The 121,896-nt window shown below is 40.9% G+C and overlaps 2 protein-coding genes and 1 pseudogene across 3 annotated transcripts; all 3 read right to left on the bottom strand.

The window, feature by feature from the left end:
• Window positions 1-6,175: 6,175 nt before the first annotated feature.
• On the bottom strand, window positions 6,176-8,076 carry LOC103286559 (olfactory receptor 2K2). Its single transcript, XM_008142118.3, has one exon. It carries the CDS (start codon window positions 7,903-7,905, stop codon window positions 6,955-6,957), a length of 951 nt encoding a protein of 316 aa, XP_008140340.2. The 5' UTR covers window positions 7,906-8,076; the 3' UTR covers window positions 6,176-6,954.
• Window positions 8,077-18,651: 10,575 nt separating this feature from the next.
• On the bottom strand, window positions 18,652-117,466 carry ECPAS (Ecm29 proteasome adaptor and scaffold). Of its 2 annotated transcripts, XM_054727050.1 has the most exons (50): window positions 117,133-117,466; window positions 108,306-108,409; window positions 95,006-95,136; window positions 89,158-89,274; window positions 86,050-86,168; window positions 83,731-83,880; window positions 80,022-80,190; window positions 77,293-77,432; window positions 74,134-74,215; window positions 69,602-69,721; window positions 67,635-67,720; window positions 66,670-66,748; window positions 64,803-64,852; window positions 63,708-63,774; window positions 63,495-63,617; window positions 62,132-62,235; window positions 61,610-61,733; window positions 60,311-60,391; window positions 59,113-59,338; window positions 58,611-58,702; window positions 56,860-56,994; window positions 55,952-56,114; window positions 54,863-55,035; window positions 53,009-53,110; window positions 49,935-50,058; window positions 48,008-48,153; window positions 47,509-47,563; window positions 46,729-46,843; window positions 45,733-45,801; window positions 44,392-44,509; window positions 43,930-44,097; window positions 41,346-41,425; window positions 40,637-40,742; window positions 38,452-38,499; window positions 37,401-37,522; window positions 35,813-35,963; window positions 34,027-34,092; window positions 32,745-32,834; window positions 31,335-31,401; window positions 30,700-30,791; window positions 30,554-30,620; window positions 30,177-30,368; window positions 29,367-29,575; window positions 28,587-28,630; window positions 28,298-28,490; window positions 26,596-26,734; window positions 24,241-24,346; window positions 23,949-24,037; window positions 20,779-20,850; window positions 18,652-18,934 (listed from the first exon to the last, which is right to left on the bottom strand). In XM_054727050.1, the coding sequence occupies exons 2-50, from the start codon at window positions 108,325-108,327 to the stop codon at window positions 18,795-18,797; spliced, it is 5,523 nt and encodes a 1,840-aa protein (XP_054583025.1). In that variant the 5' UTR covers window positions 108,328-108,409; window positions 117,133-117,466; the 3' UTR covers window positions 18,652-18,794. The 2 variants fall into 2 exon arrangements, with proteins under 2 accessions (XP_054583025.1, XP_054583026.1); XM_054727051.1 differs by lacking the exons at window positions 95,006-95,136; window positions 108,306-108,409; window positions 117,133-117,466 and having other exon boundaries at window positions 83,731-83,815; window positions 89,158-89,220.
• LOC114231667 (phosphatidylinositol-glycan biosynthesis class W protein-like) lies at window positions 95,979-98,008 on the bottom strand (annotated as a pseudogene).
• Window positions 117,467-121,896: the final 4,430 nt, after the last annotated feature.

Here is a 121,896-nt window from a genome sequence, read left to right on the forward strand (position 1 = left end):
TTGTATGTTTTCAGAAAACAACTCCGAGACATGTGGATTCCTGCAATAGAGAGGAATTGACAGGAGTGCTCCAGCCATGAAGTCAGAAGAGAAACAGTCCAGAGATGGAAGACGCTGACGATGCCTTGCCATACTAGCAGTCAGCAGATATGCGTCACTGCAGATTGCCCAGGACCAAACCAGAGAGGGTCAGACCTGCAATACCACCATTTGTCCACCATCCAGAACTGAAATATCATTGCTGTTATGAACACATTAACAACTGTTGGACATAGAAACCGGGAATCAAAAGAACTGTTGGCCCAGAAAGAAACTCACTACAGACTGATTCATTTGCCTCTCAGCATAACCACTATTGCTTGTCTCATTTTCAGTTCCTATAAGTGTATTCCTAGTATCCCATGAGCTCACTCATCTAGGGGAAAAGATGAACAACATAGACTGAAGAACAAGAACAGCATCCATCAGACTGTCAGACCTCAGAGGGAAAGTAGGGGAGGGTGGGGACAAGGGAGATAGATCAACCAAAGGACTTGTGTGCTTGCATATGAGCCTAACCAGTGATCCCGGACAACAGGGGGAGGGGGGCTTGTGTGTGGGGGGGATTGGGAAGGGAACGGGGGGAGGGGGTTGAGGACAAATATGTGATACCTTAATCAATAAAGTAATTTTAAAAAAAAAATGGCTAAAGCAGTAAATTTTGTGTTATGTGTTTTCAACTACAATAAATTTTTAATTTAATTAAAAATTAATAATAACATTAAGTCTTCCTGCCCTGACCGGTTTGGCTCAGTGGATAGAACGTCGGCCTGCGGAGTGGAGGGTCCCGGGTTCGATTCCAGTGAGGGGCATGTACCTTGGTTGCGGGCACATCCTCAGTGGGGGGTGTGCAGGAGGCGGCTGATCGATGTTTCTCTCTCATTGATGTTTCTGACTCTCTATCCCTCTCCCTTCCTCTCTGTAAAAGAAATCAATAAAATATATTTAAAAAAAAAAAAAAAAGACATTAAGTCTTCCAATCCATGAACATGGATATCTTCCCATTTATTTAGATCTTCTTTATTTTATTTCAACAATTTTGTAGTTTTTAGTCTTGAAATTCTTAAGTCAAATATATTCCTAAGTGTTTTATCCTTTTTGATGCGATTTTCATGGAATTGTTTTCTTAGTTTCTTATTTGGATTGACTGCTCTTATATAGAAACATCACTGGTTTTGTGTATTGACCTTGTATCCTGAAACCCTGCTGAACTTGTTTATTAGCTGTAACAGTGGGCTATTTTAGTAATTTGTTTGGGATTTTCTATATGCAAGATCATGTTATCTACAAGCAATGGTCATTTACTTCCTCCTTTCCAATTTGGAAACACACAAACTACCAAATCTTACTCAAGAAGAAATAGAAAATTGAACCAGTTTAAAACTACTAAGAATATTGAATCCATAATCTCACATAAAAGAAAAGCCCAGGACCAGATAACTTTACTAAATTCTGCTAAATATTTAAAGAAGAATTAACACCAGTCCTCTCATATACTCCCAAAAAAAATAGAAGAGGAGGAAACACTTCCTAAGTATTTCTGAGGCCAGCATTTGGCCCCCAAAATGTCCACATCTTATTCCACAGAACTATGATTATGTTAGACTAGAGGCCTGGTGCACGAATTCATGCACCAAGTGGGGTCCCTTGGCCTGGCCTGCACAATCAGGGCTGAGGAGGGGCGTGGGAAGTTGGCTAGCCGGGGAGAGACCACGGGAGTGCTCCAGGGCATGTCCAGCTCACTCAGTCCTGATCAGCCGGACCCCAGAAGCAAGCTAACCTACTGGTCAGAGCATCTGCCCCCTGGTGGTCCATGCACATCAGATCGACTGGTTGACCAGTCGACTGTCTGCCCCCTGGTGGCCAATGCACATCATAGCGAGCAGTTGAGCAGTCTTAGCATATCATTAGCATATTATGCTTTGATTATATAGGATTATATAGCAAAGGGATTATATAGGACGACCGGACGACTGGACACTTAGCATATTAGGCTTTTATTATATAGGATTACATAGCAAAGGGATTAAGGTTACAGATGAAATTAAGGTAGCTAATCAGCTGACCTTAAAATAGAGAGATTATCTGTCTTGGCCCAGTGTAATCACAAGGGTCCTTAAAAGTGGGAGAGGAGCCGGAACTGGTTTGGCTCAGTGGATAGAGCGTCGGCCTGCGGACTGAAAGGTCCCAGGTTCGATTCCGGTCAAGGGCATGTACCTTGGTTGCGGGCACATCCCCAGTAGGGGGTGTGCAGGAGGCAGCTGGTCGATGTTTCTCTCTCATCGATGTTTCTAACTCTCTATCCCTCTCTCTTCCTCTCTGTAAAAAATCAATAAAATATATTTTAAAAAAAAAAAAGTGGGAGAGGAGACAGAAGAGAGGGTTAGAGAAAGAGATGGGACAGAAGCAGGGTCAGAGTGATGTGATGTGAGAAAGACTTGACTCATCTTTGCTGGCTTTGGAGACGGAAGAAGGAAGGGGCCAGATATTAGTCTGCTCCGGCTGCTATAAAAGAATCCACAGACTGGGTGGCTAACACAACAGGGAACTTATTTCTCACGGTTCTGGAGGGTGACCATCTCTGCCTCGGGTACCACATGCTAAGAGGATAGAGAGAAAAAGCAGTAGAGACTCCCCCAGCGCTCTTGGGACCACAGCTCTTCCGGTCGGGAAGAAGGGTCCTCTTGCCTAATGATTGTAGGTGCCTGCCCAGCCACCACTGCTGGTGCTGCCATTGTCGCCACCGGATTGTGTAGGAGGTTCGGCAAGTGATAATGGGAGGGGAAAAAAAATCCGGGAACTTACTCTTTATGATGCTTTCTCTCGGTTTAGACCATCAGAGCACTTCCCTTGGAGCTCTTTGTGTCTAGGTAAAGGTTTGGGTTTCAGGGTGCTCTTGATTCCAGGCCAAGAGATATTGGGGAGAGGGGCAAGAAACACAGAATATTCACAAGCGTTTGCTGGTACCTTGCATTCTAGTTTCCTTCCCCCATCTACCTGCTACCATTTAGTTTGCAGGATCCTCCGAGAACTGCTCCTTGCCTTCTAAGCTAGAGTTTTGAATTGCATTCAGTGGGAGAAACAGGAAGGTGTTTGCTTCATCTTGACCTCGACTGGACTCTGTCTCCTGACTTTTGCTCTCTCCCTTCTTTAGAGGTTGCTCCTTTTCGATACCCCTTTATTGGCTTTTCCTGTTTGATGGACTTTAAATATTAGTGTTCCTCTGGTCTCATCTTGGGTAATTCCCTCACTCTATTCTCACTCTCTACTTAATACCAACCATGTTCGTTACTTAAATTATTCAATATATCCAAATATGTCACACAAGTTTCTATCTCCAACCTGATCTTTCTCATTAACTCCAAACTGGCATATCCAACTGACTCCTTGGTATCTCCACTCATATATCTCAAAGGCATGATAATTTCAACATGTCTAAACACAACTTGTGATTTACCCTTCAACCCGCAAACCTGGTCCTTGTCAAGTAATACCTGTGTCAATTAATGACACTATCAGCCTTCTTTGGCATTTAAAAGTCACCTTGGACATCTTCATCTCTCTCACCATAGGAATGGTCAAGCACTAATTGAATAGCCATCAAAAGTTTATTACGAGTATTTTTATTCAGCAGATGATCGATGAGCACTTGGTCCTTCACCACAGTATGCGCCGAAGGTCTTCTCTGTGCCAGACCGTGAGCTAAGCCGCAGGGAGACAGTGGTAAATGAAATTGATCCAGTCCTGGCCTCAATGAGCCCACAGACTAGTGAGCAACATTAAACAAGTAAACCCACAAATGACTATGATTACAAATTGTGATATATGCTCTTAATAAAAGAACCAGCAAGACAGAGCACAACATCTTCATGGAACTAAAAGAAATCTTGTGTTCCTACAGTAAAAAAAAATAAATGGTGAGCAATAAGATTATAAAAGTCCTTGCATGTTATCTTAAAGACTTGGACTTTAGGGTAATAAAAAGCCACTAAGGGATTTTAACATGATCAGATTTTCCTAAAGCACTACTCTGGTCATGTAATCATCCATTCAGGAATTGGCTGTGTCAGAGGTGGTTTTACCCTCTCTCTCAAATATATTCCTCTTGTTTTAAAATATATTTTTTTTTATTGATTTCAGAGAGGAAGGGAGAGGAAGAAAGAGATAGGAACATCCATGATGAGAGAGAATCATTGATCGACTGCCTCCTGCACACCCCACACTGGGGATTGAACCTGCAACCCAGGCATGTGCCCTGACCGGGAATTGAACCATGACCTCCTACTTCATAGGTCGATGCTCAACCACTGAGCCACGCTGGCTGGGATAATATATTCCTCTTTTTAACAAAACCAGAAAAGGGTCCCTTGCCCGAGACTCTATCAAAGTAATGATTGTAATTAGTGCTGGCCGAGATAGAAGCTAATCCACATGGAAGAATATCCCATTCACAAATAACTAACTTTAGTATTGCCTATTCTATATAAAACACATTTATATTTACATTTGCTCATTGTTTTTCACAGCAACTTTATATAACACTAGAGCCCTGATGCACAAAATTCGTGCAAGGGGCTCAGCCCTCGCAGCCCCGGCTTCATCTGGCAGGTCATCCAGAAGGACGTCTGGAAGGACATCCAGAAGATCATTCAGCGGTTCGGTCTAATTAGCATATTGTGCTTTTATTATTATAGATATCGCCGTAACTATTGTAACTCTTATTCTGCTGCTAGTGAGATTTCTGCCCAGGTCCCATCTTGGGCCTTTTCCTGACATCTGGGTCATTTCTAATCTTTTTCAGTGCCCCTGTCTGGTCCATGTCTCATGCTGAAACAATTTGCTCAGTTCCTTGCGTCAAAGCTGATATGCTAATTACAGAGTGTGTTCAGACCCTACAAGGCCTCCTAGTTCACTCTTTGAAGAAAAGATCTCAGCTATTTCCATAACTGGTTATTCCTGTTTATATTTGGTATCACACAAATCAAAGCTAAGTCAAGAGGCAGATAATTAGCTCTGCTCTCACACAAAATCCAGCTCTACTCTAATAAAAGCCTACTATAAAATGTCACTTCAAAATGACTCTGAACTCACCAGGAAATGAGTGTGGTATTTGGGTTGGGAAGGTTGAGGTATCTAAGTAGAAAAATAATTACTTCTAGCTGCTAAGAAAGCTTCCTGGTCAGCTCTCCCCTGCTCCCCCAAAACTCAGGGCTTGTCTCCATCCCCCACTATCAAACACCTCTTGGCAGCAACACCTGGCATCAAATTGTCCCCTTGCTCCATCACCAGAATTTTGGTGTGTGGTTACTGCTAGCCTCTTTAAATGGAGGTTACACATCCAGGAGCCCACGATCTAAGGGAACAAACAGTTTATGAGTTAAAGCATCTAGAATTCAACATCCAATACTAAACCTTTTTAGGACTTTCATATTTTGTTTTTGATTTTGTGGTTGTTTTTAAATGTGTTTTTATTTATTTCAAAGATAAAGGAAGAGGGAGAGAAAGAAACATCAGTGATGAGAATCACTGATCGGCTGCCTCCTGCATGCCCCACACTGGGGATCGAGCCCGCAACCCGGGCATGTGCCCTGACTGGGAATCCAACCATGACCTCCTGGTGCATAGGTTGACGCTCAACCACTAAGTCACACCGGCTGGGCAGGTCTTCCATATTTTGAAATTTGCCAAGTGGGTTAACCTTCTCTATTCAAAATCCTCTCTTCCCTGCTCTAGAAGGAAAGATAGGCAAGTGAGGAGGTGCAAACAGAGGCAGGAAGAAAAGAAGAAGAAAAAAATAAAAAGGAGAAATAAGAACTAATCCTATTTTTCTTGTGGGATTTGCTTTTCACTGAAAACAATGTCTCCCAAAGTATGGTCATCCTACAACCTTTTTCAGAATTTCTTGGGGATCTATTCTAAATGCATTATCAGGACCCCACCCAGAGCTACGGATCTGGGAATGGAGGCCTCACCCTGCGTTTTAAACAAGCAGTATTTTTATACAAGTGAAAGATTTAAAACAATTAGTATAAATTGTCTCTGTAATTGTTATTTATAAAGCAATATACCTCATCGCTCATGTTGTTTCTTCTTCATAATTTTCACAAGTGGTACTTCTCAAATAAAATGATTAGTGTAAAGCTGATAGGTTTATTAGGTCACTGAATCACTATTGTAAACCCCCAAAAATACAAAATTACAGGATTCTTTGCCCTTGTGAAGTCCATCATCCAATGAAGAAAAACAAACACATAAAGTCTCAATTGACGTATGGCTGGTACACCGGCCTAGTGTCTATGTGCTCAGAAAGGCAAGGTTGGCGGTGGGTAAATCAAGCAGGCGGTGGATGCCTTACTCAGGAAGTCAGGGAGTTTTAGCCGGGAGTTTGGGAGAAGAAAGGCGAATTAGGGAGCCACCACTGGGTGGCAGCACAAGCTCCAGGGAAGAAGACTGAAGGAGGGCTGCGCTGCCAGGGCACCTGTGTCACATAGAGCCAGTCTCTTAACTTTTCTTTGATTCCGTTTTCTCCCTTGCATCACCCGTTATTTCTTTGTCTCCTTAGGCTCCCGCCTCATCTGAGAAAGGACTGAAGGCAGAGAAGACGTCCAAGTTTCTTCCGGCTCTAACATTCACTGATTCTAAGTTTATTCAAGTTTCCTTTCTGGAACGAAGGTGTGATGACTGCAGCCCAAAACGTCTCACAGCCATGAAACACAAATACAGAAAATATTTGTGGGATGGATAGGAAGGAACCTACTGTTGCCCCCAGGCAATGACTCCGGGCACCCGTATCCCACAGCTGTAAGATGCTGGAGCGGGCCATCCAGTCGGTGCTCTAAGGGTGAGTGCGTGGTCTAGAATTTCCCTGTGAGCCCTGCCAGGGCTGAGCTCCTGGTGAAAACGGAAGGAACCCAGTCAGAGACTTTCATGTGTCTGATGCCATGATATTTTGTCCTGCAGTTTTTTCACAGCATCTTTGACCTCCTTGTTTCTGAAACTGTAAATGATGGGGTTCAACATAGGGGTAAGCATACCATAAAGCAACGAGATGATTTTATCTGTCTGTTGGGAGCCTGAGGAAGAGGGCTTTAGGTACATGGAGAGGGCGGCCCCGTAATACAGGATCACCACCGTCACGTGGGCCCCACAGGTGGAAAAAGCCTTGCTCCTCCCCTCCGCGGAGCTGATCCTCAGAATCGTGGACAGGATGAAGACGTAAGAGATGCAAATTAAGAGCATCGGGACGGGCAGGAGGAGCACGCTGACCACCAGCAGGGTCATGTCCATGAGCAGGGAACTGGCGCAGGCCAGCTTCAGCACCGCCAGGATCTCACAGGTGAAGTGGTCGATGAGGTTCCCGCACAGGGGCATCCGCAGGGCAAAACTGGCTTCCAGCAGGGCCGTCAGGCAGCCGGTCACCCAGGACGCCGTGGCCAGCTGCACACAGGCCTGCCTGCTCATGAGGACGGGGTACCTCAGTGGGTTGCAGATGGCCACACAGCGGTCGTACGCCATCACGGCCAGGAGCACGCACTCGGTGGAGCCCATGGCCAGGGCCAGGTACATCTGCACGGCACACCCAGAGAAGGTAATGGTTTTCTGGGCTGACAGCAGGTTCACCAGCAAAGTGGGAATAGAAGCAGACGTGTAACAGATGTCCATGAAAGAGAGGTTCCCGAGGAAAAAGTACATGGGGGTTTGAAGGCGCGCATCTAGGGCGGTGATTAAAATCAGGGTGCTGTTTCCCAGGAGGGTGATCAGGTACATCACAAGGCTGAAGACGAAGAGAACGATCTCTAACGTTGGGTATTTAGAAAAACCCTCCAGGAAGAAAAAGCTCCAAATGGTGAGGTTTTCTGCTTGCATTTCCTTTTTTTTTTTTTTTGCACCTGTAGCTACCCTAGGATTATTCTCTTCATTTCATCTGAGAACATAAAGAGGTGGATAAAGTATAATGTTTAGTTAGGAAAACACTTTCAAACTTATCTTCACTATAATAAACACGATTTTACCACAGAGAAATCACAGGGTAGTGGATCTCCTGTTCCAAAGGAAGAGCAATGTGATCGACGTAAAAAGTTGATGGTTCCACAACGAAATTTAGGAAAGAGTGAATTTGAAAACAAGAGTCAACATATTTACTATTTAACCTCAACTCGTAATCCTGTCCTTGACCCCCTGTAGGTTTTCAGTGAAGTTTTGATGGAAATGTGAATCAACACTGAGTAAGCTATTGAGCACAAATTAGAAAAGTAAGCCAGGAAATGAGGCAAATAAAGCACATTTGTACAATAAAAACCGGCAATGATCTTCACTGGGCGGGGAGGAATGTTGAGAGAAACAAATCAATGAATTTTAAACTAACACCTCTGAAGTTCCAGGTCTAAGTTAACTCTGTCCTTTCCAACTAACGGATTGGAGGTCTATATACTTGTTCCAAAAATGATGACCCTGTTTGAAGCATTGCAGATACTTGTCTTGATTATATTTAAGAGCCAGTTCACAAGTCACACAAAATAACCCACCTCTCGTTTAAACACGGAATCAGCCCCTGTATGGTTTCCTTCCTTATTGAGACCTATACCTTTGTGAGCAGGTAAACAGATCTAAAAATTACACCCAGGCAATGCTCGTATTAACACTCACGAAGATCCAGGGAATGCAGACATTAAACTCCCTGCTTAAATTATCTTTGAAAAGATTATAGATCACCTGATTATAAACACGACACTTGGGGTTTTATTTATTTTGACATTTCACAATACTAACCAAAAAAATTACTAAGCCTCCCTTGCTTTTGCAATGATGTTGCTCTTTATCACCTTCTTTCTTTTTCCTTTCCCCACTAGTTCTTTCCTTGCTATTTTCAAGCACACTTGTTCTTAAAAATACACTTGTTCATTGTCATGCTACATGTGTTAACTGCCACCCTGTTTTTGCTCTCCCTTTCATAGACAAACTCCTCAATTACAGGGTTTATCTTAATACTTCAGTCTTCCCTTTCTCATCCCTGACGTTTTCCCCCGTTTCTCCATTTCAATCAATGCTCTCATTTGTCTCCCCGTTCTCCAGATTTTAAAGGTACCGTAGATGGGGCACAATATTTTTCAAACAGTTTTCATATATTACAGGATTCTTGTGACTTACATTACAGTATTATCTTTGACTTCTGTTCCATGGTCTCTCATCTAGCCTATTAGCCAGTCCTTTCCTTTTTGTTTGTGTGTTTGTTGTAGTCACCAGCCCCTAAGCAGCTTACATTGTAGGTCCAAACACTAGCAGTAACACTGATACCTTGTTTAGTGGTCCAGGGAATACGTGTCCGTGTTAGTTCCCTCTGTGGTACTTAGGCAGCAGAGTTTTTGCTTTTCTCCCTAAAAGTTTCATTTTCCTACATCACAGTAGTTACTTCTTATTCACTTGTTAGATTATTTTTAGGGATTTCTCTGCCAAATTTTCTATTTAACAAATTCTCTATAAAAATCTTATTATTGTAAGAGATTATTTTAAAGAAACTTAAAAAAAATTTTTTTTGTGCTGCTCTTAAAACTAGCAAAGGGAACACAATTTGCACTGGCCGGGTGGCTCAGTTAGTGGGAGCATTCTCCCATACACCAAAAGGTGTAGGTTCGATCCCCGGCTGGATCACTCTCTCTCCTTCTTCCTTTCTCTCTCTCTAAAAATCCATAAAAACATAACCTTGGGTGAGGATTTAAAAAAAGAAAACACTATTTTTTTTTTAGAATGAAAAATCAGCCCAGTTGTCTGGGACTTGATCTTTTCTATTGTTTAAAAATAGTAGCCAAGAAAAATTGGTCCTCTGACCTAAATTCCCTGTCACCAACTCCAAATCTTCTTTTAAGATGCACTTCAAGAAAGTGCAAGAAAGAATAAATGCATCCACGTTAAAAATGTTAAACGTATTATGTAAAAATCAACAGTGCAATTCATTTCTTTCAGAAGTATTGACTGTTGCCTCCCTAACTAAAAATACCAAAGGATAGCAACTGAAATACTACGTAAATTTAAATCCTCTGTTGTTTTGGGGAATACCGACTGTCCCTGAACAATTTAAAGTTCAGCAGCCATATATTACAGCAGTTTGAAACTTCAGATCCTTCAGGGATAATGTCCCAAAGATCCAATTATATCAAACTTTTAAAAGTTGAGACAGAGAGGGAATGAGTTACCCCAAAAGAATTTCAAAGAACGCATAAAAATAAAGTCTTCTTTCCTTCCTATCCATCCCAGCTATGTCAAGGTTTTTTTCCTTCAATGATTGCACTATAGAATATTTAACAGTATATAGAGAATAGATACCCCTAGAATTCTAAGATATATATTGTTTTGTTTTTTGAAACTGACTCCCTAGTTTTCAGAGATCACAGGAAGAAAATTTACTCTTTAAACTACTTGCCCCAACAAGTAACCAGAAATTTTATCCAATTTGCACCTAGGGAGAGGGCCTTAAAGCAACGAACCCTCAGTAGCAACGGACACCTAATATCCAGATACTGGGTTCTTTTTTTATTTTTATTATTAATATATTTTTATTGATTTCAGAGAGGAAGGGAGAGGGAGGGAGAGATAGAAACATCAATGATGACAGAGAATCATTGATAGCTGCCTCCTGCACGCCCCCTACTGGGGATTGAGCCCGAAACCTGGGCATGTGCCCTTGACCGGAATCAAACGTGGGACTCTTGAGTCCACAGGCCGAGGCTCTATCCACTGAGCTAATCGGCTAGGGCCACATACTGGTTTCTAATACAATTCTCAAGTAAAAGAAAACCCAGAGATAAACAACCCAATCAAAAAATGGGCAATGGACCTAAATATATACTTTTCAAAAGAGGACATAAGGAAGGCCAAGAGACATATGAAAACATGCTCAAAGTCACTAGCCATCCAAGAGATGCAAATCAAAACGACAATGAGGTACCATCTCACACCTGTCAGAATGGCTCTCATCAACAAATCAACAAATGACAAGTGCTGGTGAGGATGCGGAGAAAAAGGAACCCTTGTGCACTGCTGGTGGGAATGCAGACTGGTGCAGCCACTGTGGAGAACAGTATGGAGTTTCCTCAAAAAAACTAACAATGGAACTCCCATTTGACCCAGTGATCCCACTTCTAGGAATATATCCCAAGAAACTAGAAACACCAATTAGAAAGGATATATGCACCCCTATGTTCATAGCAACACAATTCACCATAGCTAAGATTTGGAAACAGCCTAAGTGCCCATCAGCAGATGAGTGGATTAAAAAACTGTGGTACAGGGAATGGAGGGGAGGGGGTAAAAAAAAATAAAAAAATAAAAAAACTGTGGTACATCTACACAATGGAATACTATACTGCGGTAAAAAAGAAGGAGCTCTTACCATTTGCAACAACATGGACGGAATTGGAGAGCATTATACTAAGCGAAATAAGCCAGTCAGAGAAAGATAAATATCACATGATCTCACTCATTTGTGGAATATAATGAACAAGATAAACTGATGAACAAAAACAGATCCAGAGACAGAGACACATCAATCAGACCATCAAACCTCAGAGGGAAGGTAGAGAAGGAGGGGGTGGGGGGAGGGGGAGCGATCAACCAAAGAACTTGTATGCATGTATATAAGCCTAACCAATGGACACAGACACCAGGGGGGTGAAGGCATGAGTGGGGGGGGGGGCGGGGGGGCAATCGGGGGATAAGGACACATATGCAATACCTTAATCAATCAATAAAATAAAATAAATAAAAAATAAAAGAAAACCCAGTTCCTTTGAGAAATGGCCATTACCTTACCACACTAGAACATAAGAAATATGCAAAGAATGACAGGGGTACTTCAGAAGCCACAGATGCCCCTGGGTGAGGGTCCCATTGGCCAAACCTGGGACTGATTACTTTGAGTATCAAAATCAATAATGGTAAAAGTGGGTTACAATCCATTAAATACAATAAGAACGCATGAGTTCTTGGAAGGAGGGAAGGGAGAAGGAAGTTTCTTCCTTACAGTAGGATGCCAAAAAATATAGAAATTGGTCTAGAAAAGCATCAGTCGAGGTTAAAGGTTGCTGTAGTACTAGCTTATCATAGGTAAAATGTTATAGTGGGTAAATGTAGGTATCACAGTTATCATAGGTAAAAGCTGAATGAGAAACAGGATATTTCCATGGTGGCAAAGTATCTCACCCCAAACTCCTTATTAATTTCCAAAACAGGATAACAGCTTTAAGCGGAGAAACCTGGAGGATAACCACCTCAACATTACCAATCACGGCACAAGCTGACTCCAGCTGCCTCCTGATAAGATGCCCTGGGGACACAACATCACTTCTGCGATATTCCTGTCTAAAGGGCATTACCTGCCCTGGCCCCACACCCAAGGGTCGGTTCTATCCCTGACCCCAGTGGGGGGGGGGTGTGCGGGAGGCAACCAATCCATGTCTCTCTCTCATATGATGTTTCTCTCTCTCTCTCTCTTCCTCTCCCCCTTCCCTTCCTCCCACTGTCTGTAAAAAAAAAAAAAAAAAAAAAAATCAACGGGGGGGGGGGGGGGGATCCTCAGGTGAGGATTAATAAAAACAAAACAAACAAACAAACAAAAAAAAACAACAGCAACAAAACCCTATTACCTGAATCTGATCACGAGGGAAACCAGACAAAACTAAATTGAGGAATTTTGTGCAAAATAACCAACCTATAGCTCTCCCTAAGCCCTACCCCCAATAATCAAAATCAGGAAACGAACGAACAAACAAGCTAAGGAAATGTCCCAGGAGACTGAAGAGACAGCTGCAAGCAATGACCCAGCACTGAGTGTTACTAAGCCAGGAAAGCATGAGCTCCAGAGAGGACATTAGGACAAAAGACAAGTCAGATACTGCAGGAAAATAGACCAGCCCTGAGTGTGGGCGCCAGGACCTTTCCCGGGCTTCTAATTTACTGCCCTGTTATGTAAGGCAACGTCCTTGTTCTCAAATACCGAGGTGCCTAGTGTTAACGGGGCAAAACGTCTCCAACTTACCCGCCAATAGTTCAATTAAACTGCACGGAGGGGCGAGGGCAGCAGACGTGCACGTGGGTGGGGGCTCGCCCTGTGCGTCGCCCCTGCGCGCCTCTCCAGGACTCGCGGGGTGAGGCGTGGGGACCCGGGCCCGGCCCCCCAGGCGTCCTGGGCCTGTGCGAGGCCTCGGCACCCTGCCCCTCCGCTCTGTCCCCCCGGTGATCGTCAGGTTTCCAGCAGCAACATGTCCAAGGGCTGCTGGGCGGCGGGGCGCTGGCCTGGTGCGCCCCAAGGAGACCCTCAAGGTGAAACTCCCCCATCACCGGACCTCCCAGCTCCAAGTGCTGAGTGAGGCTTCTTCTCCGGAGTCGGGGTCGGGGCGATTGTGCGGGAACAGGATTGCAGGGCATGTCCGAGGGCCTCACGCTCCTTTGTCATGACCTCCCTGGACAGCTGGTACCGAGGGGACCGGCCCAACTCGCCGCCGACGCCGCTGATCACGACGTTGGGAACGACGGAGGGCGCAGCTGCAGGAATCCACCCCACACGTGGTGTGGACCGGGTGCGGGGGCTGGCGGTGCTCCAGTTCGGAACACGTGGGCTGTGCGGCAGACCCTGAGGAATGAGGGCCTCACGGCTTTCCGATGGGCACTTTCCCCTGCCCCGCCGGTCCCCGCGGACGTAGCCATCATGTTCCTCATCTACGATGAGGGGGTGAAGCTGCTCAGCAAAGTGTGGCAGACAGACACCCCGGCGCCTCCAGACCGGCCCGCACAGCCCTCTTCTCGCCATTCCAGTGCAGTCGCCCTAAAGCTCAGTGCTCACAATCAACCCCGCCCGTCACTAGGCAACAAGGATGTTGCTAGAAGATTGACACTAAGACATTAAATAGAAATAACAGGCAGTGATATGGGAGAAAAGGAAATAAAATTATCACTTGCAAACTATATGATTTTACACCCAAAGGGAATAAATTAAAACTGTTTCACAGCAAGAGTTTAGCAAAGTTGCCTAATAAAAAGATGAATAAAATTCAATAATTTTCTAACAGCTAGGTGAAACATAGTGACCCGAAAAAGATTCCATTATCAGTTACATGAAAATGTTGAGGTAGTGGAATGACTCTAACAAGAATAGTGCAGATATGAAGGGAACAATAACATTTTATAGCAGCAATGTTATAACCAATAAACTAAGTGAATCCTAATGTAAAATTTAGAGTGCACCTCTAAACATGTATTATTTTGATCAATAAACAAAAATTTTTAATTCTTGTAAAGATGGTAGAGATGAAGGTTTTCAGAATCATTTCTCCCCAAACCAAGCAAAATAACCTAACCTCAGCCACTTCACCTTTCAAGAGTGGCATCTCATCTCCTGGTTCTGTGGCTTTTATTTAGAAAAACCCCTCAGGAGGTCTGTTCTATTGGGAAAGCAGGGGCTCATTCAGATGGGAAAAGATTCTAACAGAGATAACTCAATTGTTCTATTACTAATGAAGTTATAAAATTTTAAAGTTCACTTCTGCTTCTTTAGAAGGGCTTAGGACACTGGGAGAGGAGAGTGAAGGCATTAGGAAGACAGGAGAAGGCTCAGAAATCTTGAGGACTAAAAAAAAATACAAACTAGCCAATGAGAAATACCTAATAGCAGGGAAGGCTAAGGGCCTATAAAAATAGATACCTCATATGGAATTTTAGGTTGTTGGCTGGTCTTAGCTATCCTCTACTCCCACTATTACTCCCCAAAATGCAATTAAAATCATATAAACACAACCATCTTGGGTAATGGAGCTTTGGATTTTAGAGGAACAGTAGTTATCAGAATGGAGAACTATGGGTACAGGAAATCTAAGGAAATCTGTCCAATCATTACCTGATCACGAAGCTAACCGAGCAGAGGCGTCAGTGGGCACATACAATAAAGAATTGAGACTTTACAGAATTAGTTCAGGAAGTAGAAAAAGAAAGCAGCAGTTCTGGAATGGGAGGGGAATATGATTTCTAGATTTGTCACATATTAAACAGTAAAGCATGGCCCATGTTTAATGATAGAAGGGTCGCCCGTTGCTGTGGCTCAGATGGTTGAGCATCAACCTATGAACCAGGAAGTCACAGTTCAATTCCCAGTCAGGGCACATGCCTGGGTTGTGAGCTCAATCCCCAGTGTGGAGCATGCAGGAGGCTGCTGATCAGTGATTCTCTCTCATTATTGATGTTTCTCTCTCTCTCTCCCTCTCCCTTCCTCTCTGAAATCTATAAAAATATAAACTTTAAATGCTTTTTTTTTAAAGCCCTCAGCTTTTACTCATTTTATGATGGAATTAAGTGAGCACAAACATAGAGAGGGGCCATAAAGGCTTCTCCCAAGATGACTCCACGCACACTCTGGAATTCCTGGTCAATCAGCAGAGGTAGCTACGCAGAGGCAAGCTGTTGCGCCTTTTTCGGTTTTTCAAGTGTAACTAGCCAAATACCTCGGAAGCTAAACTCTTCTCCTAGAGAACCAGTAAAAATCAATGCACTGCTTCAGAAGAACTGGTCATGCAGCTTTTATTTACTTCAGACCTTCTTGGGCATGGGTAGGATTTTCCTCTCAAATAAGACTATCACATGCTTAGCTAGCCCAGTACATATTGCAGAGGATTCTATGAAGACTTCGCATATAAAATACAAAAATCTGTTACATATACATCCATTAACAACAGTTTGTACATTACAATGAGTGCCAAGGTCAAAGTTAAGTCCCTGTACTTCACACGCAGCATGGATACATTGTGGCGGCGGCCGACACAAACTCCCTCAAGGGGCAGACAGTGTTCACACAGTGCAATTGCTACCAGATCAACACGGTCACGTCTTTTTTCTTCTCTTTTTCTTCTTAGTAAATACACAAGGAAAAGATGGCAGGGGGAAGCCATGGGGGTTTGCTGGCAGTCCGCTTTATTGTGCAGGTAAACTGGATCACAGGCAGACACAGCGGCAATTAGAAACTGGACACAAACATTAAAGAAACTGCTGCTCTTTTATCACCAAAAAGACAATGTTATACTACTTGCACTGTTTGGACCAACTGCCAAACTTCAGGTACCTCCTTTCCATGTATCGATAGATTTATGAAGCTATATCTAGTGTACTTATTCCAGGAATAAGAAATTTAGCAATTAGACTATCTCAATCAGTCGCTTGTATGACAAGTGGCACAATATTCCTGGGGGGAGGGGAGGCGGGGGGGAGGATTATAAAAACCTGTTCCAGATAGCTTTGGAAAATGAAGGCAGAAGACAAACACGCACGGGTCCTTCTTCCACTTGTTCACCAGTATCAACACTCCACAGTCACACACTCTGTTCTTCACCCTTTCACATCAATACGTACACACACGTACACACGAGCTGCACTGGGAGACCATGATTCAGCATTACTCGTTGTACAGATGACTTGGCTGGTTAAGATGAAGGCATTAAGTATAGAAATTAGAAATGTGCTTAGAAAGCTAAAAGAAATTAATTCACTAGCACTAAGCACTAAGGTTCAAGTATCTTAGCACCGCTCTCAGCACCATGGGAAATTCCCAATATTAAATAAGAAAATGTTTAAAAGCATAAACTTTGATGAGGCTTTAACATTTCGGATGGGCCTAGAGCACAGTCCTTGCCCTTACACTGTTTCTGATAACACCTGGCCTCCCCTGCATTCTTGCCTAGGAACAGCGTCCCAGGGACTGAAAATGAAAGTCAGAGGGCACTTGGTGGAGGAGGACTGATCAGGAAAACACTGTGAGGCCATAAGCTTTCTGAAAAAGATTGATTTTCAGAAATCAATCCAAAGTTGATTTTCCCTAAAGCCTTCTCAAGTGGAAGTCCACGATAGGTTCCTTAAAACTCATGATACTATTAAAGCTCACAATTATATTCAGTTATCAGCTAAGAACATGTTTCAGAAATAAACACTTAAATTTTCTTTGTAAACCCCTTTCCAAATCAGAAGCAACCCCAGAACACAGCATATACAGCCAAGGTTAGGTACTACCTATGCACTGTTTTTCAAACTGTGAACAGCAACCCATTTATGAGTCAGGGAATAAATTTAGTGAGCATTTAAAACAGCACAGGTGAAGGAGGGATCACAGTATATCACACATAGTAAGAGTCTGAATTATTTATTTTCATAAAATATTTCAGTTAATGATTTTATATTCTCTCTCTCTCTCTCTCTCTCTCTCTCTCTCTCTCTCTCTCTCTCTCTCTCTCTCTCACACACACACACACACACACACACACACACACACACACACTGTTCTGGGTCAAATGTGAAAAGTTATTTTTACTCTTGGTCACAGTCCAGAAAGTTTGAAATATATTCATTGCTCAATAGAAACCACACCAAAAATAAGCATGAAATTTTAACCCTGGTGTTAATGTCAGTAAAGGGCAATACTGAGTATAAAGCAATCTTGTGCATGGAATCCAAGGTGAGCTAGTGTTCTCAGTCTTCGTTAAAATTGTTTTTCCCCTTACCCTACATCCTGAGGCAGGGGCATGAGCAGCAAAAGGACAGGAAGAAATCCTCGCTGTAAGTATTTGAACAGTACCAAGTTATTCCCAGATGGCAAATTAAAATGCTTTCCTTTCTATCCTAAAGTCATACTGTTAGCATAAAAGTGAGTATAAAATTTTAAGGTGCTTTTAAGTTTTGAGATTATAAATGGTCTAAATCAACAGTCATGATTTCGTTGTCGGTTTGGGTTTTACAAAATAAGCAACCACAGACAGACAGAATGATCAATCTTGCCCTAACCTACCTGCATCTGCCTGTGAAAGGAGGACAATCAGCCCTGGCCAGTGCGTCTGGGTAGGAGGATCGTCCTGTACACTGAAGGTCCTGGGTTCAATTCCCAGTCAGGTTACATACCGAGGTTTGGGGTTCAATACTCGGTTGGAGCGTGTACAGGAGGCAACCTATTGATGTTTCTCTCTCTTCCTTCCTCTCTCTCTCTAAAATCAATAAAAAAAACATGTCCTCAGGAAAGGATTTAAAAAAAAAAAAGGGCAATCAGAACTATCAGATGGAGACCAAATTCTCCCTCTCAATCCATAAAGAACGATGCTAAACAATTACTTCTAAAAACCAATCATCTAAACAAAGGATAACATTCAGCTTATGAATTTCAAGAATCCAATGATGTCAGTTCAGTTCTGTTTCTCTGGTGGTCAGCGTTAGCAGTGATTGGCAGAAGGCTGTAAAAGAAAATTTCCTGGGCAGGTCATCCAACACCTGGGTTCCGGCCTTATCACAGGCCTCAGAAAGGAAGCTCTGTCAGCACACAGCCTATTTCTTCAGGTGTACAGCAAGGGGGTTCAACTAAGTGATTACAGAGCCCCTTCCTGAAATAACTTCATTCAATTCAGATGCCTTTCTAAGATTTTTTTATCCAGCTTCTCTACAACATTGTTTATCCCTTTAATAACAGCTTTAATCTTCTAATAACTATTTCCATCAGTTTTACCAACAATCACCTCTCAAACATCCATGTTTCATTAAGCTCACTCAGCCCAGATACTTTTAAAACATCAAATAAAATAAAGCTAGTAAGGAACAAAATTTAAGGCATTTTTTGTTTTTATTTCAGCCAAGGAATGATGCATGCTACAGATTAATCTTTACTTTTCCCACTTGGTTTTTCAAAGAATACCACCATTTTCATCACAATGAACATGGCACTTGTTTGTTTCTTCCACTTTTAATTATTCCAGATTTTCAAGTGTTTTCTTCAGCAATGATGCTTTCTCCTTCAGCTCAGGTCGGCTGTCTGTCTCCATAGTTGCTAAAGATTCAATCAGGAGCGTTCTGCACTCAGATGTCAAACTTTCCCACTGTTTAGACTCTGAATGGAAAGAGAAAGAAGAAAAAAAAGATTCCTCATAGAACAAGCAAGGACAAAAAACCAAACTAGTCGTTCTGCTTTTCCTCCATATATCATATCCCCAAAATAAATGCAAAGCAACCACTTGATAACAACTTAGGATATAATGATCACAGGTTCAACAGTTGTCTCAAATCCTAATTATTGACAATAACCCGAGAGCATATCAGGGAGTCCCATCCTCTGCCCCCAGTATTAGTGGGATGAAAAGCATCTAGGGATGCTAAAGCAAAGTGGTTAAGTAGGAAGTATCAAGGCAAAGCACAAAGTGACCAAAAGACCATCAACAACACAAAAAGCCTCTTTATAAGATACTAGAGGCCCAGTGCACAAAATTTGTGCATGGGGGGGGGGGGTTCCCTCAGCCGGCCTGCACCCTCTTGCAATCCGGGACCGCTGGCTCCTAACTGCTCACCTGCCTGCCTGCCAGATTGCCCCTAACCACCTCTGCCTGCTGGCCTGATGCCCCTAACTGCCTCTGCCTGCCGACCTGTTCACCCCTAACTGCTCCCCTGCCAGCCTTATTGCTCCCTAACTGCTCCCCTGCTGGCCTGATCACCCCCTAATTGCCCTCCCCTGCTGGCCTGATCACCCCCTAACTGCCCTCCCCCGCTGGCCTGATCGCCCCCTAACTGCCCTCCCCTGCCGGCCTGATCGCCCCTAACTACCTCTGCCTCGGCCCCCACTACCGTGGCTTTGTCCGGAAGGACGTCAGGAAGGCGACTGGTCTAATTAGCATATTACCTTTTTATTAGTATTTTATTAGTAGTAAGATGTTTGTTCAGTTAAAAAAATCTTGAACAAATTTCAAAACTGCACCGTCAGTTTCAACAGATGACAATTTATTAATCCTTTAAGGGGAGCATCAGAGAAACTCAAAGTAAATATCCTAAGTCTTATTTGTGAGGTTCTGCCACTTTCTAGTGTTGTGGTTTTGGCATGTTACCTCACCATTTAGCCTCATTTTACTCACCTAGAATACATTCATGCATATTTGGCAAACAGTGCAAATTCAGTGATCTGATGAGGGGCCTTACTCTTTCATTTCAACAAAGAAAAAAGGAATTACAAGGTGTGTAGTGTTACTGAGACTAGAAAGCCTGTTTTATGGAGCCCTAGGAGAGGTGCCTTAAATGCTAAGCAGAAATAAAGAAGTAAAAATTGCAAATATACAGGACCTGAGAAAACTGCTCCTGCTTCCCCATTCCCTGGGGTTAAAATAATAAAAAAATTTAAAAAAAAAAAGAAGAAAAAAGAGAAAAAAAGAGGCCTGCTTTTAAAAATAGTAACCGATACACCACTGGAGAAAATGTTTTCTTTTACCACAGCCATTAGAAGAAATCTTCTTTATAAGAAGGTTAAAAAAAGAAAAACAGGGAAAAATAGGATTAAGAAAATGCTATCAAATTAGATGACTCGGGTGGATAATTGTTAAAATGCTTTCCCAACTCCACTTTTGAGTGTGTCATTCTGTTTATTTACATGCGGACAGTGAGCTATACTATGCACTGTCAACCATGTGTTGTAATAACCGAGATTAAATCAGGATTCACACTGGAAACAAAAACTATTATTCTAAGATAACTACAGCTTCATAAAATTTAAACACTTTAATAAAATTTAAGGGTTTTAGCTTTGTCTATCCCACTTAGATGTGTGTGTGTGTGTGTGTGTGTGTGTATTAATTTGTAATTTAGAGCATATGCTTATTAAAAACAAAAACAGAAAATAAAACAATTTCTAAAACATATGCCATAAAATATCCTGGCTTTCCGGTTTTCCAATCAGAACTATCAGGAACTCACCTTCAAGCTTCTTAAGCAGTAATTCTATCACAGATAAAGCTTCTGTTCTCACAGACGAGTATGTCTTATTTTCTAAGAAAAAGAATTACATAATGCACATTACTTGTTTTATATGCCTTTGAAACAAAAGCTTCAAGATTAAGTTAATGCTACTGAAAGATGTTAAATGACAAATTCAGGGAAAGACACACCTTTTCTGAAGTAAGCTTCCCTTTCCGGGTTATCTATCATTAAATACTTGAAATGTGCTATGTGCCCACATTCCTTACTTTAAAAAAAATATGTCAGCCAAATATATCAATCACCACACCAAATGGCAATATTTAAAAGGACCCATTTTAAAGTGGGAATTCAAAAGACACTACTTAAACACATACTCATCTTCTCATAATACCTAAGAAGGGTCTTTAGGTTGCATGACCTCAAATTAACAAAGAACATTACACAACCCAGGGTGAAGACAAAATCAGAGACACCTGCCTGGGACCCTGTTAAGACCAGTTTCTTAACTGCCAGTTCTTTATCCAAAAGCACGCCACCTCCAAGAATTATAACTAAAACATACTTCCTTAGTGTCTACTCTAGAACAGCTGTCGCCAACCTTTCAGACCTCACGGACCACCAGTGTTCGCGGACCATCAGTTGGTGACCACTGCTCTAGATACAGCATCTAGTTCATGGTGAAATTGCCTACCGAAAAAATTAACACAACCAAACTCACAGCAAGGAAAGCACAAGATGAGCTTATAACATCCTGTTCTGTTACAAAGTACAGAAGGGCCTGTAAGAATGATGGTGACCTGTCAAGAGGACACAGGAGTCAGCTTGAAGGAGCCTCCACTGGCCAAATCTGTGACCAGAGGAGCAACAAATTAAGAAAAATAATTAATTATAAACCAACTGGGGGAAAAGGAATCCATGAATCAGTACCGATAACAGAGGAAGGGAGAGGGTGGGATCTTGCTTACGAGGATGCCAACTATCAAAGGGAAATGTGAGGGAGGCTAGAGTTAGAAAGCCATCTCAGTAAAATAACTACAAGGTAGAGAAAACTGAATACACCTTGACCAGGTAATCAAAAGTAACATCGCCAGTGAGGGCAGATGGACACTCTGTGCCTCTGGATGTGAGGCACGTCACTTACGGAGGGAATATCCCAACTGGGAAGTCATGACCTGCATCTAATCAGGAGGAAACATGAGACAACCACCATGAGAAGCCCTCCAATAAAAAAGATGGGGGAGACTTTTCTTCAAAACTGTCAATGTCATAGAGGGCAGAGGAAAGCTGGGAGGAAGGGTTCCAGATCAAAGAAGAATAAAAAGATACAACAACTCAATTCAATAAATGATCCTGGGCTAAAATTCCTTAATGGAGGGGAGGGGGGAAATTCTATAATAAACATTATGAGTCAACGGAAAAACCTAGAACATGAACAGTAAAGAATCTGATTTTTAAAATTGCATCACTGTTATACTGCCTGAAGTTGGTAATTGTACCGAGCTGATGTAAGAGAATGCACACTGAAAAATTTATAAGAGGTAACGGGGTGTGACGTCAACAATATACTTTCAAATGGTTCAAGAAAAAAATGTATATAGAAGTAATGATTAAGTAAATGGGGCAAAATGTTAACAGGTAACTTTGGTTAAAAGATATATAGGTATTACATGTACTATTTTTATTTCATGTCTTGACTGAGCCCCTCAGCATGGGACAGGAGGGAAACCGAGACACGGGCTTATGGGAAAGTCACCCCACTTCATGGCAGCCCAACCTTTCTGCCCCAGGGGCGGTGTCGTCCATGTCTGAGAGCTCAGCCTGGCAAGTCATTGAGCTCAGGTTTCTGTTTGTTTTTGCTGGCTTTTTAAAATTAAATTTATTGGGGTGGCTTTGGTTAACAAAATTATATAGGTTTTCAAGTATACAATTCTATAACACATCATCTGTATATTATATTATATTTACCACCCAAAGTAAACTCTCCTTTTAGTCACCATATATTGGACCCCCCCTTTACCCTTTACTATCCCTCCCCCACACTCCTATCCCTCTGGTAACCACCATCCTATTGTCTGTGTCTATAAGGGTTTTTGGTGTGGTTATTATTTTTTTTTTTGCATTGATTTAGAGGGGGTGGGGGAACATCAATATGTTGTTCCACATATACATTCATCGGTTGATTCTTGCATGTGCCCTGACCAGGGATCAAACCCACAACCTTGGCATATGGAAATGATGCTCTATCGAAATGACCCATCTGGCCGGGGCTATGAGTTTTTGCTTGTCTTGTTTGTTCATTTGTTGCTTTCAGTTTTATATCATACAACTCAACAACAACAAAACAAACAATCCAAAGACACTTCTCCCAAGAAGACATGCACATGGCCTACAGATATATGAAAATATGCTTAGCTTCATTAACTACATGTCATTCCTGTTAGAATGGCTATTATCAACAAGACAAGTAAAATAAGTGCTGGAGAGGTTGTGGAGAAAAAGAAACCCTCATTCACTGCTGATGGTACAGCCACTATGGAGGTTCCTCAAAAAAGTAAGAATAGAATTACCATATGACCCAGCAACCCCTCTTCTGGGAATGTACTTGAAAAATTTGAGAACTTTTATTCGCAAAGATATGTGTATCCTTATGTTCACTGCAACATTATTCATAGTGGTGAATACATGGAAATAATCGAAATGTCCCTCGACAGATGACTGGATAAAGAAGATGTAGTACATATTACAATGGAATACTACTCAGCCATAAGAAAAGATGAAATACTGCCATTTCGACAACATGGATGGATCTTGGAGAATATAATGCTAGCGAAATAAGTCCTACAGAAAAAGCCAAGAACCATATGATTTCACTCATATGTGGGATATATGTACTATTATTGCAACTTTTCTATAAGTTTAAAATTATTTCCAAGTAAAAGTTTTTTTAAAAAATACTTATCACAAGGGTTTTTCTAATGTAGGAGTTAAAATCCTAAATTATAGTTCCAGGTTAATATATTTCAGTCTGGGCATACAGAGTATATTAAATAGGATAGTTCAGTAGTTCCATAAACTTAGTTCCTAGCACAAGTGAGGAAATATTTGAAACTTAGCTCCCTGACCTTTAAAATCAGGACCCCTTATCAATGTCAGTTTATCACACTCACCTAAAGAATATGTGATTGATTTACAAGTTTCAAGGAGAATTTCAGTCAAGGCCTCAGGATCTGCATGTTCTTCTTCCAAAAGCATTAATCTATAAAAATCAGAAGGCAAGACACAAATACCAGTTTTAAGAAATATTCCAAAACCTTTCTGGCACAAATAATTTCTATCTGCATGTATCACTTTATGATGTCATTCTAGCATTTAGTTTAAAAATGTAAAAGAATTTCATTGATTACATGTAAAATGCTAAGGGGGAAAAGGACAAAATAAATGAACTATGAAGCAAATTACCCCTGAAAAAAGGCATTCATTGACTGTAGGACTCCTAGCTGCACTTTCCATGTGCTGAGTTTTAGCCGGTCACACATCAATTTGCATATCTCCTGCCGATAACAACCTGGGAAAAAAGACAGAATGGGACAGAGTAGGACAGGGAGTGTGAAGGAGCAAAAGACAGAGCGAGGGACAGATGGAAGGACAGAGACAGAAACAGAGAGGGACAGAGGGGCAGAGATGGGTGGGAGGTAGGGAGACAGAAAAAAGAGGGGGAGGGAGGAAAAAAATAAAACAACAAATGCCTTTAGTTAAAGCCATGAAATTTCAAAAAACAAACAAACAGAACTTCAGGCTGACTTTGTGTCCAATTCCCAAACAAATTTCCCTGACCAGAACTTCCCCCATGAAGGTCCCATATAACTGTTTATAAATGTTCATTTTCAAAGCAGTATCCTTCTCCAAGGAAGTGACACTGAATCTTAACCACACTCCCTTTCCCTGTAGAACACCCTGAATGACAAGAAAGCAGAACTCTGGAGGCAGGAGCTCCTGGGGACACGCAGGAGCTTCCGCACGTTGTGGGCTTACCAACAGACATCAGCTCTATCCCAAACCAGTCACGCCAACTGCACTTGCAATTACAATTATATAATTAATAGTACACTAACTGATGAAATAGGTGTATAAAACTCAACAAAGTCGTTATTTTTAGTTAGATTCACATATGTAAAGACAGATGGCAGTAAAAATCTGTAAGAATTCTGCACTGGAATTGCTGCATAAGAGATTTTAGCTTCTTTTTCTATAATAAAGAAACAGAACTCAGAAATTGTAGATGATACCTTGTGAGTAAGGTGTACGAGAAGTCAATGTGTAACAGTTCAATTCTCAAAGGCTTGGCCTTCCCCTCAATAACTGGCAAATGAATATACATTTCTATGCCTTACACTAAAATAAACTGCTTTGGGTATACATCATCTTCTATATATATAAAAGGCTAAGTGACCGACCGTCCATCCGACTGATGCACACAGGCAATTTAAAAATAAACGTTGACTTGTGCATGCACGATACATGTAAAGCTCTCGCTGGTGCCTAACGGACGCATGTTTTAATTTTATAATACTATATTATATATGGTATTTTGACATGTAATTTTTTGCAGTAACGTAATTACCGCATGAATGTTTCTTCTAATTAATTTCCTTTCAATGTGCACGAATCTGTGCACCGGGCCACTAGTTTTTATGTAAATTCCCTACTTTTTCTACCTCATTCAAGAAAAAGTCAGTAGCCCTAATGGCGTCAAAAAAAAGAGACTTCCACTGCAGGCCAGAACATAATGCCAAGACATAAGACCATTTATAAATACGTATCTTTTGGAAAATCCTTCCTATACATGGCAAATATATTTTTTCAAGTTCACCAAAAAAATGGCAAGGCTCAGAGACAATCTTAAATCTGACTTCAGACATATCCAATCACAAATAATCAACATACTTTTTTAATAACACTCAAGCATGTTAAGGTGTCTGGGGGGAAAACACTGTAGAAACTAACAGAAGGCAAACTTCAGAGGAGCCTAGTTCCCAAGCTCAAGGCCCAGTCAAAAACTCCTAACTGCAACCTAATCCAACAAAAAAGGTTTACTGTTTGTTCATCTACTTAACCCTTTGGAAATACATGTCCAATTCTGAAAATCTCTCAAAAAGTTTCAAGGTTCTCAGTGAAACAGAGATTTCACTAGCTTATTAAAGATTTGTTTACTTACAAGGCCATTAATTTCCAAGATGAAGAGACCACACTAATATACTCTGTGGATTGCTCAGCAAATAGTATCACAAAGAAGAGTAAAATAATTCTTTTTACAGTCAAACTATCTCTATATTGTATCATGGGTGTTAAGGGCTGAATTGCGTTCCCCCAAATCATAACTAAGTCCTAACCCTAAGAACCTCAGAATGACTGTACTGAGAGACAGCATCTTTAAAGAGGTCATTAGGGTGGGCCCTAACCCGATACTGCTGGTGTCCTCATAAGAAGAGATTAGGACGCAGACATAGATGGCTATTTACACGCTAAGGAGAGAGGTTTCAGAAGAAACCAACACTGCTGACACCCTGATCTCAAATAGAATTGTGAGAAAATTTCTATTGGTTAAGTCACCTGTCTGCGGTACTTGGTTATAGCAACCCTAGCAAACTAATACAATAGGATTATGTGCCAATGTAGGAGTAAAATTTGTGTTAGATAATTCTATTAATTAGTAAGAAGGTACAAGAAACAATAACTTGTCGCTTAGAACATCTCTGCTCTCATTAAGTAGCCTCTGGTTACAGCACTTCTTCAAATGCAGGTTCTGATGCTTACGCTGAGTCTCCATATTTCGGGGCCAGGCTTTGCCCAGGCCCTCAAAGGCTCCTAGCAGGGATTCCAGCTGCAGCTCCTTTTCCTTCTCATTCTCGTCTTCATTCTTGGTTGTCCGGACTCCAATGCTCTCAGGCGAGTTCTAGGACATACCAAAAAAGAAAAAGAAAAAGAAAAAAGAAAAGCATAATGTAATTTTTTTCAAAGTTACAGGTTTACTATTAAAACAATCAGGGTGCCAAAGTAGGAGATGTTAACCAAGAATTAAATGCTAAATTCTCTAGCCTGAGTTTTCCTATTTCTAGAAAGAATTTGTAACAGGATACTACATCTTCTAATAAATATGGGAAATCTGAAGCAAAGTGGAAAATAAACACTGTATATGTAGTATTTTGAGCACCACATAAAAATACTTGCATTTAAATCATGGAATTAAAGATGAAAGAACTTGGTAATGACCTAAATCCAAACTCCTATAATAAGAAGGAAACAGGTTGGGAAGTGACTCATCCAGCTAGCTCAAAATATCATCAATTCAAAATATAAGTCTTCCAAATACATTATGTAGGTAATATTATTTAAGTAGCCTTTTTACTCAAAGAAAACAACTACAAATTAGCAGCAACACAAGAAATAAGAATGCTATTTAAACTATTTCATGTTTCACAAAAAATAGTGAAACTATACCCTTATTTCTTTGAAAACAAGTATTTCATTTTCCAAATGAAACTAAAGTCTGTTTTGGATCAAACTCTGTGCCCCCCAATATATGGCAGAGGCCGTTAACAGTAACATACTGAGCTCCCTATATTCACTCTAGCATGGCTGGGGTGGCTTCTACACAAGCTCAAAGGCAAAGCTTATTTTAACGACAGGGTGGGGCAGAAGTATGTTTACAGTTGTGAGTACACAAAACATAGAGGTTATTCTTATGTTAGCACTTATTTTTGTATTATTTTCCATATGAACAACTGTAAATCCAGTTTTGCCCCACCCTGTATGACAGAGACCATTCATTCCAATATCCACTCCTGTAGCCTAGAGTTTCTTGGCTTGCAGGTCGAAACCCCTGCAATAAACTCATCTTTCTGCTTTGTTTTAAAAATAAAGCTAACCAGCCCTGGCTGGTTTGGCTCAGTGGATAGAGTGTCGGCCTGTGGACTGAAGGGTCCCGGGTTCGATTCCAGGCAAGGGCATATGCCTGGGTTGCTGGCTCAATCCCCAGTGGGGGGCATTCAGGAGGCAGCCAATCAATGATTCTCTCTCATCATTGATGTTTCTATCTCTCTTTCCCTTCCCCTTTCTCTCTGAAATAAATAAAAATATATTTTTAAAAAATAAATAAAATAAAGCTAACCACTGTCCCCTTCTCCCATGGAGGACTAATGGACACCGAGAATGCATCTGCAGCCAGATTCTAGCTAAGTACTGGCCAACAGAATAGAAGTGAAAATGCCAGGCAGCATTTCCAGGAGCTCTCCTTAAGAAAGCACTGACATGCCTACTTTGATCCTTCATTCTTTCTTCAGCTTTGCCATCACCTGTCTGGAATGTAGCTATACTGTGGACCATGAGGGCAATGATTTTCTGCTAATTGTAGCTACACTAATCCTAAAACAAAATATGCAAACAGAACAAAGAAAAATCTTTTCTTTTTAATTTTTGAAGTAGAAACCAGACGTGAGAAGATACAGGTGGTCATTACCTTCTTGATGAGAGGTATGACAATGTCAGAGAACTCCTGGAATCTGTCTTCTTTGGTGGCCTTCAAGACATCTGCTGCACAGCTGATGGCTACAATTTTGTATTTGGGGTTCTCTTTGCAGCACTCCTTGAGAACAGCTTGGATAATTTCATTTGTGCTGGGCTGATTGGGCACAGGCTTTTCCAGCTCTTCACTACAGGACCCACACAAAAGCATCACAACAGTTAATAAAGGCCGCCACTCTCGAGTTCAGCTTAAGAAATGGCATCTTCACTAACAGAACGTTTACCTGCAAGCTGTCACCACACAGGCAATGGCTTTCAGCAGTTCTTCCTAAGGGGTTGAAAAATGAGAATGCTATTAAGCACATATGTGTCATTTACATTCTTTGCATTATGACTACAATTTCATATCTATGACAACAAAAATTAACCAGAGTATCTTATCTTTAGGCTCTTACTGTTTAATAAGTACACCCATAGATGCAGAATAACTGCCTTTCTCTCCATTTCATAAAGCCTAGAGAGCTGACTTGCCCAAGGTCACACAGGCAGAAGTGTGGACCATGGAGTTAGAACTAATCTGCTCCTAGCCCAGCTCTTCTTCTGCGGTACTGCACTGGCCACCACCGACATTCACAGCATCAAGTAGATTGTTTCATGCTGCCACAATCTCATTTTCCCTGCTGAGTGTTCACTGTATCCTACTACCGCCCTTGTGTAAAAAATGACTGTTACTAATTCATGGGCCCAGAGATGAGCATCCTCCGGTCCAGGTTTGGACAGCCTGCCTTGCTACTCAATTTCACATACGCCCAATCCTGATCTGTGCATGAGGTCACTGGTTTAAGACTTATCTTAAAAAGCTGAACATGGTAAGTAAAAATCAATCTCCAGCATTACTATGCAGTATTCAGGACACATGGGTTGCACTTTGAAAATTTGGTTCACAAAAACAATCCATCTGATGTCTCACAAAACCAGATTCTAATTTTTGTAAGAAATGAAAGATGAAGTCATCATCCTTTAAGGATAACTTAGATTTAACGGGGCGTGAGTGGTTCCTTTACCTTTCCTGCCCATGTTCTTCCAGCGAGGCCTTGCAGCAATGCGGTCAGTATCATTCCCAGATATGGAGGTACTAGGGAGCTGGTTTGTTTTGCAATTGATGCCATGGCAATTGCACCTTGGGCTTTCATTTTCCAGGACTGAGACTGTAAAGCCTTCTGGGTAATAGCAATCAACTCCTGCAGGTATAACCGAATGCCACCAAAGGAACCTAGGTTACAAATGGCAAAATTAAAGCAACTTTTAAGTGACAAAAAAAAAATACTTTTTCTTTCCTAAGTCTGAAAAAAAGTCAGTGACCACAGTCTAAAGCAGTGATTCTCAATGGTTACATTATGCCACTCTGTAATAGGGAGAGAAAGCAGGTGGTGGTGTGACATACTGCTACAACCGCAGGACTTCATGTACATGGGTATGTCCATGAGGGCATCATGCCACTAGTCCTCATTCCATTTATATGCATGCGTCCAGGTAAAAAAAAAAGGGAGGGTGGTTTGAGAAGCACTACTTTAAATAATGCTCTAAGGCCACATAAAATCACTCTTCACTCTAAATTAAAATAAGTAAAACTACTCCGTTGGGGCAGCATTTCTACTCTTGCATGGGGGCAGCAATGAGGGAGGAAAGAGTAGAGCTCTGAGTGCCAACCTTGAGAACTCAGCAATTGGGATATAGACTCAAAAGCAAACGGGACACATGGTATTAAGGTCCTGGGAAAGTAGCTACAGGAGTTTATGAATAAAAAATGTGAGTAAAAACTCCAGCTGTGATTCTTAAGAAATAGGTTTAATTCTTAGGTACTGTTTACTAACCAGGTACATTCTCCTGCCACACTTCAGTCCATAAGTTACATTCTTCCTTTTCTGATTTCTCCTCGTCAGAAATCTCATGCATGCCTAGAAATGCCAAAGGCAGAACTTCTTTGGCATGGTTCTTCAATACGTCAGGGCTGTAGCGTCCAATAGCATGAATAGTCAAAGCACAAGAGGTCTTATAGATGGGTTCTGAAGAGAAGCAGAAAAAAAACACAATCCTTATGATACTGTGTTTAAGGGTAACTAATCTAAACAGACTATTGCTCAATCTGGACCACAGTAAAATCAATAAGAAATGTTCCTAGCAAAGCACATAAAACCAGATTAGGTTGTTTACATCTAAATTTAAAATAATATAAATATTTAAAAGGTACCATCTTTCTCCATGTACCAGCTATTGAGCTTCTGCAGGAGTTTCTCAGTGCTGCTATCCCGTGAGGTCTGAAAAAAGAAACAATACTGTCTTTGCTGTATAATTATCTAAGTATAATCACTTAACTAAGTAAGAAATTTAACTCACCCGAACTAAATGGCCCATGGCAAATGCACACGATTTCTGAATTACACTGTTCCGATCTGTCAGGCCACTAAGCAGAGCACTCATAAGTTTACCTATCAGAAATAAAGGAGAAAAATCTGGCACTTGGTTGACCAAATGGTTTGCTCTGTCCCCAGAACCAAGACAAACTTAACCCTGCAACTAATACCTGATTTATTCCAGGGTAGTTTAGAGCCCCTGTATGTTATATTTGTACTGTCCATTTGCCTGCTATAAAATTTAAAATTAATCTGTGTCTAGAATATTGTGAAGAAAGTTGAAAAAATGAAAGCTAGGTACAAAAAGTTCATTAGGCCCACCTAGGGGCCAATGTAAGAAGAGAAAATTGCTGATGTAAAATGAGCTATACAGTAAACAAATCCTACAGGGTGACAGATACTTTCACCTTCTTGTACCACTGGAAAATAATCAAACACTTGTAAAACTTGCTAAAATTGATCATTCTTTACTCCTGCAAACAAAGAGATAAAGGAAGAGGGAGAAAAAGTATACAGGATCACAAGCATATCGGAATGATAATTATTATTTTTTTTAATCTTGTCACACAAGACATGGCCATAGAAAAATATCACTACGCACAGTTTTGACAAACTCACCTGAGTAAGGTGTTAGGTCCTGGGGACACTGAGTAGTTAATGACACAATGACACTGGCACAGCCTCCCTACAAGGTTACAAAGGCAAAGGTCTAAATTTGATGGTCACAGCGCTCTGAAACCCTTTGTTTTAGGTGGGTGTCGAAGATTTAAAAATAAAGTATACAAAGTCTAACAGCCCCTCCATGAATCAATCTGGAAAGAGGAAAACTCTTATTTTAAATTAGCCATGCAGAGATTTTTTTTCAAAACCTCCAGGAGGAAAATGGGTGCTCTCATACACTGCAATTAAGAAAGAAAACTGGCCCTGGCCAGTGTGGCTCAGTTGGTTGAGCATCATCCCATGTACCGGGAGGTCGCCAGTTCGATTCCCAATCAAGGCATATGCCCAGGTTGCGGGCTCAATCCCCGTAGGAGGTGTGCAGGAGGCAGCCAATTGATGTTTCTCTCATTGATGTCTCTATCTCTCTCCCCCTCTCCATTCCTCTCTCTCTAAAAATCAATAAAAAAACATTTTTTTTTCCAAAAAAGAAAGAAAACTGATTCAATATTTTGGGAGGGCAACGTATGTCATCTTGTCCATCTTTGTTCTAACATTTCCAGTTCTAGAAATTTAACCAAAAGAAATAGCTTCACATGTGTCCCAAGACATTTGTAACATTCTTTGTTTAATGTCAAAAAAGCTGAAAACAAACCAGATGTTCCTTGATGGATTAAAATAAATAATGTAAATAAATAAATAAATGAATGAATGAATGAATGAATGATGTGGCAGCCACACAGCAGAATATCATATGGCCATTAAAGAAGACACTGTGGAACACACATGCACGAATAAGCGGCTGGAAGGAAACACTTGGAAATATTAACAGCAATCATCTCTGGGTGGTAACCTTAGGACAAATTTTAACTTGCCCCTGATCTATAAATGCTAAAGTTTTTAAAAGGCAAGCAAGTGTTAATTTTGTCAGGAGGGAAAAAAATGTGACTTGTTTGTTTTTAGAGTGTGGGGGTAGGATCTGATCCTTGAAAAATCTTGGAAAGACATTTTCCTATCCAAACACCTGCTGAGTGCTGTGAAAAATGCTAATCACCACCTAAAAACAACCATGCTTGATAACTTATTAATGGATGAGCATTTCCATTAATAAGTGATAATGAATGAGAACCCAGAGGGCATGTACACAGCAACCAGGGGACAGAAATGACTCCACTAAAAAGGACAATATTAAGTCACATGTCATTTCCTAAATTAGTTACATGTCTTAATTTATTAATGCAACCATAAAAACAAACTGGTTAACCTAAAATATTGGGTTTTATAAAAAATATGAATTTCAAAAATGTGGCTATTATATTTTTGTGGCCTAAACAAATGAGAATTACTCTTGTGAAAAATACACTTACGTACCTTAGTTCCAAGACCTACACCACTTCTGATCAGTTCACATAATCTAGGAACTAGCTCACCCAGCACCGACACATCAAGATATTGCAGGCACTTTTGGAAAAGAATAAATATAAAGTTAACCTTAGAAAATAAAGCCCATATCACACCTTCAATTAAAAACTGCCCATGTCAATCAAATATGTACCCACTGGATCTGACATGAAGTTGAAAAACTGCTACTTTGATTTTGCTCCAATTTCTAAGTTAAAACAAATGTACTATAAACAAAAACAATTCATTGGTGGCCCAACATTACAAACGAAACAGAAACAATGAAAAACACTGATTTTCTAAAGGAGAAAATTAATAACGATTATCCAACAAAAAAGGATCTTGCTGGACCTATTTCCTCTGTCAGTCCATGTTCAGTGTAAGGACCTACATTAAAACTGGTCTTCAGTGGGTCTGCCCTACCAATCCATCTTATTAAAGTTGATTCCTTAGCAGATTTGCTACACTATATTTTTTTAAATGCAATGAAGTATATTCTATTATTAATGAGCACATCTATAAGGTGTTTGCTAACCATTCCTATTTCTCTAAGTTGTCTTTTCCTCCCAATAATCCAACTAAGAAATAACATCCTTAGACCAAACTTTGGTCAGTCTCCCAGTAAACCGTAAAAAATATCTCCTTCTTCTGTCCAGGCTTGTGATCTGCTTAGCAAAATTATTTCCAGTTGCTCATGAGCTCTGGGTTAACCACTCCAGGGTATGCACAACAGAGACAACTTTAGCGCCTTCGGCGACTTCTAATCTACGAGTCCAGGAATTCAGAACTTCGGTGCTAAGCAGTTCTTTTTTGCAAATCCCTTCCTATGACTAAAAAAAAACAACCTATCAATACTGCTCAGGTCTCTTCCCCTGCCTTTATGCTGCCTGCTTCACTGAATATGTCCCGCCTACACCGCCCCAGGACTTCCCAAAGACAATGCTCACGCAGAGACAAAAATCTGAATCTTGCTAAGTAGGCCAAAGGATACTTAGATCTATACAGAAATATTTTAATATATTGTTCTCCTATAACACAACTCTGGAGTAATGGATTCTAGTATTTAAAAATCATTTATTCCATTTAGTAATACAAAAGAAGAAAGAACTATATTAAGAAAAAACTGAAGTCACAATAGCTGTTGACTCTCCCTTAAATTTCTATGTCATTTCATGTAACCTAGAAACTTTGAACAATTACACTCTAAGGTAAGCAAACACACTTAAACTTTCTCATTACATTAGGCACTGACCATGTTGATTGTTTCCATCATGGGAGAGGATTTGGCAGCACTGAGTCGAGCACTATCCATCGCAGCCTGAGAACAGAAACTGAAGTCACTCAGCACATTCAATTAATAAGAAGAACCTCTATACACTCCCATAAAAGGGCTTTATGCCAAATTGAAGAATCTTTTGAAAAAATAATATATATGTAACAAAGTCAAACATAAGTCCAATTCTAATTCCTTTTGACCATTCAACCATTTACCTGTAGAGGCAGCATCTCACTACAGGTGAGAAATTCAGACAATATTTAGACATTAACTGCCCTCAGAAATTAACATAGTAAGGCTCTGAGCAAGTCATCCAGCCTTCTCGAGCCTCAAGTTCTCCATCCACTAAATAAAGGAATAGACTATAAGTAAATTTCCAACTAAGGTTTTTAAAAAATGTGTCTAAGCAATAAGAAAATTCATGCATTTATTGCTTGAATTTTATAAAGGGCCTTCTCATTTACAATGGCATTTTAGACTAATAGCTATGCTACAGGAGAGGTTAACACTATCCAGACATAATAAATTAAGAAAAATAAGGCAGTGACTTGCCCAGAGCTGCAAAGTCTGGAATAGAATTTACATTTCCTAATTCTCAACACCTATAAGGTTGGGAAGGGGCAAGACTACTGCTAAAAGAATGGAGAAGAAACAGCAATATTAGAGACCCAGGGAAAAGACAGTAAGTTATTACATAGCATAGGCAAGTTAAAAATCAAATAGTCAACTGAGAAAAAACATTTACAATCTACATGGCACTCTGTCCTAATAAATAAAGACAAATGTAAAAAATAAGTAAGTCAAGTACAAAAATAGGCATGGAACAGAAACACACAATTCATAGAAAAAATAAAAATAGCTAATATACTATGAAAAGAAAATGGACACCACTAATAATAAGAAAGTGTAAATTAGAACAATGATTCTTGCTTATCAGGTTGATATCATTCAATGTTGGCTTTAAGATATGGAGGAAATAGAACATTCACCATGTTTGATGCCACAAAATCTCTCCTACAAAAATTCAATATCATCTCATTGTGGAATACTAGGCATGAATTAAAAAGAATGTAATAGATCTATATATACAAACATGATATCTTGTTAATTACAAAAAGCAAGCTGCAGAACAACATTCATAGTCTGATTATATTTTAAGATTAGTATGTTTGTTTGGTTTTATAGCCTATGACTACAAAAGATTTTTAAGACACAGGAAATTGTTGACAGTGGGTACTCCCTCAGGAAATAATACTGTGCTCGTAGGGGAAAGAGGACTCCCAGGGAATTACTTTATACTCTTTGTATAGTTTTCATAACAAATATGTTTCATCTGTAATATTTAAAAACGCTAATTTTTAAAAATCTCAGTATATCTAAAAAGCAGAGTAATTTTAGACTATGCCAAAGTCTAGATACAAATTCTCTTTACTTGTAGGGTAGGAGTGAGTGATCCATAAAAGGATTCTCAGAGTATAGACCCAACCCCTAAAAAAATAAACAAGCGAACAAAAACTGTGTTATATAAATGTTAATGCATTTTTTGGATGGAAGTGTCATTTTCATCTGACTCACAGAACAGTATATGAGCCCTTCCCTACCCACCCTGTAAAAGGCATTCCTGTGGTCACAGTAATTGAGCTGTATCAAGAGTCAAAGTACCATTCAAGGCCTGCAGTGTGTCTAAGGACAATGGACCCCAGTACCTTCACAGGGCTCTTCTTTCATGACACTTACCTAAATGCCTGTGTTGTCAACTCACCTTTTCTTGGTCTGTAGCCCGGAGACTCAAATAATTGAGAACCTGGGGTTCCAATACACTTAAGGATTCTAGCAGAGCTGGGATGAGTTTTGGTGCATGTGGTTTCAACATGGCTCCTGCACTTTTGCTGATCTTCACAAGAGTGTTAATGCTACAGACACACAGAAAACACAGTCCTTTTTACAATACTAATAATATGCCCTACAAATTTAATCATGGGGATGTTTGCAGTGTATTACATTTAAGAATATACTCAGTTGGTTACAGAGCCTGGTCTTAGCACTATTTTTTGTTTTTACTTTGTATTATACACATTTTCACACATATATTAGAGAAAGTTGTAAGTTAAATTCTATGTATTCTCCACACAGTTCAACAACTGGCAATCTTTGGCCAACTTTACTTTACTTATACCTCTACCACAACACACACACATACTCTTTCCCGTGCCATTGTTATTTTGAAGCATATTCTCTAACTAAACTTCAGTATGTATCACTTTATCATAATCAAAACAGCAATTCACACTCAAAAATATTAATAATTTTTTTCATATCACCTAATATTCAAACTCCCCTGTTTCACAACTGTGTTTAAGTTTGCTGAAATCGAATCCAGGGCCCATCCACACGTAGCAATTTGCTATAGTTCTTGAATCTTTTTAACAGTGACCTCCCTTCTCTGTTTCTAGTAATTTATTTGTCCTCATTGACTGTATCCTGATGGTGTCACTAAACATGTTCCTCTGTCTCTTACACAGATCTGCAGGCTCAGTCAAGTTCAGGTTCAATGTTTTAAAAACAATCTTTCATGGGTGGTATTGTACGTGTCCTGTCCCAGCACATCAAAAGGCACATGTCTGCTCCTTGCTTGTGTTGTTAAGAGTGATGGTGGATTCCAGTTTGGTTAGACTGAACCATCCATTATAAAGTTCCCCATCAATCTTTTACCAGTGGATTTAGAAGCCACGAAAAATCAATACCTAGATTATTTTACTGAGGACAGCAAAATGATGACGTCCTAATTGTATCACTCCTAAAAGAACTTTGCCTCATCAACTATGAAATACTGTTGGTATTATTAATTTGGTCCAATTTTAAGAGTGAAATAAAAATGGAATAAAGTTCCTAAATAGTATTCTAGTTTAAAAACAAACCAAAAAAATACAAACTAGAATCATTCTATTAATTTCAACTTAAAATGGCCATATGTATTGAACTGTGAGTGTATTCTTTTAATATTTAATTACTGTAAGGGGTAAAGTTTATTTTAAAACTAGTAAGCTCTGCAATATTACTAGATAGTACAACCAGCAAGCAAGCTCCCCAGGACTCATGGCCTCTGCTGGGCACAGAGGCCAATGAAAATTTTTTAAAAAACACTCTTCTCAAGGTTGAGGCCAAATGGCAAAATGCTGGTCAAAAGCAAGGTTCCCAAGAATATATTTTGCAAATATATTCTAGGCTTTTTAATAAATATTCTTTCTTGGGTTACCTTGGGCTTTCCTCGTCTCATTTTCCACACTTAAATCAAAACATTCACAGAACTAAGTAAATCCAGTATATTCATTTCATCAGCTGATTCACACCTGAGGGCTCGAACTTCTGTCACAGGACTCATCATTCCTTTGTCCAGAAGGCAAGGCAGAAGGGCAGCGATGGTTCTCTGGCCAGCTGCTCCTTTGGCAGGGTCACACATTTTCACACAAACCTCACACACAAAGAGTATGAAAATTAGTGAAACTGACCTCTCACCCAATACTTCCTACTTCCCACATCCATAGAAAAGGATGAGTGAATCCACTGTCTATGACACTACAGAAAGAAACAGAAGAATGAGAACTGGGATTGAGTCCTATGTCTGCAATAACTAAATGGAAAATTTGGTAATGTACTTTATTTTCTAAGCTTTGGTCTTCAAATTTGTGAAATAGGAAACTACTAAAGATAAAATGAGAAAATTTATAAGAAAATATTTAACAACATGACCTAGAATGTATTAATCTCTGATATGCCACAAAATCAAGTTCAAGTAGGAAACAAGTTTCAAAGAGTTTGCCAACCTCATAAAAATGAAAGGCAGATTGACATATAAACACAGCAATAATAAAGAGAAAAGATAGATGTTGCTTAATCTAAATGAGTACCATGCTCTTCACGGTCAAATAAAATCAGACTTTATATAAAGACCAAAAAAAGCTCACCATTTAAAAAAACCAGCGAGATATACTAATCGGTGTTCTAGTGCAGTGGTCGGCAAACTCATTAGTCAACAGAGCCAAACATCAACAGGACAATGATTGAAATTTCTTTTGAGAGCCAAATTTTTTAAACTTAAACTTCTTCTAACGCCACTTCTTCAAAATAGACTCACCCAGGCCATGGTATTTTGTGGAAGAGCCACACTCAAAGGGCCAAAGAGCCGCATGTGGCTCGCGAGCCACAGTTTGCCGACCACAGTTCTAGTGTATTAGCACCCAGCTTCACATTCATTGTAAGAACAGTGAACTATAACATGATGCCAATTACATTGCAACTAAATGTCATTTTGTATGGTAGAAAATAAGTCATTATCATGGTTCTACTAAGTCACTAGAACCCTGCCACATTTCACCGCCCATATAAGATAAGAGTTCTCACCTTGCTCAGAGTTTTCAGAGCTAGTTCTGCTGCTTTTCGTACCGATTCCTAAAAAAGAGAAAATTTTGGCATCATAAAAGCTAGTTTCCTACCACAATACATATTAACTGCCTCTAGGTCTACACGGGTTAGTGTGAAAAATCCTATTTCAATTCTAGGAAAAAAAACAGTACCTCTTTAGGCTCTTTGCCCATCAAGAAACATATTTCCATGCCATATATACTTTTTTTAAAATTAAGTATGACCTATTTTGACCTTACAACAAGATAGCTATCCTATCTAATAAAAGAGTAATATGCAAATTAACCACAACTCTGCTACACCCACAAGCCACGCCCACAAGCCAATCAGGAGCAAATATGCAAATAAACCCAACCAAGATGGCTACAGCCACAGAGAGCGGGAGGGAGGCTTGGGTTTCCCCAGCAATGGAAGAAGCCAAGCTTTCCGCCTGCCCTTGCCAGCCTAGGCCTCCACTCAAGGCTACAAAGTTTCAATGATAAAAGATACATAAATCCAAACAGAAATGGCGGCAGCCATGGAGCTGGAAAGAGCAGGAGGCTAGGGTTGCCCCCTGGCGATGGAGGAAGCCAAGCTTTCCGCACACCCTGGCCGGCCCAGGCCTCCGCTTAAGGCTACAAAGTTTCAATTATAGAAGATACATAAATCTCAACAGAAATGGCTGCCGCCACGGAGCAAGCAGAAGGCTTGGCTGCGCTCCAGGCTACAAAGTTTCAATTGTAGAAGATAAATAAATCCCAAATACCAGGGCCTCCTCTTGGGTCGCCAGGGGGCGTGGCCGACCTGCAAACCACCACAGGCCCCTCATCCAGGCCACCCCATGCCCCGAAGGAACCTCCACCCTGATCCTGAACATCCCTCAGGGCAAACCAGCTGGCCCCCACCCATGCATCAGGCCTCTATCCTATCTAATAAAAGAGTAATATGCAGATTGACCATCACTCCAACACACAAGATGGCTGCCCCCATGTGGTCAAAGATCCTGCCCCCATGTGGACACAAGATGGCCAGCACAAGATGGCCGGCAGGGGAGGGCAGTTGGGAGGGACCAGGCCTGCAAGGGAGGGCAGTTGTGGGCGATCAGGCCAACAGGGGAGGGCTGTTGGGAGGGACCAGGCCTGCAAGGGAGGGCAGTTGGGGGCAATCAAGCCTGTAGGGGAGGGCAGTTAGGGGTGACCAAGCCGGCAGAGGAGGGAAGTTGGGGGCGACCAGGCCTGCAGGGAAGGGCAGTTGGGAGGGACCCAGGCCTGCAGGGGGGAACAGTTGGGGGGGACCAGGCCTGCATGGGAGGGCAGTTAGGGGTGACCAGGCCTGCAGGGAAGGGCAGTTAGAGATAAACAGGCTGGCAGGGGAGCAGTTAGGCATCAATCAGGCTGGCAGGGGAGTGGTTAGGGGGTGATCAGGCTGGCAGGCAGAAGTGGTTAGGGGCAATCAGGAAGGCAGGCAGGCGAGCAGTTGGGAGCCAGCAGTCGGACATCCCTCAAGGGGTCCCAGATTAGAGAGGGTGCAGGCTGGGTTGAGGGACACCCCCGCCCATGCACGAATTTCGTGCACCAGGCCTCTAGTTAAATATAACAGTTTAGAAACTACATATATTATAAAAACAAACATGAAGATCTCTATGAGAATTCTAAGAGACTTTTAAAATATCTCTTGCCTCCTGCATGCCCTCTAGTGAGGATTGAGCCCACAACCCAGGCATGTGACCAGGAATCGAACAGTGACCTCCACCAATGAGCCACACAAGCCAGGCTGAAATGCCTAATTTTAATGGCAAAATATCAAAATATCTAAAATTTAGATTTCTCAGGAAAAAATGCAGAGGAACTGGTCATGCTATTTGGGAATGGCTGATCCAATTTATAAAACTTATCAAAGTAGAGTTATTCTGGATCACTTCTAAACTCTTATTTGTCCCTAATAAATAGCATCATGAGATCTCTATTAAAAGAAGCTCAAGCAATGGCCATCTTTTTTAAAAAGTCAATTCAATTTAGATCTAAAGATACCCAACCTTGCAAATTCATAGACACATCAAGACTGAAACTTTGGGAAGAACTTGCAGTCTTTAAAAATTTTCTAGATACTGAATTTTTAAATATATAACTATACATATTTTAACTATTTCAGTTTAAGCTATTCTATAAATAAATGCAGATTTTACCTTTATGTCATCTTGTACTCTAAAAAGAGTTTCCCAAATTTCTGGAAGTTTATCAATGATGTCATCTAGGGGTCTTCCTCTTAGTAAGTCATTCAGAGCTAAACAGCTGAAAATAAACAATTTGGTTTCAAATACATGATCAAGAAAGCTCAATATTTTACTCTGAAACATTCGTATCAAAAAAGAATATGCATTCTGCCTGTATTTCTAGTCCTCACTCTACCCCACCTCAAGTCAGCAATGACTAGTTTCTCTTTGATGACTCAAATATACCAGACATACGGCATTTACAGTCATTCAATGTCTGTTTCCCACAACTATAATACAATCTCTTTGAGATGATACATCATTTTTTACTTACCAGTGTACTTAGCACTCTGCCAAGCATATAGCAGGTAGTTAATAAATATAAATTAACATGTGTACATAAATCCTCCCCTAACAAAGTCATGAGAGTATATAAATATATCTTGATGTCTACCAATTTAACAAGTGATCTACTACTTCTTTAATTTCATACTTATAAAAACTAAGACATCTTAGGAAAACCACTGACTAGAGTTAAATAACAATAACTGCCTAACCCAACCAGAAATATATTTTTAAAGAAGCTTTAATTTACTCCTTTGGCCCAAAGTATAAAACTTGGAAACATCAAGAGAAAAATTCAGTTGCATTTAACTAGTCTTGTTATTTCTAAAAATTGTACCTGGATTCTCGAACTCGCCACATGCTGCTGGTAAGGTTCTTTATCAAATCTTCAAGAATTTCCTTCAAATACTTATCCACCTAAGGAAAGCAAAAGGATAAAATAAAAAATGTGAAATCTATCAATAATCAAATTATTCATCTCTAAACCACCTACCATGGTTTTTAAAAAATACATACATTTTTTATTTCGGGGGTGGGGAGAGAGAGAGAGAGACAGACAGACAGACATCAATAATGAGAAAGAATAATGGATCAGCTGCCTCCTGCACCCCCCTACTGGAGATCAAGCCCACAACTCAGGTATGTACCCTGACTGGAAAAGGAATCATGACCTCTAGATTCAAAGGTCGACGCTCAACCACTGAACCAGACCTGCCAGGCCTGACCATGTTTCTGTATGTAACAGCCTAAGTATGTCTCTAGGCCTCTCAGCCTACAATTCTTTCCCCACTTCAGTTACTAAAAGCTGTTTGAGCATTTTAAAATGCAAACTTGATCCTCTCATTTCCTTAGTGCATGAGAATAAAGTCCAATCACCTGGACATGAAAATAAAACCCTCTGTGACCCATCTAATGCCAACCACTCATATTCAGCCTCATCTCCAGTTCTTGCATATACTACTCTACCTTCCATCCCATACTTGCTTAACTAACTCACAACTTGTCTTTCAAGATTCAAATCAGGCATCACCTTCACAGAAAAGACTGGCCTACTCTACCTCTGTGTTCCCACAGTACCTTCTCAAGCACACATCAGCCCTCCTAACTGTATTGCTCCACCACACTGAGACCTTGAGGGCAGGGACAGTGTCTCAGTTGTCTTTGCGTCCCTGGTACTTTGCACAGAGTCTAGCACATAAAGAAGTGTTATAAATACTCAGAATCAAAGATTAATTTAATTTCTTAAGCCTGTTTTGTTTTGATATACACATCAATTTGGTAATACAAACTGATGGCAGACTGATTCTGTGCTGATCCAGAGAACCTCAAACCTTACAGCTTCTCCATCTCTACTCTTATAGAAGTTTTGTTATCTTCACTTATATGTAAGAAAACCAAGAGAAGTAAATAGCTTAACCAAGATTTAACAAAAAGATGTCTTTCAATGTCCACTTCTCTAAACATCCTCCACAGGGATCTCATCCACACTTGTGGCTTCACTTTCACTCATACAAAGATGATACTCACTCAGAGCTTAGCCTCATGCCCTGAACTCAGATCTATAAAGCCAACTGGCCTATTAGATCTTGACTGACCCAATGGTACCAAATAATCTCATAGAGCAAATGAAACTCATCAATCCTTCGACTTGACCCCTAAGTACCTACCACCATAAAAAGGAACACACTCAACCTATTATCAGACTGAAGGGAGAGGAAAGGGCCATATCATATTCAGGGACTGTAATAAGGATCATGGAATTTATTTAAAGTGAACCATGAAGTCACTAAAGGATTTTAACCCAAAACAGCACAATCCAATTTGCATTTCTTTAAAAATCACTTTTACTAATGATAATCAAATGAAGGAAGGCAAAGAGAAAGATAACAACCTGTTCAAAAGGAAAAATAAAGAAGAGAATGGATTCAAGGAACACTCTAGAAGCAAAATCAATAGAATGTGCCACTGGATTCAATTAAGGATGACAGCAAGTTTCCTGGCTTGGGTAAATGGATGAACACTGAAAACAGATAGGGAAAGTTGTTTTTCTATGTTGTTGTTGTTGTTGTTTTAAAATATGTTTTTATTGATTTTTATAAAGAGAGAAAGGGAGAGGGAGAAAGAGAGAAAGAAAAAATCGATTGGTTGCCTCCCATTAGCACCCTGACCAGGGATCAAACCTGAAACCTGGGTATGTGCCCTGACAGGAAATCAAACAGGCAACCCTTCCCAACTGAGCCACATCAGCCAGAGTGGAACCCTGTTTTTTTCCAAGCCCTATTCTAGACTTGCTATGTCTAAGGTATTGTGAAATAACACCCAAGTTAAGATGTCAAGCAGCCGTTAGATAGATATGCAAGCCAGGAGCACAAGTCTTGTCTGGGCCAAAAATATAAGATTGGGAACCATCACAATAAATGCCCTTGAACTGATGAGCTCATCTAGAATGATAAAGCTGAGAGAGTAAAAGGTACTCAGAGGCAAGCCTGGAGTGGAGAAGTCCTAATATCTAGGAGTGGAATAGAATATGAGAAGCAGCCAGATGACAGAAAACTAAGAGAGAAAGACCACACTCAGTAATTGCCTGCTTCCTTGTCTATCTCCTCAACTAAGTCAACTCCCTGAAAGTGGGAACCATGGCCTGTTCTCCACTGCATCAACAGAACCTATGGACAGATAGTATTCCACTTGTGTGAATATTCTGTCATTTCTTTACCCAGCCACCCAGTGGACACTTCGATTATTTCCATTTTTGAAACTTCAATAAATGTTGCCATGAGTATATTCAATACTTTGAAAGAAGAAAGAAATAAAAGAACTTGTATTTGTTTCAACAAATAAGTATACAAAATAAGAAAGGAAGATGGGCACTGGGTTCAAATCCTGTACATAATCTTAGACAAGAGGTCAGAGATACTTGCTGTTGTTTTGTCAGTGACCAATGCGTTCCAAATACTTGTCATGGCCTGTCTGATGCCAAGGTTGGGATCAAACTGGTAACGATAGAGACGAGGAACTAGCTGAGGCAGAAAAGGAGCCAGCTGTTCTCCAGCTTTGGTAGCAATTACATTAAAACCAAAAGCAGCACCCTGAAAAAATATGATGAAGTGGGTCAGATACATCTGCTGCAGTACAATATTAACATAGTCAATATATGAAGATCACAAAATTCTCCCTCCCAAACTTGCCCCTGAATTGAGCCTCACTTTACTGGGTGTCCCAGCTTTACCAATCAATAACAGCAGCCATGTGGTGGTCTGGCTCTCTCTAATCACAGACTTTTACAAAACACCCTGCATATCAATTGCCACTGCCCACCAATGTAACAGATTTGGCATTGGAGGAAAATAAAAAATAAAAAATGTCCAGTGATAGTAACTTACCTTCCTTGAGTTCCACATTGCATGATGGTTTGCCAAATTCATAAATTTATACACCAGGTCTGGCTGACTAAGATCACTGGCCAGAGAACAAAGCTCCTTGTAAGTAGAGAGGCCCTGGCTTGAAAACAAACAGAAAGTATGTAATAATGTATTGCTCTATCTCTGACCTAATGAAAATTACATTACCAATAATACTAGGACATCTTAAAATTATGTTTTTACTAAATTTTCAATATTGGATTACCTCATCACTGCAGAGGGCAGAGAACCAGACTAAAAAGAATATAAAGAGTCACCTAATCTAGTATCACCGATGCCTGGTAAATGACTTCAACACCCCTGCAACTCTCATGGAGGTAGAGCTCTCACCAGCTCTGGAGGCAGCTTGGTGACCCTTCATTATATTGTGCATGAATCTCTCTCACCATCATGAGACTGACTTGAAGATAACCGCCGTCTTCCCCGGAGTCTTTTCTAGCTAGAGCACACAGCCTTGGTAATAACATCTTGAGTCCTGTTAATTTTCCTCTGAACAAATAATATTTGCTCAAATACCTGATCACTTGGGTTAGTTATTTTGTGAAAAGCAAGTACTTTTTAATACCCCAGGGAGAGTAAGTAAATGGAAACAACTCTCCGTGAAAACCATGAGCTAAGGGAGCACCTCAGGAAGAGCCAATGCTGCTTCCTAATGCTGCAGGCAGCACACAGCCAAATCTGCAATTTTCCCTGAGCATTTTTAGAGGAAAAGCAACAGTGTAACCACAATGGAATAATATCAGATAAAAGAGGGAGGGCTCTAGGAATTATTTGAAATGCTAAATTGGTAGACTTCAAGACACCAACCAAGTCGAGTCCTCCCAGTCCCACGCCTCCCCCGACAAACCAGGCGCAGTGGATCCCCAACTATGCAGCCAGATTTCCCTCCCCCTCCAGGATTCACTATCTGGGAGCTGACAGAACTTCCCTGGATCCAAGGTCAGGCTCAATGAAGGGTTGTGAAGGCCTGGCTCCTCAAAGCAGGAAAAGTCTAAAGGGCCACCCAACACCAGCTCCAGAGTTCCTGGCGAGGTCAGTATCTGCAAAGTGCTGGCCCTATCCTGCTTCCTCACTCTCCCCCCTCCCTAGGTGATGACCCCAGACATTCTTCAATAAACCTCCAGCATACCAATCTCCATCTCAGAGGTGGTTTCCCCCAGGCTACATTAGGCTTTTTCTATAAAAGTTTTCTCCTTCCACTAACACAACATTGTCTAGGAGGGTGGAAATAAATTTCATGAGTGCTCTATTTACCAAACTAAAGATGTCTACAGAACTGATCCACGGACTGGACACACTTACCCATCAGGTGTTTTGCCAAGACCGCCCCCTTGAAATACCACTGTCTCTCCAGAAACTTCATGTTTAATTCTAAACCAAAACAACATTAAAGATTTAAATTAGACTCAAATTTTTCATACCAGCATTCAACTAATTGATACATTTCATTCCCAAACTGATAAAATTCCCTGTCAAGTAGCTACCAAGTACAAGATGTAACAGTCGACTACTCCTTTCCATCAGCCTGAGAATTTTATAAAGTCTAGAATAAATAAATAAACCCCCATATAAAAAAGCATCCCATATAAATACACTGAGTTAAATGCTGTCTTACATTAAAAAGTACCCTTCCTGCCCTAACCGTTTTGGCTCAGTGGATAGAGCGTCAGCCTGCGGACTGAAGGGTCCCAGGTTTGATTCCGGTCTAGGGCATGTACCTTGGTTGCGGGCACATCCCCAGTAGGGGGTGTGCAGGAGGCAGCTGATCGATGTTTCTCTCTCATCGATGTTTCTAACTCTTTATCCCTCTCCCTCCTCTCTGTAAAAAATTAATAAAAATGTTTTTAAATAAATAAATAAATAATAAAAATAAAAACTACCCTTCCTACAATGAAGACAACATAAAGCAGCATCCAATTAAATTATGAGAAGGATATCCTCTCTCATACTCTTCACAGATCAGACTCTGAGCAATGTGCAAGCTTCCTTGCCATGTCTTTGTTTTCATTTAGCCAACAGTAATTATAGTGTTTTTGTAACCCAATGCTTTAACTATCCTGAGATCATTCAGTTTTCAAAATCTGACCTACTAGCATGCTTCCAAATAGTAGTTTAGTTTACTTTCTAGACAGTAATTATGCAGCTATTCACAGCATAACAATCACTGACTTTCAATTTAGCAAAGACTTAATAAACAGCAATATAAAAAGTTGAATTTTCCTTTTTCCACTGCATATTCTTAGTATGTGCAAAAGTTGTCTTATGTGTTCAAACCTGAAATTTTCAAGTTCACTGTACCTTTTGCCAGTCATAAGTGTTTCTACGAGTGTAGAAACCAATTCCTGTTGATCTTGTTCATTACCCAGTTCATACACCAACCCAAGGCCTTTTGAAGCAACATCTTGGCTAAGTTCTACACAAAAGTCAGACAAAACAATATTGCTTTAAGGAAAATTTGTCTACTGGCCATCAAGTTGAAATTTTTAAAAACTTGTAGCATTAATCCAAAGGAATATCAAAGTAAAGATATGAGACTAAAATCAATCTGCCTATTTTATTAAACATGTACTAAATCACCTCAGTGGACATGGCCCCAAAAGTCCCTGTACTGAGGACTACATTCACAGTAGATCCAACCCACAAACCAAGTCAAGATTGCTGGGCCTCAGTGTACAGCGCAGAGTGACAGAGGATCAATGGACCCAAGTCGCACACGTGAGAGGCTGACACCTTGCAGAATTCCAATACACCCACATCCAATTGTTTTTAATGAAAAGTCAAAACAAGACCATATGTTTAAAACAAGTTATAAAGTGAAGCTACTATTCGCTCTCTCCTGGCCTAGATCATAAAGAGGAAAGGAATCAGAAGTAGAAGAAAGCTATTATTTAGTAGAAGGGCTAATGTTAAAGATGGCCTCAGCTCCATTTTTAAATGCAAAACTGAAGAACATGATTTAATTAGAAAATAAGTAAGAATCAAGTTTCCTGTACCCCTATTTCATTAATAGATTTTTTTTCAAAATTTGAAATATAAGTTTAATGATGTTTGGAAATCAAATATTTACCAATAACCTACCATCATTTTCTGACAAAACGGACACAAATGCGCTCTGAATTTCTTTAAGATGAGACTGAAAGAAGAAAAGAGGCACTGAGAAAAGTGAAACTCCTCCTCTATAGGAGAACAAGAATCTTCCTCTCAGGATACACAACACCTGTAAGATCTGAGGACCCAAGGCAGTCATGAGCCCTGCAATGCTCTCATCTAGGAGGGTGGCCAAACTACTGAAGGTGGGACCGCCTACAGGTAGTCTAATGCACACAGTCTGAGCCTCCGCATCCTCACCACTCTGGTTGTATGCCTTCCCATTTAGAATCATCTTCCAGCCAGTATGTATCAGCTGCCATCCTTCATTCCTTCATGTACAGTTTATTTCAAAATATATGTTATCGGTTAATGGTCCTTACTTCAGATTGCCTCACCTTCATACACTTTCCTTCCTACCACCCTTCAATTATTAAGATTTCATAGCGGTTTCACCAGTAGAGCTGATCACATTTATAGCATGGCTTACCTTCACTTCTTTATGGGTACTCAGCTTCCTCACAAGGGAAAGGAGCCAGATGCAGGCTGCCTGCCTCACGTGTGGATTGGGGCTGGTGATATGTTTATTTAAAATCACATCCAACACCCAGGGAACCACATCATTCACTTTGGCTCCTGGGGGAAAACAAAGAATGATGAAAAGAAATCAAAATAACCAAACAGAGTTTCCTGAAAAAATTAAATTTTAATCAACATTTACTCAATATAGCAATCCTGTAATATTATAACTTACGTGACTACAGTGTTTAAATAAATTGCTGAAGAAACTGATAATCATTCATGTCAAAACCTAGCATAAGCTAAATAACCTTTCAAAGGTACTCAGGTTTAGTCCCTTAGAATGAAAAAGTATCCCCATAATAGAGGAAGCTCTGTATGTGTAGATGCAGAGGGTATATGGGAAACCTCTGTACCTTCCTATTAATTTTGTTGTGAACCTAAAACTTCTCTTTAAAAAAAGTATTTAGTAAAAAAGTATCCCCAGTCTCCCTAGTCTCAGCACTTTTTCTATCTCTATTATATCTTTCCCATCCCCCATCTAAAAACTCACACACAAACCAACCTCTTCACTTTCCTCTCCAGCTATTCTGCTCCTTTTCTCCTTTCCTTTCTTTCCTCAGGGTCCCTCAACCTCTACACTACTGCCCCTGGGGGCTGGACAGTTTGTTGTGGGCACGGTCCTGTGCACTGTAAGGTTTAGCAGCATCCGGGGCCTCCACCTGCTGGAGACCAGCCGCACTGACCCTCTCAGGTGCCCGGACATTTCCAAATGGCAAAAGCTCCCTCTCCTAGTCGAGAACCACTGCTTTACATTAAAACATTTCAAAATAGTTATCTATACTCATGCTCTATATTTCTTTTTTTTTTTCCTAAACCCACTCAAAAATCAGTCTTTTACCTTCCCCACTCCATAGAAATTACTCGTAAAAGTCAACCATTACCGTCATGTTGCTAGCTTCAATGACGACTTCTTGCTTCTCATCTGAACTGATCTATCAGCAGTATATATGCCCCAGTTGATCCCCATCGCACCCCACCACACATCTGTTCATAGATTTTCTTCACTTCACTTCCAGGATGCCTTTTCAGAGTGCTCCTTTTCACCTGTCCTTTCCTGGTTTATTCTAAACTACCAAAACCTGAAACTCTGGGGAACCCAGAGCTCATTTGTTGAACTTCTCTTTTCTACTCATTCCCTTGGTGATCACATCGAAGTTCATGGCCTTAACTACTATCTCTACATGATCCTCCCAGATTTCCAACCTGGAACTCTTCAACATTCCATACTCATACATCCAATTGTCTTCTAGATCTGTCCTTCAGGTGAGTTGGGACATTCCAACACAGACCAGGAGGAGTGTGGAGGAACAAGAGCCAGTGAGGCAATTTTCCCTGCTCCCTCCCACCACCACTCTACAAAAATGTATCTCCCACAGCTTTCCCCAGCGTAAGTAATAATTCCATTCTTCTAGCACAGAGGCAGCTGAAGGGTGAGCAGAAGACACTGAAGCCTCATTATGTGATAAAGACACTGAAGCCTCATTATGTGATAAAGGGTTAGGGGATACATCATTGGGAAACTGCTATGCCTACACTTGTAAAATTGGCGTAATACACCAATCCTCATGAAAAGAGCACAAATTTGAAGGTACCCATAGCTAACGCCCTGCCCTGCTTGCTTGCCAAAGGACTAAAAAGGGAAGTTCTCATTCATGATATGCTCACTCTCCTTTAACCAACTATTTCTCTTGACTGAACCAAACTAAGACAGATATAAGCATGTAAAGAAGAGTTAAGATTGAATGTATAAATTTTTCTTTTGCTTCAAATGTGGATAAAGAGAACAGAAAAGGGTTACTTGGGGATTACAGATCAATTAGCTGAAGATTTGGTACCAGCAGGAGGGGAGTACTCTTCCTCGGTCACCAGCCAGGCATCCCGGGCAGCCACGGAGCTGGTTCCTATCGCAGCACTGGTAATGGCCTCACCGATAGTGAATTGAAGTTCAATCTGCTTGGCCTGCAAAGAAGGAAACAAATGCCATGAATCAGAGAAAACATTTTCCAATAGCATTCATTTTATGGAAAGGCTACTGAATACTGTTTCTCTCTTTTGCCTGGACTGCTTTCAGGCAAAAGTGAGGTATAGTGAAGGAATGGAGAAGGTAAAATGACTTGGAGATCTTTTACCAAGTCCATGTTGCACTCCTCTCCTCACCCTCTGTGGGGAACCATGACACAGTGATTTTTAATCTTCGGAAGCATGATACCCTTAACCTGGGGGAAGGGCATGGACTTAGAAGCCACACAGGTCTCAGTGCAAATTCTAGCTGTCTCTCACCAGCTTCCTACTCTTATTTAAACTGAGCCTCAACTGCTTTATATGTAATACTAGAGGCCCGGTGCACGAATTCATGCATGGGTGGGGTCCCTCGGCATGGCCTGCAGGGATTGGGCCAAAACTGGCAGTCCAACGCTGCCTGCCTCTCCTGCCTGCAGCTCCCACTCATCCTGCCCCCAGCCCTTGCATCTGCCATGGGCTCACGCCCAGTCAGTCCTGATTGGGAGAAGCAGCGTTCACCAGCCATGAGCCCTGCATCTGGTTCCCAACCCCCCGGGGTGGGGGGAAGGGGGCGGGGAGGGCTAGGACACGATAGGCCAGATCAGCACTCCAAGCAGGCGGTGGGATGCCCTTACTGGCATGAGATCTGGATCCGTCCTGCTGACATTCGCCCTGGTTGTTGGGAGACACCTGATGGCCGCTTTTATATCATTTTTTCCTTGCTTAGCATCTAGGGAGGGGAAGCAACCGCGATGCCCAAGGCAGACTTCCAGGAGGCCAGCAGCACTGTCGGGATCATGCCAGTGGTGCCGGTCCTTCAGTGCCTGGCCTATTCTCCAGATATTGGACCTGCAGGACTACTGAGGGAGGGAGTGGCTGCCGCCAGACTGGTGAGCCACTGGGACGGGTGAGTCAGCTGAGCAGCACTCCTGCTGTTGGAGCGCACTGACCACCAGGAGGCAGCTCCTGCATTGAGCATCTACTCCCTGGTGGTCAGTGTGCGTCATAACGACTGGTTGACATCATTTGGTCGCTTAGGCTTTTATATACATAGATGAGCATAACACCCACCTCAGCAGGCTGGAAGGATTAAATGAGATGAATGTATAGAAAACTTCTAGTGGATAACTGATTTGTAATAACTGCACTAAAATAGCAACCACTATAATTTACTAACAACTCCTCTTTTCAATCATAAATTACATGATATCTACAAGTTATTCTAAAAGATAGATACAGAGGCAATAAAGCACCAGACAGACAGTCAAATTACAGAGGGAAGGCTGGGGAGTCTTGGGGAGGGGGGGAGAAGAGATCAACCAAAGGACTTGTATGCATGCATATAAGCACACCAATGGACACAAGACACTGGGGAGGGGTGGGATGAGGGCATGCAACAGTGGGTAGGGGAGGCTGGGGGAAAGTCAATGGGCGGGGGGAAAGGAGATATATGTACTGCTATATGTAATACTTTACACAATTAAAAAAATCTTTACAGCAAAAGAAATAGAGAATAATAAAATATATGTGGTAGGTAAAATGTTAAAATTGGTAATCCTGGATAAAGGGTATAAAGAAGTTGTTCATACTATCCTTACAAATACACTGTTAGTTTAAAATTATTTCAAAAATCAAATGTTAGAAAATTCTTTTCAGGAATTGTCAAATTTTTTAAATTTGATTTTGAAATTCTGGCATGATTACAAGTCACTGACTTAGCACAGAACTGGATCTCAGTTCCCTTTGGCATTGTGTACCATGAATTGAGAGAAATGGAAAAATGAAGAAATAAGATAATAAAGAACAGAAAGTAGGAGGGATATGGGAATGTTGACCTTTGTGGAGAGCTTTACAAGGCATACCTACAACAAGAATTTAGCCATTCCTAAGCTCAATCCACCAAATGAGATGTCAAATGCTGGTATCACATGCTTCCTATTCTGAGAAAAAGGGATTTAAGGGCTTCCAACTCAGCTTCCCTGGTCAAAAGGTTCTCTTGGCAACTCTAAACTGAGAAAAAGATACTTCAACACAGAGAATCCTATATTAGGGGTTCGTTTAATGTGCCTATTTTCTACATGTTTCCGATTGTTAATAACAACAAAGTTGGCATTACAAACAAAAACAAAACCCTTAACTCCATTTATGAATGATATGCTATCTATAATGCCTTAAATAGTCCAGAAATAAAGAAATAAATAAAAGAAATAAAAATAGGCACACGGGACTCATTATATTATCTCTTTACTTTTGTGTTGTTTTATAATGAGGAGCAAAACAGACTTTGCCTTCAATCTAGAGGGCAATTAGACACTGTGATAAATGCTATGAAGAAGAAGAATGGAGGGTCATGACAGCATAGATAACTGAAGAACCTATGTACTCTAGCTTGAAGGGTCAGGGCAGGCTTTCCAAGGGGCACAGCAACAACCCAAGAAAGAGGGAAGTATGGGTCTTTAAAAAGCTAAGAGCAAAGGACGCAGAGGCTACTGTACAAAAATGTGAGGGAGTGACAAGAATCGAGGCTGGATCAGGGGCCAGATAGGGCTGCACTTAGACCCTCATCACACTGGGCCAGCAGCTGTCAAATGGCAGGTCCTCACTACACTGGAGGACAGAGCTAAGTCAGCAGACGCAAGAGCAACTGGAATAGTAGCATCCACTCCCCACATCTAAGCGACTGGGTAGGTTTCCCCTCCTACCCACACTGCACCATACTTTACTCAAAAATTATGAGAAAAGCACTTTCCCACATAAGTGATTTAGTCAATGCTATGCCAATCATCATGACGAGCCCAAGGCTGGCACTCAATAAGTACTTGGTGAATAAATAAATAAAAGCTTAATTTAAAATCTCACAGCATGCCTCTTGTTTGAATGACTAGTAATCAGAAAGCAATATAAATACCTCCACAGAATCCATCAGACCTTGCAAGAGGAGTTTCTGATGAGGAAAATCTCCATCCCCAACTGGAAAATATCCCAGTGTTTGGATTGCTCGTTCTTTCATCTAGAATAAAAGAGAATTATTTTTTAAAGCATATAACAGCTTTATCCCAGAAGAACGTTTCCAAAATGAGATGGCAGGAAGGGGGCAGTCTATCTAACTAATAAACACAGCAATGCATACATGGGTGTTTTTATAGTCTCCAATTTTACAGAATTATATCTGTAAGACACTGGAGGGAGAAAAACACCAAACTGAGTCCATTAAGGGTCCATAGGTGCAAAGAAGAAAAAAGAAAGCCTTTAACTAGGATTATTATCCTTCAAACCGTAACAGTTATAAATGTAGGTTCTGGGCCCAAAGAGATAAACCAAAGAACTTATATATACTTATATGCATAGCCCATGGACACAGACAATAGGGTAGTGAAGACATGGGGGAGTAGGGACTGGGAGGAGTGGGGTAAAGGGCAGGGGGAGAGATATCTATAATACTTGCAACAATAGAAAGTTTATTAAAAAAAAAAAGAAAGAAAGAAAGAAAGAAAGAAAGAAAGAAAGAAAGAAAGAAAGAAAGAAAGAAAAGAACCTAACATTAAATCACACATCCTGAATATTTCTATAGCCTTTACATGTATGTGACCTTAGGCAAGTCACTGCACCTCTCTATGACTCTGTTTCTTCATCTGGACCTTTTGGAGGATTCAATTAATTAATGTATGCAAAGCACTTAGCACATACCAGGCACATTACAAGTGCTCAACAGTGGTTAGTAATTAGTTAATAATGACAAGTAAAAACTACACTGTGGCCCTAGCCGGTTTGGCTCAGTGGATAGAGCATCGGCCTGAGGACTGAAGGATCCCGGGTTCGATTCCGGTCAAGGGCACATGCCTGGGTTGCAGGCTTGATCTCTAATAGGTGCAGGAGGCAGCCATCAATGATTCTCTCTCATCATTGATGTTTCTATCTCTCTATTCCTCTCCCTTCCTCTCTGAAATCAATAAAAATATATTTAAAAAAAAACTACACTGTGTGATCTTCCCAACGATTTAAACAGTAGCTACACAAAGAATAAGATTACATATTTATTAAACTTATTGTAAACTGATTCTTCTACCTGTTAAATCATCTCATATTTCAACACTGAGATGCTTTGACCACAAAGGAAATGTTTTAAAGTCCATAAAAATTTTTACCTAAAACTAAGAAACTATAAATGTCCTTTCCCTCACAGATTACTCACACTGCTTACTAATGCCCAGTCTTCTTAAAACCAAACTCACCACAGGAGGTTAAGACTTAGATTTGGTCTGAAATAACAAAAATCATCAAATTATTTAACACTTTATTATCCACCTTTTGTATGACAAAAGAACTGATGCATTTAATTAACACTTTATCTAAATCTTAACCTTTTGCACTCGGATGTCGAGTATGACTCCACACGGTTAGCATCGGAGGTAGCTCGTATGTATTTGAAATATAAAAAAATCCAAATAAATTAGTTTGTATGAAAAGAAACTCCAGTTTTTTATTCTACTGCCTCACTTTGTAAAATCTGGGGTATTTAAAAAATTAAATCCCGAGTAGAATAAAGGAATCGAGAAAAAAGCAAGCGAGTGCAAAGGGTTAATAGTTATTGCCTACATTGGGGTAACTGGGTCAAATGGTGCACACACAAAGGTTATGCACAAATCATCCCTAACTCACCTAGACTTTCCTCTCACATTAAACCCTCTTCCAGCTGCAATGCCATCCTAATTACAATTCATATATAAATTTCAAAAAGGAAGGAAAAAAGGAAGAGGCTTACCTTATTTGTTTCTTTACTGGAGGGTATTCTATTTAGTAAGCTTTCCACAAGATGTTGCTTGGTAAAGCCAGATCCCTCACTGGGGATTGGGAGAGGACCATTTCTGCCAATTTCACCCAGGGCTGTACAAGCAGCAATTGCCAGGAGGGGCGATGTACTGTCCAAAAATGATCCTGTAAACACATTTAGACAAAACTGAGAAGAAAATACTATTATCCTTGTAAACCAAAGAAATGTGTTCAAGATTTTTTTAAAGACAATAAAACAAAATCAATGTCTATAGTATCTTCTAGTTAATTCATTAATGTTTACTTAGTAAACATAAAAAGGGGCTATACATATAAGTATCTAAACAGATAAAAAACAGTGGAAACAGGGCATAAAGTAGTGTCATTTTTTAATGTTTGAAGTTTTTCCCATAATAGAATCATGTTGTAAAATATACAGTAAGACAGAAGAAGGTAGTTTTGTTATTAAAACACAGAATTTATTTAGCATCGAGTAAGGTTTACACAAAGGCTTGTGCCTTTAAAGTTCACTGCTGTAGCCGAAACCGGTTTGGCTCAGTGGATAGAGCGTCAGCCTGCGGACTCAAGGGTCCCGGGTTCGATTCCGGTCAAGGGCATGTACCTTGGTTGCGGGCACATCCCTAGTGGGAGGTGTGCAGGAGGCAGCTGATAGATGTTTCTCTCTCATCGATGTTTCTAACTCTCTGTCCCTCTCTCTTCCTCTCTGTAAAAAATCAATAAAATATATTAAAAAAAAAAAAAGTTCACTGCTGTAAAAAGAAATAAAAATGGCCCTATCCGGTTTGGCTCAATGAATAGAACGTCCGCCTGCAGACTGAAGGACCCCAGGTTTGATTCCAACAGGGAGCACATGCCTGGGTTGTGGGCTTGACCCCCCAGTAGGGGGCATGCAGGAGGCAGCCAATCAATGATTCTCTCTCATCACTGATGTTTCAATTTCTCTCGCTCCCTTCCTCTCTCTGAAATCAATATAAATATATTTTTTTTAAAAAGTGCTATAATTAATTTTAACCTAATGCAAAAATTGTGACATCCAAACCAGCATGAACACATTCATTACCTATTGTCTCTGTGGCGCTCTGAATGAGTTCCTCTTGTTCAGGCAGGAAACCAGCATTTGGCTCCAGGTCTTGTTGCTCTGCCATTCTCATTTTCTTTTTAGCCAAATATCTTCCTATGGTGAATCCCAATGCGAGCACGGATCCGTGCTGTATCTCCGGGCTCTGAATTTAATAACACAATAGCATATGTCTCTGTGTCTCTCTCACATGTGCAAGAATACACTGAAATAACTGTGTTTATTAGTCATCTCTCCAACAAAACATAAGGCCAAAGAATAAAGTGATCTTTGAGGTTCTACTGGATGCTAATGAATTAGGTTTAGGGAACAAGAGAAACTTTGAGTTTCTAACACAGATAATTCCAAGAAGTTAAGCTGAGTCTTGATTAACTTCAAGATTTAAATTCCCTAATCCCACTCCCACTCCAACTCCGGGAGAGGTGGCTCTCTTGCATGTTCCTATAGCACCCAAACTTTCTTCTAGCTTATAGCACTTAGGTAACTTATGCAATTACACTATCATAATTTTCCAGCATAATTTCTCCCTATTGCCAACCAAATACAATAAACAGATCCTACTTCTAATTGCTCAAACCTCCAAACACAAGGTAAGTAAGCAATAAAACATTTGAAAGCATGTGGTATTTACTGATAGGACAGGTACAATGATAGGCAGCAACATATGTATTTACTCCCCATTACATTCCTAGCACCTAAAACAGTGCCTATCAGACACAAGGCACTCAAATTTGTCGAATGAACTGATTCAATTATCTCATTTAAACTTTACAATCATAAAAGTTCATTTTACAAATGAGAATGCAAGAACTAAAAATATACTAGGTATTTTTTGTAAAATTCTACTATCTCCCACAAAAAAAATGAGTAAGACCATACTGGTAACATACATGATTATTTTTTGTAGTCTTTATAAGCTGTTCTATCATCGACTTCAACTCATTTCCCGACACTGTGGATACCACCACAGAATAAAACAACGCTGCTAGTTCACGCATCTCTTCTTTACTGCTGCTCATCAGAGTCTGAGTGGTATAGAAAAATATTTTTATAATATATACATCTTCCTGCTGATAACATCTAACACTTAAGATTAAAATAAATGATACATTATATTGTTCAATCTATTGGACATAAAAACACAAGGTACTTCAAAGTGAAATAAAAGTTGAATTATATACCAAAATCTGTGCATTTTCATCAAAGATAGAAAGTATAAACAGGTGGAATTAATACACATATGATCTAAAACAGAGGTTAATAAATGTTTTCTGCAAAGGGCCAAATAGGCTTTGTGGGCCATATGGTCTCTGTCATAACCCCATCCTGCCACTGCAGTGCAAAAGCAGCCACAGACAATAAACAGGTGTCTCTTTGTTTCAAATCAGCTTTATGGACACTCCAAGTCTCATGTCAGGAAGTGTTATTCATTTTTTGTGTGTGTTTTTTTCAACCACTTAAAAACGTAAAAACCATTCTTAGCCTGCAGGCCATATAAAAACACACCAGGTTTGGCACATGGACTGGAGCTTGATGACCCCTGATCTACAAGATCAAACATCAAAATCTCTAACATCATTTTAAAATCAGCAAATATTCACAAAGAATAAAAACCTTTTAAACTAGAAGAAATTTCATGAGAGCAGATTTTCCAAAAGTGTAAAACTCACACCTCTTGGTCAATTTCATTCATGCTTTCACACAGAAAGAGATAATCTGTACATTTAACCATAACTCAAGCTGCAATTATGTAGCACAAAAACTATATGGGCCATACCCATACCAAGAAAATTATTCATTGTTTAACTGAAATTCAAATTTACCTGAGCATCTTGTATTTATTTCTAAACCTGGCAATTCTTTTGGTGTGACCATGGGATGAAAACATTCTCCAACACAGTTGGCGAGAGTGTAAATTGGTACCACTCATAAGGATGTGCACTGTCAAAATTGCTAAAATGCATGTACTCAACTCCACTTCTCCAGGACCCATTAAAAAACATACTTCCTCATTTTCACAATGACAATTGTTCATTGCAGCAGACTAGAAGTAGCCTAAGTGGCCATCAGTAAGGATTTATATAAATTATGGTACATTCATACAGGGGAAAACAATGAAGCTGTTAAAGAGGATGCTCTCTCTGTAATTACATAGGAATACCTCCATGTTTCAGCGGTAAGTAAAACAAGTAAGGTATAAAACTAAGTGACAACTGTGCTACCTTGTGTAAAAGAAAAAAGAAAAAGAAAAAATGCTTATTTTTATTGGTGTATATATGCATAAGTAAACTCTAGAAGGTACACCACTTATAAATAAGTGATGATCAAGTATATTTGTCAGTGAGAGAGGAAGGGACAGGAAGCTGGGGGATTTGGGTAGGTGGGAGACATTTTACATATTTTTTCTTAAACTAGATAAATGCTAAACTTTAAAAGACAGAAAAATAATTATTTTGTATTCATATGACTCTCAATTCATCTCCCACTCTCACCAGATGGATCATTGAGATACAATAACCTACACGTTTCTCAGTAAGTGTTTGATGATGAGAGAGTTTTCATAGGAACACTAACAAGAAGATAAAATCATGAGACTTAAAATATGCAGACTCAAAGAGAAAGATATATGCACAGGGTATACCTTTATCCATTCTGTTTTGTCTACAAACTTGGTAGCCAGCTTTTCTGGATACACTGAGACAGCTTCCAAGAGACAGTACATGACTGGCAAACCTAAATAAGAAAGAATTCAGAACCATTTTAATTTCAAGAGAAGTGATAAACATCAGGGATCACTAAATTCCTTTAGGAGGCAGTCCCTAGTTCTATAAAGGAAAAATTAACCTAAATAGCGTGTGACAATACAGCATATTTACAGACTGGTTATCTATACTAAGCAGGCCTGTTCTTCACACCCACTTTTAAAGTAAAAATATCATCTATTATCACCATTTATTTCTGAAAAGAGAAACAGTGAATCAAGGATGAATCAGATAAGTTTAGAAAAAGAAACAAAAAAGACTAATGTTCAATCACAGTAGTGAAGAGAAAAAGTAATTTTGCTATAAATTCTTAGCTGAGCTTAAAATTAGATTTTTTTCTCAAGTGCTATAATATCTGTCCTCAGGATCACAACCTCCTACCTCCAACACCTGCTAACAGCTGCTGAAGCAGGCCGATGTAGATCTGAACAGGGTTGGTTTCTCCACTCTTGGAAGAAGATGACGAGGATGTTGCCTGGTTGCCTGACATTAAAGTCCTTATATAGCGTCCAATGGCTGGGGCATGATCTTGCATATCTGCCAAACTCTGAGAGGTGGGCACCACTCCCGCACTGTGAGCTAGGCACATTCGTAAGTACAGAACTATCTAAAACAGAAGGAAGAATACCAGGTAAGTTTCTCCAAAAATCAACGTGGGAGGATATTCTTCAAGTAACAGCTTGGACTCCTCTACCTTCTTCATAAAGCTATTCAACAATCCCCACAGAAACTGAAAAACATGACCCAATATGTTAACTGAAATTACCATAATGGAGTAAAATTTACCAAATAAGCTTTCACAAATCCAAAGAGTGTTCTTTAGTGGCATTTAACATAGTTAAAATGCAAACTCAACTCCTAAAGTCTAAAAAAATTACAATACTCTGTGTATGTGTTTGTGTGTGCTTGCGAGAGGGAGGGAGGGAGGGAGGGAGGGAATGAGCAGAAACCTGGGGCAAATAACCTATTCCTGTGGAAGTCGTTGTATTTAATCTCCACTGACACAAGAATTTGAGAAAATGGGTTCCAATAATCTACAGAAGAGCAAATATGACACCATAAAAACCTCTGATATAAACTGGCTGCTAAGGAGTCCTCTGAAAGCTCATTCCTTGACAGCTAAGAAAGGACAGGCAGCAATTTCATTGTGAGGAATCTTACTCTCGTCATTTAATTAATGCAAGTCAGTGACCTAAACAACAGAATTTCCCTTAGTAAATGTGACAAGTGAATCTCACTCTCCAATCTCCAAAACTAGATAATCCAAACAACTTCAACATATTGTTGGCTTTAAAATTCAAATCTAACTTGCTGTAAAATCTCAATAGTAATCAATGTGGAGCATCCAGTTCTTTCACAAAGAGAATCTCAGCTGAGATAAATGTATTTATCTACTCCTCTATGAATTAAAATAATACCAATTATCATTACTGTTTTCCTAATAAACAACTATAAAGAACAATGACACCACAATATGAATTTATCTAGAACACAAAATATATGCAGACATCTCTTTGGGTGTGATATTATCTTTTAGAATCTTTATAGAACACAAAACAGAAATATATGCCAATCCTACCTCCCCAAAGGCTGCTGGATTAAATGGAAGGACAGTGGTCCCAGTCATGTACTTGGCTGGAGTTTTCATTCGATGGGAAGCCTAGCAAAATAAGCCCAAAACAAACACCATTACTGAACAATGGAGCACATGTCCTTCCTCAGTTTGAAAATAACTGTACTTCAAGCTGCATTACTATTTGAAACGGGTTCTTTCTACTCAAAACATTTTCCATTAATCATGCTATCATGTTCTTCACTCTAAATGACAGGTGGGCTGCCTTTTCTTCCTCATGTTTTTACTGGTTTGTTTTAAAAAGAATAAATATTTACGGACACAGCCACCCCAGGCCACTGCATGCCAGCTCTTTATTAACAATTGAAGCAGGAAGAAAATATGCACACAAGAGCATCTTCTGACCACAAATAGGACTGTGCGATGGAGAAAAGAATCATGGCTGCTTAGTACTGACCCCCCAACTCCCTTCAGGTGGCTACCTGAGCAAAAAGCTAGAACCACCAGTAGAGGCAGAATATGCTGGAGTACCCCTTCCCCCACCTCTCCTCATCATACTCAAAGAAACACTGATATAAACAGTGGAACAGGATCAGGGCTCGGGGTCAGGACTGCCAAACTCTCTCATCTATCAACAGAGAACACTGACAAAACAGGTGACTTGCAAAAGCAGATGTGATGTTCTCTTATGAGCACAGTGGAAAAAATCTGAACTGCTTCCTGCATCATTCTTAAACTTAAGATGCCTTAAGTAATGTCATTAAAAATAAAAAGGAGATGTATTTTTAAGCATGTCATACCAAGGGAACAAATTGCAAAATACAGCCGAAGTGTTGAAGATAAAAGAAATTGCAACCAATTTAGATTTGGTCAAAAGAGATCAATTACATTTGAAAATAAATTTTTTCTCTTCATTTTGTACCTTCCTCATATTGTAAATATTGACACTGTTAGAACTGTTACTACTATTCAATACTTTTTTTTTTTATTGATTTTTCACAGAGAGAAAGGGAGAGAGATAGAGAGCCAGAAACATCGATGAGAGAGAAACATCAATCAGCTGCCTCCTGCACACTCCCCACTGGGGACGTGCCCGCAACCAAGATACATGCCCTTGACCGGAATCGAACCCGGGACCCTTCAGTCCGCAGGCCGACGCTCTATCCACTGAGCCAAACCGGCTTCAGCACTACTATTCAATACTTAATGATGATAACATTTTAAAGGTGTCACCTAAAATATGTATGTTTAATTTCATCATCCATTATATAACTCAAACTAATTATCTGAAGTCCAATGCCTTACCTTTTCTTGGATATAATATACCATTTCTGGGAAAGAAGGCATCTGCTTAGAAGCACTTTCTTTTCTGTTTTTACCAGGAAGACACCTTAATACTCGCTGTGCTTCTCCATGGACTTCTTCCCGTCTTTCAGACAAATAAGAATAAAAAATCAATTTCACCAATTGTAGAATAATCATTTGAAGACAAAGAATAGCAATTTTATTTGGCAGCTGAAGTTTTGAGAAAACGCCTCAAATATATTCTTGGCTATCTAAGCAGGGTCATAAGATACATTATAAGAAATTACTTCTTTTTGGCAATTTCTTGAGATTTGAAGTCATGTGGCTTGCATTTTTGAATTTTACCCACAAGTGAAAAAAAAAATGAGACAGATTTTTATATCATACAAAGAGACATACTTTTTAACTCTTTAATAAATTGCTTCTAAATTCCATAGACCAACATTTCAAACATAATTTTAGTAATGCTTGAATAAATTTAAAATGAACCCAAATTCAAAATTAACACCTTTTAAAACTTACGGATCTCCTGCAGCTAGTAAGAGCAAATATCTGGAAGGTATATGATCTGAGGGAAACACTGTGCTGGCAAATTTCACAGCCACCTGTCGAACTTGAACTTCAGGCTATATGACATACAAACACACACAGAAAACACCCACAGATTAAAAATAATTACCAATAACTCATTCTAGTCAGGATAAGGCATATTAATTATATACAATCAAAAGTTAATTTGCTATTTCAATAAATATGTCTAAAACAAAATCAAGACAAAGCAATTGTGCAAGATCTTTGACCATGTTGCTTAAAAGTCTTTAGATAGTGATATTACTTAAAAAGTACTTCTATGATCTAAGGCAGTGGTTCTCAACCTTTCTAATGCCGCAACCCTTTAATACAGTTCCTCATGTTGTGGTGACCCCCAACCATAAAATTATTTTCGTTGCTACTTCATAACTGTAATTTTGCTACTGTTAATGAATCGTAATGTAAATATCTGTGTTTTCTGATGATCTTAGGCTCTACAGCAGTGGTTCTCAACCTGTGGGTCACGACCCACAGGTTGATAACCGCTAGCAGGGTCGCCTAAGACCATCGGAAAACACAGATATTTACATTACGATTCATTAACAGTAGCAAAATTACAGTTATGAAGTAGCAACGAAAATAATTTTATGGTTGGGGTCACCACAACATGAGGAACTGTATTAAAGGGTCACGGCATTAGGAAGTTTGAGAACTACTGATCTAAGAGGATCTTTCAAAGAAAGCAGGAAAACCCACAAAGACCACAGCCAGAGACTTTCTCTCTATACATGCACATCCTCAACCCAACCTTGGGACCAAGGTCACCGTGAAAGTTTCTCGCCACAACCTATTTTTCCCCAACTCTCAAACTCAAAGTCACATGAGTCAAATTCAGATATTTTGCAGGGAATATAGTTTACTTGGAATCCCTACAAATTTGAAGCAAAATATCTCATGCTTTTTCAGATTAGTTCTAAAGTTAAAACTGACTCCAAAGCAAAGTTTCAATTACATATGTATATTAAGTTAACCTAAATAGACTAATAATCTATGAATACAAAGTTCAACCAGAAAATCAGAATCTAGCTCAGCTGGTGTGGCTCAGTGGTTGAACATCTACCTATGAAACGGAAAGTCATGGTTCGATTCCTGGTCAGGGCACATGCCCGGGACGCTGGCTCAATCCTCAGTGTAGGGAATAGGGGAGGCAGTCAATCAATGAGTCTCTCTCATCATTGATGTTTCTAGCTCTCCGTCTCCCTTTCTCTTTGAAATCAATAAACATTTTTTTTTTTTTAAAGTAAGATGCATATACTACCAGCCATTAGAGTTCACATAGTTTGTTTGGACCTACCTTTATCAAATATGAAGCCACAAGTGCCTCCATGAGGGTTCGCTGTGCTCCTTCCAAAGTACTATAAGCTCCAACCATCATAGATAATGCTTCTTGAATAGCAAGTCGAGTCTCGGGCTCTTCCTAAAAGAGAATAAAAAGTGTTTCCCTCCTTATTGGGTTTCCAGGTGAGCATCCAAGCAGAAAGCAGAAACTGGCCAGGTGTTTCCCTACCTTGCACAGGGCTTCAAAGAGCTGCTGCACAAGAGCTATATCCTTAGTGAACAAATGGGGCATTCGACTGTAAGAAAATACAAGACTACCTTTATTATCATAAATTTCCATAACATGGAAGAAAATGAAATTAAATACAAATTTTCCTGAACCTGCAATTTCATCTCTGGACATCATGTCAGCATCATTAGATTACTTACCCAAAGAGCCAAATATTTTTATAAATAAAAATTTAATACTTCAGCTATTTAATCCAAGTAACCCTTGACTAATAGACACATTATCCAGATATTTTCTTCATTATATTCCATGCATTCAGTTAATATTTCTGATTTTAATATAAAGAAAACAGATAATTAAGACTAAATTGCTATTTAAACTAAAGGCTAGTGTGATAAGGGGCTTTGTTACTTCATACCAACAGACAATGGACAAGGTGTGCTGATAAGTCTGCGCTGTATCAGCTGATCTCGGGCAGTTTTCTGAACCCTAAAGTTTCCTCCCCTGCATAGAAAGAAGAGCAAGACCTAGTCTACACAGGCCAAAGCAGAACGTGCATCAGGACTAAAAGTAGCACCTGGTGCCACTGAGGATGCTGACCTCTACCTCCCTGCTTTGAAATATAGTGAAGGAAAGGAAACCAGGAGGAACTGGAAGGAGGAAAGCATACTAAGCAGAAGAAAAAAATCCATCTTTGGAAACCGGGCCACTCAGAATCCTAATATAATACTATCAGAAAAGAGAATCACTAGCAAACCTTGATTATGGGGATTATAAAGACTAATAGTAAATAGCAACAAGAACACCTGAGGTCAAATGTTTCTAGCATACAAGAAAATGTAACCTATCATGACACAATCCAGTTCAAAATTCATTTCAAGACTACTATTTAACATGGTAACATATCTTTAAGTGCAAATTAAAATTTCTCATATAATTTTCCTGCTACAAGGAAGACATTTCTAAACAATCTATGGCCATTAAATGCATTTCCTTTCAGAATCAAACAAACTTATTCTCCATCCATTATTAAATGACACATAACTTTTCTTAGTATACAACAGGATATCTCTCACTGAAAAAGAATTTACTCACCTGGAGAGTTTTCCAACAGCTGAATATGCCATTGACAGTAGCTTAGGGTCCTTGAAATTAAGAAGAAAAAAAAAAAGAACAAAAACAGACACAAAAAAAACAAAAACACAGTAAACGGCAAAACCTTTTGCTGCAATTACATGCATTACTTTACTCCTTGATAAACCTGGTCTCACTCTACCTAACTGCATGATATTAGCATCCGAACAAAACAAACAGAACAAGTCTAAACCCAGAATTCATCACACTAATTAAAGGGAAAAACAAATAAAACCTTTTATCCCCAACTCACTCCCAAAAGAAAATGCAGTGGTCATATATGAAAAGGTTCTTAGCTGGTGCTAAGTTCAGGATCTTTTCAACACTATGTAACCTGCAAACACCAAAATTCATCTTCAACACATTAGGAAAAGTTTATTAACTTATTAGAAAATTCAGCACTCATCTAACAATCTAAGTAAGATCCTCCCTTTTTCACCCAAAATTGCAGTGAGCAATTCCTATAAAATCTGCACTTCTCATGTCTTCCACTATAAAAAATTAAAGGGATCACAGTCATCAAGTAAGTTAGTGAGATTGCCTCCTCAAAGAAATGTTACATGGTTTAATGGAAACCAATTGTTTGTCTGATTACTAAGAAAAAAATAACATTTGTGTGAGCTGAAGTCTGTACACTTAACGTAGGATTCACTCTCCCACACCTAGATGACCACTCTTATGGATTCAACTTCATGGATTCATCATTGGGAAGACATGCAGGTGTCACCTGCAAGTAAGGGGATTAGGACCCTGTGGTTTATCTGGCCTCTCTAATCTATTTTTAAATATATAAATTCTCCTAAAAAGCCCCAAAGCATTTTACTATCTACCAACATCCAAAGCATCTGACTATGTATGCCATAAAAATAATCTGGTTCCTAGGCCTTAAAAACCACACAAGCACAATTCAATAGAAGACAGGACAGCCAGGCCCAACACTGCCCCCAAAGCTCAACTGCATAACTGCACAACTAATTAACAGCTTTTGACCAATAATAATATCTACTAAGGTGCCTTCATTGTGCTGAATAACTTATGTGCATATTTCATTTAATGTTCACAATAACTCAACTAAATGGTATTATTTTCATTTTTCTAATAAAAATCAAAGGTCCAAAAAAGCAAGTAACTCACCAAAAAGCAAAACTAGGATTTGAACTCAATTCTAACTCCAAGTGGCAAAATCTTAATCACTATGCTATTGCAAACATGCATTCACATTTAACTAAGACTTAGGAAGATAATGCTAACTAGAGTTCTTGAGACTTTATTTGTTTAAGTAAATTCCCCTGAAATACTGGAGATGGTAAGAGTGATATTGCATGGACTAACAATGGGATTCGAAATGCTACAACCCAAAGAGTCCTCATCTGGCTTATCTTAAGGAATCAAAAATTTACTGAATGCATGTTTTGACAGAATTCTGAATCAGTAATATCTCAGACCCTAAGAATTAACACTGTTTCTCAATATATAAGCAAATTCAAAAGACCCATATAGAAATAAATTATAAAATAAAATTTAATTCTTTTCATTCCATTTTTACACAGTGCCTAAAAATAGAATAAAATGTATTTGTTTTTTAAAATGTTATTTAAAAAAGTGATAAGACCCCTCAAGATTCATATCAGTTTTAACACTTATTTCCAAAAGAAAAAGATTACAGTAATTTCTGCAATTTGCACCACTTCAAGTAAAAATGTTAAGAAACGATGGAACAGTATCAAACTGTAACTAACTAAATCAACATGTAGAAGACTAGGAAAGTTTATAATAGAAAATACTTTAAAATATAAAATGTTAACAAAATTTGAGTTAAGTTACTTACTTCTTTATACTCATTGATTAGCTTGGTGAGGCCATTCAAAAGCATTGGACCTAATGGCTTAATCTTGATTTCTGGACAACTTCAAAAAATAAAACAACAAACACACACACACACACAAACACAAAGCAAGATAAGACTCTCATAATTACATATATTTTCAGATACTTAAAATAATTAGAAACAACTGAAATAAATTAATCTAATAAAATCTGAAATTTTTAAAAGATTAGCAAACATGATTTCTTTCTAGATAAGATATATTTTAATCATTTGATCACTCCAACAGTTTGAAAACTTTATAGTCAAACTAGAGGCCCAGTGCACGAAATTTGTGCACAGAGGGGTGTGTCCCTCAGCCCAGCCTGCACCCTCTCCAATCTGGGATCTCTCTCACAATCCAGGACTGCTGGCTCCCAACTGCTCACCTGCCTGCCTTCCTGATTGCCCCTAACCGCTTCTGCCTACCAGCCTGATCACCCCCTAACCACTCCCCTGCCAGCCTGATTGATGCCTAACTGCTCCCCTGCCAGCCTGTTTGCCCCTAACTGCCCTCCCCTGCAAGCCTGGTCACCCCTAACTGCCCTCCCCTGCAGGCCTGGTCACCCCCAACTGCCCTCCTCTGCAGGCCTGGTCCCCCCCCAACTGCCCTCCCCATCAAGCCTGGTTCCCCCCAACTGCTCTCCCCTGCAGGCCTGGGTCCCTCCAAACTGCCCTTCCCTGCCGGCCCAGTCGCCCCCAACTTCCCTCCTCTGCCAGCCTGGTCACCCCTAACTGCCCTCCCCTGCTGGCCTGATCACCCACAACTGCCCTCCCTTGCAGGCCTGGTCCCTCCCAACTGCTCTCCCCTGCTGGCCATCTTGTGGTCACCATCTTGTGTCCACATGGGGGCAGCCATCTTGTGTGTTGTAGTGATGGTCAATTTGCATATTACTATTTTATTAGATAGGATAGTTTGAAAAACTTACGTTATACAAATGTGATGCACGAATTGCAGAGATAACGTTCTTAATTTGGAATTTGTATTTGTACCAAAAAGTCCATCATACACCACCTATGAGAAAGAAACTAGTGGTCAAGAACAACAATTAATAAGAATAGAAATTGACTATTCTCAACTATTAGGACTCAACAGCACATCTTTTGCACTACACCTTACTCTTCCAAAACTAATGTAGTTCTTTTTAATATATGTATACATTTTAGCTGATAAACTTAGGAAGCCAATCAGTAATCCCAATCAATAGTCTGTGGAGTGACAAATATGATGGCTGATCTGACTGATCTGACAAGTCTGCAAAACTTTGGGGTCTACCACTAGGAAGTCACATAGAGTTCACGCTGCCATGGGCCACCACCCTGCCACTCCACGCCACACAGAGGACACTAGCAGATGAGATCATTTTGGGGGAATTAGGTTTCTTAATTACATATAGTCATTCAGAACAAGTTATACAAAAAGCGTCATGGGAAATATCGAAATTAAAGCATTCTAAAGTGTACAGACAGGGTATAGGTGCTCCATGTATTATGTAGTCATGTCTAGACAGCAAAAATATATAGTAGATGAGGACTGTAGAATATCCAGAGGGTTGACATTAAACATCAATATCAAAGAAATCTAAACTCCTCAAACTCCTACTTTTTATGGGAAAGATAGTCTTACACTTCAAAAGAAAAAATCCCTCATACTATTTCCTGAAACTATTAACAGTATTCTGACCTTACTTAATAATAACAAGTGACTGGACATACTATTGAGCATCTGCTGTATAATCAACACTCCACAAGGTACTGTGAGATATAAAAAAGATAAGCATTGCTATCAGGGCACTCAATCTTGTTAAGGAGTCAAGTACATACATTTAAAATGACAGAACAGCACAGGCAGTGTGGCTCAGTAGTTGAGCATCAACCTATGAACCAGGAGGTCACGGCACATGCCCAGGATATGGGCTTGATCCCCAGTGTTGGGTGTGCAAGAAGCAGCGGGTCAATGATTCTCTCTCATCATTGATGTTTATATCTCGTTCTCCCTCTCTCCCTTCCTCTCTGAAATCAATAAAAATATATTTAAAAATAAATAAAATGACATAGAACAATATATAATCAAGTGCTACATTTGAAGAAAATTAATGTGATAATGCTATATTATATAGAATAATATGGTCAGATAATAGAAGCAAAGGATTAATTAGAACACTGTTTTGTGGGGGGAAATAAAATTCATGCTGCACACATATGCAAAGAATTGTGTGAGTTTCTTTCATATGTTCAAAATCAAGATGAGGTAACATGTGTCTAGTTAAAACTATTGGTCTCTGGTAAGAAGCTACCTTTAAAGGTTTCTGTGATTGACAGATGGAGAAAAAAGGGGTAGGGCCAACTTTGTAGGAGAATAGTAATCCATCATTAGAAATGGGAATATTAAAAAAGGAAGAATGTTTACAGGTGATGGACAGTGAGTTTGTCTTTGAATGTACAAAAATTTAGGACCTATTTTAAAGACATAAAAAACTACAAATAAAGTGTATACCTACAGGATGGCTATGAATATTTTGGCACAAAATTCTTGCTGCTTATTATACAATGCAGTGTTACCACAACCAAATTTTCTGAAACCAAAATTATCAAGACACTGTCTGGGAAACAGTACTTGGAAAGTGAAATGGAAGCAGCTCTGATAATTTTATGTTTCTCTAGAGACATATAACAGGTACTTGAAATTAGTAAAATATTAGGGTACCAGATACTGGGAACAAAAGTTTTATCATCTAGAAGGAAGAAGTAGCCACTTAAACAAATAAGCCTTCCGAAGGAGAGACGCTAAGAAGTCTACATCAACCTACCTCCTGAAGATCCATTAACGCACTTCTTTAAGTAAAGAGACATAAAAGTTGTAAACAGGCCGTTTTCTCTGGAAAGAACAAATTACCTGAATGTTAGCTGGGAACGTTTCTGCAGCTTGTCTGGAACGAAGAAGATGGGGGACAATCTTTAACTTGACTCTTGTACTGACGGGGTCCCTTTTCAGCTCTGGCTTCAGAACTGCTCCCTGTCAAAAATATTTTGGATTATAACTTACCATTTCAAAATTACTGTGAAGTGAAAAAAAGTCATGAGAGAGCATCTAAATCAGTGATCTCAATCTTGTTTCAAAATCCCTTTTACACTCTTAAAAAGTTACTAAAGATTTCAAAGAGCTTTTGTTTATAGTGGAATGCCTACCAATATTTAATAAATTAAGTTAAAAGTGATATATTTTAAATACTTATTCACTTAAAAATAGTATTAATAAATCTATTACTAGTATATTTTTTCATAAATAAAATTTTTAAGAAAAATGTATTTTTCAAAACAAAAGACTGTACTGACAGAGTGGCATTATTTAATACTAGAGGCCCGGTGCACGAAATTCATGCACGGGGCGGGGCAGGGATGTCCCTCAGCCCAGCCTGCACCCTCTCCAATCTGGGACCCCTCGAGGCATGTCCGACTGCCCGGTGGGATCGGGCCTAAACAGGCAGTTGGACATCCCTTTCACAATCCAGGACTGCTGGCTCCCAACTGCTCGACTGCCTGCCTTCCTGATTGGCCCTAACCACTTCTGCCTGCCAGCCTGATTAACGCCTAACTGCTCCCCTACCAGCCTGATTGCCCCTAACTGCCCTTTTCTGCAGGCCTGGTCACCCCCAACTTCCCTCCTCTGCCGGCCTGGTCACCCCTAACTGCCCTCCCCTGCAGGCTAAATTGTCCCCAACTGCCCTCCCTTGCAGGCCTGGTCCCTCCCAACTGCTCTCCCCTGCTGGCCATCTTGTGGTCACCATCTTGTGTCCACATGGGGGCAGGATCTTTGACCACATGGGGGCAGCCATCTTACGTTTTGGAGTGATGGTCAATCTGCATATTACTCTTTTATTAGATAGGATAGAGGCCTGGTGCATGGGTGGGGGCCAGCTGGTTTGCCCTGAAGGGTGTCCCGGATCAGGGTGGGGGTTCCCTTGGGGCGTGGGGCAGCCTGGGCAATGGGCCTGTGGTGGTTTGCAGGCCAGCCACGCCCCCTGGCGACCCAAGTGGAGGCCCTGGTATCTGGGATTTATGTATCTTCTACAATTGAAACTTTGTAGCCTAGAGCAGAGCTAAGCCTTCTGCTCACTCCTTGGCAGCAGCCATTTCGGTTGGGATTTATTTATCTTCTATCATTGAAACTTTGTAGCCTGGAGTGGAGGCCTAGGCCGGCCAAGGTGTGCAGAAAGCTTGGCTTCCTCCATCGCTGGGGGCAACCCTAGCCTCCTGCTCTCTCCAGCTCTGTGGCTGCAGTCATTTTTGTTGGGATTTATTTATCTTCTATCATTGAAACTTTGTAGCATTGAGTGGAGGCCTAGGCCGGCAAGGGCAGGCGGAAAGCTTGGCTTCCTCCATTGCCAGGGAAACCCAAGCCTCCCTCCTGCTCTCCGTGGCCACCTTGGTTGGGTTTATTTGCATATTCGCTCCTGATTGACTTGTGGGCATGGCGGAGGTATGGTCAATTTGCATATTACTCTTTTATTAGATAGGACTTTCTGTAAATCTCTTCACTGTTTACATTAACAGTAGAGGGCTGGATTCTTTTATCTTCTGCATTAAATCTGTTGTGATATGTTGTTTCAGTTAAATAATATTTTAAAAAAACAGCTTCACACAAATATGGATGGAAAAGTGGAGATAATTTTAGACTTTTCAGGTAATTGTGGATACTCTATGATACTACACCAAAATCTGATAAGCATTCACTTGTTACAGGTGAGCTGCCATTTGGACTTGAAATCCTTGAACTTTTGCATACTCGGTTATACTAAACCCCTCTGGTCTATCTAAGTACCCTTGTATGCTTCTGTAACATCAGAGGTCATCTGGAAAATACTGACTCACTTACTGTAAGCGTATGTTGCATTATAAGACTTCCAGAAAGGAAAACACCACCACCAATCTCATCAGAAAAGTCAGGAAGTTCTGACAAGTTATCAAGCTCATTCTAATGAATACACATTTTCCAAAATTTGGTTTTTGCTTAAAAGCTCAATTTTTATCAGTGCCAATAAATCATGTTGTTTTTCTTGAAGTCTCATTTTTTTTTCATTTTAGAGAAATATCTGACAAGCATGTGTCTCAACACCCACAGTTTTCCCATCTACTCTTCAGATAAAATAATATTTACTGCTTCATCAGATATTCTTAAGTATAGCTGAGTTTTATTCTTTTTCTTTTTTTATATGTGAAGAATAGAATGTCTGCTAATATCATTTAGTGACATAGCTTTGATTCATGCTAGGACCCCAGCAACTGCACCTACTGTTGCTTTTGCAGCATCAGTTCAAATATCAACAGTCAAATTTTTATTTTTATTTTTTTTAATATATTTTTTTAAATATATTTTATTGATTTTTTACAGAGAGGAAGGGAGAGGGAGAGAGTTAGAAACATCGAGGAGAGAGAAACATCAATCAGCTGCCTCCTGCACACCCCCTACTGGGGATGTGCCCGCAACCAAGGTACATGCCCTTGACCAGAATCGAACCTGGGACCTTTCAGTCCGCAGGCCGACACTCTATCCACTGAGCCAACCAGTTAGGGTAACAGTCAAATTTTTAAAAAGCAGTAATTGCTTGCCTTCATGGACCCCTAAAAATCTCTCTGTGACCCAATAAGGGTACATGGACCACACTCTGAGAATCACTCATCTAATCCAACCCCTTCATTTTTACACAAAGAGCATGAGGCCCAGAGAAGTTCTGTGATTAGTCAAATCTCTCCTCCACAGTACATTTATTATGGCAGTCACTGGGGGTAGGGGCAAATCCGAATTCCCAATTAATTGTTCTTTCTGCGATATCACACGCAACTGAATCTAACTAGAGCTAATTTTTAAAACAACTCTTTATAGATTAAAAATAAGCAAACAAATAATCCCTGTCTGGGTTTAGACTTGGAACACTTTCAAACATAACTTATGTTATTAAGCAAACATTTTACTATAGGCTTCAGAAGAACCTACCTATTGCTCTAGATCAGTGGTTCTCAACCTTTCTAATGCCGCAACCCTTTAACCCTTTGCACTCGCTTGCTTTTTTCTCGATTCCTTTATTCTAATGCTAACCATGTCAAGTCACACTCGACATCCGAGTGCAAAAGGTTAATACAGTTCATGTTGTGGTGACCCCCAACCATAAAATTATTTTCGTTGCTACTTCATAACTGTAATTTTGCTACTGTTAATGAATCGTAATGTAAATATCTGTGTTTTCCGATGATCTTAGGCTCTACAGCAGCGGTTCTCAACCTGTGGGTCGCGACCCACAGGTTGAGAACCACTAGCAGGGTCGCCTAAGACCATCGGAAAACACAGATATTTAAATAACGATTCATAACAGTAGCAAAATTACAGTTATGAAGTAGCAACGAAAATAATTTTATGGTTGGGGGTCACCACAACATGAGGAACTGTATTAAAGGGTCATGGCATTAGAAAGGTTGAGAACCACTGCTCTAGATTCTAGACCAAGGGTCAACAAAGTACAGCCCATGGGCCAAATCTGGCCCACCATCTGTCTTATTAAGGCCTGTGAGTTCAGAGTAGTTTTTACATTTTCAAATGATTTTAAAAATCAAAATAATCCTATGTAATAAAGAGGTAATATGCAAATTGACCCTCATACCCTCACACAAGAAGGCTGCTCCCATGTGGTCAAAGATGGCCGCCACAAGATGGCCGGCAGGGGAGGGTAGTTGTGGGCGAACGGGCCTGCAGGGGAGGGCAGTTGGGGGCAATCGGGCCAGCAGGGGAGCAGTTAGGCGTTGATGAAGCTGGCAGGGAGTGGTTAGGGGGTGAACAGGCTGGCAGGCAGGCGAGTGGTTGGGAGCCAGTAGTCCCAGGGATCGGCCTAAACCAGCAGTCGGACATCCCCCGAGGGGTCCCAGATTGGAGAGGGTGCAGGCTGGGCTGAGGGACACCCCCTGTCCCATCCCCTCCATCCCCCCAGTGCACGAATTTCATGCACCGGGCCTCTAATATTTCATAATATGTAAAAATTACATGAAATCCAATTTCAGTGTCCCTAAAGTTTTACTGGTACACAGTCATGCTCGTTAAGTTGTGTGTGGCCTACGGCTGCTTTCACCTATGTCAGAGTTGAGGAGTGGCAGCCTCACAACCACATGGCCAGCAAAAGCCTTAAATACTGACAGAAAAAAGTTTACTGACTCCTAATCCAGACATTATTTAAGCACTTGAATTGAGAAGACCAGATAAGGTAAACTAAGTCACAAGGAGATTTTACTCTACCTAGACTAGCATGGCTTAAAACTATTATTTCCTATAGCACAGGTTCAGCTTAAATAAAAATAAATAGGAAAACATGTTCAACTACATAGAGCTCATGTAACAAAGTACTTTTTATGAGGATGTGAGAAAACACAAAAACAACCCACCTCTTTTGTCTTCAGTGGTATATCGCCAAGGTATACTTTGTACATCTTATTAATGATGGCAGGATTATTCCAGTCAATCAAGCTACAGAAAGTTTCAACACAAATTGTTAAAATTATTATTTTTCTCCTACTTCAACGATTTCAAAAAATGATAGCCCCAATATTTGTTACCAAAAACAAAAAGTTAAAAACACTCAAATGAAATGGGCAACTGACATTATAGAAGAGAAGAAAAGGAAGGGGATTAACTTCATCCAAGTTTTTAAACAGAAGGGAAAAAGTCACTTTTTCCACTTTGATCAGTAGATGAGTTCCAATGGTTCAATTTGGTACCGCAGCACCAAACACTAAACTGTATTCACTCTCAGGGCCCATGCCATGGAGCAGTTCCAACAGAGCACAGCTATCCTACCCTTGTTCACAGAGCACTGGGGCACTTCTGTTTAACCACTTGGAAATTCCTCACGAGGAAATTCAAAAGTAATGAAGAGGGTGACCAAGAAAATTTTACCCACTCAAGACACAACCCTAGGAAGCTTGCAGCCCATTGCATTTCTCAAATATCGTGCCACTATAATTCCCAGCATCTTCTTCCTTATTTATCAGCACACACTTGCAGGTTTAGCATCTAACCCTTTAGTCACTAAGACAAATTCCTACTTGGGCCCCACAATAAGGTGAATTAGAATATCATGTGATTGGTGATTGGCACCCACTCTCTGCAGCAGCTCCCAGTCATTTTATAAACCTAGTTAATAATGCAATCTTGCATTTCACTTGATTAGCAAGATTTAACTACACTATCTTCCGCCTTTGGATATTGGTTCTGCTTTCAAGATATGCTCTATTTGTGCAAACACAAATTATCCTGCTGCTTTGAATGCTTTTCTAATCCATCGCTTCTTTCCTAGCTTGTCAATTTGCCTCTTCTTTGGATATCAACAATTCCACTTCTTCAAACTCATTCTGTAATTATAGCTTAGTTATTATTCACCTACATCTTTCCTCAGCTGATGACTACTAACTAATCCTCAAGCTCCACTATTGTTTCTCTTTTATAATACTGTAGGGTTTAGAGATTTTTGACAAAAACACGTTAGGAAAAAAAAAATGTAAAAACTTAACAGTGGTTAACTATTAGGGATAATTTTCACTGTTCCTTTTACTTTTCCTCTTGGCATCTTTCTAGCTTTAGTTTCCTGAGTAAATGTTTGTTTTAAAAATTCAGAAACATAGAAAATAAAATTCCTTACAATGTGCACCATATCCCTCCTCTACTCCTTTTCAGTAACCACTAACTTTGCTATGTATCTTTTTCTAGACTTCTTTACTATGCATGTAAAATAGGTGGGTAGGTATGGCACGTAGGTAGATTTTAAAGAATAGGTCAATAGATGCATCACTTGAAGAGATACTTTGGAATATTTGTTAAACAAAATGAAATATTTTCTACATAATGTTCTCAACTTATTTTTTTACCTCTCAACAATGTTATATTATTTTATGGAAAAATGCATACACTTAATAGACAAAACCAAAACTAATATTTAATACATCTGTATTTCCAACAATCCAATCTACCATATGGTGTAAAGAATGGAGCCAGTTCAAACACAATGAAAAGTTTTAAAGGAAAGTATTTTGATACTTCAAAACCAAATAAATTTCTTGAAAGAGGTATCAGGAAGATATAGTTATAAGCAGCATGAAGGAATTTTAGACTTGGGGAGAATGTTAAGAACATTCTAGTCCAACTTTCTTATTTCACAGAGTCCAAGGCCTGGCAAGGTTAAGTGAGTATTCCAAATTCAGAGAATCAGCAAGAGGCACTCCTCCTGTATGCTACTTCACGTGCCCCTTAGTGGTAAGTCATTCCCAACCACCATCACACACAGACATAGTTAGCTTATATATTTCAACAAACAAACTATAGATACAATGAGGTTATTTTCCTTATTCTGTTACACCTACTTGTATCGTTTCTTAGGAAAGAGAAAACTACAATGCATGGAACCTTTATAAAGCTTTATTTCCTTATCCACATTCAACTGTCTTTTAGCATGTTATTATACTAAACATTAAAATAACTTTAGAAAAGAACTATTCTGTAATTTGATTTTTTTCAACCATCTTCAATTTTTTTCTTTGCACATGTCATTTTTAAAATCAGTGCACATAACATTTTGTATTCTGCTTTATTAATTAGCCAGTACTTGGAGACAATTTCCATACTGCTTTATTATTTTTATAGAGGCCTGGTGCATGAAAATTCATGCACACGGCGGGGGGCGGGGGGTGTCCCTCAGCCCGGCCTGCCCCCTCTCACAGTCTGGGAGCCCTCAGGGAATGACCTACTGACCTCCCTCTGCAGGAGGCAACCCAGCCAATCAGGGGAAGGTGCCACCCCCATAACCCTGCCACTGCCGGCCACCACGGCTGCCTGCCCTCAGCCCTCGCAGCTGCCACAGCTTTGTCCGGAAGGGCGTTCCAGATTGCGAGAGGGTGCAGGCCCAGTTGAGGGACCCCCCTTCCCCCCCCACCCCCCCCGCGCACATAAAGTTCGTGCACCAGGCCTCTAGTTATAGATAATTACCTGGCAGATATATAATATTCCATATAGATACACACCAGTTCTTTAAATTCATTACCTAGCCAAAGGTCTCACTTCTTATCGGAATATTCCTAACCCCTTCCAGTTTTAAACTACTTCTCCAAACAGCTTTTCTTCTTTGTCTGATACAGAATTCTGCTCGTAAGCAAGCTGTCCTTATTACAAATTAGTTATATTTCATAATCTCATAAACTGAATGTTTCATTACATAAAATCCTAAAAGAACAAATACATGCTGAGCAATTTAGAAATCTAGCCTCTTTCCAATTCTGAGAGTTTAAAAGCAATGTAGTTTAGCCCTGGCTGGTTTGCTCAGTGGATAGAGCATCAGCCTGCAGACTGAAGGGTCCCGGGTTCAATTCTGATCAAGGGCATATGCCTGGACTGCAGGCTCAGTCCCCAGTAAAGGGCATGCAGGAAGCAGTCGATCAATGATTCTTTCTCATCATTGATGTTTCTCTCTCTCCCTCTCCCTTCCTCTCTGAAATCAGTAAAAATATATTTAAAAAATAAAAATTAAATTAAAAAATAAAAGAGATGTAGTTTACCTTTGCTTGCTTTTCAATTCTAGGTCTGCTGCCGTTGCCACACTGTGGCGAGTGTCACTCGAAGCAATCACCAGGTGGAGAACAGCCTCGAGTTCAGGCACCTGCTCAGCTTCTATGAATTTCACGATACCCAATTTGCACTGTGGATAAATGGAGGGAAGGAGAAACAGTGATCACAGAAACAAAAAACACCAACCAAAAATACTGTTTAACATTATCAGTATGGCCCTAAACCAAGGATTAATAGTAACAACAGTAGCAGCTCCTATTTAGCCAGGGACTATACTAAACCATACATAGTCATGATTTCATTTAATCCTCACAATCTATGAGGCATTATTATACCCATTTTTCAGATGAGGGAATTGAGGCAAGGCTTAAGAGATTAAGACACATAGTTAACGAGTGATGAAGGCGAGATTCAAACCCAAGTCTCTCAGATTCCAAGACAATCATGATACACAGCCTTCCTACTGGGATACACAGCCTCTCTAGAATGACAAAACCTTGAAGACAATTAGGCTACACAGCCTCTCTAAAATCACAAAACCTTGAACTGAAGTCCAAATTCTGAGCCTCCAGGTAAGAATGGTGGTTTATTAGAAATACAGTTCATGGATATAACATTCCAAAAGGAACTAAATTCACATTCATTGAGTTCCACTGTATTGTTAAAAATATTAATTCTTGTCCTCAATATACTGACATTCTGAAAACAATCTGATTTGAAATGTACTCTAGTCAATGCAAGTGAATTTCTATTCAAACAGTATTCAATGTAAATAACTGGCTAAAATGAAAACCAGACTAAAGAAAGATTCTGCTTAGAACTTCATGTAATGTAAAACAGCTATGAGTCTCACTAAAAATAAATATACCTGGTAAGTAAAACTTTATGTTTACCTGAAGAAATCAGTTATATAATAGTTCTTATGCATATGAAATAGGACTGATACAAGTATTTAAAAGTATTAAATGACAAAGGATGCAATTTAAAAGGTATATAAACATCATAAAAATGCCTGCCTTCCCTCCTCCTGTAATAAGAGCTACAACAGAGAAGAGTCAAACATTTACGTAAGCCATAAAAAGGACAGGTATGAGAGTCAAGCACACAAAAAATGTTCAAAGAAAACTAGAAACAATACTAATGTCCATCAATAGAAGACCACGTGGCTTACATGTAATTAAATTATATACAGAGAATAAAAGGGATGGCATTTTTTTAAAACTTGATATACTGTTAAATAAAAAATATGAACTACAAATAATATATGATAAGTAAAAATGTATAGTAAAAATTGTATTTGTGTGTACACACTCACATACACACACAGAGCATGAGAAAGTAGGTGGCAGGATTCCGGGTAATTTTTAATTTCTCTTTATAATGTTTTGGACTAACTGAATCTTTAAATTATCATTATTTTTATCAAAATAAAAGCTGTTTATCTGGAAGAAAATATGTAAAACAAAAGAGATTTAAAAATTAGAGGAAAACAGCTTTCATCCTGTTCCTTCCAACCCTAAATTATGAAGCTGACCAAAGGCATACAGAAAACCTTAGAAATTAGAAAAGAATGACCAACATCAGACTGCAACTTAATGTTAACAATTGTTCTCCACCACTTACAGCTTTAGCCCTCACACAGACCTAGATTCAAAGCCTAGTAGAAGTGAGACCATGGTGAATCTCAAAGCCTTTTACCAATGGAAGTAACAATTTTTATACCTCATCGGTTGCTGTGAGGATTAAAATGAGATAATGAATTCAAAGTACTCATCAGTATAGTGCCTGTCACATAGTTCACACTCAATAAAGAGTAGCTTCTATTACTATTTACCTTTATTTCTTACTTACATCATGGCTTAAGGAGAACAAAAAAATCCATAAAACATGAAGTAAATCTAATTTAACATAGCCCTCACTGAACAAATCATTCTATAAATTTGAGTGGCAAGAATGTCCCACTTGCCTTTTCCCCTCTCACTGGAAAAGTTTTGACCAGTGGTCACTCACATCCCCAAAAAAGAAAAGGATCGAATCACTTAGACTGCCATGGAGATAAAGAAAGGATTGGAAGACGAACCCATGTTGCTTGAATTCCAAAATAATTACATACTGATCTCATCTGTTCTTCCCTGAGGTGCCTGATGACACAGACACAGTGAGGCACCTTCTCTGTAGAGCACCAGTCTTTTTAAAAAGCTGCTCAGAGAACATCTGTGTCCTGTTTAAATCCAGAATAAAATTCTTAATGCCATTTTCTTAAATTCCCAGGAAGAAATATAAAAGGGAGTCATGCTTTCTCCCATATTGTCACTTCTGAGTACAGGTTCCTCACTATACACAAAATGTACAGCCCTAAAAACACTAAATAATGTAGGATAATTTGTATTTTAACTGCAGCAAAGCAGCTAAATAATTATTAAACCCATAATTTAAAACTAAAGTAAAAGAAGTTAAATATACTCAATTCAAAAGTGGGCTGTATTTCATACTTGAAATATGTAAGCAATATTAGAAACGCTGAAGAAATCCCACTCCTCCCTTTCCCTGGGGCTTTAACAAGTAACTGTCATGATGAAGAGTACACATCACATCAACTGCTCCTTCAAACACGTTTCAATAGAGAGCCTGAACACACTGTGTGGCACATGCCTTCATGGACTTCACAGGGGTGCATGTTCAGGGGTAAGTTGCTTTATGAATAAACAATATGTGATACCTGTTCCAACTGTTCAGGTGTCCATGGGTTATCACCAATAACTCGTTTAGCTGCATAAAAGCTCATTCCTGGGGGAGGCTGTGGTATGCCAGAACTTCCCCCACTATTTGAAGAAGAACCCTGTGCTGAAGATGAATTTTGGCGACTCTGGGATTCATTTAACACATATCTGGAAAGGAAACAGAAATTTTACCCCTCTCTATTAAAACACATACAAACTCATGCATATATAATACACTCACTTATATACCTTCCTCTCACAGAATTCTGCTAGAAGAATAAACACTTAAAAGTGAAATTTCATCATAAAGAAAAATGTTAAAGGTATCTAAAAAAGGTACTACATCTTCAGCAAATTGACCATAAGAGTACATCTGTTCAACTTGGTTACAAATAAAATATAGTAGGTTACCAACAATAAATATATTTTGTTCATTCTCAATCTATAAACTATTGTTCTGAGAGCCACTGTGGACCCACTGCATTTTGAGTTTTTAGTTGACAAATACAGAGAAATGTTTGTTGACTTTGGGGGGGATAAAAAAAAATATATTGCTTTATAACTCAAAGCAGAGAATATTTTAACAGCCATTTCTATTGCTGTTAAGTTGCAATTCACCTTCAATTCTCCTTGAACTCCTTATGTCCCTACATTACAAAACCTACTAAAAACACTTAGCACACAAGCACATAATGTTCCCAAAATAAAAAAGATCAAAAAGCTCAAAGAGGAAAAAAAGAATCAGCTTTCCCATTGTATATTCAAAGCCCTTCACAGCTATTATTTATTTAATTTATCATCCTATTTCATTTTTAGCTTCTATAGATTAAAAATGAGATTTCTGGTAAATTCATTTCGATCCAATTGAATTGGTATAACTCATCTACAAAATTTCTATGTGAAAATTAATTCAAGTTCCTTCAGACTCTAAAAGTATATGCTAACAAATTATCAGACCAAATACTAAATAAAATACCTATTACAATAAAAACTAAAGAAAACAGTCAGAGCTTGATGGCATAGTAAATTATACTTTACTAGCTGCCCAGTGCACAAAATTCATGCGGGGGGAGGGGTCCCTTCAGCCCAGCCTGCACCCTCTCCAAATTGAGACCCCTTGGGGGATGTCCGACTGCCGGTTTAGACCCGATCCCTCTCACAATCAGACATCCCTCTCACAGTCAGACATCCCTCTCACAATCCTGGACCGCTGGCTCCTAATCACTCACCTGCCTGCCTGCCTAGTCACCCCTAACTGCTCCCCCCCATGCTGGCCTGATCGCGCCTCACTACCTCTGCATGCTGGCCTGATTGCCCCCAACTGCTCCCTCCCTACCAGCCTAGTTGCTCATAACTAACCCCTTCCCACTGGCCTAGTCACCCTGTACTGACCCCCTACCAACCTGGTCGCCCCCAACTGCCCCCCTCTGCCAGCCTGGTCACCCCTAACTGCCCCCTCCTGCCGGCCTGGTTGGCCCAACTGCCCCCCCTGCTGGCCTAGTTGCCCCTCACTGCCCCCCCTGCCGGCCTGGTCGCTCCCAACTGCACCCCCCCCCCGCCAGCTGGTCGCCCCTAACTGCCCTGCCCCCCGCCAGCCTGGTCGTCTCTTACTGGCCCCCACGCCGGCCTGGTCGCCCCCAACTGCCCCCCCTCTGCCAGCCTGGTTGCCCCCAACTGCCCTCCCCCCCCCCCCCCCCGCTGGCCTGGTCACCCCAAACAGCCTGCTGTTCAGTCATTTGGTCATCCCTCACTAACCCCCCTGCCAGCCTGGTCACCCCACACAGCCTGCTCTTCAGTCTTTGGTCGTCCCTCACTAACCACCCTGCCGGGCTGGTGGTAGGCAGCCATCTTGTGAGGGCGTAAGGGTTAATTTACATATTACCTCTTTATTATGTAGGAGGATTACTTAAATGCCACATTCATTCAATTCCTAAATTCATCTTTTTAAATTAAAAAAAAACTGTTAAGGAATCACTATTTTTATACAAACTAGGCAAACTCTCAATGATAAGAAAAATGTGAGGAATCACTGGCTTGGTACATTATGTAACTAAGTCAAATTTGGATTTCACAGTTTATTTACCAAAGCCATCATCACCTGCCAAATCTGACTGCCTCCTGATATAACAAATATAAAAGGAAATTTTCATTTATTTCTAAATTATAGCAAGACTGGTGGCAATAAGTAAATCAATCAATAATTACTGAACAGCTAACACTGTACAAAACATCATCCTAAATACAAGAGAGAGGAACACCAGGAGGGGTAAGATTGAGTCTCTGCCATCTGTAGCAAGTTGAGACAATAAGACAATACATGTCACAGTCTGACATGTTGTCAGATGACATAAGAAATGATATGACAGAGGTAATGGAAGTGACAGGTAGAGGTTAGTAGAAGTGTCTGAAGGTTCATAAAATAAAGCCAACTAAACTAGAGGGGTAGGAAGAGAGCAAACTGTAGAGGAAAGAAGCCATACAGCATGAATTCTTATGTCTAGACTAATATGGAGGCCCACATGTCAAGTTTAGAGTGTATATTGTAGTTTTAATCAGGAAAGAAACATAATGAAACCAGTATTTGAGAAAAATATCTGGCAGCAAGACAACCTAGAAAATAAGCTGAAGCAGATCATAACTAGGGCACCAAGCCAGGGACCAGACCAGGCCAGGGACCACTCTTGACTTAAAGGAGCTCCCAAGCTATTAGAGAAAATGGACATGTCAGCTATGCAATAAAAACACAAAATGGCAATGCGTATAGATGGGTGATTACTGATAAACATAGCTGACATCTCAGCTACTTTGAGATGCTTTTTCAAAGTGGATTTTTGGGTGTTGTTTCTTCCAGCATTTCCTTCTTCTTTTCTTCCTTTGTTCATGGGGAAGCATTCTAAGCAAAGAAGCGTATTCTCTTAAATCACAGAAAGGCCTGGACACATTAAGAGTGCATGAAGCCTTGGCTGGGTGGCTTAGTTGATTACGGTGTCATCCCATACACCAAAAGGATGGGGGTTCAATCCCTGGTCAGGGCTTGTAAGGGAGGCAATCAATGTTTCTCACATCGATGTTTCTCTCGCCCTCTCTCTAAAATAAATAAAAACATATCCTCAGGTGAGAATTAAAAAAAGAAAAGAGTGTATGAATACATGAGTGCATGTATGACTGGAAAACACAGCCCGCCCAAGGATTTTAAGGTGTGTTTTAGACATCAGGAAACTATGGCAGTGTAGAAAGTTTTGAAGAGTGGCTGGTGAAAAAGTGATGACAAGAGTTGGAAAGAGCCAGTACTAGATGGCTGCAAGGGGGAATAGTCCCAGGATACATCAAGGAGAGGGAGGAGGTACTGTGGAACTGGCATTGTAGCAACCAGGAAGAGAAAAGCTGGAGGCAATTTATAATTGTATGCCTACATGGCTAAGAGAACCATCATAGCATATCACATAGTCATCACAGGCAGTAAAGAAGAGGAACTATTTTTATGGGGAAAGACTGATTTCAGCTTGAACAGGCTGAATCTGAAATCAAACAGCAACTCCACACCTATAAGGTCAATAAGCAGTGGGGCTGGAGTTCAGAAGAGGTCCGGGCTACAGCAAAACACTGAGACTCATCCATTTTCAAGTGAAAGGCGAATAGTTAACTCCACACAGGTAAAAGCAGTCATGAGCAAGGTTACTTTGTTTTGTTTTCATTTCTTTAACTTACCCATAAGGCATCAGAAGGACATCTAGCATGAAGTCCAAAAGCAGCTGCACAGTCTTTGGTTTCTCAGCAAGATTAAACGGAGAAGCTGATTTTGATGATTCAACAGGGTATTTCATGTGAAAAAGGGTTGGTATTAAAAGATGCATTAAGCTGAAAAAACAATCACATTTAATGCAACTACTTAAAAAACATGGTTTTTATACATGAAATAATAGACAAAACAAATATCCCATAACAAAAAGTGGCAATTGTAGCAAGGGCCACTCATTTCAATACCACTAACATAGGAAGTCCTAATCTAGGGACTGGCCTAGATTTCCTTCTTATTGAAAGTTCAGTATATTGAGTGTTAATTGGCAGTTAGCCCATCTGGCTGATCACCAGAAGCACCAGAAATAAATGTACATAATATGGGCTCAGTGTTAATATCTGTCAGCACAGGAGATTTTATATTAAACCTTAGGTAAAGTTTAACTTATAACATGTCCTTTTGATAAATTTTTTCCCTTTCCACAGTTAATTAAAATAAAGTTATTCTAAAGCTAAAGAAATTAAAAATCCATCATGTCAATATTTGAAATATAATAAAATTTCCAGTGTGAATTTAAGTAACACAGCTTCAATAATTCCTTCTTTCACAATACCTTTTGCTATTCTTAAAACACATGAAAAATGAGCTGAAAACATAATTTAACTCCCTCTTCCCTCCACAATTTCATGATAATTCTCACCACTACACATCTACAATACAGAACTCTGGGCTAAGCCTAGAAATGAAGGATGTTGTTTAAACCTTTTCATCTCTCCAATTCCTGTATTAATACAAACAAGTGATCTGTCCTTTAAGAAAACTGCTCTCAAACTTTATATCTTCCAAGATAGACGTGTTTTGATGAAAAGTATTTTATAACTAACTAGAGGCCCGGTGCACGAAATTCGTGCACGGAGGGGGGTTCTTCCTCAGCCCAGCCTGTACCCTTTCCAATATGAGACCCCTCGAGGGATGTGCGACTGCCCGTTTAGGCCCGATCCCAGTGGGATCGGGCCTAAACGGGCAGTCGGACATCCCTCTCACAATCCAGGACTGCTGGCTCCCAACTGCTTGCCTGCCTGCCTTCCTGATTGCCCCTAACCGCTTCTGCCTGCCAGCCTGATCACCCCCTAACCACTCCGCTGCCAGCCTGATTGATGCTTAACAGCTCCCCTGCCAGCCTGTTTGCCCCCAACTTCCCTCCTCTGCCGGCCTGGTCACTCCTAACTGCCCTCTCCTGGAGGGTTGATCACCTCCAACTGCCCTTTCTTGCAGGCCTGGTCCCTCTCAACTGCCCTCCCTTGCAGGGCTGATCCCTCACAACTGCCCTCCCTTGCAGGCCGGGTGCCTCCCAACTGCCCTCCCCTGCTGGCCATCTTGTGGTGGCCATCTTGTGTCCACATGGGGGCAGGATCTTTGACCACATGGGGGCAGCTATATTGTGTGTTGCAGTGATGATCAATCTGCATATTATTCTTTTATTAGATAGGATAGAGGCCTGGTACAGGGGTGGGGGCCAGCTGGTTTGCCCTGAAGGATGTCCCAGATCAGGTGGGGGTTCCCTGGGGTGTGGGGCGGCCTGAGTGAGGGGCCTGTGGTGGTTTGCAGGCCGGCCACGCCCCCTGGCAACCCAAGCGGAGGCCCTGGTATCTGGAATTTATTTTCCTTCTACAATTGAAACTTTGTAGCCTGGAGCGGAGCCAAGCCAAGCCTGGGGCTCCCTCCGAGGCCGCAGCCATTGTGTTGAGATTATAATTGAAACTTTGTTGCCTTAAGCGGGTGGGCCTGGCCAGGGTGTGTGGAAAGCTTTGCTTCCCCTGTTTCCGGCGGCAACCCTGGCCTGCTCTCTCAAGCTCCGTTTGTTTGAATTTGTTTACCTTCTATAATTGAAACTTTGTAGCTTGAGTAGAGGCTTAGGCCTGGAAATGGCAGGCGGAAAGCTTGGCCTCCTCTGTTACCTAGGAAACCTTGCTCTCTGTGGCTGTAGCCATCTTGGTTTGGGTTAATTTGCATACTCGCTCTGATTGGATGGTGGGCGTGGCTTGTGGGTGTGGCTTGTGGGTGTGTCGGAGGTATGGTCAATTTGCATATTTGTCTATTATTAGATTAGATTTTTTCAGTCACAGAAAATTAGTTGCATCTAAATCACTGACCAAAAAAATGTATTTAGATTGAAAAAATGTTGTTTGCTCTGCACATTTTTCAATATGCTCATATTAATAAGTTTTATAATAGTATCAACAAAACATTAATGGTGAGTTGAGGTAACATAATTGAGGAAAGCATACCTATCCTGCTGTGGCTGAGGCTTCCCTTCCATTGCAGTAAGAAGCGTAGGGGCCAGTTCACATTGTTTTTCCACTGGTAGGCGAGGATAGCCCATCTTAACATAAATTATAGTAAAATTCTAAAGCAACGTGAGAAAAGCAAGTGAGTGCGAAGGAAATAATCTAGGATTTCAACATAAATATATTGATAACTTAGGGAGTTATAACAAAGAAATCGCATCCTCCTTCCATATGTTACCACATGTTTATTTCAGCTTAACCAACTATTACTATATTTCAGGATGATGGCAGCCCCACATATTCAAAATGCTTGCTTTAAGATGGGCCTCACGTGAGGGAGCAACACCTAACCAATGCATATGTACATATATATATATATGTGTATATATATATGTATGTATATATGTGTGTGTGTGTATGTGTGTGTATATATATATGTATATATATGTGTATATATATATACATATATATGTATATATATGTATATATATATATATACACACACATATATATATATACAAAATTATCACCTTGTATATTTTAAATATATACAATTTTATTTGTTAAGTATGCCTCAATAAAGCTGGGGGGAAAAGTACTCATATATGCAATTACTTTCACTGAAAAGAATAAAGTAACATTTGACCTATCTAAACCTACATACAACACATTAGCATCAGATCTACCAGTTTGTTGCATTAATCCCTTCAAGCTAAGAAGAGACGACGTGTTAAACTAGGCTGCCCTTTCTCAACTACTCTATTACTAAACCAACCTTAGTATATTACAGTACTCTAGGTTCCTCATTCACAACTGACCAATGGTGATGAACCAAGGGAAGCTGAGTGCTGTCAGTATGCTTGCATCACTATAATCCGTGTGAATGCCTCATTTTAAGCAAACCCATAAATGCATATCTGGATTTACACATAATATAAAGATCTGCTTTTATGAAGGATTCTTCACTTTAAAACTGACTTCTTAAGGTTATCCCTTTATTTTTTCAATTTTAGTTTAAAATCAAGATTTTTTGTATTAGTTTCAGATTACAGCATAGTGGCTAGACAATCATATACTTTACAAAGTGTTCCCCCTAATATTTAAAGTACCCACTTGGCACCATACACAGTAATTACAATATTATTGACTATATTCCCTCTGCTGTACTTTACATCCCTGTGACTATTTTATAACTGCCAACTTCTAGTTCTTAATCCCTTCAATAAAGTTATCCCTTTTCTTTAAAGCCATTCCTATTTGGCAATTTTATTGGCTCAAAATGGTCCTTTGTGTTTAAAAACAGGAACATCTGTAATGGAGCTGTATGTCCAGAGCAGGCACAGACAAGAGGTCTGGACCAGTAGGTGGCTCCAAAGGTCTGAAATCCAGATGTTAGATTCTGCCTCAATGCTAGAAACTACAGGGCCTGTGAAAAAACATCACATGTCATCACACAACATTGTTTTATACTTAATTTTCATGAAGACAACAATTCAAGAGGAATATTCCTTACCAACCTCAGTTTAATCATTTTAAAAGGATACCTTTCTGAATATATTATATTAGAGGCCTAGTGCAAGGATTCGTGCACGGGTGGTGTCCCTCAGCCTGGCCTGTACCCTCTCACAATCCAGGACCCCTCGGGGGGGATGTCGAACTGCCAGTTTCAGGCCAAAACCGGCAGTCCGACATCCTCCCGAGAGATGTAGCAGTGCCGCAGTGGCAGGTGGCTGGGGAGGAGCCCCGCTGCACCTGCCGCCGCTCAGTAGCACTGCCACGGAGGTGGGAGAGGCTCCCGCTGCCACAGGTATGCTCACCAGCCATGAGCCTGGCTTCTGGCTGAATAGCGCTCCCCCTGTGGGAGCGCACTGACCACCAGGGGGCAGCTCCAGCGTTGAGCATCTGCCCCCTGGTGGTCAGTGCATGTGGATCAACCAGTTGTTCTGGTCATTCGGTTGTAACAGTTGCTTAGGCTTTTATATATATACTAGAGGCTCGGTGCATGAAATTCATGTACGGCGGGGGGGGGGGGGGGTGTTCCTCAGCCTGGCTTATCTCCAATCTGGATCCCTCTCGCAATCCAGAACCACTGGCTCCTAAGCGCTCACCTGCCTGCCTGATGCCCCTAACTGCTCCTCTGCTGGCCTGATGGCCCTAACTGCTCTCCCTTCCTGGCCTGATCCCCCTAACTGCATAACTGCTCTCTGTCTGATCCCCCTAACTGCCTATCTGCTCTCCCCTCCTGGCCTAAACCCCGTAACTGCCCATCTGCTCTCCCTTCCTCTCCGTGCCTTCAGACCCTGGCACAGGAGTGCTGAGAGCTTTCCGCCAAGGCCCCACCCCCATCCTGATGCCCCACTCCGGGCCGGGTGGCGTGGCGTGCCTGTGCGCGCCTCCACGGGGGGGGGGGGGGGGGGGGGGAGAGGGGTGTGCCCCTGGCAGCAGCCTCATGTCCCGATGGTGCAAGTCCCCGCCCACCAGCTCCTGTGTGCATGCAGCCTGTTGAATGGTCATGACTGGGATACTGTTACGACCAATTAGTACATTACCTCTTTATATATATAGACTAGAGGCTAGATGCAAGAAATTTGTGCAAGAGTAGGCCTTCGCAGCCTCGGCAGCTGCCTCAATCCCTCCCTCACAGCCACCACAGCTGCCTCCATCCCTTCCTCGCAACCACGGTGGCTGCCTGGATCCGTATCTCTTCTTGCCATTTTACCCTTTTTTCTTCTTATATTATCTTTTATTCATGCCTATGCTACATAACCCTTCTCTTCTCTCTATTCCAACTGGCCTCATATAATCTTTTACTACGAATCAAATCATTCTTTTATAGATCAAAATATCTGACAAGTCATTTCACCAACATTCCTTTGCTCAATGTAAAAGCCCATGCACAATCCTGTTCCTACCATTTCCTTAACGTTAACAGTTCCTCTAGATCAATACTCAGTGGTAAAACAGTGTGTCATTTAAAGAAAAGATCTCATACTTCATTTAGAAATAGTCTATGGTAAAATTCTAAGTTGCCAATATATTGATGACATCTAGTAAATGTTATGAAAGAAAATTACAGTAAATCAGAAAATATTCCAAAATAACACTCACTGTGACAAAGGAAACTGCAGCAGGGTCCTGGTATTGAACCAACAGTGTCTCTATGGGGAGTTGTATTTTGGGGCGGCTTTTTATACGCTTATTCAAATGGACCAACAGTTCCATTACCTAAAATACAGAGAGATATAAATTGAAATTACTGATCATAGCCGAAACCGGTTTGGCTCAGTGGATAGAGCGTCGGTCTGCGGACTGAAAGGTCCCAGGTTCGATTCCGGTCAAGGGCATGTACGTTGGTTGCGGGCACATCCCCGGTAGGGGGTATGCAGGAGGCAGCTGGTCGATGTTTCTCTCTCATCGATGTTTCTAGCTCTCTATCCCTCTCCCTTCCTCTCTGTAAAAAATCAATAAAATATATATTTTTAAAAAAAGAAATTACTGATCATAATTCATTTCTCAGGCATTACTTATCTGAGAAATACAACACAAATCAATTTCTCAGATAGTACTTATTTGATAAATAGTGGCTACTTTGTTGTCTTTAAAATTAAATTTTACATCCCAGAAAGGGAGTATAAAATATCCCCCAAGAACCCATGCATCAGAATTTTTTACTATAGTAGTTTCATTAGCTTTATTTTTTTTAATTGATTTTAGAGCAAGGAAGGGAGACAGAGACAGAGAGCAAGAGAGAGAGAGAATATGAGAGAGAGAGAGAGAAATATCGATGTGAGAGAGAAACATTGATTGGTCACCTCCCACATTTGCCCTGACTGGGGATCGAACCCAAAACCTGGGTATGTGCCCTGACCTAAAACCAAACCCACAACCTTTTAGTGTACAGGATGATGCTCCAACCAACTGAGCCACACAAGCCAGGGCTCCATGCACCAGAATTTTACTAATGAATTTATTTTTACACTGCCCTTTGGTTAATCAAAGTTGAGATGGGCCTCTACTGAGGCACAGTCCCCCAGACCACCTGTGAACAAATGAGTGAGACACAAAATGCCATAGACTGAATGTCTGTCTCCCCAAAATTCGTATATTGAAGTCTAAACCGCAGTGTGATGATCTGGGGAGGTAATTAGGTTTAGATGGAATCATGGGGCTTGAGCCTACATGATGGAGTTGATATCCTAATAAACAGATAAAGAAATTCGAGTCCTCTCTCTTTGCCACGTGAGGATACAGCAAGAAGGCCACCTTCTATAAACCATGAAGAGTTCATACACGAAGAAACTGACCATACTGGCATCCTGACCTCAGACTTCTATCCTCCAGAATTGTGAAAAACAAATGTTTGTTGTGTAAGTCACCTAGCCTATGGTATTTTGTTACCCAAACTGACTAAGACACACCATGAATACTACAAAAAAAAAGAGAGAAATGTACAAGAGAAATATACATTGGGTTTCCAGAAGAGAAAGTACCTGCCAGATCAAGAACTTCAGAGAAAAAGGACAAGAACACCACTCCTAAAGATCAGATAAATTTCCAAGCACAGAATCCGTTATTAGGAGGCACACAGGTTGAAAATGACACTACACACTGCATCTGACTGAAACACAGAGTGGTAAGATAAGGGCCCAAATTATGTAAGGTATTGGGTAAAATACTGAGGAATTTTTACTCTATTCTGAAGATCATCTGATTCTACTAAAGAGTTTTAAGTAATGACCAGCTTCCTCTCTCTTAAGTGGGAGAGACAGCAGAAAAAGAGTTCGTCAATTCCCAGAGAGAGGAAGAAAGATAACAGAGGCTCATGTCAAATGGCTCCAACCTTACCATAAAAGTGAGACTATCTTGCTAAGAGAGGAGCACAGAAAAACTTGTGCAAAGCATTTTGCATTCTTTATCTCATCTGATTCTTACAATAACCAGAGATGTGATACTGTCATTCCCATTTTACAGGTGAGGAAACAGAGGCTCAGGGAAGAAGTAACTTATCCAAGGATATGAACCAGCAAGTGGCACAGTCAAGATTTGACTCCAAGGTCCATATATTTAACTTCTTCAAATGCTGGTAACTGAGTTCAATTCATCTAAACTAAAGAACCTGTCAGGATGAGACATCCTTAGCACTGCTGATACCTTAAAGAAACCTAGAAGTTTGCATTACCATGCACACTTCCTCCAAACTTCTTACCTGGTCCAGATCTATGGATACCGCTGATGACAGGGAAAAGAATCATAAGGAAGCATACAAAGGAAATAGCCCTCTTCTGACAATCTAATGAATCTAAGTTGATTCCTAGAAAGACTGTTTGGAAAATTATTGTTGATAGTGATAAACAATTGTGTGCACAATTTCATGCTTTATTTTTAAGGACTTTTTTAAAATATATTTTTATTGATTTCAGAGAGGAAGGAAGAGGGAGAGAGAGATAGAAACATCCATGATGAGAGAGAATCATGGATTGGCTGCCTCCTGCAAGTCCCCCACTGGGGATCGAGCCCACAACCCGGGCATCGAGCCCACAACCGGGCATGTGCCCTTGACTGGAATCAAACCTGGGGCCTTTCAGTTCGCAGGCTGACGCTCTATCCACTGAGCCAAACCAGCTAGGGCAGGACTTTTTGTTTTAAATGAATTAACTACTTATTTTTCTTCAACCAATTTTATCACCTTAAATATTAATTTCATAATTTGGTTGTCTACAGTCTAGAGTTCTCTATAAACCCATAAAAAAATCAAGAAATCAGCTGAACCAGTTTGGGCTAAATAGATAACAATTAACTTCTGCAGTAAGCCTATAGAATTACCAACCTCAAGTATATATTATTTTGGCCATATCAGTTCTCCTTACTACACATTAATTTTTATTTCTTTATTTATTAATGAACTTGTGGTGTTTTTTTTACAAAGGGGAGAAGGGGGAAGAATGGAGGAAAGGAGGGGGCAGTGGGGAGGGAGGAAGGGAGGGGAGGAGGGAAGGAGGAGGGAGTGGGGAGGGATGGAGGGAGGGAGGGAGGGACATCGATTTGTTGTTACACTGATTTATGCATTCATTGGTTGATTTCTGTAAATGCCCTGACTGGGGTATCGAACCCACAAGTTTGGCGTATCAGGAGGAAGCTCTAACCACCCACTGAACTATCCTGCCAAGGCCAACTTGTTTTTATTGATTTTTTTTTTTTTTTTTTTTGAGAGAGGAAAGGAGAGCGGGAGAGAAATGTCAATCAGTTGCCTTCCACACGCTCCCCGAACAGTGATCAAACCCTCAGCATAGGTATATGCCCTGACCAGGAATTGAACCTACAATACTTGGTGTACGGGACAATGCTCCCACCAACTGAGCCACCCAACCAGGGCCAGGGGCCAACTTTTTAATTGAAGTATAACATACAGCTAAAGTACACAACTGCCAATATATGGCTCAATAAATTTTCACAAAATAAACACATGTAACTACCAGAACCACAACACCATTCTACTACCATTTCTTAATTTACTATATATAAATGAAACATATAAGATGAACTCACGTGTCTGAACATTTTTCATTCTACACTGTATTTGAGATTCATCCATGATGTTGCTTATATCATTAATTCACTTATATTGCTCTAGTGGAAAAATAGCACAATTTATCTATTCTCCTATTGATTGACATTAGATTATTTTCCAGTTTGGCACATCATGAATAATGCTGCTATGAACACTGTTACATATGACTTTTGGTACACATACGTACACACGTTGTATATTAATTCAGGCTTGAAAATGCTTGGTCATGGAATATGCATATGATAAACTTTAGAATACTCCAAATAATTTTCCAAAGTGGTAATAATATTAATTTACACTCCTACCAACAGTCTAAGATTCCCAGTTGCTCACATTCTTGTCAACACTTGCTACAGTCAGTCTTTAATTTTTAGCTATTCCGATGAGTCTGAATATACAAAGTTAGGTGTAAAGTAGAATTCTACATAACAAACTTCATAGTCCTTAAAATAGGAAATGTACTATAATGATATGTCAGTAGAAATCTAAAACTTCTATTTCTCTTTCACTCAATTTATTCACAAATTCTCAGCTACCTTACAGGATATCCTGGTTAAATCTAATATGCATTATGCAATTGATACAACCCCAAAATTACATAATTGAGAGGCAATACAAATTCTTAGTTTCACTGATTTCAAAATTTCACATATTAAAGTTATTTATCCATGACCTTTCAAATCGCTGCCCAATGGAGTCCCTGTTTCCTTTCCCTGGTGCCTGCCCTCTTGTGCACTGGGTGCATCCGTGTGGCCTTCTTCAGCTCCCTGAAAGCTTCACACTCTGCTTCAGCTCAGGGCCATCTCTGTCTTTAATGGTCTCCCTCATCTCTCTGCCTGGCTACTGCCCACACACACACACCTACAAGAGGTGTACCTTATGCCCCAAATATATTCTTGCATAGAAACCGATTCCATCTTAACATTTACGACAGTTTACAACTAGATACTCTATGCCTGATTATTTAATACCAGTATCCCCCAACTAGATGTTTCTTTCATTCACTAACATATCCTTACCACCTGGCATACAGAAGACACTCAGTAAATATCTGCCAAACGAATGACAAAACTAATAAGGCTAAATAAATAAGCACAAACCAATTCATGTAGGTCTTTTTATACTTTGCTATCCTGAGTGTAATAGAATGCCATAGAAGAGTTTTAAATAGAATAGTGACATTATCAAATACATATTTATCTCAGCAAGGCCCTATTAACAACAGGCATGTCAAATATATAACAAGAATGCCCTACTCCTTCCTGCAAACATAACAGACATTCTTAAGGATACTCTTTCTCCAATGAACCCAAGTCAGGACAGATCTCAGATTCCCTCCCAGGGCAGGCATTGCCAATTGCCATTGCCCATCAATCAGAGTAGCCCAAGAGATGAAACCAGATCAAAGGCTCGAAGGTCTAGTACAACCACAAGACTAATGAACTATTTAAAAATGAAGTGGGTAAATGTTCCATGAAAACATTTAGGTTAAAAAAGAAAATTCTGGCCCTGGCCAGGTGACTCAGTTGATGGAAGTGTCGTCCTACATCAAAAAGTTGAAGATTCAATTCCCTGTCAGGGCATGTACAGGTGGCAACAGATTGATGTTTTCTCTCTCTCTCAAACAAATAAATATATCCTCAGGCAAGGATTTTTAAAAAAAGAAAATCTTGGTGTGACAGTTATCCAACTTTTGGTAACAGGACTTTACAGAATCTTAAAACAGGAGCTATACAACATCATGCTTTCAAAAATTTTTATTTTGCTAATTTTTAATTAAGATTATATTCACAGTCAGCCAATGATTAAAGAATATTTTTGCCCCGCTACCACCAACTTTCATATTGGAATCAAAGGCATGAGCCCTAACCAGTTTGGCTCTGGATAGAGCGTCGGCCTGCAGACGGAAGGATCCCAGGTTTGATTCTGGTCTAGGGCACATACCTCGTACCTCAGTTGCAGGCTCCTCCCAGCTGGGCCCTGAGTGGAGCTCATGCAGGAGGCAACCAATCGATGTGTTTCTCTCACATCAATATTTCTGTCTTTCCCTCTAGCCTCCACTCTCTCTAAAAACCAATGGAAAAATATCCTCGGGTGAGGATTAAAAAAAACAAAGGCATGAATTTTAAATTAAGCCTCCATACATTTCAGAATAATTATCTCAATTATATCATCTGGCACTGATGCCAACTGTATATAGTTGGTGCTAAACGCAGCTGTGCTAAGGATACAAAAGCTATTTTTAAATCATGTAAGGTGGTCTCCATTTTGAAAGACCATAATTAGGATCATGAACCTAGATTTCAATAATGGGCAAAGAAAATTTACTTCATAATATATATCCATTTATTCACCATTTAATTCCCCCAACTGTCCCAACATGCTTACCTTTTTGCGTACTCCTTCTTGGGTGCTAGACAGCTTGAGTAAAACAGGAGGAAGGAATTTAGATATAATATTCTGTAACTGTTCATCTGTTTCAGCATGGCCAAGTCGTAAAAAGACCCGTTCAAGCTGATCTATAATATAAAAAGTAAAAAAAAGGAGAATTTAGCAAGTCAAACACAACCAAGAGTAATTGTTTTTATGGCTTAATCATTTATTCTACTGCAGATCCTTCAGTCAGAACTTTAACATAGCTAGCCTTATATGTAGATGATTTTGACACAGCTATGGAATGACACTGAAAAGGGCTACTAGCTAGTTACACTCTTACAACTGTCCCAGTCATTTAACATCTAGAAGAAAGGAAAACAAAGCCAAGAATAACAAAATTCTCTCCTACATACAAAGTTATTCCATTTTCCTAAAGAATTTCAATATAGAAGGAATTTTTTTGCCATCAAATATAACAACTGGCCTAATCGAAATTTTGAAAATTTTTAAAGAAATCTTCTATACCTATCTAGCAGAGCAAGGCAGAACTTTAATCAGATACCAGGCACAATATATACTGGGTGATAACATTTTTTCCCCACAACTCACATTATGTTTTAATGTAATATTATAAAATATATACAATAAAAAATAGAGAATGGTATAAGGTGATATAAAATAGAAAGTAAAAAACCTCCTCCCCACCCTCCAATCTTCCAGTGTCACAACTATAAACACAAGTTTCTTTAAAATACTGAAATTTAATATTCTAACAAGTCACAAGGCTTTGTTTCTTTTCCATTGCTTTGTTTTACAAAGTGCAGATACATTAAAATATGAAGCCCCACTAGTTATAGAAAAGTTGAAACTCTTAATTTTATAATAAAATAGAGTTAACACTGGATTGCCAAAAGCCCATTTTCTTCACATTTAATGTTTATTCTTCCTCATTAATAGTTCAAACACACACATCCAACCCCTACTGATCACCAACATTTTAGTCTTATCTTGCAAATGTAGCACATATATATAATTAAACAGTTGGTAAACACATAGAGATTGAGCACAAATAAGGCCCAGAGGTACTGCTGTGCAATGTATCTACCACAGGTTAATTTGGCCAGTTGTTATATTTGATAGCAAAAAAAAAAAAAAATCAACTGGTTTCTGTTTATAAATGTGACTAAACAAAGACTGGGTTTGTTTCTTTCAGCTTCAGAGACCAGAGATTCTAAAAGCTTTTTATTTGTAGCAGGAGACTAGATATGTTTCTAATCACACAGTACTAGAGCCCCTTGAATTAAAATTTGACAAAACTCAAAATTATATCACCCATTAATAAACTACTAAGAAGGACCAGGCTAGAAGCAACTATCCAAATACAAAAGGCCATTCTTCAAGATGCTACTTTTACATGTATACCTGAAATTTTTAAAGAGATACAGCTGTCTGTAGAATACAACATGGTCAAACAGCTGTCAGTAGAATACAACATGCTACTTTTATCCCGTCTTTGACATGTAATCTTTTTTAAGCACACATGACCCTGTTTGCACACCAGCCATGTGTACTGTCACATTCCAAGGTAGACATTATTCACTCTCGGTTGGCATGTAATAAAGCAACCCTTGTGCCACTGCCACCAGTTTCAAACAAAATTAACCTTTTTGAACTTATATGCATATATGCATAACCCATGGACACAGACAATAAAGTGGTGAAGGCCTGGGGTGGGAGATGGAGGCAGGTTAGAAGAGGTCACTGGGAAAAAAGGGGACATATACAATACTTTGAACAATAAAGGTTTTTTTTAAATTAACTTTTTCAATGGGCACACTCAAGGGCTCGCTGATATAATACAGTACTGTTGATGGCCACAACCCAGGATTTATTTTTTGGGGGGGCAGGATCAAAAGCAGTGATGTTATCAACTTCACAACTAATAAGGTAAAGAAAAAGTTCCAGTGAACTCCATACTCAGTTAAATGTTCCTGGTAGCCTATCTTCTATATAATAAAAGCCTAAGCGACAGTTATGGTGAATGACCAGAACGACCGGTCGCTATGATGCGCACTGACCACCAGGGGACAGACGCTCAACGCAGGAGCTGCCCCCTGGTGGTCAGTGCGCTCCCACAGGGGGAGCACCACTCAGCCAGAAGCCAGGCTCACAGCCAGCGAGCGCAGCAGCCTCTCCCGCCTCCATAGCAGCACTAAGTAGCAGTGAAACTAGCACTAAGGAGCAGCAAGCAGGTGGGCAGTAAGGAGCGAGGGGTCCCAGACTGTGAGAGGGCACAGGCCAGGCTGAGGGGACACCCCCCCCCCAAGTGCAGGAATACCATGCACCAGGCCTCTAATAGATTTTATATTCCTAGGAAGACTAGTGACTAGAGTACAATCACTTTGTAAATAAAGAAAATCTGGATCCTTCTATACATTTTCTCCTAATCTCTGGAAAATCCATTGCAGTCCCCAAAACAAAGCCTCCTACTCTAAAATCCATTGTTCCTGTCCTAGAGAGCTCAGTTTTGGCAAACCTTCTGGGAAAAAGTGGAAAGTCCACAACCAAAATGGCAACAGCAGTAAATGCACTGTTAATTACACAGAAATAAGAGGTGGCTGAAATGTATTCTGCTTCTAGACTAATTTTTAAGAATTTTTTAAGGATTTTCTGGACAGGCATTCTGGCATAGCAATCTCCAGCAGTATATTTGATAGAATAGCCCTACCCCAGAGATAATGACAGCAAGGTGCTCAAGGAAGATAAATGGAGACAAATGGTCAAAGTGGTCACTGGGAAACTATTAGGAAAACAAAGCCACTGAAGAACCGAGTTCTCCAGGTAAGCGAAGAAGACCACAGTGCTGTGAGAGAAGAGCAGGAGCCCTCTGCACAGGATGCAGAGCACAGGCAAGCACAAGCCCAGGGTAGCTTCCAGCACGCTGGTTCCATTGTGGTTACCGACAAAAGCTTCCTTCATCTGCTTTTGAGACTTTTTTTTCCTTCTTCCTGCCATGTCTGGCTGGCCTCAGCGCCCCCACCAGCAGAGAGCTGACTACATTGGTCAGGCCTCCCAGCTCCCACTGCACTGTATATTGGAAAATCTCCCCCTTTTATCCGATACATTACAAATTCTTTTCTCCTACAATGCCTTTTGACTCCACAGCACATTCTTTTCTTATCTAAGTTCTTAAAATACAAATTTACCATTCCTTCCTTTTATGGCTTCTAAGTTTCTAGTCATGCTTAAAAATGCCTTTTTCACCTGGACGGTGTGGCTGTGATTGAGTGTCAACCCATGAACCAGGAGGCCACCAGTTTGATTCCCATTCAGGGCACATGCCCAGGTTGTGACCTTGATCCCCAGTGCGGGACATGCAGGAGGCAGCTGATCATTGATGTTTCTCTCTTATCAATGTTTCTATCTCTCTATCCCCTCCCCCCTCTAAAAATCAATAAAAACATATTTTAAAAAATTTTTTCATGCCCTTTTCACTCCAGGATTATAAAAAATGTTATATTCTGCAGAAAGGAATGAACACAGCAAGCATGAGACTGCTATTGAAGTCTTCACTTGCCAAGACTGGCCCTCAGCTGGCATCTGGAAACTTGGATTTCAGAACAGTTCCCATCATTTCCAGAATTGATAAGAGTGACTCACTGCGTCTAAACTATTTATACAAACAATATGGTTTATGCTGAACACCTGCTTTCCTTTTGGGAAACTGGAATTTTGGTATGTGTTAGGCAGAAAGTGCCAATGTGACGCGCACCGAATAAAACCCCTAAGCACTGAGTCTCTACTGCATGTCTGCAGACAACATTTCAAACGTGTTGTCATGACTCGTTGCTGGAGGAATTAATGTTTGGCCTGTGTGACTCCACTGGGAGAGGACTCTGAAAAGGTTGCACCTGGTTTCCTCTGGACTTCACCCCCATGTACCTTTTCCTTTGCTGATTTTGCTTTGTGTCCTTTCCCTATAATAAATCTTAGCCAGGAGTACAACTATATGCTGAGTGCCATGAATCCTCCTAGCAAATCACTGAGCCTTGGGGTGGTCTTGGAGACTCTGACACATATCTTTATTTATCTATGTTTTCTTCTAGCTCTTAGGATTTTCCTTTCTGCATCCAAACCCTTAATCCAGCTGGAATTTTTTATTGGGGGGAGGCACATGGAGGGATATAGGAAACCTATTCTTTTTGTGGGTTTTTTTAATCCTTTTCATTGTGAAATTAAACATTTAGAAAAATGTATAAAACATATAGTTTAATGAATTATTATAAACACCTACTATGTAACTATCACCCAACTCAAGTAAAAACATTTATTTGAAACTTGTACAAAATAAAGATTTCTACCCGGCCAGTTTGGCCCAGTGGTTGAGCATCGACCCATGAACCAGGAAATCACAGTTCTATTCTCAGTCAGGCCACGTGCCTCGGGTGGCGGGCTCCATCCCCTACAGGGGGCATGCAGGAGGCAGCAGATCAATGATTCTCTCTCATCATTTATGTTTCTCTCTCTCCCTTTCCCTTCCTCTCCGGTCAATTAAAAAAATTTTTTTTTAAACCATTGAGATTCTTAAATTCCAAAACAACAAAATCCAGATTAGATTATGTCAACTATTACATTCATATAGCAAAAAAACTACTAAAAATAAATATACTCATTTAATTTCATTACATAATTCTCTAACTCATATTGTTCACCTCTTTAGTTTCTCTATCTAAAGTGAAAGAAGAAACCTTCCTCCTTCTACCCTCCCAAGGAAGAAACAACCAACCAACCAAGGTGAAGGATTAGCCACTGATTTTTCTGAAAATTTGTAATCATTCCTGAGAATTAAAACTATCCACAGAAATCGTTCACTCTCCAGATCTCTCCAAAAAATATATAACTTTGACTTCCAAGTTAAGGAGGAAAGGCTATTTTCTCACAGGATTATAAAAGGCAAATACTAGTATTTCACTCACATCATCACTTAAGGAAAAAGAAACACCCATAAAGTAAAAGCAATAAATCAGTTTCCTTAGAGATGTCACCTTTTCCTAACAACTTGAACATCAAAACACTCCTTGGGAAGTATGCAAGAAAAGCATACACTGTCAAAAAGAATAGGAAAAGAGGACTATAAGGTATTGAATATCCCCATATGGATTTTTTTTTTTTTTGCTTATTTGTTTTATTCTATGTCATCACTAATTTACTTCATGAACATGAATAACTTGTGTGATTTAAAAAAAGAAAACAGTTATATTTCAAGGTGACAGTATTATCGTCCTAATTAGCCAGTTAATATTAATAATAGAAAGAGAGAAAAGGGGAGGCCAAACATTATAAGCACTAGAGGCCCAGTGCACGAATTCGTGCACGGGTGGGGTCCCACGGCATGGCCAGTGATCAGGGCCATTGCGGGGAGGGGAGTGGGGGCAGCCGGCCAGGGAGAGGGACTGCGGGAGGTTGGCCTGCCGCTGCCCCTGATCAGAGCCCTGGGGGAGGGGCCGCGGGAGGTTGGCTGTGGGAGTGCACTGACCACCAGGGGGCAGCTCCTGCGTAAGCATCTGCCCCCTGGTGGTCAGTGTGCATCGTAGTGACTGGTTGACCAGTTCTGGTCATAACAGTCACTTAGGCTTTTATATACTATACTAGAGGCCCAGTGCACAAAATTCGTGCACTGGGTGGGGGGGGTGTCCCTCAGCCCAGCCTGCACCCTCTCCAATCTGGGACATCCCTCTCACAATCCAGGACTGCTGGCTCCCAACTGCTCGCCTGCCTGCCTTCCTGATTGCCCCTAACCACTTCTGCCTGCCAGCCTGATCACCCCCTAACCACTCCCCTGCCAGCCTGATTGATGCCTAACTGCTCCCCTGCCAGCCTGTTTGCCCCTAACTGCCCTCCCCTGCAGGCCTGGTCACCCCTAACTGCCCTCCCCTGCAGGCCTGGTCACCCCTAATTGCCCTCCCATGCAGGCCTGGTCACCCCTAACTGTTCTCCCCTGCAGGCCTGGGCCCCCGCCCAACTGCCCTTTCCTGCAGGCCCAGTCACCACCAACTTCTCTCCTCTGCCGGCCTGGTCACCCCTAACTGCCCTCCCCTGCAGGCTTGATCGCCCCCAACTGCCCTCCCTTGCAGGCCTGGTCCCTCCCAACTGCCCTCCCGTGCTGGCCATCTTGTGGTGGCCATCTTTGACCACATGGGGGCAATCATCTTGTTGTTGGAGTGATGGTCAATCTGCATATTACTCTCTTATTAGATAGGATAGAGGCCTGGTGCATGGGTGGGGGCCAGCTGGTTTGCCCTGAAGGGTGTCCCGGATCAGGGTGGGGGTTCCCTTGGGGCGTAGGGCAGCCTGGGCGAGGGGCCTGTGGTGGTTTGCAGGCCAGCCATGACCCCGGCGACCCAAGCAGAGGCCCTGGTATTTGGGATTTATTTATCTTCTACAATTGAAACTTTGTAGCCTTGAGCGGAGCCAAGCCTTCTGCTCACTCTATGGCTGCAGCCATTTCGGTTGGGATTTATTTATCTTCTATAATTGAAACTTTGTAGCCTGGAGTGGAGGCCTAGGCCAGCCAGGGCTGCAGAAGCTTGGCTTCCTCCATCGCCAGGGGCAACCCTAGCCTCCTGCTCTCTCCAGCTCCATGGCTGCTGCCATTTTTGTTGGGATTTATTTATCTTCTATCATTGAAACTTTGTAGCATTGAGTGGAGGCCAAGGCAAGTGAGGGCAGGCGGAAAGCTTGGCTTCCTCCATCACCGGGGGCATCCTAGCCTCCTGCTCTCTCCAGCTCTGTGGCTGCCGTCATTTTTATTGGGATTTATTTATCTTCTATCATTGAAACTTTGTAGCATTGAGTGGAGGCCTAGGCCGGCAAGGGCAGGCAGAAAGCTTGGCTTCCTCCATTGCCGGGGAAGCCCAAGCCTCCCTCCTGCTCTCCATGGCCGCAGCCATCTGGGTTGGGTTTATTTGCATATTCGCTCCTGATTGGCTTGTGGGCGTGGCTTGTTGGTGTAGCAGAGGTATGGTCAATTTGCATATTACTCTTTTATTAGATAGGCTAGATGGTCATCTCAGAAGTTTCATCAGGAAGCCACAGCTTCACACTCCCCAGGGAACCAACCACTGGTCCATTCCCTGCAAATCACTGGAAGAAGGGATTGAACAAAAGGGGAGGTGGATGCATGTGCAGTGAAGTCAAGATGATGTAGGAAAGGTGCTTGTCTGTCAGTCTAGTCTTGGAAACAATGGATTGGCTAGAGGGTGGACCCATCAGAAGGGCACAAAATCTAAACTCCTGGTTAAAAACCCCCAAGAGTTACATCTTTCTTGTGCTCTCTTTTGCTCTTGTTCACACTCTTGTTCTTGCTCTCGCTCTCTCTTGCTGCTTAAGGCCACATGGCTATGGAGAGAGAAGAGGCAAGCACATGGGCATATAGCCATGTGGCCTTAAGCAGTTGCATGGCCATGGGACATGGGACATGGGATATGGGGACTTCATACACAGGATGCTGAACTGGATTAGAATTGAACATGGAGCAGAAACTATGGCAGTGGCCTTAATTCTGGCCCTGCTGAAGACAGGATTGGAGTTCTTCCATGGCAAGATGGACAAGAGATAGGACCTTAAGGGAACCCCTTTAATTTTACATCATCAATAAAGCTTTCCATGAAACCCCATCCTCTCATGGGGGCCTCAGGAAATTCTTATCCTCACAGCACCCCAAGAACTCCACTTCCACTGATAACAACAGGTTTCAGATTTTTAAAAAAATCTTCTACAAAGAACATTTTTTCTGAATTATGAAAATAAATTTTAAATTACAAATCAAGTTAGAAGCCTTAATTGTAAGCTGAGATTAAAAGGGAAAGCTGAAAATGCCTAGAGTACTGCATACTGCATCATAAAGCAATTAATAGCCTAAAGCTACAGGATTATTTTGAGAAAGATCTGTCAAGTTACCACAGAAATACACTAGACTATAATAGAACAATTTCACAAAGAAATATTCTCCCAGAAATATTCTCAAATAAAGTAAATGGTATTTACTTTCCTCTGATTCACACATGTGTAAATACATTATGCTCACAAGGCAGTTTCACATGGCCTTTTAAGTATCAAAAAAACACGTTGTGAGGTGAGCAGCTATTGTCTGCATTTATGCATAAAAAACTGGGGCTTCGGATCTGACTTGCCAAAGGTGTCCAAGCTAACAAGACACAGACTTGTAAGTTAAACTTAGAAAGGTCTTTACCCTCCAAATATACAGTACCTACCTACCTCTAAAGTATTATTTTTTGAAGTAGGTAATACTAGCTCCAACTTAACAGATGAGGAAAGAGAGCTTAGGATTCGTTAAGAATGTTGACCAAGATTACAAAGGTACTAAGTGGCAGGGCTAGAATTCAAACTTCAGGAAGTCCAACTCCAAACCCAATGTTCTTTCTAGTAGGCTGATTATAGTAAGGTTGAGGCAGAGAATATGGGAGAGATTCTAAGCTTTACTAGACAACTATGTACCACATGACTTTGTACCCTGGCCACAGCCAGTGTGGCCACTCAATTCATCCGTTCCTCAGGTTCAGAATTGGGACCAAAGAGTTAAGCCTCCCTGAATGCCTGTACTTAATAAGAGTACGCCAGGAGAGAAATGACATGGGCATCCTCAGCCTACCCTATGGAGCACAAATCGGAAAAGCTGGTCTGCAGAAATAATAGCATGGAGGCGCAGAGAGAAGTTGGCAGAACTGATGACTTCCAGTCCTTCGTTCCAAACCTCTCTTGTTTGAAACAGGCCCCTCTTGTTTCCATAGACTCCTTGATTCCTTCATAGTAAGTGCCCCGTTTTTGCTTAAACCAGCTCACAACTGGGTCCAAGTACAAATGGAAGGTCTTGACTGGGAAAAAAAATAATTTTTTTTAAAAATTGATTTCTGAGAGAGGAAGGGAGAGGGAGAGAGAGATAGAAACATCAATGATGAGAGAGAATCATCAATCACCTGCCTCCTGCACACCCCCTACTAGGGATGGAGCCCGCAACCTGGGCATGTGCCCTGTAGAGGAATCTAACCATGACCTCCTGGTTCATGGGTCAACCACTGAGCCACATCAGCTGGGCAAGAAATGTACTTCTATAAAAATACATTAAAAATTAAGCAGTCAACACATGCCTAGGATGAATATCAGATCAGAGAGGAAGTCCTTTCTAAGATTCTAGCCTCAAGGGACTTTCTCAACCATTCATCCCATTCATTCCCCAACTGCCATCCAAACTGATAAGCAACAGCTTATTAAGTGTATTGTATGTTCTCCCAGCCCAATTCTTTCTGTTAACCAGTCCCTCTACCGGGGATACTCTCCCAACCATCTCTTCATCTCCACACATCCAAATCCTCCCTATTCAAAGTCCAGCTCAAACCCAAAATGCTCCACACTTACACATCCCATTCTGGCACTATAAACTCCCATAGACCTTTCTACATCTCTCCTGCCACTTATGTGTACATTATGTAACTGCCCAATTTTCCCTTCACTAGCCATAACAACTCTTTGAGGTATGACTTGAATCTGACTCCACCTGACTCCCTCCATCCATCTCTAGAGCTCCCCGGGTTGAGAAACAGTGACATAAGTCTCTTGGTATCCCAGCATTTAACTCAGTGCCTCGCAGAGAGTAGTTGCTCAAATACCTGTTGAATATATGAAATCTTACTTCCTCTGCATTAGAAAAGCTACTTAGAAGTTTTTTGTTTTTTTTTACTTAGAAGTTTATACAGGCATAAAGAAAAAAAATAAGTTTATACAGTTAACATCTACAGCAAGGCAACTGGATGAAAAGGGGCCACATACTAAACCTGACAAGCTCAGGGAAGGCCCGTATGGCGGACTTACAAACTCAGAGACCTAAAGTAACTTAGCATAATCTGAAATTAAAACTTAACTTAAAGCAATTTATGGTGGGTAGTTAATGTCCTAGGCTAGAATCTTCCCTGACAAAGGTCAACTTTCACCTTACTTAAGCCTGTTTATTGTCTTTTTGCCCATAACACTAGAGGCCCGGTGCACTGATTCGTGCACATTGAAAGTAATTAATTAGAAGGTGGCCGTCGGGGCGGGACTGGGCAAATCACCAATGAATTTTATGTAACCCATTAACATCTTCTCTTTTAATTGTAATATATAAAATAAGATGCAAAACTGCCATTCTCTGGAGTATTTTCTCAATCTGTTGAGATTTTCTTCCTGGCAATTGTCATCAGTTTAGCTCAAACTCACAAAAATTCTCTACTGGTTTGAATGTTTCTTACATTGACACAATTTATAATACCTGACATCAGAACCTCTTAGAAAAGGGACTGTATATTTTTCATTCCTATGACAAGTGCTTAGGATTCTTTTTTAGAGAAAGATGATGAAGAGAAGGAGAAAGAGGATAATGAAAAAAATTCCAGAGGGTCCAATTGTGTGGCAGAACTGTTCTGCTCCAAATCAGGAAGGGTGCATAGTTACTGCACAGCGGAAATGAGAAAAGAAAAAGAGATGGAGGGAGGATGGATCAGTGAACGGGAGGAAAATCAAAGCTCCACAGCAAGGCCTTGCCCCATGACTCACCGCATCTCTAAGAGTTAACTAAATTCCTGAAATGCTTGGAAAAGGGGATCATGTGTGCATACCAGTGAAACAGGGAGTTTCATGTCCACGCTGACCTGGGTGGAACCAAAACACCATTTTTAGAAGGAAGCCCAGAAGGTAAGAAAAGCATAAGTAAAGTAAATTATAGGAAATTCATAAAAACTAGATGTGATGGAGGGAGGATAAATACCCCTGAATGTTGACAATAATCTGCAATTATGAGTTTGAGGCTGAAACTATGAAGAATAAGGAAGCTCTAGCTGGCATCTAGATTTTGTATGTAATACTCATACTTTTCTGGTAAATAAATCCTGTGAATTATAAACCTAACTAGGTACTAAATAAAAGTTAAAATCCACATATCTATTGATTCCTCTATACCATTTCAATGTACTAAATGCCACTCTAATACTTGGAAAAATCCTAATGAGGTCAACAGGAAACTTCTTGAGGAATTAATGCTTAGAATTGTAATCTGTACTCCTTAGTTTTGTTGTTGTTGTTTTAAAGATTTTGTTTGTTTGTTTGTTTGTCTTTAATCTTCACTAGGAATATATTTTATTGATTTTAGAGGGAGAGAGAGGAGAGAGAAACATCAATTGGTTGCCTCCTTTACACACCCCAAGCAGAAATCAAACCCACAATCTGGGTATGTGCCCTGAAACCACTACCGTTTGGTGGTATATAGTAGGCACGCAACTGAGCCATACCAGCCAGGGCTACTCCTTCCCTTTTAAATACAGGATTGCTCCCTCCCCCACCTTTTTAAAAGGAACTCCGTAAATGCAAATGAACTTAAAAAGGGGAATGTCAGGAAATCTAGCACTAAATATTAAGTCGGAGGTGGGGAGAGGATCCATTCCAAGAAAGAGACAACCCATCACAGTTGCTGCAGGAGTTGCCTCCTTCTAGCCAGGGCAGTCCAAGGGGGTGGCAAATAACCCTTGCAGACAATGAGGTCCTGAGCAAGAGATTCCTACTAACACAGTCCCTGCTTGCACCCCTCCCATCCAAAAATATGGCAATCGACAGACCATCTTCCTGTGCCCTAGCCTACCAGTCTTAGGCAGATATTCCCAGGGCCCAGGCAGATACTCCAATATGGAAACCCCTGCATCAGGATACACTAGTGACTAGATTCTAAGCAAGGAAAGGGAGTCTTTCTTCTCCTGCCACTTCAGAAATCCTAGCCATCTACATATGATGTCAGGCTACTTTAAGCCCCCTTCCAACCAACCCAGCATAGCCCATAGCAAGACCACTCCTCCCTGCTCACACACCCCATCCCGTACTGCCCCCTCCTCCCCTAACACACACACACACAGAGGAAGGAAAGAAGTCAGAGGGCTAGCTAGGCAGAGTTGGACCAAGTGAGGAGACAGCAACCCGCATATGTATCCTAAATTTAATAAATAAGTGCCAGACCCCAGATGCACTGAGGTCCACAAACATTCCCACCTCCCAAGGAGCCCTTTCCCTCAGAGACAGTAACTGGCAGATACCCATTTAGAAATCAGTGTTAGTAAACTGATGAGCAGAGAGATTAGCTTATGAAAGCTGGCTCAGAGGAGGTAATATATACTATGCAAGAGTTCAGACTGCATAAAAGTCAAATATGATAGTTCAGATCCAGCTAATTACTTAGGACAATGCTCATTTTGATGTGTAAACTCTAGAATGTTCTTTATTTAAATCCCAGCATTTGTGGTTTGACCTGCTTGCCTTCACTATATCACAATGACATTAACACATCTATTACAGGCCCAAAATCTTTAAGAAAGAAAGAATCTAAGAGTGAATAAACAATGTCCTCCTCATTTATCTTCTAAACAATTCAATTCTAAACAATTCCTTCAACCGCCCAATTTTCCATTTCTCTGTGATGGAATGAAGATATGTAAAATAACAAATGTTGTTCCAATGCTGAACTTTGATTTATAAAATATTCCATTCAATGCATCCCTCAAAATTCCACCTAAATGAATTAAGGCATCATACATCACCAACAGCAATATACATACTGAAAAACAGAATGCACTGGGGGAGGAGGAACCCAATAGTTAAGTTAGAAGATAGCAATAAAACGCACCTTTGGATTGAAGCTACAAAATCCCAGACACTCATAGTATATTCAGCCCATGACATCTGAGAATTACAATCTGAACTTACAGAGTTTCAATCAAAGGACCATCCAATATCATCCAAGAGTGAAACTGACACCATACTCTTATTCATTCTCAGAATGAAGTAGAATCAAGTGGCTTTTCCATCACAGTGCATGACAAAATGGCAGAATTAGCACTATCCAATTACCAGAATAATACCTCTATCAATACCTCTTTTCACAAACAAAACAATTAATTCCATGATGATATTCCTGGAGCAAGTAAAATCATTTTTTGTGGTTGTGGCAGACAATGCTACTTGTAAACTTAACACTCAGTCTTTTCCTTGTGCACACTGCTAAGTAACATCTTTGCGAACTTATGTTTATGTGAAGACAGAGAATAGAGCTTCAGGTCCATAGAAACTAACATGAACTAAACTGATTCTCTCAGGATAGCTAGAAAAGGAGAAAAGCCCATGAAGACCTAGAGGGGTAACTGTTGCTTGATAATCAATGCATTTTTAAATTCTGCTACAAAAAAAAATGCATACATCCTAAAGAACTAAATCTACTAACCTCTACAATCAATGTGATACATGGTTTATCCAGTCTTGACAAAAATCCTCTGGATCACCAAGGGTATGTTCATCCACTCGTACATATGCAATTGTATAAAGAATCTATTATTTAGAACACCGGAAAAAAAAACAATTAAAAGATTTATACTTACAGCTACCATTTTTTATTATTATTTTGATTTTTATTTATCGATTTTAGAGAGAGAGGAAAGGAGAGAGGGAGGGAGAGAAAGAGAAACACAGATTTGTTGTTCCACTTATTTATGTTATGCATTCATTGGTTGATTCTTTTATGTGCCCTAACCTGGGAATGAACCGGCAACCTTGGCATATCAGGATGATGCTCTAACCAACTGAGCTACCCAACCAGGACCATAGATACCATTTTTTTTAAAGCACTTTTCATTTCTATGCTAAGATCCCCTGATGCCCCATAGTGATTACCAAATTGGAGAAAGAATAAGAAATGTACTGTATAAAAAAAATTTACTATGTAGAATATGCTAATAATTTAAAAATACACTGGTAATTATTCACTGAAGACTAAAAAACTCTAATACCAATGCAACATATATTTTACCATATATGTGCATATGTATATATCATAAACACACAAAACCTTGCATCAAAATTAAAAGAAAGTATCTGAAATATACAATAATTTTATAAGAAAAATATCAGTATGTAGGCACATGTTATTAGCACATTTTAACTGAGAACCTAACAGTCATAACTCTGGGAACCTTTGCCCTCTCTCAGCACTCCTAATCCCCTTCCCTGATTCTTCTTTGTCTTTTTCTCACCCCTACATATACATAGCCCCCAAACAGCTGTCCTTTGGACAATCTGTCCTTTCCCATGACTCCACCATCATCCCTCCTCTTCCCCAAGCTTCAAAACTAAAGTTCTCACACACCTACAATCCACTTGCCTAGCACTGTGCCAAGTTCTTAGCATGCATTCTCTTACCATTCTTATAACAACCCTGTAAAATAGGTTTTGTTATTTTCCCATTTTACAGATGAGAAAACCAAGACCCAGAAGTTAAATCCCTTCTTTAGGACATTAACTACAAAGTGGCAGAGCCAGGATTCAAAGCCAGCTCTGACTTCAATGCCAGACAGTTTTAGCCTCTATCCAAAACAGTCTCCCTAAACAACCCAACATGGGTGCCTCAATTATTCAGTCATTCATTTAACAAATAATTTATTTGTTGAACACAAATCTGTTCTATTTTCTACTTCCACCTCCCTACATCTGTCTAGAGCAGGGGTCCTCAAACTTTTTAAACAGGGGGCCAGTTCACTGTCCCTCAGACTGTTGGAGGGCCGGACTATAGTTTAAAAAAAACTATGAACAAATCCCTATGCACACTGCACATATCTTATTTTGAAGTAAAAAAACAAAACGGCAAAAACACCCGCATGTGGCCCGCAGGCCGTAGTTTGAGGGCGCCTGGTCTAGAGACTACACTCCCCCCATCCCTCTCACCTCTCAGGTAGATTATTCGAATTATCTCTAACTCCTTCCTCTCCTGAATAACCCTCATCTAGCCAGCCAGTAATTTCTGCCTATTTTAGAGATTCTAGATTATATTACCTCCTTGCCAATTCAGACCATAAATTTCCTTTCCCTGGCCACTGTGATACCCTCCTAATAAGTCTTTGCTGCTCGTGTTCTCTGGATCTTTGTAATCAATGTTACACCACTGCCACCTGTTATCCTTATAAAACAAATCTACTCATGTTACAACCACTGCTTAAAAGCCTTTGATGGTTCTCCACTGTCTACAGAACAAAGTCCAAACTAGTTGCGTTGACATTCCTATATGAACTGGCCTCAACCTATCTTCCCAGCTTCATCTCCTACTGCTCCCCCTAAAAAATAGCAATAATTTATACAGAGCTTAATTGTTTATATAGTGCATTTTCATGTACATTAATCCTAACAGCACTATGAGTATTTCTTATTATCCCAATTTTATGATAAAGAAACTGAGACTTACAAAGGTAAGATATTTTGCCCAACATCCCAAGTAATAAAAGGCAGAAAGGGCCAAGTCTCAAACTCCAAATCTTATCTCCTTCCCCAGTACTTCATGCAGCCATAGCACCCCCATTCCAGCATATCAGACTTACTCAAACTTTCTCGGAAAGACACATTATTTTCCAACCTCTGTCTTAGCTCAAGCTACTGTTCCCTTAAGATGGAATACTAGTATCACTTTTTGCCGTTTCCAAAGAACTGTTAGGCATTTTTCATCATACTTCACATTATTTATCCTATCTAATAAAGAAGGAATCTAATAAAGAGGGAATATGAAAATTGACTGTCATGCCATCACAAAGATGGCAGAGCCCACAGTGGAGGCGGGGTTTCTATAACACAAGATGGCTGTGCCCACAGTGGAGGCGGGTTTTTCGTAACTCAAGATGGCTGCACCCACAGCGGAGGCCGAGTTCCCGTAACGAGCCTTAACAAGCAATCAGCAGGGACCTGAGTCTGCACGCCTCTGCCTGGTGGGGCTTGACGGGACCTGAGGCCACGCCCCCCGCCCCAGCAGGGCTTGACGGGGGACCTGAGGCTGTGCCCCCCCACCTGACAGGGCTTGATGGGGTTGGGGCCAGCTGGGTCTGGATCTCGCCCAATGGGGGTGGGGCCGGCCGGGTCTGGGTCTGGGTCTGGGTCTCTCGTGATATCGAGGTGCACGCAGGTGGGCAGGGACTTGACTCTGGGTCCCGCGGCACGCCCCAGACTCTGACAGGAGGAAGGTTTCCATATACATTTTACTAATTTTCTTTCATCTCTGACATTTCTATTATAGAGAAAGGGCAAACAGCAATATTAAAATATTTCCTCTAATTAATTCCCTTTTAATGTGCACGAATTTCGTGCACTGGGCCACTAGTATTTACATATAAATCTATCTCTACATTGAATTCTAAGGCCTCCAAGGACAGTGCCATTATGTTAGTCACTCAGTTTTAAAGTCTGCTTACTGACCTGATAAACATGTGGGAAAAACAAGCCATACAAGATGGCAAGTATCAAGGCAGAGACTGGTCAGACCTGAAACCAGAGATTGGATCAGACCATCTGGAACAGTGGTCACCAACCAGTGGTCTGTGGGTGGTCCATGAGGTCTGAAAGGTTGACAACCGCTAATCTGGAGCAAAATGGATCACACCATCTGAGCTACTGGCAGTGACTACAATTTTAACATCTTCTGAACAAGGCCGAATGCCCTAGTGCCAACAATTCTCACAGACATTGGCCTTTATTAAATACTAGAGGCCTGGTGCATGAATTCCTGCATGGGTGGGGTCCGGCTGGCCCGCCCCAATAAGGGCGATCGGGCCGGGCTGGCCGGGAGGAGCAGCTGCGGGTGGTTGGCTGGCCGGCCTGCCCCTTGGTCGAACTCCCAGTCGAGGGGATAATTTGCATATTAGCCTTTTATTATATAGGATTACATTTTACTGAAAGCATAATGAAAAACAATAGGATGAAATTGAAAGATTAGAAGTTGGTAAAAAAAAAAACAACAACACAGAAATATTATTTTCCATTTTAACATTCCTATTTGATTAAGTAACCAAAATTTAAATGATACAGGCTTGCTTTAGCTTTTTGCCAAAGATCAGTTCAATTTCATGTATGGCTGTCATTAAAGGTACCATATCAGTATGCCCACAGAATCCCATTCACCTACACAGCTTACACCATGGCTCATCCTCTAAAAGGCACTAGGATTCCTGGCACTGGCAGAGAGACTCTCTCAGAAGGTATTCGACATGCTGATTATCTGACCAACTTTTGCAGCTGAAGTTTCCCATGGCTGTGTCAAACGGTCAAATCGAATAGTATCAGTGTGCCTTAAGATTACAGGTTGTTACTCCTCCATGCATTGTCTTTATCCCAGTGAAGATCAGATACTGAGGATGCCTTATAATTATAAAGCCCAGAATATGAAATCACTGAACAGCTGACCAGGTGAAAAGTCTCAAGTGCTTCCTTCTTTCTGTCAGAAATTTCCATACCCACTGCTAAAACATAACTATACGGTTAACTTTTCCATGAACTGGCAGAGGATTTTACGAGAATAACTAACCCACATGCCCTGCACTGAAATTCATTTCATTCCAAATAGTTTGTATACAAAGAAAGAAAACTACAGACAATAACCTTAAGTAATTCACAAACTAGATTTCAGAACTGCCTTTGTCAGAACTAACTGTTCTCTTTATTTTGGCATCTTACCTCAAAATCTATGTTCTATTCAATATACATCAGAATGTTGCCACATTTTACACACTACAAATTTATTCCAGAAGCTAGAAAGATATGGGAGGGAAAGCCATGTTGACCTTGTTATAAACTGTATATTTTCCCTTTCGGATACAGTAAATACAGTGGTAGAGCAGAAATAACAAACGTAGGAATTGGAGAATCTGAGTTCAAGCCATGACTGTAAAACGAGGGAAGCTCCACCACTGAGAAAATAGCAGCACCAAATTCACAGGGAACACTGCTGCACGGCTCCATCAGTCAACACGTACAAAGTGATCAGAACACATGGTTAAGCCTTGAAACATCAGCTTTACTATGATTCTATTACAATACCTGACTCAAAGTGACAATTAATGATATTTGTGAAAACAAATTCTAACAAATCCCAACTCATACCTTTTGCTAACCCTCATAACATCAATGATACTACTCCAAAAAAAATAAAGTAAAATAAGACAACCCTAATTCTGCTTCTCAGGAGCTCCTGAAAAGTGCGGTGGCAAATACAATTGAAAGCAGGGATAGATTTAATTTAAACTTATAATATGTATATCACTTCAAATGTAAAGGTAAAAAATGGAAACTGTGTTATCACAGCTGTACATCTCTAAATAACAGACCTGGGAACTACAGATGATAATATTGCTTTAGCATTATAATACATTTTGGCACTTAGTTATATCATTTATATGGATTCCTCCTCTTTCTTCTCAACAGAATTATAATTCTTTTGTTCCCTACAGCAATGTTAAATAGCCGTCAAATAGTTGAATTAAAGTAACATTTTGCAGAGAATTTAGCAAAGCATCTGACTTGATCTTTTCATCAGCACGAACACTCTGTGATGCACAGAAGTAATTCAGCCTGAAGGCTGGTTATGAGCGCACACTGGCGTCTGAGACACCTGGGATCCAACTCTACCACTGACTAGCTGCTGGAGCTTGGGAGCCTAAAGTCTGTTTTCCATTCCATAAAACAGCGATAATTTTTACCTACCTCTTAGGATTATTTTGACAACTGAAAGAATATATACAAAGCATAACAATGCTAGTGCTGAAATATTTAGGAGGAAGTGTACTGATGCCTCCAATTTACATTGAAATGCATCAAAAAGTGGATTCATAATGCCACTGAAATGTACACTAAAAACATAGTTTAGATGATTAATAAAACATAGATTGAAAGATGGACAGACATGTGATAGGGCTAGTAAAATATCAAATGTAGAATCTAAGTAGGGGTATATGAATGCTCATTTTCAACTTTTCTGTATATTTGAAGATTTTTACAATAAGCTATTAAGGAAAAACAATGCTAGCATGTTGTAGTTTGCTTTTATCATCATCTACTAGTCAGAAACAATAGCCAGTAAATATTCAGATACTTAGCTCCTTTTTTATGGCAGAATTTTAAAAAGCACCTTTGTGCCAGCCATCTATTCTTTTATTATAGCCATTCTGAAACTAAAAGTAGTTTATTTGAAACTTCTTAAACAGTATATATGTGTGTGACTTCAAGTTAAATTATTCTAAGGTGCCAACTGCCATTTCCTGAAGAAATACAGAAATCAAGTCAACAGACATCTGTGGTCGATGATTGATAATTCAACCAAACAAAACACTGGAAAAGCAAGATTGGAACTATTTGTTCTTAACTTTTCCAGTAGCTGCTGATAAAGCCAAAAAATTCCTTAACTAGAAGTAGAAGTACTATCAGCACTTTAACAGGTACCTAAAGTACAAATACATCAACCACTTTAAAATGATATCCACTCTGCCCTGGCCAGTGTGGTTCAGTTGGTTGGAGAGCATCGTCTGGTACACCGAAAGACGGAAGTTTCTTCTACCAGTCAGGGCACATACCCAGGTTGCGGGTTTGATCCCTGGTCAAGGCATGTGCAAATGTTTCTCACATTGATGTTTCTCTCTCTTTCTCCCCCTACTTCTCTTTAAAAGACTAAAATGATATCCACTTCTAGTTTTGTTCGCCATTCCAAGTAGTACTTCAGATTTTAACGTGTTTATTGGTACAATAGGAATAAATATCATGCAATATCAAAATTTTTAATGTCAGACCACCTCATACCCATAAAAAATACTGAGGCCTGCCGAAGCCGGTTTGGCTCGGTGGATAGAGCGTCGGCCTGTGGACTCAGGGTCCCGGGTTCGGTTCCGGTCGGGGGCATGTGCCTTGGTTGCGGGCACGTCCCCGGTGGGCGGTGTGCAGGAGGCAGCTGATCGATGTTTCTCTCTCATCGATGTTTCTGGCTCTCTGTCCCTCTCTCTTCCTCTCTGTAAAAGATCAATAAAATGTATTAAAAAAAAAAAAAAATACTGAGGCCTGCCCTGGCCTGTGTGGCTCAGTGGTTGTTTGAGCACTGTCCCATGCACAGCAAGGTCTCCGATTTGTTTCCCAGTCAGGGCACATACCCAGGTTGCAGGTTCGATCCATGTCAGGGTGCTTATGATAGGCAACCAATAGATGTTTCTTTCTCTCTCTCTCTAAAAATCAATAAAAAGACATATCCTCAGGTAAGGTTTTTTTTAAAATAAAAATAGAATGACCATATGACCCAACAACCCCACTTTTGGGTAAATACCCAAAAGAACTGAAAACAGGATCTCAAAGTTATTTGTATACCTATGTTCATAGCAGCATTATTCATAATCACTAGAACATACAAGCAACCCAAGTTTCCATTGACATGAAATGGATGAGAAAATGTGACGTATACATACAGTGGAATATCATTCAGCCTTAAAAGGGAAGAAAATTCTGTCACATGCCATAACATGGATGAACCTTGAGGACTTGATGCTAAGTGAAATAAGCAAGTCACAAAAAGGCAAACCCTGTATGACTCCACTTACATGAGATACATAGGGTAGTCAAAATCAGAGACAAAAAGTAGCATGGTGGTTGCCAGGGGCTGAGAGGAGTTAGGGTTCAACGTATATGGAATTTCAGTTTTGCAAGATAAAGAGAGCTCTGAAGAGTCTGGTGATGCTTGCAGAACAAAATGAATGTACTTCATATTACTGAATTGTATACTTAATGGTGATGATGGTAAACTTTGTTATGTGTATTTTACCACAATAACAACAAACAAAAAAAACGGAAGGAAAAAATCAGGGAACTAGTCTCCCCAGAAGGCCTGGTGGTGCTCCAGCTCGGAACTGACAGACAAGCAAGCAACCCAGTGGCTCTCAGCCCCGGGTCTACCTCTCACCTCTCCGTCCCGCCCGGGGTCACACCCCGATTGTTTAGTTCAGCTTCCAAACGAGCCCACACTCCTCCTGCTACACCAGTTTTGTGTGAAGACAGCAAGGAACTTAATCTCTCTAAACCTGCCTCCTCCTTAAAGCAAGGATAATTCCTACCTACCTGCTTCCTAAGGTTGTTATGAGGGCAAAAATGAGATCATGCACATCAAAGTACCTTTAAACTGCCAAGCACCAAAAAAAAAAAAAAAAAAAAAACCCAGGAATTATGTGTATAACTACTTTCATATGGAAAAATTCAGAAGGGGCTAAAGCGGCAGAAACTTCACCAAGCTTGGGGACACCTCACCCAGGCTGCTTCTTCATTCCACGTCAAACTCACAGGCATCCCTAAAATAACACCTCCTTTTTGTCATTAACCGAGGGGCGGCCTTGGGGAAACAAACAAACCGAAAGCATGCATCTAACCACCCGCAAACGCAATCAGAAATTAATCTTACACGTCCTAGACAAATTCCATTTTTATGACACCCCCCCCCCCCCCCGCCCCGGCGTGGGCCTGCACGCCCCGGGACTACACTTCCCACAAGGCACCGAGGCGAGCCCGGGCGGCGGGCGTGGCGGCCTGGAATTCAGGGTGACCACCGCTCTCCGGCTCGAGGATCGCCGTCCCCTGGAAAATGGCAACGTTTAAGGTCGAGTGTGCACTGGCTCTCCCCGCTGAGAGCGCTGTCACCCCGCGGGTCCTCCGGCGGCCGCCGGCGCCGCCACCCTCTCGGCTCTCCCGTCCTTCCTGCTCCACCGGAGGGTCACCGCCGGTCCCTGGCCTCGCCGCGGCTTTCTGGGGTTTCACAGACAGGCATCCTCTCCCCCCGTCCCTGAAAGCGCTATTTCTAAAAACTCGCTCAACAGTTGGGGTCGGGGAGCGGGGGCACCGCGGGGTCAGACGGGACGGGCTGACACTGCCCGTCACCCTGGGGCTCGGGCCGGTCCGCCCGCCCGCCCGCCCGCCCAGGCACCGCGGGCAGGGGGCTGGCTCCCCCACCCCCGAGCCCGGGGCGGATCGCGGGCAGAGGTGGCTCCGCCTGGGGCTCCGGTTTCAATTTCGCAACGTGACGGTGCAAACCTGAGGCCTACAAACGCCGGCGGCCGCGTCCGGCGCCCCGCCCGCCAGGCCCGGGCGCCCCAGCCCCCTGCACGCCGGGCCGCCGCCTGCCCACCGGCCCGAGTCCCGGCCCTAGCCCGCCCGCCCTCCGGCCTCCGGCCCCGCGCGGCCCCGGCCCCGGCTCGCGGCCGCAGGCTCGCCGTGGCACTTACTCAGCTCGTCCTGGGAGGCGGAGGCGGCGGCCGCAGCCATGTTGCGCCGCGGCGGGAGGGAGGGGCCGGAGGGGGAGCGCGCGGCCGGGCGGCGCGGGGGGCTCGCGGCTCGCGGGGCTGCAGCGACCCGGAGCCGCCTCGGGTCGTCCGGTGCGGGCCGCGCGGCGCCCACGAGGCCCGCCCGCCCGCCGCCTGCGTCCTCCTCCCTGCGCGCGGCGCTCTCGCCGTCCTTCCCCCCCGCGAGGTCGCGACTCGGGCGCTCTCGCAGCCTCGCGCCTCTGCGGAGCCGCCGCCGTCCGTCGGCCGAGTCCGGTGCGCCCGGCCCCGCGCGGCGGCTCTGAGGGCTCGCGCCGCGCTCGCCCAACTCACGCCGGTTTTATATTTAGAAAGAGCTGAGCCATCCTCCCAGCGGCCCCCCCGCCGGGCCCGCCGCGCGCCGCCCGCCCTCGCTCGCTCGCTCGCTCGCGGCTCGTCCTGCCCACCTGCCGCCGCCCGCCCCGCGCGCCGGAGCCGGCCCGGGAGCGCTCCCCGCGCGGACCCGGCACGCGGCGGCCTGCCCGGCGGCCTGCCCTCGCCGTCCCGCCGCGCCCGCGCCGCCCGCAGCGGGCCCCCGGACGCGCGGGCCTCTGACCTGAGTCCGAGCCGGTCTCCATGCCGGGGATGCGGCGCTCGGGCCCCCGCGAAGCGAGGCGTTCGGCGGACTGTGCCCCGGGGACCGCTCGCTGCCACCCGCGAGGGGCTCCTCCGAGCGCGGGCCCGGGGCTCGGGCAGGGGGGGAGGACCCTCGAAGCGGGGCCGGAGCTGCCTTTCGAAAGCGCCGCGGCTGTCACGTTGCCGGCCCCGACCTGAAGGAACACGCCTGTCCGGAGAAGAGACGTGGACTCGGGAAAGTGGAGCCGGGCTCGGAGTCGGCGGGAGGAAGCCCCGCCCTGCGCCTCCCGCCGAACTTCTCGGCCCCGGCGCTGGGCGCTGACTCAGTCCCGAGCGAGCCCGGCCCCGCGAGCCGCCCCGGCCCGGGCTCCCTGGGCCCCTGGGCTCCCTTAGGCGCTGTCGAGGGCAGGTTTCTGGCGCTCTTAGGGTCGAGGACGACCGAGTGGAGGGAAATCACTAAGCCCTACTAAGAGTTAAATGAACCGATTTTTTAAAGTTAAAATTCAAATTATATATATATATATATATATATATACACACACACACACATATATATATATATATATGCTTCTATGAGCTATGTTTTAAAACGTGTATATTGTAATACCTACGTTCCTTTTGGTGACCCGAGTGATTTACTTTTTGATCTACCGATTTTCACTGTATACCTTCAGTTTGTCTGTGAGGTCATGTACTTGAAAAAAAAGAAGAAAAAAAAAAAAACGCTTGCAAAATGGAATTCAAATGAAGGGGTTGCATAATTGCAGTGCTTTAAGTGATGGTACTGTCGTAACAAATTAGGTACAAGATCAGATACGTTTTTTTCATAAGAGGAAGGAATCAAGATTGTACATGGGGTAAAACTGCATTTGTTCCTAAAAGTGGACATCTAGAAAGCCCTAGTGAATGTCCAGAAAATTGGAATGTCATAAAAAAACGTGAAAGCCCTTTCTTCCCCTCACCCCACTTCAAAGAGAAAACGATAGTTAACAGGTACAGTTGAGTGCACATCCTGCAAGGGCTTGTCTCTGCACACACGTATGTGCAGCCCCAAATACGACTTGGACGGGAAGGGGATTCACAATCACTATGAAGTTCTGGTCAGGCTGAAGCCGGTTTGGCTCAGTGGGTAGAGCGTCAGTCTGTGGACTGAAGGGTCCTGGGTTCAATTCCGGTCAGGGGCGTGTGCCTTGGTTGCAGGCACATCCCCAGTAGGAGGTGTGCAAGAGGCAGCTGATCGATGTTTCTCTCTCATTGATATTTCTGGCTCTCTATCTCTCTCCCTTCCTCTCTGTAAAAAATCAATAAAATATATATATTTTTTAAAAAATAGAAAAAAAAATAAAGTTCTGGTCAATATTTCCCCCCATAAACATTCTTCCATGTTAATTCCAAGAGCTGTACACCACCACACTTTTTGGTCATGACTTCATAGTACATTAAATTAACCAATCCCTTCTTTGGAGGACATTTTGGCTCTTTTCGTTTGTTGTTGACACAGTCAATACACAAACTATTTTCAAAGAATACAATATTGAAGTGTATAAAGTAAAGGTTGTCCCCTACCTCCCTGCCCACCATCCCCTCATCCCTAGAAACAATTCCTATTAAAAGGGGTGTACACAACCTTTTCTGACTATTTCTATGAATGTATAAAGTGGCTGCACCAAGGACTGGTTTGGGGAGACTTTGACTTTCCATAACCTCACATAGATCCTTCTAAAGTCATTTAAAAAAAATAGAGAACCTAAGTTTTAAAAAAAAGTTAGGCAAGTTTGCTGAAACCGGTTTGGCTCAGTGGATAGAGTGTCGGCCTGCGGACTCAAGGGTCCCAGGTTCGATTCCGGTCCAGGGCATGTACATGGGTTGCGGGCACATCCCCGGTGGGGGGTGTGCAGGAGGCAGCTGATCGATGTTTCTAACTCTCTATCCCTCTTTCTTCCTCTCTGTAAAAAATCAATAAAATATTTAAAAAAAAAAAAGTTAGGCAAGTTTACTTCCAGACAAAACCAGCTAGCAACTCATCAGTTCCTCCTACATAGAAATTCCAGAGTCCATGTGTATGCAAATTATATATGTGTGTACACAGATTTTTGTTTTGACAAAAATGAAATCATACTACACATATTATGAAACTTTATCTTTTCACCAAACGATATATCACAGTTGTCCTTTCCTATCAGTAATGATAACAGTAGCTAATACTAATGAGCAAGGCGCTGTTTAAAGTGTTTTACTTGGATGAATTAATTTAATCTTCGTAACAATCTTATGAAGTAGGGATTTTTATGACACAGCTGGTTGAAGAATGTATCGAAAGTGCCACAACTGGATGCCCTGCTGGTGTGGCTCAGTGGTTGAGTGTCAACCTATGAACCAGAAGGTCACAGTTCATTTAGATTCCCAGTCAAGCCTGGGTTGCCAGGTTGCTTGCTTAGTCCCCAGTAAGGGGCCTGCAGGAGGCAGCCGATTAGTGATTCTCATCATTAATGTTTCTATCTCTCTCTTCCTCTCTGAAATCTGTTTAAAAAAAAAAAAAAAAGTGCCACAACTGGAAAGTGGTGGAGAGAGTATTTGAACCCTAGCAGTGTGGATCCAGAGTCCACTCTTAACCACTATGACATGTATGTCAGAACTACCTCCTTCTTTTAAATGGCTGCATACTAAATACATGACAAAATTTATTTAATCGTTCCCCTACAAATGAGTATTTAGGTTGTCTACAATTTTTTACTATTGAAAACAAGGCTACTGTAAAACTTTCTTATACATACATCTTTATGAAGTCACACATTTCTATATGTATATGTGAAATTGTCAGGCAAAAAACAACTTATTACAGATAGTAGTTAATAGCCGCTTACAATGGTGCTTACAATTCCAGTGGCTTTATTATACTTCTAGCTTTTATATATATAAAGTATATATATATACTTTATTGATTTTTTACAGAGAGGAAGGGAGAGGGACAGAGAGTTAGAAACATCGATGAGAGAGAAACATCGACCAGCTGCCTCCTGCACACCCCCCACTGGGGATGCGCCCGAAACCAAGGTACATGCCCTTGACCAGAATCGAACCCGGGACCCTCCAGTCTGCAGACCGACGCTCTATCCACTGAGCCAAACCGGTTTCGGCACTTCTAGCTTTTTTTAATAGTTGCTTCTCCCTTCAAACTACTTATAGTTTATTTTTCCCATTACATAGCTTCATCTTTTTTTTTATTTGTTTTATTTTTATTGATTTCAGAGAAGAAGGGAAAGGGAGAGAGAGATAGAAACATCAGTGATGAGAGAGAATCATTGATCAGCTGCCCCCTACATGCCCCACCCTGGGGATTGAGCCCGCAACCCAGGATATGCCCTGACTGGGAATCAAACCATGACCTCCTGGTTCATAGGTCAACACTCAACCACTGAGTCACACCAGCTGGGCATAGCTTCATCTTCTTACTACACACTTTTGTTTTGAGTAGTGGCCTTGAGATCCTTTCTATCTAGAATTTACTTCAACATTTAAAAACGGACAAGAAGGCATTGGAGGAAGGGAGGGGATGAACAGGGGACAGAGAAGAGACCACTGAGAAAAGAAAATAAGATATCACAAAATCAAAGAACTAAAAATGTGCCTCTTACTCCTTAAAAGTCCCCTCTCTCCTTTTGTAGGCCTAGTCACATTAAATGTATGCACAGTTCTAACAAGGTAACTAATCTCCTTTCCATAGTCCAAGGAGATTAGAAGCAGAATATCAAAGAGTGCTCTTCTGGGCAGGTACGTGGATGACAGAAGTGCTAATAGACACCCTAAGAAATAAGAAACAGGAAAACTATGAAAAGAAGCTATAAGAATTCAAAAAGCAAAGCATGCTGGGGTTATTTATAAAATACAAAAGTACTGTCCACCCCATAGGCGCTGAAATTATTTCACTTGAATAATTGATGTTCATGGCTTTAGTCCTGACATCAAGAAATAGTAAAATTATGTTTAGTATATCAGCATCAGAAAACAAGGGAGTATGAAGTATATTTTACCAAGCTTTTCATCTACAATGGTTATAATAAGCAATTCTAAACTATCTAGAAAATCCAGCTATCCCAAATGACTCAATTATCC

This window comes from Eptesicus fuscus, chromosome 15 (genome assembly GCF_027574615.1).
Source record: "Eptesicus fuscus isolate TK198812 chromosome 15, DD_ASM_mEF_20220401, whole genome shotgun sequence".
Taxonomy (NCBI): domain Eukaryota; kingdom Metazoa; phylum Chordata; class Mammalia; order Chiroptera; family Vespertilionidae; genus Eptesicus; species Eptesicus fuscus.

Bases quoted from the DNA above. Each gene is read 5' to 3' on its own strand.
- LOC103286559 (XM_008142118.3), bottom strand. From the start codon at position 7,905: ATGCAAGCAGAAAACCTCACCATTTGGAGCTTTTTCTTCCTGGAGGGT.
- ECPAS (XM_054727050.1), bottom strand. From the start codon at position 108,327: ATGTATCACATTGATTGTAGAG. The intron at 61,734-62,131 runs GTAAGTTTTAAA...TTTGTCTGAAAG, and splicing joins TTACTAGCTGCAGGAGATCC to ACGGGAAGAAGTCCATGGAG. The intron at 55,036-55,951 runs GTAATGAATGTG...ATGTGTTTACAG, and splicing joins GAGCGCCACAGAGACAATAG to GATCATTTTTGGACAGTACA.